This window comes from Amblyomma americanum, chromosome 4, assembly GCF_052857255.1.
Source record: "Amblyomma americanum isolate KBUSLIRL-KWMA chromosome 4, ASM5285725v1, whole genome shotgun sequence".
NCBI lineage: Eukaryota > Metazoa > Arthropoda > Arachnida > Ixodida > Ixodidae > Amblyomma > Amblyomma americanum.
The window spans coordinates 140,940,354-141,084,532 of record NC_135500.1 but is presented as its reverse complement, the minus strand read 5'-3'; the positions used below and the strand labels follow the sequence as shown (position 1 = coordinate 141,084,532).

Below are 144,179 nucleotides of genomic sequence, written 5' to 3'. Positions count from 1 at the left end.
TTCTTCCCGTTTCACTGCCATGACCCTCATTTTGACAACGTCACTATAAGGTTCTGCGCTAAAAAAAATCGTTTTCCGGATATGAAAGGACGCACTTATTGCTGGGCACCTCAACCGCGCAGTGAAGGGAGAGATGAAGGTGGGAGTGAAAGAAGAAAGAGAGAACGAGGTGCCGTTGTGGAGGGCTGCGGTATAATTTCGACCACCTGGGGATGTTTAACGGGCATTGACATCGCAAAACACCCCGGCGCCTTTTGCGTTTCGCTTTCATCCAAACGCGGCCGCCAAGGCTGGGTTCAAACCTTGGTACTCCGTCTCAGTAGGCGAGCTACTTAACCACAGTGCCATCGCGGCGGGTTCTGCACTGGAGGTTCTGTGGTGGGACGCTAGAATGGAAAAGGGGAAAATGTTCAATAGCCTGCCAGTTATATCTGAAACCTTTTGACCTAACGTGTAGCAACACGGGTAATTTCCTTCAATAAATGGTGCACAACAATTAACTAATGAACGTATGAATATATTGACATGTCGGCGTGTATTTCTAACATTTGGGAAGCAGCCATGTGAAGCTACATTAAAATATTGCATACAGCAGTGTGGGACGAAGCGAAACGCATTTTGGGACAGATTCAGCAGCATTAGTTGAACGTGCATGGCTCGCACGAATGCCTTGAGTGTATCCTTGACTGCAGAATAATTTATCGCAGGCGCACAGATGCTGACTTTGAAGCTTTGTTGAATGTATTCGCATCGAAACTATGGCGCCTGCATACGGTCCTTTTATTTGCAAAATGCGAATTGCGTAATTTTGCGGCTGCGTATCCTCATCTGATGACGGATTTATTCGCTGTAGTAGGTAGGGTAGGGGGCGCGAAACGACTGTTAGAATGGAGCCATAGTCACACACCTATTTATTTACTGCTAAATGCTTGCACTCTGATAAAACTACTGATTGAGCGCTCACTTTTATAAAACTACGTCACTTGAAGTATCCTTATCTTGGTGCGCAAACTTGTGCGTTCCGATCCGTGAGAACCAGTTTTTGAGTTGAGTAAACGTCTGCTCTTGTCATGCCCAGGAGATGAATGTTGCGCAAAGCTACAGATCGCAATCGCTTAAAGTACAATTTTGGAAACGCTGACTCATAACAGAGTATTTGAAAACATTTGCAACTGCAAAGGCGCGCGAATACAAGAAGCTGTTTGGCTGTTTGACTTCCTCTGAACGAAAAACCCCAAGATGTTGAACAGGACACGATTGCAAGAGCAACACCCTTCACTAGTTTACCAACCTAACTCTTCATACGGAACCTCATTCAACAAAGTGACTCTCAGTGGCCCTTTAAGTAGATCAAGCGTTTGGTTTTAGACATGGCTGCGATGCCAGAGTAGAATAAGAAGGACGAGGGGAAGATTCAAAGTTCGCGACTGTTCACAGCGCCCTTCACTCCCGATAAACGCTGGAAGCGTAGACGGCACAAGCTGATGACTCACGGTTCATTGAAAAACAGAACATAAAAGAAGAACAAAATGCGGCACGTAAAGTTATCGGCGCAGTTGCTTCGAGATTTCATTGAAGAGTGGAAACATAAACTCAAGTCGGAGTTCAAAAGGCTGCGACAAGCCCTCTCCTTTGCGAACAAACGAACGAGCGGCAGAGTCGGCGACGCTGGTGATGCTGCTGGCCACCGACGTCTGCGGCAATTATGTCTGCGAAGTCTAAACCAGATCAGTGGCGGCGCGGGCTCGCGAAGGGGGCGTTCCGTTGCCTACACCAGAGGAGCAAAGTAGACGCAAAAGATGGCGCTAAAGTCTGGGAACTGCGAGGGAGAAAGAGAGAGAGAGAAGCAGGAAAGGGAGAGAGAGCCAGCAGTTTGCGACTCGGGGCTTGTGTGGTGTGTGTGTGTGTATGTGCGTGTTTGAAGAGCATCTGGATCTCGTCACTAGCAGCGCGGCGAGGCCAACACCAGAGAAGTGAGCCTCAGCGCCTGGACCCCGTCTGCCCTCGAGTCGGCCAGAGCAAATCGCGAATGCTGCGGCGGCGTGGATGAATTTTCTATAATTGGAGAGATGGCGAGGAAGCACTGCAGCGTTCCATTTCTCAAAGGCAGCGATAAGGAGGATGAGGAAGGATTAACACAAACGCGTGCACCATTGTGCATCGCCATTGCGCAGTATTTAAACTACACAGATGACGAGAATTTCATGCGGTCATGCCCGTCAGTAAATGCTTAGTGAAAACGAATACATTAACGGGAAAATGCTTCAGCACTGGCAGGGCATTATCGGCCATCCAGGATAGGTGAGTGCTACTCGGCGCTCGAGCGGCTGCGTGTAGTGTGGACATTATAGAGTTTTGCAGCACTAGATTCAAATCGTAAAAAATGGCGTGAAATGAAGACAAGTTTTTTCGGAAGGTGCACTTTTTTGTTCCTTTTGACACTTTACAACCTTTTAAGCATTTTTTTGTTCCTCCAACGATTGAAAACTTAATAATCCTTTACAGAACAATTATTCAGGTGACTGCAAAGAAAATCAACATAGGGACATCCCTGCTAAAAGACTCAGCGCAATTTAAAATATAGTGTACATTGTGATCGAGCACATTGTACAACAAATGCACATTCCAGAAATACTATTTTGCCTACGATGCGTTTCTGATTAGCATTCGTAGTAAGATCGCGAGGCATAAAGGGGCGCTCCATTCATACAACAGGAAACACTTCCTTTAAGGGAAGGGAAAAGGAGTTCGCAATTTCAAGACGAAAGCGTTAAGAAGCTCGTGTCGTCGAAGATCCGGAGTCACCGTCGGCGTCATCGTTGACCGTGAGTGAAAAATTCACGAAATATCCCCAGAAAAGCAACTCAAGTGGGTCACTTGGGTCGCGTGACCTTGTGGCGTCATCACACCCTGCCCACCGGACTGTGAGCAAACTGCCCGCCATGGCAGGTGGCAGTTAAATTAATCATTCGACTCGAGAGTTTGCTCTGGAAGAGCAACCTGGGTGCAAAAGCCCTACCGGTGGCAGCACCTGCCATCGCAGTGCAGTGGTGCATCGCTTAACTGCAGCACCACTGCGCCACGAGTGGTATGAGGACCCCCAGGAATCTTTGAAGGTAGAGAATGACCAATTCCGTATATGTGGGCATTAATAATAATAATAATAAATAATTGTTTTTTTGGGGAAAAGGAAATGGCGCAGTATCTGTCTCATATATATCGTTGGACACCTGAACCGCGCCGTAAGGGAAGGGATAAAAGAGGGACTAAGAGAAGAAAGGAAGAGATAGGTGCCATAGTGGAGGGCTCCGGAATAATTTCGACCACCTGGGGATCTTTAACGTGCACTGACATCGCACAGCACACGGGCGCCTTAGCGTTTTTCCTCCATAAAAACGCAGCCGCCGCGGTCGGGTTCGAACCCGGGAACTCCGGATCAGTAGTCGAGCGCCCTAACCACTGAGCCACCGCGGCGCGTGTGGGCATTAACCCAATAACGCTATCACGTCATACCCTTAAAGCGGAGATTAAGTGTCTCCATCAATTTTTATCGCACTGCTGAGCTCGAAACCAACTTTGGTTTCATGTTTTTGCTACTCTACCATGGTCTTACGGGTCGACAACGGATGCTGTCTAGACTTTACCTGGACGTGCATCCGCAACGTATCTGGCATATACCTGAAGAGACCGCTACAAAAATTGCGAGGCGCTTAATTACCGTTATGCGATGGCAATAGATTTGCATTCGGTATCTATGATATTAATTTTTTTCTTTTCTACTTCTTATCTTCTCTTCATATTTTCTTATTTGTCATTACAATTTTACAACGTCACTTTTTGGGGTGGTTCTTCTCGTGGAAGCCACTTTCGGCCTCTCATTCCTCTCCCCTACAAGTCGAGAGGAGGTTTCCCTCTCTTCACTTTGCCATCTGCCAACCGTGGAAGGTGACAGGTGGCAGGTGACAAGTGTGCAAAACTGCACGTCGTACAACACCGAACTCTTATTCTTAACGGTGGGGCTTGTTCTGCTAACACATTAATAATCAATTGCTTAGACTATGAGGACCCGGCAACCCACCGACACCCCTTTGATATGCAGCTTTTCCATTTGTCACAGCTTCCATACTAGAGCCACGCGCTTTTCCACTCCTCTCCGCAGTTCTTAGGGACGAGCGTAACCGTTGTGGCCTTGGCCTATGTAACCACGGGAGCTCCTCTGCGCACGCGCTCCTGACTCGTCTTCAAGTCCTAAATTCACAGCTGCCCAAGCCACGGTCGCTCTTCACGATTCTTCGACTAGCGATGCCTCAGCAGCCAGGCGGCAGACCTGTGATGTCTGCGTCATATGATAATTAAAATCATACTGCTGATGGGGAAATACCGCATCCCATTGTGTGGTCACCTCTAAGTTTTCTTTCCCTCTTCTTTTTCTTCCTACCTTTTTTTCTTTTCATTTTCTTTTATTCTCTTCGTTCCTTTTCTCAGGCGGTGAGGATGTTTTTTTTTTAACTTTTAAAGAGATTTGTATTTGTGCGTTAATTACGTGTGCTGACTGTGTGTGGTTTTTCCATATAATTATTTGCGCATATCAACCATCACGTAATAGAAATGGAAGCCACGACAACCAAGCGTCCTCTCTTTTTGTGTCATACCAGGACGAGGCAACGTTTATTGATATACGACAACACTACATCTATAAACATTGGGATGGAGGGCGTGACGTTAAGAAATAAATGCAAAATAGCCTAATAATCAGCTAAATACAGCTGTCATGGTTTCCCATGGTTAAGTACCCGAATCGGTCGAATAATGCAAAAAGCCTTCGGCGCATTTTAGGGGTGGGCATCAGTATCATAATCGAAAGGCTGTATCCCGGGTACAAATATGGGTGTGGCCTCTGTTGCTCTCTCGAGCGTCCCGATTTCCGCTTACAGGCACACCGAAATTACATTTTTAACGTCTTAAATGGCTTTTCGTAATGGAAATAGGGCGAAACAATTTCAACATTTCAGATATGAATGATTCCCCTTCATGCAGGCGTTTCAGTATCGCTGAATACTGTTCACTGCTATTTGCATTTCATCAAATCTGCGCTGATCATTTTGCACGTCTCTGTCTTTCAACACTGAGTGACCGGTCGATAGTGTTTGGATAAAACTGACTACCGTATTGCGTGACAGAAAATAAATGACTTGTTTTTTTGTGTGTCTGTTTCTTTTTCAATGTTGTTGTTGTTGTTGTTCCCCTCAATGTTATTTGGCCTCAATGTTTTTCTTTTTTTTTAAAGATATCTAAGCCGCTTCACGCGCAGTCGTTTACACGTGCTTCGCTTCTTGGAAATCAAAAAAAAAGGAAACAGCAAGAAAGCGTTAATTCTCAACTTCGCGTGACATCTTCGAGCGAAATCGCCACCTCGAACGCTGCCTAAGGCACTTTGGTTGCAAACTCACTTGAATGCGAGCACTGCTGTTGTGGAGAGGAAGAAGTGCGTTGTGATTGTCGTGGCGGGTGGAGCGCAGCACTGGGCTACTTACGACTGATCGGCAGTGTCCCAGGCAACCGGTTCTTCCCCACGTTTTTACCTTTGCGTGTAATCTTAATTAATTCGAGAAAGAAGGACACTTAGTTGATCAGGTGCTTGCAGTGTGGGTTTTTTTTACGTTTTTTTTTTTCACAGCACAAAATCTCACCATGAAAATCATCAAAAACAAACAATGTCTTCCTGTTCGCAAGATTCAACTGATTTTCATTCGCGAACGATGAGGACTTAATAACAGCGAGAAAAGTTATAACAGGACTACCTCATTCGTTTGACCATGTCTGTGCCCCTCGGCGGAGCCAGTTAAATAATATTATTGCAGTTAGTTTCATGGTAAAAGCCGACCATGATAGTCTATCTTTTCATCACATTTAATTATTAAAAATAAATCAAATTTTACAAAAACAGCGACGTCGTCAGCTCCTATCCACGTAAAGATATATGTATGGCAGTGTCACGATGCGGTGTTTCTTGGCAACTGAAAGAGGAGAAAGAGCTCGAGTAAGAACACATCTTTGTGGATCTGCACCAAACCCTGGTCAATCCCCCACCGTGGGTATGTGTCATGGTATTTGAGGCAACAACAACAACACGTCTTGAAAAAGACTTCCCGTTTGAGAATGGTGGTTCCGCGCCTTTCGGCTGCCGCTTCCCACTTGAGCTGGCGCTTCTCCACGTCTGCACCAGCGCTGGAAGCAGTGGTACAGGCCTGCATGGCGCGAACTATTTCCAGCAATATCTGTAGAAGCCGAGTAAACGTTGTGTTTCTCCAAACGTCGCTGTTCCATCGGGGCGTGGGCACAGTGATTAGTGCGCATGCGCAGGCACGGCACTACATGGACGCACATGCCACCGTGCAACCGATTGGAACGACGGTCATAAATTCACGAAGCAATAGACGTCTTTCAAATGAAGGACCGCATTCATAACCGCGTTGTTACGGTCCCACGTTTGTATGATAGGAGGCGGCCTGTCTTGGCCGACGTTTCTTGTAATGAATGGCCAGTTAGTGGGCCGGTCTCTATATTACATAAGTCTCTAACCTCTGTATATTCTTTGGATCATGTGAAGAAGAAGTGCACTGGCCTCGGCCAGTGCGGAAACGGCCTCACGTGCGAACAACAATGAACAAACTTGTGAATCCGAGAAAGCGTTAGGGTGACGCTGTCATGAAAGTGAAGCTCCTCGTTAAGGGTACTGCGCGATATCGTTAATGGGTCCATTCAGCGGCATGGGGTACTCTTTGCTTATCACTTCGCCGACACGGGTACTGTTCTGTCTTTCACCATCACATAGCGCTTAACATACCCATAGGAGCACAATGCGACAGCATTGGAGATCCGTCCCGGGCTAACACTCCTTCTCTTTCGCTTAGGTTTTGCTTGCATGCCCACATATGCGGAATGGATCGTTCTCTACATTCATAGATCCTGGGAAGTCGTCATACCATTACTGGCGCAGTGGTGCAGGGGTTAAGCGATGCGCACGCTGTCCTGGCACGTGGAAACACAGCCACCTGTGCAGCTTGTGAGACCCACGCTGCTGTTTCCGAGCAACCTCTCGCGACGAATCATTAATTTAAGTGCCACCTGTCACGGTGGGCGGTCTGCTCACAATCCGGCAGGCTGTGATGAGGTCACAGAGTCACATGACCTAGCTGGCAGGTGGACCACCCGCTTTTCTCGATACGCCAACGCCACCAACGCCGGGGTTGCCGCTATCAGTATCGCGTTAAAAGACCAGATAACACCCTGAAGAAACGGGCACAACTTGGCCATCAACGTGGGCTTGAAAGCCTATAGTTGAAGCATTAGCAGACAATGTAATAGAATTAGCATTAAGGAGTTCAAAGGCGCAAGTGACTGCAGTGATTGTCCCAAGAACACGCTCAATTAAACGTTCGTAACAAGAACAAGCTTCTAAATATCATGTTAAATGAGGGGGAGGGAGGAATGAGGGTCCGATCGTGCTTTACACATCTATGACAAGACTCGGCATATGAAGCAATCCCTTGAAATGACAAGAATGTGGATTGCTCAAACCCATTACAGCTATTTTCTCACCACAAAAACGAGTTAAATGACAAACAGCTAAAAAAAACTCGGCCACTCGATACAGGTTACATCTGCACCGCCGTGGCGGGATACAACAACACGGTCCTCTGTACACATACCCGGTCCAGCGCGTGCGGATGACCACGTCCCTTTCGAGCGATGCGCTGTCCGATGCATATCAACGTTTCAAACAACACGAAAGCAAAGGAAATCGAAAATGGACCTTCTGACCGGCCGAATAATGCGGTGGCCCCGGTCCGAACTCAGGCGCATCCCATAACAAAAGTTGGGAATGTTTGGTCCTAAGGGGGAACACAGAGAAGGGGGCGAGCAGGAGGAGTTGGAGGGTGGAGAGAGAAAGGGGAACAGAGGCGGCGATATTCGGTTCAAAAACAGCTGGAAAGCGTCAAAAGACGCGGCGAGAGTCGTTTCGATGCTAACTGTCCTGCATAATACATCAAAAGCCTGTGACGGGGGCCGCTGGGATGGTGGGGAAAGCTGGGGACGGAAGAGTAAGTGAGGGGTGTCCTCTTCTTCCCTAGGGAAGAGGAGAATGTTAGGAATTGGGGAGGGAAGAAAGAAACAGTTAGGAAGAGAGGGAAAAAGCAAACGGGCTCCCTGTAACTCTCTTGTTCAACTCATGTCGAGAAGCGTCGACGGTGCATGCCGTGCGGACTCCCCTCGCCCGCGCTTGAACAAGACGGGTTGCTGCAAACGCGAGTCGCACACCACTTGCTGTTGAACGCTGCGCGGGCATGCGCGTGGGCGTTTCGCAAGGAAAACAATAAGTGCCGAAAAAAAGAGATATGGGGTGTAAATAAAAAACGACACCGGCGAGACGGAGGGAAATGGGTGACCCTCCTCGTTAATGGCGCTAATTAAATGCCAGGTCTATTGGGCCGCTGTCTCGTGGGGAATGCCGGCAATGCGCACAGTGCACTTGCTGCGCGGCGGCGCTGTATGATGCTGCCAAAAAAGAAAAAGAAAAGGAAGTGCGCACGGGCGGCCCCTGGCGTTGCGGGTGTACTGCGCCGCGTTGGCGGTGCGACCAAACCGTTCCTGACGGCTAGACACCGCACGCTTCATTCGAGACCCTTGCGAGTTGCTCGCTCGCTGGGGCCGCCCCCACGTATACTGCCTCCGCAGTGCGCTTGGCAGCGAGGCTCGTCGCTGCTATTTTCATTTCGCTGTTGGTTTATTTGCTTAAATTGGATTGTTTGGTGGGACACAACATCGTTTACCGGGGACGTCGAAAGGGCCAGCTCTCATTAAGTCATTTTGTTCTCTTCGTTTGTTTCGCCTGCTACTCCGCCGGGATCACTCACAAGCGACGAATTGGGTCGTTATCCTTTTTATTTTTCTTCTCGCGCATGCTTTTTTTTTTTTACTGCGCCTGAGGCGTTTTAAGTAAGTTTATTTAAATAGTGGTAGCTCTCATTCGTTTCCATTGGTTCTTGTCTTCGTGATAACTTTTGGCTTGTTGACGTACACCGTTGACGTACACCGCGTCACACGCGTTCAAAATACGGCGTGACCGTTGGGGATAGATTAGCAAAATGGGCACCTTCACTCTCGGCTTTTGGTGCCCTTCAAAATTTAGCGAATCGTTTCACTGTGCTTTGTCACCGTAAACTAACGACATCACGCAGCTGTGTTCTATAGCATGACGCGCGAGGCAGGTTTATCATTTACGATTTTGCAGTAACCTATAAGCAAACGCACACAAAGATGCTGTCATGGTGCGGCGCGATATCTGGACGTGCCCACTGATTGCGCGCGGTTTCAGCCAAATCTTTTTGACTAAACCATTCGCGAAGCGACCCACAGAGCCGACACTATGCGGCCCAGGCCACAGAGCCCGATATCGAAATCCAGCGCTCCCATTGGCTCAGAACTCCGATGTTAGCTTAATTTACTGCTATATGCGGCGTTAAAATCAACTGTTCACGACTGATCGAAACGTGCCACGGAAAATTAACTACATAGCTCACTGGAGACGGCACGGTCTGGTAAGTTCCAGAAATTGGACCAGTTTTCGGTTCGGAACTTCGTATAACTAGCACCCATAAATAGCTCTGGTTTCGACCTCGTCATTTCGGCGGCTCTGCCCTATATTACTATTGCCCCATGACGCGATTATTTGCCCTCGCTTCGATGGTAGCGCACGATCAACTTGTGGCCACGACACCGAGGTCGTAATGTGGTTCCTTTCCGTGTCGGTTTGTTTCGCTTTCTGCAAAGTAGCAGACGCGCGCTGGCAACTGCGATGCACATGCTTCCGTGCTAACGGGTCCAGCATTTTGTTGTGAAGCGGTGTTTTGTGCAAATCATCTCTAATGCTCTGGTTGCCCCATGGCCTCCTTGTGCGTGCCTACTGCTCTTCTCGGGTTATTCTTGCATCACAATGGTCAGTTTTTTGTTTGTATTTTTTTACCATTTATCTTTTTCGTTTTCCCCCTTCAGATAATCTTATTCACAGTACGAAATCAGATGCGCTATAGCCATAACCTACACCACATAATCAAGCGGTCGAAATTAGTAGTAGTAGTAGTAGTAGTAGTAGTAGTAGTAGAAATAATAGTAGTAGTAGTAGAGGTAGTAGAGGTAGTAGCAGTAGTAGTAGTAGTAGTAGTAGCAGTAGCAGTAGCAGCAGCAGCAGTAGTAGAAGTAGTGGTAGTAGAAGTAATAGTAGTAGTAGTAGAGGTAGTAGTAGTAGTAGTAGTAGTAGTAGTAGTAGAGGTAGTAGTAGTATAGTAGAGGTAGTAGAGCTATAGTAGTAGACGTAGTAGAGGTAGAAGTAGTAGTAGTAAAGGTAGTAGTAGTATAGTAGTAGTAGTAGTAGTATTAGTAGTAGTGCTAGAAGTAATAGTAGTAGTAGTAGAGGTAGTAGTATAGTAGTAGTAGTAGTACTAGTAGTAATAGTATAGTAGTAGTAGTAATAGTATAGTAGTAGTAGTAATAGTATAGTAGTATAGTAGCAGTAGTAGTAGAGGTAGTAGTAGTATAGTAGTAGTAATAGTATAGTAGTAGTAGTAATAGTATAGTAGTAGTAGTATAGTAGTAGTAGTAGAGGTAGTAGTAGTGTAGTAGTAGTAGTAGAGGTAGTAGCAGTAGAGGTAGTAGTAGTATAGTAGTAGTATTAGTATTAGTAGTAGTAGTAGTAGTAGTGCTAGAAGTAATAGTAGTAGTAGTAGAAGGTAGTAGTAGTATAGTAGTAGTAGTAGAGGTAGTAGTAGTATAGTAGTAGTAGTAGTAGTAGATGTAGTAGTAGTATAGTAGTAGTATAGTAGTAGTAGTATAGTAGGAGTATAGTACGGTGGCCGCAGCTGGCAAGGACAGGGGTAATTGGATAGACATGAGAGAGTGGAAGAGTGCGCGAGTGTCCAGGCGCTGTCCGTATTATAACTGCGCGAAAGCGACCAATGAACATATTTACCCCAACACATATAAACACCGAAATCTTCACCAGAAGCGAAATTTTACGAAATGTATACTGCTGCAAACGATATAGAAGAAACCACTGAGTTTTCATTCGAGGGCCAAAGTCATTTTTTATTTTTATTTACACGATCTGTAGGCTGTTCTTAGACCTAAAGAACAAAGGTTGCAATAATTATCAAACAAAAAAAATCGCTAAGAGTCACATGAAAAAAAGTAGCGCAAAATATACATAAATGTGTAGAAAAATGCCATCGAACAACCACAACTCCGAATAGTTTAGTCACTAAATCATGGCGAGAGACGGCGTCAAGCTCTTAGGAGAACCCTAGAAAGATCGCTTCTATTTTGGCTTTCGTGTTAAATGCGCTACCTGAATCTCGAGTTGTCTCTGCTTGTTGTGTAATTGTAGATAGTTTTGAGCGAAATCCATGCTGATTACAGAAGAGCAGGTGATTACTTTTCAAATGTGTAATTATGGCTTTGAAAATAAGGAGCTCTAATATCTTGCAGCACGTACTTGTTACTGTTACGGGCCTATAGTTATTCACTTGATGTTTTAGAGCCGTATTTATGAAGTCGGACAGCTTTTGCACATTTACTATAGCCTGCTCATACGCAATAATCCTGAAAAAAAACATTTTTGAACGGGAAATGGTTCTTGAACGCAATTTAATAGTATATTCTAAAGTTTCACTACAACAACCGATATAGTCGCAGATCTGCCGTCAACAGCTTGCATTTTTTTTGTCTATTAAGGCTTTTGCGATCCTCGAAAGCGTTCCCCCACTGTTTTGTAATGGCAGTCTTGACTGCACCATGCGAGCGAAGGAAAAATTTTAAAAGAAATATTTGCTACACATTACCTTCAATATTTACATAACAGTACCTTACAGTTTTCCAATTTTCAAAATCTCTGCTTAAGTATGTTGGACATGACCTCATCAGACTATAAGGATATGTGATGAACTTTGCTCGAGTATTTTGCTACCTAAATACTACTGCCTGCTCAAGAAACTAACAGAAATCATGTCAGAGCCAGTGCAAGTTTTTAAATCAAGTTATTTAAGGAGGCCAAGAACGCCATTTTCACTAACAGATAACTATGGCATGGGTTATCTAGATGATGAGGTTGCAGTGATACGTATGGAGCTGCTGTTGTAAAACCTGACGAGGCAAAATAATAATTATCTGATTATCATATTAGGGTTGACAACATTTGTCTCGCCACATTGATCTGCGACACAGTGGGTCGTTTTCTGGCTAAGTGCCGCTCAAGGATTGCCATAAATTCGGGACAGCGCTCAGTCGGTGCCGCTATGCCTAAGCGTCCTATAGCGCTCTATTGCGCAGCCACTCTGTCGTTCTCTTTCATCCTTACGTCACAGATGATGTCATCGCACTATTTTGGGATGTTCAATGCTATGCGTCACGTGGTGGCAGGTAAGCAAACTAGAAGCGCGTTGTTGGGAGAGTTGATCTTTCATTATCGCATAGGTAACTGCACAAACACAAACAAGGCCGTGGAAGGGTACCGCTTTTGCGTCGTCATTCAGTTTGCCTTTTCAGTTCAATGATATCGCGTGTCACCCATGGGTACTCCCTACTGTTAGTGTTTTTGAAGCGAAAGCTTCACTACGATAGGTAAAACTGATTTCGCCGCGCGTTGCCGGTTGACCTTCAAGTGAGCCAGAGGTCAAGTGTGGCTACAGGCCTTACCATAAGTGGCCCACCATGGTGTCGCACCACTTGACCTTTGACCTGATTTTTAACCTTTGGATTCGGCGATAGAGGGTGGCAGAATAGGCCGCAGCGTTCACTGGGTGACCAACCTCTCGCAATCAACCACTAAGTTAACTTCCACCTGCCAGGGTGGCAGGGTGGGCGCGCTGCCAATCCAGTGTGCGGAACGCAGTCAACGTTACAGACGCCAAGCCGCGTCTACTTTCCCGATATACCATAGCTTTCACTCTCTAACCAGGCTCCACAGTAGTTAAACCGCAGCTAATTTTTTTAGGCTGTAGATGCAATGTAATTGTTTAGCCTCGTACCAGCTGGAAGATCATGCAGCTGGCTTTGGTGACTGAGGAGCAGTGCATCGTCAATCCCCTTTTCCCTATCTCTCATGCAATGTAATGAGCGTTTAATGTACAATGTACGTGTAATAAGTATAATTTACAAAGAAAACCCGTGTACCGATTCAGGCGCGTAATCTGAAAGACTGCTCTGGCGTATCCTTTTCTCTTCTTCCACCCATTATTTCTCCTTTTCATTTGGTCTTCTTTTTAACTCCTTTCCTGTGCTTTTTCGTTTCGGTAATAATCCGTCTGCGATCAGGCCCACGCAAAACTTCCGGAAGGCTGACTCGGCCAACGGAGAAAAAGGTGGTTCGCTGCAGACGGTTCCGCCAGACACAAAAGGCAGCCTCCAACCATTTGGGGGCGAAAAAAAAAGAAGAAAAGATTTCTGCTTTAGAATACGGAAATTCAAATTGGGTGGCCCCACCTTTTAGCAGCACGAGCTCTCGGCTCTGAAACGAAAAACGAACCTTGCCCCGGGGATTAACGTGAGCGGGCACCTCAAGAGCTGGAATCTGTTATCTCACGACATAATAAAATAAAATCCGTTACGCGACCGCACGTTGATTCTGTCACCCCCGCCAACTTCTGAACCGCCGAGAAATCTAACTTTGAAACCACATAGCTGACTTAGTATAAACTTTGCAGCTTTTTAAATGATATTATTACTGTTCAAAACTAAAAAAAAAACACAAGTATGTTGCTTCGTATTTTCGGAGACCTGAATCTTATTCCTATTCTTCTTTTCTGTTATCACCGCTTCATTCTCTCAGCAGCATCCTGTAAAGTATTTTTGAGCTAAAGACCTATTATTTCTAGTAATTAAGAAGACACGTTCATAATTGCCGGCTTAGCGACGTAGCGTGGAAGTCGAACCTAGTGCGCTGACCTGCCAGCGTGAGGTTGTCTCGGTAATTTTGTTATCGCTGGTTTAGACCCTCTGTCGGGATACGTCAGTAATTTTTTTATTAACTGGGCCAGTATAAAACTGAAGATTCAGTTTCGAAAATAAAGTGCAATCAAGACTGAATGACGCCGAGTTGTTATGAACGCCTAGTTTGGTATTCGCGAATGCGCTATAGATAAAGCTGTCACTGGCAGACGATGGTTACTGTCCATATTTTAGAACCCTTTAACACATCTTGGCGAAGACAGCTTTGTGCTTAGCAAATCTTGGAAGGCGCCGCTACTTTGTAGAAATTTCTTTTTACAATCCAGTTAGCATTTTTTCTGTCGAGCTTCGTAAGTTTTAAGAGCAAAATCCTTCGAGATGCCGCGTAAGAGGAAGTGCCACAGCTATACACGGGTATCGAAATACTACATGAATCACTAGCTCACACTTGCGAGGTCAGGACTCGGGAAAGTGGTTAATTTATGGAGTGTGTGTGCTGTACAGAGGAGTGTCCTCGTTTGATAACCCCACGAAGGTTTACTCCCTCAAAGCTGAACATTCACACGAGGTCATTGCTCGTCGCTAACATTATATCTAACATTTGACAGAAAAAACGAGTTACATGCCCGTGTTTTAATAAAACTAATTTCAAACGTAGAGCTAATAGCTGTCTTTCCCTTGACCTTCCGCCACCATTTCCTCTCCGCTTCTCCACATAAAACCTTGCACGGGGGCTTTTTAGTGCATTGCGAACTACGCACATCTTATTTTTTTTTTTCATGTCAGTATTCAAATCTGAGTACTTAATGCTACCGCCTCCGACCTCTGATCACTGATAAACTGAACAAGAGTTACTGATCGAGAAAGAATGCGAAGAGGGTACTCAGAACTGTTACTCTGGATAGTAATAAGAAATTGCTGTAGCGCTCACCGCTGCCACAAAGGTAAATAAATTTTTGTAACTCCTAAACAACACACTCTAATAATTCCCAATTTATTTCCCATTGTCTCAAAATTGATAGTCCTCTTACTACCTTGCGGTAACCATCCGACGTCGTCAGCGTTACTGCGACCGACAAACGTACTCCACTCACGACGCAAACTAATTCTTCGATGCTTTTCTGCTACACGTAATCGAGGGAAGGCATCGTGTCAGGTGAGCAACCTCGGCTTCTTTTTTTTTAGTGCCTTCTCAGCCAGTGAGCTTCTTCTACAAATAAAGCAATCGCAGATACATATACGTCAAATGCTCGCCGCAACAGGCGCCGAAATACATTCCTCAAAATCCGCTTTCTTCTCAAGACGTTGCGTCCTCTGGTGGAGTGCGCGAAAATTCCTTTGCTGCCCGGAAAACTGGCTGAAAACAAACGCACGCGGACGGCGCCGGCGCGATCCGGTTCCATGGGGCGCCAACTGCACCTGCGAAGTGGCAGGTCTGTGCTTGACAGCTGCCGCCGCCTGTCGGTTACACCTGCCGCTAACATGAACCGCGCATGCGCTGTAGAAGCTAGTGGTTTGTTTTCAACCAGTGCAACTCGAGGAGGAGAGCCGGTCATGCACAGGACAACCGTATGAAAAAATTGGCAGCGGTTTAGCTCGGCTATGCCAGGATATACGTAGTGAAAGCTAAGGAGGTGGTGCCGTGGCTGGTCACGTGGTTGGCCACGTGGTGCGGTGCGACCACGGTGGGACTGCGTGCACGGCGAAACTGCGAGTTCGTGGCCAATGTAGCTTTCGCTACCAAAGGCGGGTTGCCCATGGAAGTCGACGCATTTTATCGGGACTGTCTCCTCCTCATTCATGTGGTGCGTCTTTCTTCTTCTTCTTCTTAGTAAGCATGGCACATACCCACGCAGGGGGATTGGCCAAGGTTCAGTGGATAATCCCAATGAGGTATTTGCGCGGCGAAAAATAGGCGTGAGAAGACTAAATCAATATAAAAATTGGAACAGCCCAATGAATTAAAGAAATATGAATTACCAGGAATAGAATCGAGTATTTTTGCACATGCGACAAAATTTTGTATACAGCTAACAAGGTAATCGATCAGTTGCACTTATGTAATCATGAAGGTAGCCGCAGACACTGCTTAACGGGAGCCCCTTTGCGCTCGCACCGAACGAGAGAAGAACTGGGAGAGACAGAGGGAGTCCTAACCTCGAAAGAGGGACCTCCAAATACTGTTTTCTGTCTTCCCCTTAGCCTTTTTCCTCTTCTTGCAAACTCCACATGGATAACATGTATGACCTATCTTCCTGCCTACGCGTCCATTTACCCATCTTTAAAGGTAAATGGCCACGTGCTTACATGAGTGAGTCTTGGCTCGGATTTCACTCAGGGGAGCTCCGGCATGCGGGGCAAAATTGTTGCCCCGATGAGAGGACCAAGAACTGGTTGATAACCTGGCCTGCAATGCTTAGAATGCTTATCTACACTAAAATACCAATTTACGCATTCAACTTTTCGTCGTATGTTGAGCTGCCTAAGTTTTTACGTGCATCAAAAGGCATTGAATATAATGTGCTTGTGTTTTACTTACTATACTTATATATTCTACACTCCACACTTCCTTCCAAAAGTGGCTCAACACTTGCAATTATACCGCATTTCTCTGTGGAACAATACTTGAGCCACGAGCGGATATCAGGCTGGTTTATCGTTTTTCTGATGAAAATTGGTCCATGGTACGCGCGAAAGCGTAAGAAGTGGTGTTCCGGACCGCGAACCTTTAGCCTACATCGCTATCGCTCCTTAAAGGCAAGCCAACTGTAAACAATCGATTTCCTTCGTCAGAAGATGCCAAAATTCTAAACCAGTGGCTGAAAGATTCATGCCCAGTGCCTGCGTGACTTAGGTGCAGTAAATGCCAGCAGTTGGCTCGAGCTTATCGATAAATAACACGACCATCGCCATCTCCAAAGACCGCAAACATCAATACACCCTGCAAGTTACGCGTATGCTTACGCACGCATAATATCCGTTTCCAAGGCAGCTTGTGCGACTCCCGGCGACCTTCAGTCCAGTGCTCTTCAAGCAAAGGAGGCGAGCCTTTCAAAACAAGTCACTCGAATCCATTTCACAGTAAGGTCGAGCATGGCGTCTGACTCGTTTAAACGTCCGGCCGATCGGGAAGCCCTGACATCCATCGAACGCATTTTACAGTCTGCTTACATGGACCGCCATCTAGCTGGCGGTCGCTGAGAGGTCGCTGCAGGTGGTGAAGACAGGGAATGGCGGTCAGGACACGAATTTCCCATTAATCCGCTGACCGTGTACAGCGAGCCGGGTGTCACTGGAGCGCTGTCGAAAACACTGGTATGGACGACGCGCCGACGTTTCTGGAACGTGCTTCATGACGCGTTTGCCAAACCTAGTTATTACAGGTATCTGGAATCGCAGGTCTTAGATCTTTATTTATGTTACCCCCAGAGCGGCCGCACTGCACAAGGCAGAGCCACAAAAGATTACAAGAAACAAAGCAAACATAAACGATAAGATGCAAAAGTAGACCGACAAATACCGTGGTAAGGTTACCGAAAGGAATTAAAAATAAAAGCCTCCGGAAGAAGCACCAAGTAGTAGGTTGAGGCATCCCTAAAAATAACGGAAAATAAAATGCCGCAGCCCGTGCCGCTATATAAAGTAGAATAACGGTCGTTGTTTTGAGGCTCACAAGAGGTTTGAAAAATAACATTCGTTAGTTTGGGGCTGCCCTAAAGTTATAAAATAACGGTCCCAGTGAAAATAACATAAGTTCGTGTGGGCAGTTAAAAATTAAATAAAAATAATATTGTCCAGCTTGCACTGCCTAAAAATGAAAACTGTTAGAATATGGAGTAAAACGCATCCCGGCCTTCGTACCTGCGTGCTTGGCTCTATCCACAACTACAGTACACCTGACCTTGGCCGAGCGCAGAAAGCCAGCAACAAAACTCCAGCAACCCTAGCTTCTTTGCGAAAGAGGCCCTGGACTTAAAACCTCTCACCGTGTACACGTTGCTGTACATTGTTTAGAGGTAGAGGTCTCCACATATCGAAGAACGAGTGTGAATTTAGTGATAAATTTTGCGGTAAATCAGAAAAAACACACAAAAAATCTACATGTACGCTGGTGGAAAAATATTTGCAACGCCCAAGCTACTGCTTAAGAGGATCAATTCACAGTCATGCTGCTGTTAAATTCAATTTGGAGCAATTCTGAGAGCACAAAATTTTGAAACTTGGAGCTCTTTAGAGAAAAGGAATGTCAATTTAGGACACATTTCTTACTGTGTGGACACCGTGGACCATGTAAATTTAGGACACATTTTTATTGCGTGTCAATTTAGGACACATTTAGGACACAATGTCTATTTAGGACACATTTCTTAATGTGTGGACACAGTGGACACATTTCTTATTGGATACGTTGAGGACACAATGTCAATTTAAGACACATTTCTTATTGTGTGGACATAGTGTGCACATTTCTTATTGTGTAAATAATTTTTGTGTACATTACCTCTCCCCCTATCCTCTCTTCCTGTCCCCTCACCTCTTTCATTTCATTTCTCCATTCTGCCTGCTATCCTTTATTTCCGCTGCCCCAGCTCAGGTGCTTCAGTATCGATGGCAGATGCCGGGGCTAGCAGAAATCTTTTCCTTCCTTTTAATTATTATTTTGATAAAAAACCACTTACTACAATTTAGGAGCATTCTGGAACACTAAAATATTAAATTTGGCGCACTTTGGAGCAATCAAACATATATATATATATATATATATATATATATATATATATATATATATATATATATATATATATATATATATATATATATATATATATATATATATATATATATATATATATATATATATATATATATATATATATATATATATATATATATATATATACCTCACTTCATTTGCCTTCTCTGCTCTATATATATATATATATATATATATATATATATATATATATATATATATATATATATATATATATATATATATATATATATATATATATATATATATATATATGTATATAGAAGCATGGAGCATGTACCTTTTTTTTTCCAAATCTCCTTGCTTCGGAATCAATGGTTAAACACTTCGAATCTTTTTATTGTTAACAGCACACAGATGCACGTGACAGGCCTTTACTTCTGTTTTATGCTGTAAAAATATAGGGGAGACACCCTCGCGATAGATGTCACACAATGTTCACTTGAAGAGCACGAATTTTGCACATATTCTCAACAGCCCAGTAGCGCAAACATGCTGACGTGTGGCTCTCCACCTTTCTTTACAAAACTCTAAAGTCTTTATTAGATCTCCTCCACACTAAAACGTTCCCGGTTTTTCATTTTTATCGGCAAATTCTGTTGCGTTGCCTTGAACATTAGTGCTTACCTTACACAGAAGCAATTAATCGGATTCTGCCACTTCCATATATTTGTGAGCCAGGCCAGTCGTAATTAGCTCCTGTGCTGGCTGAAGCAGCCTTTGACAGTTCTTCCTGAAGAGCGCGCAATGCCTGCACTAACCCTAAACGATGTATAGCGCTTAAAAACACTTTCAGTATTAAAAATAAATGGCGGAGCGCCGGGGTCACGATCTTATCAACCATGTCCAACATGCTGGGGACAAAAATTTTGACATTTGAAAAATTGTAAGATAGCGCTATGGAAAGAGTGAGGCAATGGTTCATTCTTCTGATACGTAGTAAAATCTTTCTTGTGAAATATTTCCATCAATCGCATCGAACAGTTAAGTCTGCCATAGAAAACCATTGGAGAACACTTCTGATGATAGCGCAAACGTTAATAGAAAAAAATTAAGAATGCCGTCGAGTGATCTGAAGACATATTGATATTTACAGTGAAACCTTGCATTACATGAAAAAATTGCGTTCATAAACGGTTTCTCGCTCAAAAATACTTTTGTCCAGAATTGTTGGGAATGTGAAACAATGGCGAAGTGCAAACGCAGGAACTCCAGTTGTGCCTATTTATAACGAACACTGGCCTATTACGAATGAGGTGGGCGCGGCAGTTTAAGGCTACGACAATAGGTCACGGGCAGAACGAACTTCCCTGGATGCCGTGCTCGGTGACAGCGAAGACACAGTCGCCAGAAGCTCGCATGCGGGAGTGAACCGCGCGGCAGCGGTCTTGAGTGCGAACGTACAGCACACGAATGTCAAAATTTTTTCAAGCACAACGTAAAAAGAAGGGGCATGCCACGTATACTTCAGAAGGCAGGAAAATATCCTGCTGGCATTTCGAACTCACTGCGGGGCTATACTCGAGTTAGGTGTGCACCTCGCGGGAAGGATGCGGAGTGCACCGAGATACTAATTAGTTGTCAACACTTCTTGTCTTTAATTACGCTCACCCCCCCCCCCCCCCCTCCCCGACCTTAAAACAGAAAAATATGGGCTCTATTTTAGAGCGAGTAATCAGGAAAAAGAATCGTTTCTCATCATACAGATGTAATTTACAATAACCGGCCTATTCAGTATGCTACCAGGACAAAATTTTTGGGTATTTCATAGATAATCATCCCAAGCTTTATTTACATGTCCGCTCAGTGTTTAAAAAGTCTCAAAGTCATACTCATCGAAAAGAAAGAATCTCATCGTGCCTCGGCGGAACATTGAGAAGCGCATAAACGCAGATATAGCCATATTTGCATATTTGAATTATAGGACCAAACGTAACCTTCCGTCACTTGACTCAGACTAAGCCTAATCTGCCGGTCAGTCGGAATCATGCCGATGAAAGATAGTTTCTAAAGACACGCAAGCCTTAGGACATCTATCGGCCTCTATCTCGATGAGTACGCTGCTCGTATTGTTATAACTAGCATGGAGGAAATAAATAATTTAGGGGAGGCCGTTACGTCACATTTTTTTAAAAGCCGGACGTGAGGGCTCCCCATCGCTAGTCGGCTACCGTCTAAGTGTGCTTGAGCATGCGCAGCAGCCTTTGAAGCAGACGACGCCGCTGAGCCGAACGTTACTATTGGCTGCGCCATCGGCCAAAGGCTCCCAGTAGTCCTCGCGAAAACAGGTGACTTCCGGCACACTGTCTGGCATGCAGCTCGGATAGCGAGGGCCACTCCTGAGCATTCCTTCTTCCATGAAACTTAGCCGAGCCACTCGCGGCATCCGCCCTGAGCCGCAAAGAAGACGAACGTACCAAGGGTGCGTGAGGTGCAGCTAGGCCTAGTCAGGCCTGGTCAGGCAGCTTGGCCTAGTCAGCTTGGCCTGGTCAAGACGATACATACAGATACACAGACGCAGGAGGAAGAGATACACACACTTCAAGGTTCTTAGTCCTTCGTCTTGGTTTGCGCTCATGCCATGGATCACCGCGATACCGACTGCCGCAAGTTTTCATCCTTGTCAGGTGGTCTTGATTCCGCACCACCGCCGGCACCGACGCTCAGCCGGCAAAGGAACCCCCCACGCGACATCCGCCCCGAGCCGCTAAGATGAAAAGGCAAGGGCCCGTCAAGAGCACTATTGCTCTGCGTTGCAGGTGGGTCCGCGGGCTAGCGGAGCCCATCGCGGGTGAGCTCCCTGTAACAACTTTTCGCTTTAAAACACGCTCAGAAGCAACGTACAACGTCCTAAGACTCATGTGTCATAAACAGAATATTTACTCACTCCGTCAAATATACGACTTCGACCTCCAAAGTGACTAAAGGCAGGTTTGAAATGAACAATCACATAGGATCCCCACTTTGGTCTGACGGCACAGCGCTCGGCTGTTGTGTTAGCTAGTTAGAAAAACCTCTAACCAGATTCAGCCGGCGACCACCCTTCGGGACAACTGCTTTCCCTAAGCCCTACGCGAAAAATCTTCCATGGCGACTAATTAGGCTGTTTACTGCGCACTTCTAAACTGGCTTCGAAGTAACCGCTCACAAATCTGATATGGCATTGCCACAGCCACAAATAAGACCGTTTACGCCTAGCACTTAGGTTACGGCCCTTGAAGTATAGGCTATAAAGCAATTGGCGAATGACGCCCGTCTAATAACTTTATTTCTTTTTGCTTCTGTCTTGGATGCGCCCCACATTTGCTCTATCTTCCGTTCGACCCGTTTATATTGCTCCTCGAGCCCGCGAATTAAACGCACGTGTGAATGATCGAGAGTGCATTCATCCTTATTTAAGATCGATGACCGCTTTTATAACCGTTATCGCCTTTAATACATCCCGCTCGGGGTGCATATAAGCTAATATAGTCGTCGTAAACGCTGTGTCAACTTTTTTCTTTTTTAAGTGGATCGATTCTTCCGAATGAGGGAGAGTTTTACGAGACACTTTTTTGCAGACTTTGGGATTCCTTAAAAAAAGCTAAATAAAGGTCGGACTCTAAACCAGGTGAAAATACCACGCGGTTCGCTACCAAGGCCATCTTGTAGCTGTGATCTCGAGTGAGAACAGTGTACACCCGTTAATGGAGAACAGCTCAGCAAGTTTCGATTAGTAGACGATATTATTATCCTATACTCCAAGGTGTGAAAGGCAGCTGAGGATTGGACCTAAACATGCAAACTACAACGCTGAATTCAAAACCTAAAAGAAGAAAACTAAAGTAACATTCAACTGCATGGCTATGAAAAAACTCACTATGGAAAAAATGAGTAAGGAGACAGAGAGCACCGTTTAATAGAGAACAGAAAATCATCGGCTAGTTTGGGCAAACGAGTAGGTATTACGCGAAAAGTATAATAAAGTCGAGAGGGGGGTGGAGCGGCCGGGAGTTTGGCAGGAAGATGAAATTAGGAGATGTGATGGGATATGAGGGCTGGCGGAGGACACGGTTATTAAACGATCTCTAGGAGAGGCCGTTGACCTGCAAAGCATGAGTCGACTTACCCTGGACGATTGCAGTGGTGACCGCAAGCATTTACGTCAGTTTTACTAAAATTCACAACGTTCTTAACATTCGGACCAGGGCCTTGTGCAAAGCGCTCATATATCTCCCAAAGATGAATTTTTTGACTGCACGCAAGCGTGCCACAACTATGTTGTTTTCAATGCGCAAAATTCACGTGTGTTACTTGTGGCTATTTCTGTAGCTTTTCGTCTCTGCGATAGTTGCATTTATCTTACGTAGCCAGGGTCAATTTAAGGCGTTATCATGTCCGTGCATTACTGCCGTTAAAGCAAGTTACTACAAGGCATAGCCGTCCGACGCGATGAAGATAGGCGCCTTATATGCATTACTATATAGTCGTAAGGCAAGACAACCGCTAGTCCTTAAGGGTAACGGAGTGGATTCCAAGAGAAGGCAAGTGTAGCAGAGGGTGGCAAAAAGTTAGGTGGGCGGATGAGATTAAGACGTTTGCAGGCATACGGTGGGCGCAGCTGGCAAAGGACAGGGTTAATTGGAGTGACATGGGAGAGGCCTTTGCCCTGCAGTGGGCGTAGTAAGGCTGAAGATGATCATGATAATCATGATAGAGTCGTTCAAAATGAAATGCCGCCAATAGCCGCTACCTTATTCGTGCTGTACCGGACTTGTTCATAGGCCTCCCAAAACGACAGTAGTAGTATCGCACCATAGACTCAATGTGTCGCAGATGTTCCTTTGCGTGCATGGTCGCAGGGAGGGTTACAACGGTTTGAAGCTAAAGTGCTCAGCACGCCTTCTGTTCCCCGAGGGTTATATTAACGATAACCCCCTGGACGCGGAAATCAGTTTCTGAAAGAGCACTTTAAGGCACATGTTTGTTCATATGCCTTACGGAGTTTTACTTTCAAGGCTAGTCATCTCAAGCGACCACTTTTCGGGGTAGAAATAGCAGGTTTACTCTCAAACTATGAGTGAAAGGTACTCACCATGTGGAAGTTTAGCGTAACGTTTTAAAATGTTTGCTGGTTCATTCATGCATTGCCTTGCGGCGAGACCTTGTTTAAACTTTTAAACTTTGTGTCCCATAGTGCGGCAGTTTTTAACGCACATAACCAGTCGGCAGTTCGGCAAGTGCTTCGAATCTCTTACGTTCCATTGCACCGCTACAATTTCGCTTTGTGTTTTCAGAACACTGGGTGTTTTTTTTTTTGTTGAGCAGATGTACACATCCCAACGTGTGAATGTGGTATAGATGTGCTTCCTGCACCGTACCTTGGACGTAACTCGCTTATGATTGGCAGTGCTTATTTCTTAACGCAGATTACGGAGTATCCTGCTCTTCTTCAAGCAAAACAATTCACCCCATTTGTTTAATGAATAAACAACAAATCAAACAGGATTTCTGGAAGTGTCACCTCAAATCACAACTACTCGAAGAGGAAGTATCGAAGTAAAGAGAGGAGCAGCAGACAGTGAGCTTCGTACAAACTTTAATGCCGACCATGACAAACTCGAAAACAGTCCAGCACAAAAGTGAACACTGTGATAATCACAGTAACAGGCACAACACTGCGGAGTTAGGTATCTGCGCACACCTGCTCAATACACAACCAAGACGCGTGACTTTCAGCTGCATACGCTTGCACAAGTCAGCATGAATGACATGGCTCCGCTAACAATCTCTTCGGGATGTATAGCGTAATAGGCAGCAGCCAAATAGACAGCCTGAAGCTGCACGTAGGATTAATCGTGCACAGACAAAGGAGAGAATAAATTGCAATGTTTGGCGTAAACAGGCAGCACAACACATCTCCTAATCAACAGCTAAAGTCCCGCTCAACACAACAGAGGCGATTAAGGCGCGAAAAACACCACTAGAAACCACTCATGTCCTTTCACGTTACACGAGAGAGTACAAGCGGCACACAAAGAATAAATTAGCACTGTAGACTTTGAAGGTAAAACAGTGTTCCTAGGAAGCTTGTTTGCATAAGGAACAAGTATCACAACGCGGAATGCTGCAACCGCACATGAGGCATCATAAGGAAATCTGGTAAGGCATGACTTAAAAACGTCTATGCTGGCCTTTATCAAAAGTTCGAGCCAAAAATGAATGCTCCAGTCCAGCTATTTCGCCTACTAAGTATATGTTCTTGTTTTTTTTTTTCAGCGCATAAATTTCAAAAATGACTAGCTTAATTGAGTAGTGACTTAGGCGGAATCTCGCAAGTAATCATAATAGCCTCGATTTCACTTATCACACCACAGTACAATGCAAGTTCTTGCTTCATGCGCGCAAAGATAACGGCCCACTTGGTGTCATGCAGCATTTTCCAGTCATAAAACAACTGCTTTGTAAAGCGAGAACAATTACGTTATCTCACCTCTTTCGTCACTCTTTAACAAGCCTAGTTCCTGTTCGTACTTTTTTTTTACAACCAGCCTTTCGGCGCATATTAAAAAACAACGCGATAAAAATTGTGAAACACTCCTTGTCATCTTGCAAGTTACTCTGAAGGACTAGTGTAATGAATGAATGAAATAAATAAGTGAATGAGTGAGTGAGTGGAGCAAAATTTGCTTTCTTCTCACGAACTATACACGCAGTTTTCATTATAAGATAATTGAGAAATAGAGTATTTGATATTTCCAACTTCATACCGCTGTGCTTAACTTGACGCAGCCACCCCAGAAAAATGAGAGTTAGTTCCCAAGCTTCTCTTTCAGAAGCGCGCACCCAACTCGTAATCTTGCTGCCCTGTCTCGCTCATTTTTGACCTTCTTACACGCAGCGCGAAGCTCATCTGTTAAAAGTCATACATCAACACGTTAGTCAAACTTGCTGCTAACAATGAAGCAATACCCACAAGCACAACAGAGTGGTCCTTTCGCTCTCAGGCACTATCTTCTCACAAAAGCAAAAAGAAAAGCTCATTTTTGCGTTTGCCCTCACTACTTGGGTGTGCTACTCTAAAGGCGCCAACGAACCATAACAGTGTTAAAGGCTGACTGAACATTCAACACTGTTTCGGATACAGAGATCAAAAACTAGTCCAGCCTATATAACGTATACATACGCAACGATTGGCTGGAATTCTCTAAAGGCAGTGAAGTTAGGTGAGACCGAGTCCGATAAACCGGAACCGCAGCGCTGTCGCCTCCTGACACGACACAGTACCGGTCTGCTCGCGATAAATGCAAGAGGCTTGAAGAGCGCGGGACAAAAAGAATACAGATACGTATACTTTCACAACGAGAGAAAGTTTACCTCTGGTGGTGAAGTGGAAGCTCTCGGAGGGGTATGTACACATATATACACAGCACTTAACGAAAGAGCCAGTCCGAAGAACAAAAACGTTAAACCGTGAGAAATATCACGCCTCCCCCCCCCCCCCCCCCCCCCATTTTTTCTCTATCTCGGTTTGTGTGCCATGATACGTACATGAGCGTAAAAGGTGACAATGGGAGGCCTTTTTTGTTTACAGCAGTTAAGCTGTAAAGCACATAAACCTTTCCAGGTCGCGACAGTCTAACGCTAGAATGCCGCTGTGTTCCAATAGATGATCGCTGCCCCTTTTGCCCTTGGTGGAATACGAATGGTTAAAAAATGTGACCACCCAACTTACTGTCGTCCCCTATGACGTAAAAGTCACAACAGACATTCATCAAAAACACTGAGGTGTGCAACCAAGTTCACTCAATGTGTGTTATTTAATGCTCGTTGTAAAAGCACCCCACAAGAAGAGCATTAACAGTAACACTGCTGACAAATCGTGACCGCGTACAATCACGTCACAAGAAGAGCATTAACAGTAACACTGCTGACAAATTGTGACCGCGCACCGCAGTGGCTACGCTGCTTCAATGATGAAGACAAAGTCGCGGATCGGCCAATCAGCCATGACGGGCTCGTTTAAACAAAGGCAAAATGAAAAATGGCCTGCGTAGTGGGATTTCAATGCACACCAATGACTTCCGCGCGATCGAAATCAATCTTACCACGAAAGAGTGTGAAATGGTGCCTAAGCAGCTGACTGTAGCGCTCGCTTAGGTCATCTCAGTTGCTGAGTGGACAAGCACCGACCTGCAACGTAAATAGTAGACGATACTAAGATGACCCTTTTGAGGTTTTGTATTTTTTTTTTGAGACTGCATTCATGACCGTCACTGGGCACGCATCCATTTTATTGGTGAAAGAATAAATGGTCTGAGCCTGCGGCTGAACCGTGCATGAGCGCATACACACATGTAGAAAAAAAAGTAAGCTACTGACAATTAATATATGCAGCCCCTGGTTGCCGTTTTCAAACTAAGCCTGCCCTCTTTACTCTTTGTACTTTATCGCAATAATTGGTCGCTGAAATTTTAAAAGAAGGCATTGAAGCACTTGCAGTAGCTGCAGAAAAAATACTCTACTGCGGGGAAGGTAGCCAGGTAAGCGAGGAAAATGAGGACGAAGAATACTTCCAGGGCAAATATTATTGTACAAAAGCATCCATAAGTAAGGAAGCGCCGCAGCGTCCTATCCCTGTCTCCTGTCTTCCTCTCCAACAAAAAGAAAAACACTTCTTTGAAACCGGAATAAACTGCAAACTTTGAATGCGCTGAATTGTTGAAGGGCAGCATGCATTTCTTAACAACGCTCTCACAAACCGTAAAAACGCTGACAGTTTACATGTAAAGTATTTGAACGTGCATATTCGTTCCAATTTTTTTTTCCTGTATAACGGACAGTGCCACATTTTGTGCACCTGAAGTTAACTAAATGTTCGGACCTCTGAGAGCTGAAGCGAAGAAGGCCTTAATGAAAACTTTCAACGCCAACGTCAGTCTCTAGAACCTTGCTCCAAACAGCGCATTTCTTGCGAAATTGGCGGAGCGAACGGCGAAACAGGACACCTTTGCACTACACATATCAATACAGCAGAACCAAGCCTGCACATTTTCGGCACCGCGTCACAGCACGGCAAGTATAATCGCTTTGGTAAGCACGACACTCACACAGCGACCACCGCGGATTTTTTTGCTGGCGCCATAAAAAACGCTAAAACGCGGGTGGCCTGCAGATATGTCGTCGACGTAGGTTAGATTGCCACGGCGTCGCATCTGTTCTGATCTATCTGAAAGACTCGAGGAAAGCAATTGCATTAGTTATGTTTCTTAATCGATCCGTACTGAACGCGCGACGTCACGTATGGAAAATACGACTTCTAAAGCTCAGAACTGGAAGTCCACAGTCGAAGCTTTGGAATCACCTCGTGCAAATTATATCTGCGAAACCTGCCGTCGTTTACGCGCTCTTAATGTTGTGCGAAACCGGAAGTCGACTACAGCACGAGTTAGAAGCGACGCAAGGCGCGCAGCATGCTGGGCCACCGCTATAACTACATAACAAATTAAACTATTTTGTCAGAGCGCGCGCTCTGACAAAATAGTTTAATTCGTTATGTGTACAGGTTTGAGTGTGTACAAGTTTGAATAGGTCGACAAATAGGATTATGGCACATTTCGTTCAACATTATATGACGAAGCTTCCAAAGCTATTCAGCCTTTGAGAGACTCCTTAGTGGAGGGCTCCGTATAACTACCATTACCCGTGGTTAATTACCGTGCACTTAAATCACACAGTGCATGCAGGTCGTGGGTTCGAAACCGCCCACTACGGTAGCACTGCGATGGAGGAAAAATGTGAAAGGTCCGTGTACTGTTCGTTGTTAGTGCTCGTTAAGAATCCCAGGTGGTCGAAATTATCCGGAGCCCTTCACTACGACGTCCCTCATAGACTGAGCCGCTTTGGGACGTCCATCCTAGAAAGCCAAACCAAATGTGCCATAATCCTATTTGCTGACCCATTCAAACCTATATACATTTTTCAGTAGGGGCTGCATAGCAAGTACTACAGCGGCGTGAGATCATTTACGCACTGTGAGAGTAATGGCTGTTGCGTGCATACACCCGTTCGTGTTCAGGCTCACCAAGCGCGTAGATTTTCTCACATGAAAGACTATCGCACAGTCTTCCGTTTTCCGCAGTACTTTTACGATACTTCTTGCAATACATCGCGTCGGCGCGAGTACAAGGACGTATTGTTAGTTGAATTGCTTAAGGACATCTCCGATAATAAAACATGCCGTAGTGTAGAGATGACGCACAAGTCATTTTCCTGAGAACCTTGAAACGAAGCCACGCTAGCGAACGTGTGAAGTACGCTCCACTGAACAAGTCTTTTCTTCGTGCGCGCTTCGCCGAACAGAAGCGAGAAAAGAGCTTTCTGGACACCGACGGTGCAAAAGTGAACGTGGTGCTAGCTCTAAGCTAAATGTGTCAAATAAAGAAGCCTGTGTAAATTACAAGACGTAACGTGCTCATGCGAAAATAGAGGCGCGGCGCATATAGAGCAGGCCTCAATAAGCGTCGGCGCCCTATATGCTTTCGTTGATTCTACTTTATAGGCTGACAACAGTTGGAACATCGCGCAACTGCCGGAAACGACAAAAGTGTTTCGTCTTGCAGTACATTCGCTTCGATCCGCAGAATATTTCAACAGATGCGTCATTCGCTTCTAAGTGGAAAACCAGTATTCGCTCCTGCCTGCAATACATTAAAGTTCGTGAGGAATTTCGCTGTCCACAACAACGGCAAGTGTGCCACGGTCCGTCTCTGGCGTGGCTGATTGGCTGATCGGTGCTTAGTTTCAATTGCATAAAAACATTCATCTCTTTATCTCCGTTGTGTACATTCTGAACATACGAATTTATCAAGCGTGTTTATCAGTTTCAAATCAAACGCGCGCATGGGAACCGCCGCGCTCTCGTATTAACATTTTTTATAGTTGGCACGAATGCGCACAGGCTGAGAAATTTCAAAACCTGCGTTCAGACTTCAGCGCACATTAAAGAACTTCAGGTGGTTGAATAGAATCTAGAGCTCTCCACAAAGGCGTTCCTGACAGCTCACAATGTTGCTTCGTCAAGTAAAAAAATTAACTAAATAATTAATCTTTCACTGGCTGTACTTTCATGCTTGTTCACATGGACGTACAGTTAATTGTAAGCGCTTTTGCGGTTTGTTTCTTTTGCTTTTACAAGTGAATTTGCGCTCTTTTTTGCTTATTCAGCTGCATAAACTCTTCCACATGACAGTGCTCTTGCTGTCCAAGCAATGCCCCACGCCAGTAGGGTGCTTGATGGGGAAATGGGTTCCGAGAGGCGAAAGCATCGCACACCATTTGCGCGTATGCAACTTGATCCTGCAGTCGTGGCGAATAGGGGTTCGCGATTTCATGCAACAAAAATATTCACTTCCCGTTCACATAACACCTTAACGCTGCGGCACTGTAGCGGCACAAGCCCAACAAGCCAAATGTAGGAGGCACGCTGTCATGCCCGCCACCCCAGAAAAGGCCCTTTATGGAAAACATTAGCCACACTAGCCAAACCGCAGTGTTCGCTAAAGGCCGATTACTCCGTCATCGAGATATGTAGGAGGAAAAGCACCAATAAATGTGACTAACTTAGATACCATGTTGGGATCTTGAGCCACTACGGCTCCCAGCTCCAGGTTGTAACCACGCAAGCCACCGCATAGGAAGGACACTGCACACGTTGATAACCTACAGAAAACGCCCATTATCTGAGCCGCCAACTTATGAGCATCACGCATATTTCGGAATACGAGCAGTTCCCAAAGTGTAAGTATGAATAAGGAGAAATATGAACATAACTGTGAATGTGCGACCGTCGGACACTTTAATCGCTGCTCCACGGCTAGTTGGCACATTGTTTGCTCATATAACGTTAGTTATCCCTCATAGAGGATGCGATTGCATACATCACGACTGCGCTGTGTCTTGATAACCCAAATGCACATATAAAGATACGAGCAATGTGATAGGAGAACACCTAGCTCCAACTCAAGAACGAAATTCATGTTTGCTCATGCACTGAGCCTGAAAAGACATTCAGGGGATCATGCATCCCGGTGGCGATTATTTTAGAACGAAAAGCAAGAAACCATGCTTCTCACTCCTACTTGAGGAAGCTCCGTGTGAATAAAGTGTTTCCTTTCATATTGCTCCTACCTGTACCTAACGGAAAGCTTGTGATATCCTTCATTACCGAAAATTCGGGACAATGCCCAAGCAGTGTCGCTAAGTGTAGCAGCCTATTATAGCGCTTCAATGGCAGGCCGCTCGGCCATTCTCCTTCACCCTTACGTCACCCTTACGAATCCCTGGTAATGATCGTAACATTGCTGTGTATCCTTCCACTCAGCCCTTGTCAAAAGCAAACGGAACGTAGTTCCATCATGTAAATGCGCTGCTGGTGCATTAGAAATTCAAGAGCGAAGTTTTTCGGCTCACAAATGTATCACTGACATGTTCACACGCCGGCACAGCTTGCCTGTTAAATGCCACAAATTGGAGTGGCGCTACCCACTCTAAGTGAGAACTGTGGCTCATTTCCTTATTGAGTGACTCACGCCATGAACAATGTCATGAACTTCATTCCGTGACGACACTGCAGGAGGCAGGACTGATTGTGAGAAGGGCCCAGTAATTTCTATCCCACCTATTCACAGCCTTATTTTTCGCGCCTTGGTGCAGCCGCTACAGTGTAAGAGTGATGTAACCAGCAGCATTTCTCGATAATTTGCTCATGCAATGTGAGGAAGGAATTGGGCAGTTCACATTTCGTAGCCGGAGATCCAGCATCATCATCTCATAGATGTCCTTGCGCCCAAAAAAAAAAACCTGGCATCATCATAATCAGTCATCTACACTTTAAACAGAAATGGAGTTCATCCCTTTTATCATCAGGAAAGCGCTAGAGGACAGCTTACTCCCTTTTTGACTCCCGTATAGTGTACTAACCATTCTCTCTGGCAGTATGCAAACGATCTCTGGGAGCGACATGACACACGCCGCACTTGCTCCACCAGACAGTGCACCCTCCTCCTGTGCCCTCAAGAACAATTAAGGTGAAGCTAGTAACGGCGAGAAGAAATTTCCGGTAAACAACACGAATTTTCTTCCCATATGTACACGGCGTCGTCACCTGAGAAATAACCAGCCTTTGCGCAAGGCAGGATGAACACAAAGGTGTTGGGATGATGGACATGTGGCGAGGCTTGCGGTTCCTCATGTGAGGTAGTTCTCTCTCTGCTGGTAGAGCGGCAGAGGCTGCTCAGGACTGGAGTCCTGCTCTTCCCTCTCCCTCTGGAGCGCTTCTTGCCTGAGCACCTCGGGGTCCAGCCGCTCCAGGGTGGCCATCACTGCACCCGAGGAAAAGGGATAGAGAGATGGGGAGGGGACAAAGAAAGAAGGAGTAGCAAGAACCACGCATGTATTATGCACTCCTGCAGGCATCTCACCCTGCCCATAGCATTGCCTCCATGACAGTAAACAACGGCCAATGTTGATAGACGCTCTCTCGAACGCTGGGTGGCACACGCCGTTTTAGATAGGAAGCAATGAAATTCGCTATTCAGTGTTTACTGACAAGAACAAGAGAACTACCTTGAAGCGCCTTCCGAGAAAGCAGTGCTCGAGAGCAGGCTACCTGCTGAAAGACACCGCGCTGAATCTTGCCTTTTTAATTTGATAGCCGCGTTACTTAGACACACGTGCACTATAGATTATATATAGGTCGAGAAAAAAATGACACAGTTCCTTTTTTTCCCTTCTAGTGGCTTTTAAATACAAGAGCAAACCTATATATATTACGAACACTAACTTGAAACATTTCTCAAAAGTATCACTGACGACACAAGAAGCCATATGCATGCGTAGACCACGTGTTCCCATAGTCAGTGCGAACGGGCGCACCCTTGTAACCAGTGAGATCGAGCAATATGCCAGCGTTACGTATGCTAACCCTGTAAATATAGACCTGCACCAACACTTTTTGCGTTTCCAACTCAAACTGCCAAATGTAGCAATTACTGCAGCCAATCAAATTGTACAATGCGGACGGGCATATCAGCTGCATTCGCACGGGACTTGCTATCCGTCGCAAGCAAGCATGAATTGACTGGAGAACACAGTACGGGTGGGAGCTGCACATCTCTTCACTCTGCGGGTAACCGTACGACAAGTAAGACCTTCCAAAGGGAGAAAGGCAGAACTGCCACGAACTCTTCGCACTTTGCCGCAGCCAACTTTAATTTACATTCAAACCTTTAGGTCACAGTCAAGCATACGCATGAACGACACACATTGGCCACACCATAGAGCCGCAAGCAACGGTGAGCCTGCAAACAACTTGTCTGCAGGCTCCAATAAGAAAAAAGATTGAAAAAACAACAACCTAATGACAAGCAAAATAATCTCCCACGCTAATGTGAGGGGTTGTCACTTATTTGGCTCCCAGCCAGCAACTTCATTATTAAGTGAGAGAAAGGCTGCTGCATTTAAATGAAAGTTTAGAATGCCCTCGTTGCTGGAAGCATGTCATGTCCTATATAATCACCGCCAGCGCCGGCGCACTTCTGCCGCCGGTGCGCTGTACATAGTCGCAGCATGTCACAGAAGAATGAGGGTGGCTTCTGACACGGCGCAGTCATGCGTCCAGGCACTCGCGTGGCTTCGACGCTCTGTGACGAACAGTCGGTTTCAACCCCGTTTCACCCTGTCGGGAGCAATATACAAGCTGAAGACCACGCTTCGAACTCTGCACAGCTCATTAAAGCAAGCTGAGAATCCGTGCATATTTACTCAAAGAACTGCCTCGCGGTTACTTGTTTGAAAATGTATTCTTGTGCTACAAAGACCGTGGGTGGCCAGGCACGCCGTGAGTGAAGGCCCGAAGTAAGCCACTTGGACCCGCCGCGGTGGCTCAGTGGTTAGGGCGCTCGACTACTGATCCGGAGTTCCCGGGTTCGAACCCGACCGCGGCGGCTGCGTTTTTATGGAGGAAAAACGCTAAGGAGCCCGTGTGCTGTGCGATGTCAGTGCACGTTAAAGATCCCCAGGTGGTCGAAATTATTCCGGAGCCCTCCACTACGGCACCTCCTTCTTCCTTTCTTCTTTCACTCCCTCCCTTATCCCTTACCTTACGGCGCGGTTCAGGTGTCCAACGATATATGAGACAGATACTGCGCCATTTCCTTTCCCCCAAAAACCAATTATTATTATTAAGTAAGCCACTTTTGGTTAAATTGCACCGAAATCTCAGTAAAATCGAGCTTATGCGATAAGAGACAAGGAGCGCAGTGTAATTAGCAATGCAGATAAGATAGTTAAAGTAGCCGAAGAGGTCTATACAAATATATACAGAGCCAATGTAATCAGGACGTTAACGAGAGATACAGTACAATCTCAATTTGCGTCTCTCTTCTGCGGTTGTTCTGTCCCTTGGCGCTTCTATGCTTGGCCATACCAATGGGAATGTTTGCTCTGCCGTTCAAAATTATCTCCTAGAATCAAAACGTCTACCAACATAAGCTTTCGTACTGCCCATACCATCATAAGCTTTAGTATTTGGGTAACTACTTTTTTCAATTCCTACTCTCTCTCTCTCTCAATCTCTTAATTTTTTTACTGAATCCCTTACCTAATTTTCAGTTTGTTAGGTCGCCCTAACCTCCTGTAACCTCCTCTGCTACGGAAACAGAGTTATAAAATTTTTGTTAGGTCATCCCACGCTTGCCATATGCAATCTTCAATTTAAATAGTCACCGCCTGGTTATGGCCAATCCCCCTTGTGGGTATGTGTCATTTTGTGAGGGGAACAACAACAACAACAGTAGCGCACAGCAATAGACGATATACGAAATGCGCTACGCCACCGCTTGGCGCTCCGAGAACTAGGCCCGCCATGTTTGTACGGTCGAGTAAATGAATCCGCTGCCTAGCGATGAACTAAAGCAGCTGCACTTCGTTTGATACATGAAATGCCGACGCACTATTGCGTTAAGCTGTGCACTCTGCGAGGATACTACGATGCGTGAGGGAACCAGGTATGTTTCAGCTTTTCGTTTTTTTTTTACGCTGTGCCAACATTTTAGAAACACCAAATGCCACACGAGGTATCGTGTCAGCACGCCGACCAGTGCACAACTTTAGCTTTCTGTGCTGATTTTTCACAAAGCATTATGGGTGATTTGCGTCTAAATTGAGATACGGACGCAGTCTGCTGTCTGTGATAAAAATAAGGAGCCGATTTCATGTCTTTATTAATAAAATCTCCGTCAGCGCATAGCCGGTCGGACGTCAACATATCGACGCGTACTTGAACTACGAAATAGAATTTTTTTCAGCCGCCCTCCGCCTGTGTAGTACAGTCGCGAAGAAGCGCTTTCATTAATTTGCTGCCAAATCGTGGCCATGGGCACTCAGTGCGCTCCATCTACAAAACGTTGATCGCTCGCGCCGTGGCGAACTAAGTGCACTCAAAGAACCATACGTCGATGACTGCTTAGTTTTCTACGTGTTTATCCAGTGTTCAGTTATATTTAGAAGGGCTCGGAAGCTGTCTCGACCAGGGTGTTGTTGCAAGATGCCACGCACTGTTTTTGTAGTGCGATCGCGCCCGCATGTCATGCGTGTTCATGCATCTTTGCGATGTAATACACACTATGTAGAAAAGCTGAGGTGAGACCGCGGCGACGAAAGTTTGTAAGTGGATAATGTAGCTATTTCATCGTGTAAAAGGAATGCATTTCAATGTTCCAAAGTAAGAAAGTGCTGAAAACGTTTCAGGCCGTCTGATTTTAATATCGCTGTAGCAAGCTGTAGCACCTTGCTGCAAGAAGATAAGGACCACTCAGCGTGCTGCCTCTGGCTGGCTGTTCTGTCTTGCTGAGCCCTGACTGCTGCCCGTGTTGGCTGCCGTGATGGATCTATAAATCTCCTCTTCACTTGGTGGAGGTGCCACGATCATCACCTCCGACGTCGCCCTGAAACTCAGCAGTCGCTTCCATGGCGGAGACGAGCCAGCAGCCCCCGGCCCCACTTCCGTCTGTCACTTGCCCTGGCGCCTTGCGTCAACGAGACCCCAATATATATTCAGCGGCAGCAGCGACCAAGATGTTGAGGACTGGTTTTTGGCCTACGAGCGGGCGAGCCGGTACAAGTGGGATGACGCTCTCAAGCTGAGCAACGTCATGTTCTTCTTAAAAAGACGTCTCCAATCTGTGGTATTGGAACGAGTCGGACATAACCAGGTGGCACGCATTCGAGACCACCTTTGCTGGAGAATTGCTGCCCTGCCGCTTGCAAACTCCGTGGTAAGCAGCGTCTGCACTCGCGAGCTAAGCAGGATGGAGAAAGCTTCACGAGTTACATCGAGGACGACGTGGACTTACGCAAACGCATCCACCCGACAATGGCGGAGGAAGATAAGATTTGTCACGTCTTGAAGGGCATCGATGATGGCGCCTTCGACATGCTCATCGCTAAGAGTCCGACTACGATCGCGTCGGTCTACAAACTATGCCAGAGCTTTGACGAGCTGCGCAAGCAGCGTGTTTTGGTTCACCACTCAGCTGACGCGTCGCTCGCAGCACTGACATCGAGTACTCTAGCAACTCGGCCGAAATCAAGAAATTTGTGCGTGTGGAGGTCACCTGTCAGCTGTCTCCGCTGCCTTGTGCACCGGAACAAACATAATTACTTGCGCCGCATCTCAAGCACTAAATACAGCGACATGTCTCGGAAGCTCCCCCTTCCGGCCACCCTCCAGCTCCTGTCGCTGTCCCGCCGCTGCGTCGGACGCCGCCTTCGCACAGCATCTCGTTGTGGAGGCGCCTCGCAGCTATGCCGAAGTCTTGGCTCGCCCAGCTCCCTGCCCGGCACAATTTTGCTCGACCTGCAGCTCCATGGCGCACATCGGACGACCGCCCAATTTGGTTTGCTTGCGGCACCCCCGGTCACGTCTGACGCCGTTGCTCACGCCGCATGCCGCTGTCTGTCCCTGCACCACCTGCGACGTCTTGATTGGCACTTCAGTTCCGAGTTGGGGCCGCCGGCAGGGCCTTAATTCTGGTCATCACGGCTTCCCGTTCCGTCGCTCACATTCACCTCGTCGCCGCTCCATTTCACCTATGCGCCGACGACCTCCCTCTGCTTTGGGAGCAAGGCAGTTCAGTGTCTGAAGCGACCAAAGCATGCGATTTTCACACCTGCACACACAGCTTTAGCAGCGTATCGAGTCCATGCACTCACCGATGTATATAGGGTCTTTTTCTAATATGGCGCGCTCTTGATGGCAGCAAGGAAGGGCGTGCTATCGTCAATGCTATTCTGTAAAAAAAGGAATTCATAGATCTCTCAAGCTGTTTATATAACTTTTTTCCTGGCTTTCCTCGCTACACCTTGTTGCATGATAAAAATGCAATTCAATTTAATATCGCAAGTAGGAGATTGAAAAAAAAAAGCTGCGTCATTGCTTACAATATTTTCAATTATATATACTTACTTTCCTCTTGTTATTATCGACTGCTAACAGCGCAATAGTCGCCCCAACAGCGTCTTCAGTAAGAGGTGGTATCAACAAGGTCGCGCTAGAAGGTAGGTCAGCAAAAAAGCAACACCGGCTTTGTACCGCGGTTACGTCAGTTACGTTGAAAACCACGGATGTGCATCGCACTTTACAATTAAACAGTACATTTACGGATGGCAGTTACAGTTAAACTTTACAATTACGGATGGCATTGCGCAGTTGGCCGGAGGTCTTGTGTGATGATACTGCTAAGCACGCAGCTGCTAACGTCGGCGCGCACGATAGTTTGCACTGCCACCGAAGTTGGTCCAAGCCAACACATCTGTGCACCGAAAGCAAAATAATCGCCCGCTACAATACCAGACAAATTCTTGTCCATTTGAAAACAAAATAGCAATGATTATGTGCGACGCTTTAACCGATGCTTCAGTGCGCGCACTAAAACGACAGCGGCCTAGAGTTCGACTTTCCAACGCACTTCCAGCGCCTATTCTTGTCATCATCAACGCCAAATTTCAAGCGAAGCTAAGGACTCGGTAGGAGCATTCCGGTGTTGATTAAAACTGTTTAGCTTATTGACCCTTCAAACTAGCTACAAGGCAAAATGCCCGTTTATCTTTCATCTATAAACTAACATGTCATCGTTCATCACACTTAATTGCGAGAACCACTATTGCGTCCTGCTCCCCACACTCGATTAGACCGCCCATTTAAAATCAGCTCAATATTTGCGCGCACAAATTTGTTTAAATTTTCGCCTCTTGTCATCTCCGAATGGAACAGTTTGCCTACACATGTTGCCTCAATACTGGATCACGCAGCATTCCCAAAGGCATTGGACATATTAGAATGTTAAGCTGACTTAGTTGCTTTTTTTTTGCTTGTTGTCTTTTCAGTGTTTGACTGTTAAACCTTTTTTCTTTCTTTGTCTTTATTTTCCGTTTGATGTATTAGGCTTTATTCTCTACTGCATTGCATCCCGTGCTTGGTGTTCAGTGCAGATTTATTTATTTATTTATTCATTTATTTATTTATTTATTTATTTATTTATTTATTTATTTATTTATCAATACTTCCAATTCCTGTTTGATCGATTTTTACAGGAATTGGTTCTGGCCGCAAGCAAACAGTCGGCCAGGCATAAACACTATTTCAGTATGCAAAAAGTGCAGTGAAGATTATGGGGACAATAAGAATAGGCATTGGAAAAGGCAACACAAAGATAACCCATAAGTAATCGTCACCCTTTTCCCTTCATAAATGATCGCGAAAAATACAATATAAATACAAGGAAATACAAATACATGAAAAACCCCCCAAAATGTTACAAAAAGTAAATAAAGATCGCAGTTTCTTTCCTGACAACACACTTTTTCCAGCTAGCGCCAAAAATTTCTCTGTAGTTGGCTGTACAATCACTGAGTCATCAAGAGAGTTCCACTCGTGCACAGCTCGCGGAAAAAAGGAGAACATAAAGGTATTATTTGCGCAGAAATATTCTTGTAGGTGGTGGTGATAGTGGTTTTATTAAAAATAATAGTAAAAAGGAAGGAAAAGGTTTCTGCTAGCCCCGGCATCTGCCATCGATACTGAAGCACCTGAGCTGGGGCAGCGGAAATAAAGGACAGCAGGCAGAATGGAGAAATGAAATGAAAGAGGTGAGGGGACAGGAAGAGAGGGCAGGGGGAGAAGTAATATGTACAAACTATTTACACAATAAGAAATGTGTCCAGGTTGTGCGCGTGATTAGTTCATTTTAGAGGAAATTAAATCACACACGCGCACAGCACTGTGTTGGTTACAACTGGAGTGGGGCGTCCAGTTATTAATCGTTCAAGGTAGAACTCGCGGAGCGTTCGGTCACTGCGTGTAACTACCTGACGGAGAACAGACGGGACGTCAAGCCCGTGTGTTCGAGGAATGCACAGAGGCTCACCAAAGTGCGCTCACGAGTGCGCGCACTGCCCTGCGGCCACAATAGCGTCTTGATGGAGTCTGGTTGTATGCCCTGCGCCCTATAGGCCGCGAGCATATCGCGACGAGCATCGGCGAACGCGGAACAGCGAAGGAGCAGGTGTTCTAGTGTTTCCACTGCACCGCATCCGTCACACACATCACTCGTCGCTATTCCGTGACGCACCCGTCGTTCCCCGGGCGACACGCCGCCAATGCGCGCGCGGAGGATCATAAACACTATTTCAGTATGCAAAACGTGAACTGAAGATTATGGGCACAATAAGAATAGGCATTGGAAAAGGCAACACAAAGATAACCCATAAGTAATCGTCACCTTTTCCCTTCATAAATGATCGCGAGAAATACAATATAAATACATGGAAATACAAATACATGGAAAACCCCCCAAAATGTTACAAAAAGTAAATAAAGATCGCAGTTTCTTTCCTTGTATGGTGAGTTCATTTTTGTGACGCGTTTCCCTCGAAGTGTTCAAAGAAATATATATAGCAGAATCAACTTTAAATTTATGTAAAATCATGTACAGAAACTTCAGATGGTAAAGCCCAGTCTCAGATAGCATCAGCGTCGGAGAATCGGTGCGCCTATATCTGTTGCAGATAAAGCGCACACATTTTCGCTGGACAGCCTCAATCGTAGCTATGTTATCTTCCGTGTACGGGAACGTATTCTAGTATTGGGCGAATGATAGTAGTATACGCCAGAAGCTTGACTTCTTTCGTAGAATACCGCAGGGCTCGTTTCAGAAACATGAGCTTACGCATCGCTTTGTTCGTTACGTGATCTACGTGAACTGTCCACCCCAGATTGGCTGATATAATGATGCCTAAACATTTATGATCGGTGACTTGTCTTAGCTCATTGTCATAGCTCATTGTTTAATACAGGGTATAATTGTTTATGACCTTCTTAACAACTTTGTATCAAATTACATAGATTTCTGGAGCTTCGTTTACTCTGTTTGAAGTGCAGTTGTTATTTATGTGTTTCTTATAATCATATTAGTTTTACTGACTCTTCCCTTAAGTAGTGCCTGAAGAGCCCCTAGAGTATATCATAAGAAATGGCTGAAGCTTGGCTTGCGAAATTCCACTCGCCAGATCCGTACCGCTTCACCAGTATCAAGAACGCACGCATAGCAAACGACTCGCCAGCTTGGGGAGCTCGACCGAACCATTATAATGCAGAAAATTAAAAGTAATGTTAAACAGTCTCGGAAGGGAACAGCACTTTACGACTGGTAGCGAGGCACTGGAAGTGGTAAAGGAATTATGTCTACTAAGTGCAGGTAGTGACCGTATATCCGGACCACGTTAGTGAAATAAGAACAAAAATGAGGTGGAGCGCAAGAAGAAATGGGCTTTGGCAGGGCATCTAATTCGAAGGCAAGATAACCGAATGGCTGTTCAGGGTAACGGACTGGATTCTGTGAGAAGGCAAGCGTAGCAGGGGGCGGCAGAAAGTTAGGTGTGCGGATGATATTAATAAGTTTGAGAAGATACGGTGGCCGCAGCTGGCACAGGACAGCCTTAATTGAAGAGCTATGGAACATGCCTTCGTCCTGCAGTGGGATATAGTCAGGCTGATGATGACGGTGTGATGTAAATGTGACAGCCACAGCTGTATAGCAAAATATAATAGGATCTTATACTGTATGTAACATGACCTCAATTTTTCAAGAATATTGCTTCATTTTTCGAGAATGAAACAGGTGGTGCTCTTGAGGGTTATTTAATGCACGCAGTAGTACTGCTCAGCATTTGACAGCCTGTATAACGGCACCGTGGGGCAGCGCATCATGTGCCGATGTAAAGACACAGTCACAGCAATATGATGTCACACACGACATCAGCAAGGGAATAATGAATTCACGGATAAAGCCTTTATTGCAAGGGAAGCGTAGCTCTCGGCCGCTGTTGAGGAATTAGGAGGGGTGGGGGCGTCGGTGCAGAGGCAACTTCTAGTAGGTCATTATCATTGCCTTCAGAGCTTCACGCCATATGTCAGTCGACCTCTCTTACACTACTCAATGCAGCGTGCCGCGATGATACGTTGTGCTGCCGAGCTTGATCTTATCTGGTCTGCTAGGGTGGCCATGTCGTCTTGTGGTATATATGTGCTGAAATTTGTGTCTCCCTCGCGAAAAAGAAGGGCAAGCCCATATAATTATGATGATTTAGACCTGCTCAACAGTCTTCTTGGAAGTTGGTGTGTCTGTTAGATGTTTTGTGTTTGGCAAGGGACCATTTGTGAATTATGTGTACAGGGTACACGCCGCGTTTGTAATAACTTTAAAGCCACAGTGAGGAGAACTCTATAAATTTTTTTTTAGCAAAATCTGATAGCTCGGCATTTCATGGCTTTGTCACCGCTTGTCCGGGAGCGAAAGATGCATTTATTTCAAAGAAATTGGGATTCGAAGTTGAAAAAGTTCCCCGTCGCTCCGATTCAAACCCGGCGCCTTCTTATGAAGTCACGGGGTCCTCTTATGACGTAATAGGACGGAGTGACGTAAACGTGACGTAAACGCAGACTCCGTGATTTCTGATGCCTAGCGGTGCGGTCTAGCAGCAGACAAAATGAAAACTACCGCCGCCGCACGTTGAAGGCATCTATCATGGGTCGCTACCGTCGCTTCGTTTACGTTTGCACCGGCGTTTACCGGCGTCCTGCCAGCGTTCCCGTTCCCGAACCCGACAACGAAGTTCTCGCAAAAACTCTGGCCTGCATTTCAGCGACCTAAGCCCCACAGAGCATGCTATGCTTTTGAGGGAGCACGGTTAAGTTAGCCGCCGGCCGGTCGTTTCCCCCTTCCGCCGTGTGCAGCCGTTGCTAATTTAACGTAACCCCAGTGCGGGAAGTCGCGAGGGCCGAGGACAAAGTCGGTGCGTCGCGCGCATCGGAAGCTGTCCGAGGCTTTGGGGTCACTGGATTGCGATTCCTTGAACGGCGCCATTGCACGGTGCGGCAGGCGGCGTCGAGGAGGTTCCCACGGTTGCAAGGGCCAGTTTTTTTTGTAGCGTGAGCTACACTAGGCTACCAGTCGAGCATTTCGCAGTACACGCGAGAGGATAGTTGTGCGCATGCGTCGTTACCATGGTACATAGGAGAGGAAAGTTGTGCGCATGCGCAGTTACCATGGCAACCGGGGAGGAGGAGTGGATGCGCCGAGCGCTTCGTCGCCGCTCTTCCGGAGTCCCTCCTTTATCCCTTCCCTTATGGCGCGGTTCAGGTGTCCGTCGATATATGAGACGGATACTGCGCCATTTCTTTTCCCTCAAAACGAATTTAACCTTACGGCCGCGTTCCGCGGTGTCGGTCTCCACGGCAGGCGTCGCATGGATCACACCTACCGTTCCGCTGAACGCATCAAAGTACACCAGCGATTCATGAATTTTTTTTATGGGAAAGGAGATGGCGCAGTATTTGTCTCACTGTATCGGCGGACACCTGAACCACGCCGTAAGGAAAGGGATAAAGGAGGGACTGAGAGAAGGAAGAAAGAGGTGCCGTAGTGGAGGGCTCCGGAATATTTCGATCACCTGGGGATCTTTAACGTGCACTGACATGGCACAGCACCCGGGCGCCTTAGCGTTTTTCAGCCGCCGCAGTCGGGTTCGAACCCGACAACTCAGGATCAGTAGTCCAGCGTCCTAACCACTGAGCCACCGCGGCGGGACAGATCCACAGGTGGCCGAAATTATTGCCGAGCCCTCCACTACAGCCTCTCTCTTCTTTCACTCCCACCTTCCTCTCATCCTTTACAGCGCTGGTTCGGGTGTCCACCGAGACCCGTGAGACAATTACTGCGCCATTTCCTTTCCTCAAAAACCAATTTTTCAGTTTTCCGTGATGAACAGTTTTTTTTTTCAACATAGTGCATAAGTGCTCCGTCATGAACTGTTTTCGGTAGTTTTGATCTATCGGGTTCGGCATGAAGTTGAGGTGTGGAGCATTGTACGTTTGATCAAGCCCACCCGCTTGCAAGCAGCGTTTCCCCCGTCCATGCCAGTGTGACCCTGTGTCCAAATAACTTGAATGTTTGTTCCCACGTCTCTTCTCGCACCCGTTTCAAACTCTTCCTTTATGTGTGGTTGGCCACCGCGTCCGCTATCATTTGTGCGTCTGCTATCGCTGTGTATGAGTCTGCTAGGATTTGATATATAGTTATTTGCAGTTCTCGATGCTGAGGCGCCCCCGGAAGGACGAATCCGACCGCGGCGGCTGCGTTTTTATGGAGGAAAAACGCTAAGGAGCCCGTGTGCTGTGCGATGCCAGTGCACGTTAAAGATCCCCAGGTGGTCGAAATTATTCCGGAGCCCTCCACTACGGCACCTCCTCCTTCCTTTCTTCTTTCACTCCCTCTATCCCTTCCCTTACGGCGCGGTTCAGGTGTCCAACGATATATGAGACAGATACTGCGACATTTCCTTTCCACGAAAAACCAATTATTATTATTATTATTATTCTCCATTTAACAGCAACAATAAAAATAATTGGCCATCAGGAAAGAAAAGCGCAGTGACTGTCTCAGGGGTGCACCTTAACCATGCCATGAAGGAAAGGATGAAGGAGGGGATGAAAGAATTTAGAGGACTCGTAGTGGAGGGCTTTGGAATAAATTCAAACCAACTAGCTATAGGGCAGCGCCTATTACACTGCACACGGGCGTATTTTTTATTATATTCTAAAAAATAGTGGTTTTTGAGGAATGGAAATGGCCCAGTAACTGTCTCACTTTTCAGTGGACATCCCAGCCTGCACCGTGAGGAAGGGTAGGAAGGAGGCAGTGAAAAAAAAGTGGTACACGAAGTCGAGAGTTCGACGAAAACTCGTCTGGTCGGGGACAAACATGTTGACGAAGAAGGAGCGCCGACCAAAGAAAACAAAAAACAAAAACAGACGTTTCGGCTCCCGTACGGGAGCCTTGTTCACCACGTTATAAAGCAGGGGTCATTTAAAATTTATAATCCAATTTCTTTCGCGTGCTGTTTCGTTTTCAACAGCCGAATAGGTACTGTGACGTCAGAGAGGTCATAGGTCACACGAGGCATGAAAAACTACAATCGGTGTTTCTACATTCGTTGTGATTCCGACAGTTGAGGAAGGCTGGCTTCAGCACTGTAGTGAATTAAAACTATCAAGCAGTGATCATATCGCAGTTTTTCTATGCCTCACCAGACAATATATAACCTCTCTTTGACATCACAGTCCTCGTTTGGCTGTTGAAACCGAAACAGCATGACTAGTAAAATTGAATTATAAATTATTTAGCGGTCGTCACGAATATCACATGGTGATTGATGCATAGTGGTGTCTTCCGCATCATTGTGGAAACAAGAACAGGCCACCAAAATTAGGTACCTACACTCCTTTAGCATTCATAGATCGCGGCTCTCCATACCACTACCAGCGCAGCGGTTAATCGATGCGCCACTGCATTGGCAGGTGGTGTTTCTATCACAGCCACTGGTAGGGATATCGATTGTGCGACCCATGTTGCTCTTCCCGAGCAACCTTTCGCGACCAGTCATTAACTTCCACCTGCTTTCCATTGGCTACAGCTGGCGTGACGCTCCTCCGAACTTACCCGAGCCTACCCAAGTAACTGCTTAAGATATATAGGGTTAGTTCGGAGCAAAAGATTCTTGCTCAGGGTTGGCACGTCTGAAATGGTGCCACCGCACTAAAACCTGCGTTTCCATGGAGGAGAAATGCCAAAAAAAAAAAACGCCCGTCCGATGTCGGTGCACATTAAGAACCACAGGTGGTCTAAATACTGAGACATACATGAGGAAGAAACTGATTTTGAGGAAAGCAAAGATGCACTAACTGCTTCGGTGATCAGCTCAACCATGTCTCGAAGGGATGAAGGAGGGAGTGAAAGAAGAGGGACAGAGGCGCTGTAGTGAAGAGCCCTTGATAAGTCTAAAATAAGGTTGTTTTTTTCAAACTTTATTTGACATCACACAGTACACGGGCGTCACGCATTTCGCCTCCGTCTGTATAAGGAACAGGGCAATATGAGCCAGGGAAACAAAAATGAAAAAAATTTGGAGGACGCTTAAGCTTCGCTTTTAAGAGCAGGACGCGACAGCGTGTTGCAGCATTGCCAAGGAATCCATGGAACGCCATCGTCCTTCGGTGCGACGCCTTGCCCGGACAATTTAAGGAAAGGAAACATATCTTGGTGGACACCCGAACCGCGCCGTAAGGCACGGAAACTGAATAAAATTTTTGAAGCGAAAAGCTTCACTACGCTAGTCAACACCGCGCTTCACGCGAGCCGGTGTATGTCGGAGCACAAGTGACGTCATACACGGCGCAGTTTCTCTCGCTCCCTAGTCACTAGTGTGCATGCGCCACTAGTAGCACCGAGCCGCAGGTGTTCCGCCGCTGCGCAGCGGCTTTCCTCAAAATCCAACTTTAATAATAATAATTGGTTTTTGGGGAAAGGAAATGGCGCAGTATCTGTCTCATATATCGTTGGACACCTGAACCGCGCCGTAAGGGAAGGGATAAAGGAGGGAGTGAAAGAAGAAAGGAAGAATAGGTACCGTAGTGGAGGGCTCCGGAATAATTTCGACCACCTGGGGATCTTTAACGTGCACTGACATCGCACAGCACACGGGCGCCTTAACGTTTTTCCTCCATAAAAACGCAGCCGCCGCGGTCGGGTTCGAACCCGGAAACTCCGGATCAGTAGTCGAGCGCCCTAACCACTGAGCCACCGCGGCGGGGCAAATCCAACTTTCGATTTTCAGTTTTCTCTTTCCTCTTTCTCTCCCTCCTTTATCCCTTCCTTTACGGCGCGGTTCGGGTGTCCAACGAGATATGTGAGACGGTTATTGTGCCACTTCCTTTCCTCAAAAGCCAAACAAAACAAGTGAGCCAACGACGATCATAGAGTTCATTGGCGTTGACAACTTTGCAAAGACCGTTCATTTTCAGGTAAGGAAAGGCGCACAACTGGCTCCGTGGGACACTGGAGACCTCAATCTCTTTCGCTTGGTATATCCTAGATTAACACCCTGCAGCGATGGCGTAGAGGTAGAACATCCGCCTCGCGTGCAAGAGGACCGGGGCTCAAATCCTGTGCCGCGCAATTCTCCACCGGGTTTAAAAAAAAAAATCCGCGTGTCGATGGAATTGCATAACCAAGGCCTGGAGTGCGGCCTGATCTCGGTGACCAGAACCGATAACGCACTCTCTCACCAGAGCAGGATTTGGCCACCCTGGTGTAGTACTTGGCCACAACCTTCTATGATCAAACCAATTAACCCTCGGCCCTCATTCCCCAGCGGCTGCAGAGCAACTGACCACGGCGGCGGTCAGACCTGTGACGCAGCGGAGGGTGCCAAGAATCTCTGGCTCCGGACAGGCCACCATTGGAATCTGAACCTGGCAACGTTTAACGCTAGAACTTTAGCTAGTGAAGCTAGCCTAGCAGTGCTGTTTGAGGAACTAGCGGGAATTAAATGGGATGTGATAGGGCTTAGCGAAGTTAGGACAGGTGAGGCGTATACAGCACTAAAGGACGGACACATACTGTGCTATCGCGGGTTAGAGGATAGACGAGAACTTGGTGTGGGATTCCTCATTAATAAGGATGTAGCTGGCAACGTAGAGGAGCTCTACAGTATTACCGAGAGGGTAGCAGCTATAGTAATTAGGCTGAATAGGAGGTACAAGCTGAAAGTGGTGCAGGCCTACGCACCCACATCCAGCCATGATGACCAGACCGTTGAAAGTTTCTATGAGGACGTAGAATCGGCAATGAATAAAGTAAAATCGCAGTACACTGTACTGATGGGCGACTTCAATGCGAAGGTGGGCAAGAAGCAGGCTGACGACCACACGGTAGGTGACTATGGGATAGGCTCTAGAAATAGCAGGGGAGAGTTATTAGTCGAATTCGCGGATAGAAATAATTTACGGATCATGAATACCTTCTTCCGCAAACGAGAAAACAGGAAGTGGACCTGGAAGAGCCCCAATGGTGAGATTAAAAATGAAATCGACTTCATACTATGCGCTAAACCTGGCATCATTCAGCATGTGGCCGTCCTCGGAAAGGTGCGTTGTAGCGACCACAGAATGGTAAGGTCTAGAATTAGCTTAGACTTGAAGAGGGATCGGAAGAAGCTAGTGAAGAAGAAGACCATTAACGAGTTAGCCGTAAGAGGGAAAGCACAGGAGTTTAGGATAGCGCTGCAAAACAGATATTCGGCTTTAACTGAGGAAGATGATCTTGATGTTCATTCAATGCACGATAATCTGACATCAATAATTACGGAGTCCGCAGTAGAAGTAGGCGGTAGGACAGTTCGAAAGGATACCGGGAAGCTATCTCAGGTGACGAAAGATCTGATTAAGAAGCGCCAAAACATGACGGCATCTAACCCTACCGATAGAATAGAACTAACGAAGCTATTAAAGTTAATAAATAAGTGCAAGGTAGCCGACATAAGGAAGTTTAATATAGAGAAAATAGAGCATGCTATAAAGAGCGGAGGTAGCCTAAAAACAGTGCAGAGGAAACTAGGCATAGGTAAAAACCAGATGTATGCATTAAGAGACAAGCAGGGCAATGTCATTAGCAATATGAATAAGATAGTTAACGTAGCCGAAGAGTTCTACACAGACCTGTACAGTAGCCAATGTTATCAGAGCGTTAATGAGGAAGACAGCAGTGCACAGCAATGCGTCATCCCGCCAGTAACGAAAGATGAAGTAAAGAAAGCCTTAGAAGCAATGAAAAGGGGAAAAGCAGCTGGCGAGGATCAGGTAACAGCAGATCTGTTGAAGGATGGAGGGGACATCGTGCTAGAAAAACTAGCCACCCTGTATACGCAATGCCTTATGACCTCGACTGTACCAGAAGCTTGGAAGAATGCAAACATTATCTTAATTCATAAGAAGGGAGACGCCAAGGACTTGAAAAATTACAGGCCGATCAGCTTACTATCCGTTGCCTACAAAGTATTTACTAAGGTAATCGCTAATAGAGTGAGGGCCACGTTAGACTTTAATCAACCAAATGATCAGGCAGGCTTTCGTAAAGGATATTCCACAATAGATCATATTCACACTATCAATCAGGTGATAGAGAAATGCGCAGAATATAATCAACCTCTATATATAGCTTTCATTGATTACGAGAAAGCATTCGACTCAGTGGAAACCTCAGCAGTCATACAGGCATTGCGTAATCAGGGGGTAGAAGAGCCTTATGTCAAAATACTGGAAGATATGTACAGCAACTGCACAGCTACTATAGTCCTCCATAAAGTCAGCAATAAAATTCCAATAAGGAAGGGCGTCAGGCAAGGAGACACGATCTCGCCAATGCTGTTCACCGCATGTTTACAGGAGGTATTTCGAGGCCTGAATTGGGTTGGGAATAAGAATAAATGGAGAATACCTAAATAATCTGCGATTTGCTGATGACATTGCCTTGCTGAGTCACTCAGGAGGTGAACTGCAAATCATGATCAATGAGTTAGACAGGCAGAGCAGATTGATGGGTCTAAAAATAAACATGCAGAAAACCAAGGTAATGTTCAACAGCCTAGCAAGGGAACAACAGTTCACAATCGGCAGCGAGAGCCCAGAAATTGTGACGGAATACGTCTACTTAGGGCAGGTAGTGACAGCTGATCCGGATCATGAGAGGGAGATAACTAGAAGGATAAGAATGGGGTGGAGCGCATATGGCAAATTCTCGCAGATCATGAGTGGCAGTTTGCCAATTTCCCTCAAGAGGAAAGTGTACAACAGCATAATCTTACCGGTACTCACCTACGGGGCAGAAACGTGGAGGCTAACGAAAAGAGTTCAGCTTAAGTTAAGGACAACGCAGCGAGCCATGGAAAGAAAAATGATAGGTGTAACGTTAAGAGATCGGAAGCGGGCAGAGTGGGTGAGGGAACAAACACGGGTTAATGACATCCTAGTCGAAATCAAGAGAAAGAAATGGGCTTGGGCAGGGCATGTAATGCGAAGGCAAGATAACCGCTGGTCCTTAAGGGTAACGGAGTGGATTCCAAGAGAAAGTAAGCGGAGCAGGGGGCGGCAGAAGGTTAGGTGGGCGGATGAGATTAAGAAGTTTGCAGGCAAAGGGTGGATGCAGCTGGCAAAGGACAGGGTTAATTGGCGAGACATGGGAGAGGCCTTTGCCCTGCAGTGGGTGTAGTAAGGCTGATGATGATGATCCTAGATTACCTGGGCTAATCCACATTATTTTTTTAAGGAAAAGAAAGGACACCTGTCTCACATATCTGGGTGGACACCGGAACCGGGCCCTAAGGGAAGGAAATGGAATGAAAATTGGTTTTAAGGAAAGGAAATGAAGCCTGTCTCACAATTCTCCCTGAACACCAGTACTGCACTGTAAGGGAAGGAAAATGCCTTCCCTTACCGCGTGGTTCAGGTGTCCTCCTTGATGCCCCATTTTTCGCTCACGGCCAAAGACGCCGACGACACCAGCTTTTCTGGCGACACGAGCTCCTTAACGCTGTCGCGTTAAAATCGGTATTGAGGTAAGACCGGGTAACATGCAGTAACTGTCTCACTCAAACACGAGTTATATATCCTAGGTGGAATCAAGAAGTGCATGCGCGTGACATGTAACTCGAAGGCAGTACAACCGATGGTCCCGTAGCATAAAGGAGAACGCAAGCATAGCGACGAGTAGCAGAAAGGTTTGGTTTAGGTTTATGGGTGTTTAACGTCCCAAAGCAACTCAGGCTATGAGGGACGCCGTAGTGAAGGGCTCCGGTAATTTAGACCACCTGGGGTTCTTTTACGTGCACTAACATCGCACAGTACACGGGCCTCTAGCAATTAGCCTCCATCGAAATTCGACCACCGCGGCCGGGATCGAACCGCCTTTCGGGTCAGGAGCCGAGCGCCATAACCACTGAGCCACTGCGGCGGCTATAGCAGGAAGTCAGGTAGGCTGACTTGATTTAGGTTTGCGGGTATAAGCTAATAATTGTCACTTTGGGGCCAAGAAAATGGCGCAGTAACTGTCTCACTTCTCGATGGACACAGCAATGTGCTGTGAGGAAAGGAAGGCAGGAAATAAAGAAGAAAGTGAAGGGCTCCGGAATAATTTCGACCACCTGGGGATCTTTAACATGCACCGATACCGCACAGCACACGGGAGCCTTTGAGTTTTGCCTCCAGGCGTTTATTGTTTCTGCAGCAATAAATGCCGCTTGTGTCAGCACACACTTCGTGCCTTGCGCTAACTTTCGCAAAACAAACAGAGCGAACATTCCCAGGAAAGGTGTTTGCGTTCGTAGTCATTCGCGCCTGTGGAGGGAGCATGACCGAGTGGGCTGCATCTTTCTGCATGTAATCACTTTCGTACAGCAGCTAGCGTCGATTTGCCATATTAGCAGTTGTGTACTCGCCCTTATTTATTTTTCTCTGTATTAATTTCACATGTTCTCGCCATATAATGTACCAATGTTTTTTGAGCTTGAGTGTAATACCATCCTTCTATTTATCTATTTATGCGTGCATTTAATAGAACAACTTATCTATACTGTCAAAAGCCACTAAATACGGGGGCAGCCACCTCGTCACACTGCTTATTGAAGCAACTTTTTTGCAACTGTTCCTTTCTTTTGCAGTTAAGAATAAATAAGTAATTATTATAATGAATTCCCAGAGAGAAGAACACTAAACTATCAGAGCAGTTCCAGGAGTGCCAAAAATTGGTCAATGCTTTTAGCCCTGGACCCGCCCCATTGGCGTATACTTCCCAACACAGAGGGGTGTACAGTTGGATACAACTCAAGAAGCAGCAAATGCCTCTTAGTGCACGTCCTCCAGCCAATGGCGTCGACCGATTGTCATGACATCACGGTTAATCCCCATTGTGAGTGCTAGCGTGGCATCCCAAAAGGCTCTGGTGTGCAAGGTTTAAGCAGATTAATCCCGATCGCACAACATTTAGTCAATGCCATTGGCTAGAGCACAGAGTTCCACAATTTTACCTAGATGGAAGGCTGGCGGCACTGTACTTCATCCACCATGTACAGGCGCAGGAATGCCGGAAAGATGACGTTTTGCATTTGGCTTGGCTACAGTTGGGCACAAAACCTCGATTCAGCCCTAGCAATATGACTCTTCTCAAGGCAAACCTCGAAGAAATGCTGAGAAAATTTTCATACAGGCCTAACACTGAACTTTTACTTGCGTTAAAGTTACTGAAGTGAAAAACACACAACTGAAATAGTTTAATCTGCAAACAGAGGACAGCATCGCAATAGCCGAGGTTTTCCTTGTTTGCCTTCTTTTATTTTTCGGCGCACTGCTCGAGCTCTATTTTAGTTTTCGCCAATTCTGTCGGTACATCTCTCCAATCGATGGGACGTTCCGGAATCTGTAGGAGATGGCACTGAACAGCTCTTGATCGAGTACCTCAGTGAGCAAGAAAAAGAAGTTTGATTTGCAGCTGCGTAGCACATGATAGTATTCCAGCAACTAGATATGGCACTGCATTTCCAAGGGGTACTGATAAACTCTTAGTGCAGCCATACAGTACATTGCACGATACCATGCTTAGTTTTTTTTAAGAGATTTCTAAAATCCTTAGTCTTTACACAAAACAACATCATGCAACATGATCAAAAATGTTTACATGCTGTTCAGTACTTCTGTTCAGCATTTTCATCACAATTTCTTCAAGTTGCCACAATGTAATTATCCCTATCGTCACACAAGAAGCATATCGCTGCAGAGCAGTAATGTATAAAAAAAAGGCTTTTGCATGATTCTCACTTGCAGTGCAGTTGACCGACACATACACATTTTTTTAAGGGTGCACCAGATGTTATCTGTTAAACATATTATTGATTACAAATGATTCTGCACAAAAGACATAAAAATGGATGGGTTTTTATTAATCACATTAGTCTCTCACACAGTCACAGCCTTCGCAAAACTCATTCGGGCTACAAGCACTGCACTTTGTTTCCCTTTAGTTCTGGCTCACGCACTTGAGAGCACAAATTACGGCTAGTGCACTTGCCGACAAGCAGAGGCATGTAGACCAGCCCATCTAATTATTTTTGCCTCACTGCTTGGCAGACGCGGGCACGGAGTGTAGCCAGAAGCAGGTGTTAAATTTAGGGCAAGGAGTAAAGGGTCAATGCAACCGGAGTGGGCAATGTAAGAACATGAAAAATTAAAATAAGAAAAAAACATAAGCTCCTTCATAGGAGGGGGGGGGGGGGGGGGGGGTGCATGAGATATACCGAGGTTTTAAAGGGGCTCTGAAATACCTTCCCACCTTCCGAGGAGAGCACATCACTCAATCACTGCATTGTGTTGGGATGAACACCTGAGCCAAATAACTTCCACATGCGGCGGGTCAGCCCCCGACGGTGGGGCCAGCAGTGAAGTGCCGACCTTTCGGAGCACAAAAAGTGACGAGAGGAGAGAGAAAGGCACGGAGGCACTGAAATTCAAATTTTTGACTGCAGACAACTTGGCTTCTACAAAGCACATAAAAAAAAATACTTGCTGGAGGATATTTGCAAAGCAGCATCCTTGAACATCACAGGCATACCGCAACTTTATTGGACCCTCTTTCAGAGCCCCTTTAAAGAAAAAGGGTTGGGTGAGGAAACACATCATGCTTCGAAAATGAAATAAACCATACTGAAGCAGAGAACTGAGGCCAGTTAGCCTACCCTCCCTCTGCCCCTAGCATCAGTCTGGAAATGACTGAGCAATGGGGAAGGGGGGATGCATATGTACCAGGCAACACAGAGCCCTGCAAACAGCCATGCTGTAAGGTTTAAAAGATTTTGTTCTATGAGTGCACCTCAAACACTGGTATATTACAATAACGATGGTACAAGGCTGCACAATTATGCCCAACATAGTATCACAGCTGTTAGCCTGCACATGAATGATACCCCGATGGGATGCACTGCATTGTACTGATAAAACGCTTAGTTGTGCGCACATTATGTAGAAAAAGGCCATGCATCAAAAGTGTAAGGTAGGGGGAACTTTCCTCTGGTGAAAGAGTGAGCAGATGGCAAAATGACAGGACATGTCTTTCCAGCAAAAACATATCACCTACATGCACGTGGCTTTGGGCCAACAAAGATTCTACCATACCATGATTATGGGCAAAGCCTCCACCCCTTTATATTCTTGCTGCTTGTGCTTGTTGCAGCATATACTGCACCACTCAGTGCAGGCAGGATGCAGTTAAAAACCTCTAAAACCATTAGGTTCATTAACAGGTACAATGCTCAGTTCAATACATACTGTATCCTGTATCATGATTCTACACACGGCACTGTGCAGGGTCTCTTGTAGCGTACAGTGTCCAACAGGGCTCAAAAGTAGCTGTGAGCATGTGCAGTGATGGCATCTGATAAAAACTAAAACAAAACAAAGTGCAAGACCACAATTGTAACCTCCTTGTTAGTAGCCACACGTACACACAGTTGTGACCGCGTCATTGGTGCTTAGAGATACAGAAGCTGCAGTGGCGTGCAGGCTTAGGGCAGAGGTGGATAAGCAGGCTGAGACCTTACAATACTATACTGATTTTCATAAAACGACCGACTAAAGCAGTGAGTGGTAAAAGTCCAATGTAATCTGTAAAGAAAGCACTTCTTGATAACTTTTTTTTTTTCATTTTGAAGAGACTGCACAGTCATTACTGCCGATAATGGCAGGTTTGAACATTGCTGTTTGACTGCCATATATTGCTCCAATGCTGCTGTAAAAACTTTCTTTCATGCAGAAGCAAGCTAGGCAAGCCAGAAGAAATAAATTGGTAAATAGCCTTTTTATAGAAAATCACCATTTTCAAGGTGCATTTTAACTACAAATATCCCTCGTTTAAATCCACATAGTAGGAGAGCATAGTAGCAAGAAGCACATAGCAGGAGTGAAGCACTATGTATGTTTGGGACAGCATGAAACAAATACATGCTCCTGCAAGCGCTTTGTCATGCAATGCATGTGATACTGACCTATTTATTTCATTACTTTCAATGCTGAGCCCTTGCAGTGTTCAGTTATGGTTGGCTTTGAACAACAGCACATATGTGTACTTTATTCTGCTTAATGTACTGTCATGTAGTTGCCGCAGGCAGAACCCTCAAGTTGTGCTCTGTGGCTTTTTGTATCTACCTATTCAATTTTTTTTTATTTTAAATAAATAAAGAAATAAATAAATGAGATCACTGTCATATATAGTATATAAAAAGTCTGGCATAATTCAAGTCGTTCAAGCATGGTGAGCAATAACTGCACACAGAAAAATGTTTTCTGAAAAGAACTACACTAGAACTCATCTGCAACACTCAGGCTTAAAATAGCCAAGGAATGTTATTTTAAATTCAAAATTAAGTAGTAGACATCACAGATCTGGTTGGTCATTTGAATCTGAACAGAACGCAGCATAAGATTCAAGGGTTATACAGTACCAGCTCACAACTTTAACTACAAAGGACCTCTACTGACCTACATCATCGGCACACGTGCAACCAGTGTGGCGGGCAAAACACTGCCACACCACAACACAGTACCGTAGGTGTGAAGGGATGCTCAAATTGTGCACGAAAAGGTGGCAATTACCTGATCAGCGGGTGCAAGCAAGATGAAGAGATAAGATTAGAGGCTTGTATGACCATTGCTATCTTGAGGTTCACTGTTTTGCAAACAGAGAAGTGTAAAAAGCCTACAGGCCCCATTTCTGAAGAAGGAGATCTAATGGCACAAACCGACCCCCCCCTCCGAGGAGGAAGAGCTGTGGGCACCTATCACGAAACAAGTTACGCGCAGTGATCACATTTTCCAATACATTGTGAAATGACCCACTTCTGCTCAACATTTTAGAAAAACTTAAGAAGTGTGCCTGCTACCACCTCTGCCTCATAGCTTCTGCACGCCACAGTAAACCAGCACAACCAAGCCTGAGCAAAAATAAAAGCAGCTTTCAAACAAGCAACACAACATATGCAAACACAAGACCAATGAGCAAATTGACACGCCGAAAATTGGTTGGGCACAGAGAAAGATTTAGGAAGTGTTAACAAGGCGACAATAGCTGCAGCACAAGTAATAGCTTGCGCAGACTGAAAGGCAAATTTTGCTGCTAATGCGGGAAAGCCATCTTTTGGCAACTATGCTTTAATGGTAAGTGCCAGCAGTTTGTTTCTCATCGAATTAGCAAGTTTACTGCGGAACGCAGTTTTGTGACAAGTACACACAAACACAAAGAAAACAGGGAGTTAGCTGCTTTTGTTGTAAAAAAAAAAATGAAGGAAAGATAGCGCAGAGGACACGAAAAAGTGCATATACATGATAATCATAACGAAAAAAATACTAAGTAGTAGCAAGCTTTAATCTGCACCCGTTATCGCTGGTAAAAGGTTCGCATGGAATATAAGAATGTATACTATTTGTATATCTATATATATATAAAAAAAGCCATGCATTTGTCTGAGCAACAGCAATTTGGCAATACATAGAAAAAAATGTTGCACAGGCCCTACACATAGAACGCTAGGGAACAGAATGATAATAATAATAATAATAAAAAAGTGGTAATGACCCTCTTTTTCGCCATTGCACATACGACAGCGAAAGGCCACTCAATAGTTAACACAACACGAATACTACCACACAGTGGCCTGGCTTTCAGGCAGAGCACTGCACTCAGGATGTCGCAATATGCTTACATTGGAGGCTTAGAGGAATGAACAAAGAAAAGCTAAAAAGAGGACGGCAGTTTAAGTACTAGACGCAGCTGCAGCCTGCTGTAAAGATGCAGTATGCTATACGAAACGCACAGCCGCGTGTGATTTCACACAAAAACGGCACAAACAAAAATGAAGATTTGTCATTATATTATGACACAGACAGACAAAATGTCTGAGAAAAAAAAAGCTATAAATCACAACGCTGAAGTGAAATCCATCCTGTCATGTTTAAAATACGCTTGGCGCAATGTACCAGGGCAGCTAAGGTAAGTGCTAAGGCAAGTAACAAGACAAGCACCAAGACAAGTACCAAAACAAGTACCAAGACTGCACTAATAAGCTGGCCAGATGTCACCTCTTTTTTCACCCTTAAAATTCTTGAGCAATAAAAGAATGTAGGTAAGTGTAAGGTACCTTGAAACTTGTATGGATTGTGATTGCGTACAAGAATGCCACTAGCAGTACTAGCTAATAAAGAAAAAAAACTGAAAAGTCAGTCTGACCTTACCTCAGGCCCTGTGACATTTAGGCGAGCAAAAAGTATAAAAACAACTTGGACTCAGCTTAAAATGCTGTAAAAATAATACATTCACCATGCGTAGGCAGATCTTAAGGGAGGCCAGAGACAGTTCCAGCAAACATTGCAACGGAGTGCAGTGACAACCAATAGAAACATAATATGAGAAGGGAGGCAGCAAGCAATGCATTAAGAACTGCCAAAAACTTGGGTACTGCACAAAGATCAATGCAAAAACAAGGCAGCTGCAAGTGCAACTTATTAAGGTGGGACGATTTCATCATTTGCAAGATGCAATACCAAGTAAGGACACCAACAAGCAATAACAGCATGTAAAAAAAACGAAAAAACAAAACATGGAAATGAACATGAAAGGATGTGGGAGGCCTGAAAATACTGACAGCAATACCCTGCCCGTGTGTGTGTGTGTTTTGTGCGGATGCAACACAGATGCAGTGAGAGATGAACGCAGAGCTCCGGTGTGGACGGCAACCCACACTGCGAGAAGTGCAGGAATCGGGTGCAACTCCAGGATTGCGTATGCATGTGTGTATGTTTGTGCGTAGGCAGGAGGGAAGGGAAAGGGCAAAACAGGGAGACACCACTACGTGTTTTCCTGGTAGGTCACGTGCGCTGAAAAGTAAAAGAAAATAAAGCAGAGCATGTCATGCAAGGGCCTGGAAACGATACAAAAGTGAGGAAAAAATTAAGGAACAAAATCTGGCTATGACAAAACTTGAAAACAGAATGACGGGCAATGCTTTCATGCACTGGTGAAGTGTTTTCGGTCATAATTAACGACAGTTTTTATAATTTTTCATGTGTATTGCAATAACCTATTACAGTCCAACCCCTACAAATTTTTGCCACAACAAAGAATTTTTGATTCCCCATCAGCAAACCATATACAGGGTTATATTGAATAGTTAATTTTTTAACTATTACTTCTAGGATCCCTAATGAGAGGCATGTAGGCCACTGTGCGTGATATCCATATCAGTGTTTAGAATTTCGAAAACGGCGCTGTCGCCTAACAAATTTTGGGTGCTTCAACAAGTTACGTGCAGTGGAGAGGTTGCTTTGCCTGAAGTTTCCCCAAAGTGCATGTATTTTAGCGTGATGTAGCCAAAACTTGTTGGGCCACAGCGCTGAGGGTAACTGCGTTTTCAAAATTCTAAAAACTGACATGAATATTACTTACGGCGGCCTACGCGGCTCTAAAATAGTTAAGGAGCCTAACAGAAATATTTGCTAACCAGCCTGCTAGTTAGCATGTCTTAGCTGTATTCTGATGTACTACACCAAAAGAAGTGCTCTTCTAATTCAAAACGCCTACGTTAAAAAATTGTGTAAAGTCTCAGGTGAAACAACCTGTATATTGCAGTGCAATTCCTTCCCCCCACGACAGTTTTTTGGAGTGAGGTTACACTTCTAAGAAGTTTTTGCAAATAAGCTGCCGATTTTTTTTTGCGCATTCATTTATGTTTATCTTGTTTGATTTCACCAAAAGTGGCTGCCAAAGTCAATTTGCTTCTAGAATGGCACCGCTGACATTCCCTGCAGAAGCAGAATTAATGTGCATGCATGTGCACATAACGATGCGATCCAGCGCATGGCCTGCAATGGTTTTGCCGACTGCTCAGATTTAGCGCATGTTACCTGCGGCCGTTGCTGCGAGAGCGCTTTCGAATGGTCTACTTTCTCACTCGTTTTGATCAAGAAGGTATGGGGGAAATCAATTGTACTTTCATTTCAATATGAAGTTACTGTGTCGGCAGTAGCAGGCAAAAATCTTAAGGCCTTTTATGGCAAGTGGTGGCTAGTTCCAAAGCACTTTTGCTAAGGATTTAGTGCAAAACACGTTAGGCCTAGCGATGCCGAAACAGGAGCACATTTATACTCCATGCGACAATGAAAAAAATATAAATTTTGATAGCCAATGCAGCGGGTGTGTTTATTACATGAATATGCTGTGTAAGATTCCTGAATACAACGAAAATGGTGCCATGACGCTGGTTTCGAAATAGCGAAAAACCAAAGCCAACAAATTTTTGTAAATAAGCGCTGTTTGCGAGATGTGCAGTACCTGTCAATATTCTGGCCTAAGCTCACGACAACGAAGTTTCAGCTTCACAGAAATTTTTCGCAGGTCCCGTGAATTTCGTTGCAGCGGGGTTTGACTGTATACACGTTGGCCCAGGTTTCGAAGTGATGGATGCACGAGAAATGAGTGCGCTCCATGCGAACTGGTGCAACTAGTAAAAACAGTGCAGTGATTGGAACACTGTTCTCACGCATGACCACACACCGTACAATGCAGCAATGTCTTTTATAATGGGGCGGAAACAACCTGCCAGATCTCATCGCAAAAACATGCAAGAACCATGTCTATGCCATGCAATGGTTCTGCAGTCTATTATATTTAGAGATATTTTCCAATGGAATGCCACAAAAATAACTGGCAATTATTAAGAAAAAAAAACCACATGCTTCATTAACTATACCATTAAATTCTTTTGCCCTTAAATCGACAGATGACAAACATGCAAGTGTGCACAGGCATTTCAAGGGAGCTTCCAACAGTAAGGCATATTTTTTGAAGCTTACAGCCCCAATGTTGATGAACCATTCATTCTTCAACACTTACATGATAAAGCTGCGCAGCGATAAATTTTTTCAGCAGCAGAATAACACAGCTGTGCTTCCAAAGGAGAATTTTCTACTTCCCCATTGCTATCGAGCTGTCCTGTATAACAGACCAACCATCTTTTTCACCACTTATCAATTTTATAAAAGCCCATACAGCTGCACATACCAAATGACTCCCGCTATTGCACTTTACACAAACAATTTTAGGAGTAATGGCTGCAACTTTTGCTGAATTTTTGCCAGCAAGGAAACAAATGGAAATAAAAAATTGGGAACGAGGGAAAGATGTGAACAACCTTACTTTGCAGCAACCAAAACCACAGAACCATTGAGAGCATAAGTGTGCACATGGGGATAATATATTTAACAGTCAAGGTCCTTATCAGTCCATACAATGCACTTCACCTAAACATCTGAATGGCAAAACTGAATTTGCTTCCAAGGTGCAAAGGCTGCTCATAAATCAACAATAATTGTCAGCATCAAAACGATCCTGGCTGGACTGCGAACCTCTCAAATTTTAGTCATGTGCAAGGCTCACCTCCTTAGAAACAGGAAGACAGAAACTGTAAGCCTATATCATCCCTGAAAGAGGGCTTCAAGCTTTCTGTGACATCTATTCTTCTCTCTACAGGTTAAAGTGTTAGAGGCCATGATAAGTGTCAGGCCACAGAATAACTGCCGGAAGGCCACCGTGGTGAGAACCCACAGGAAGATGGCCGGGAATTGATAGAAACACAGAAAAACACCACGGGAAGAGTTCTCTTTCAGAACATATGCATCTCATTATATCAGCTAGAATGCCCACACAAGATCCTTAAGTGAATTGCTCTGCCCTCCTTCCCCTCAAACACTGAGACTCACCTGCGACCATCTTGCTTCGCTCCATGACCTCCTTGGCAATGGTGTGGCTGAGGGCGAGGAGGTGTGCTCGACGCCGCTTCTCCTCGCCCACTTTGGAGCGCAGGGCCTCCACTGATCCCCGAGGGGCACCCAGGTCTTCGTACCTGCCCAAACAGCAACAGCCTTGCACCCTAGATTCATATTTTGCGACCTCTACCAGAGCCTCTGGTTGAGTTCGACATTGTCCTGCACTTTCTGTGGAGCATTGCAAGAGAAACAGCAGTTGAACTCTCACCGCCGCATGCAAGTGGAAGCAAAAAAAAAAAAAAAATCCTACAGCGGTAGATTAATGCAGTCTAGCATTACGCACAGAAACTTGGCTGCATTGCGTGTGACATCATTGCTATGCTGCTGTCAGACCTTTAGCATTTATGCACCTCAATGGCTCAACCATCCAACACATTTAGAGCCCCTGCACCAAAAGGCACTAATAATTACCATCACTCTGAACTTTTAAGCGACTCTTAGCAAGACTGAATACATTGGGTGCAGCCATATTTCAAGCCAGAGCAAGTGAATACATTTGAAATTCTGAAAAGTTCGTGAATAGTACAGCTGAACCTTGTTTAAATGAAGTCAGAGACCCCTGCGATAGCTTTGTTATTGCCATTACTTTGTTACAATGGTAAGTGGTCTTAGCTGCAACTGTCACATGCTAACGCGCCACTTTGCATGATGAGGAAAACGAAGCCTGCATTTATTATGGCACCGTTTTGTGCTGCAGAAGCCTTCAACAAGTGTACCGAGTGCCCACCATGCGGTTGAATTTATGTGCACCAACCAAACATGTCAATGTGCGCCCATGTCTACGGCTGCCGCATGGGTTTTACTGCTAGACAATGGGTCTTGCAGGAATAATGTCGAACAGGACAGAGAGAGCTATTCAGAATATTTAGCTCCATTTTCTTGGTGCTGAAGCTGATAGAGGCCCCTGTAAAAGAAGGCGTAGAGTGCCGATTTTGACGTGTCTGTTTTGGATAGCTTCGTCAAACAGCTCACGAGCACGGTGGGCCATAACACTTCACCGCATGCCAGAAATGTTTTGCCAGGAATGCATACGCCAGGCCAAAGGCTTTGGTGGCTGTCTCCTTGTCAATATACAGTAGAATCTCGGTGATACGAGTCTCACGGCGTCGGAAAAAAATTCGTATCATCCGAAATTTTGCATCATCCAAACGAAGAAAATTCGTATGCAGAAGCATGAAAAATTCATTCACACAGATCTGTTTATGGCTGACGGGATTTGTTCGTTGCTGTGCGGCCACAGCTCGCTACTTGCGGTGCGCACCGTGCGATTAGCGATCACGACTTTGGTGATGTGTGCGGGCCGCGCACCGCCACTCACAGCACACGTTGCGTACCGCGTGATTAGCGATCGCGACTTTGGCGATGTGTGCGGCCGTACACCGCCACTCACAGAGCGCATTGCGTTCCGCACGATTAGCGATCGCGACTTTGGTGATGTGTGTGACCGCGCACCGCCGTTCACTGCATGCGCGTGGTGTGTACTGTGCGATTAGCGACCGCGACGTCGGTGATGTGTGCGGACCGCACACCGCCGCTAAGTCCGCTTCGCGCATCGCGCGATTAGCGATCGCGACTTTGGCGATGCGTGCAGGCCGCGCACCAGCGCTCACTGCACGCAGTGCGTACCGCGCGATTAGTGATTGCGACTTTGGTGATGTGTGCGAGCTGCGCATCGCCACTCGCAGCGCGCGTTGCGTACCGTGCGATTAGCGATCGCGACTTTGGTGATGTGCGCAACCGCGGACAGCCGTTCACTGCATGCGCGTGGTGCATACCGCGTGATTAGCGACCGCGACGTCGGCGATGTGTGCGGACCGCTGCTCACTGCACGCTTTGCGTACCGCGCGATTAGCGATTGCAACTTTGCTGATGTGTGCGGGCCGTGCACCACCACTCACTGTGCGTGGTGCGTGCCGTGCGATTAGCGATCGTGATGTCGGCGATGTGTGCAGACCGCACACTGCCGCTCACTGCGCGCGGTGGGTACCGCGCGATTAGCGATCGCGACGTCGGCGATGTGCAGGCAGCGCTTAGTGCTCGAGGGTGTGGTCGTGGCTCGCGCGTTCGTATCATCCGTAGAGGCGAGAGTTCAGAACATCCGAAATTCCGCACATCCTATACAATGCACTCTGGCCGGGGAATTTCGCGAATTCGTACCATCGTGAAATTGTATCAACCGGGTTCGTATCACCGAGACTCTACTGTAAATTTTTCACACTCTTGTTTTCCACCGCTTCACTCTGTGAAACCAGCAGGACCTCAATACAGTCAAGCACATTGCCATATGATTTTAGCTATACAACTATGCAGCGAACATGGAGACAAAACTTTACATGAAACCACGGAAGCAGAGTGCGCTCGCAGTGGGTCCTGTGCAGTGAGCATGTTGGATAACGGGAGAACTGCAGTTTATCACAGTGAATCGGTACTGAAGTGTTGGGCCCCATTAAGAACTGACATGCGCAAAAGGCCAGTGGGGTTCACTGGCGGTTTGTTATACTGTAAGAAAATTTCAATTTGTAAGAACGAGATATCAAATACAGTAGAACTGCGCTGATACAAATCTCATGGAGTCGCAAAAAATATTCGTACAGTAAAAGCTCGTTAATTCTAACTCGATGGGGACTGGAAATTTGTTCGAATTAAGCAAAGTCCGAATTATCGGAAGGCGCTAGGATGAGCGGTCACAGCGCCCCGCCGCGTGGGCAGAACCCGAAGCAGTCACATCTAGACTTGTTATCGCGAGCTAGATGCAACTACACGTTTGTGGTGGGCAAACTCTGAGAATTTAATTCATCCAGTCCTAATGGCAAATGGAATAAATTGATCGGCCAGTCATGCGTCAGAAACAAATACTGGAATGCATTCGTATGAGCAGCGAGCTTTAGTGCTGGGAATATATGACGCTATTTATGCACTAAAACATGTTTATTTATGGGCAAGGGTTGTCAAAATTAAAAGTAATCATTTCTTTTCTTTTGCCGAGACTCCATCAGCATGATCTGCAGCTTGCCCAAAACTCGTGCGCAACGCCAGAGTTCTCACTGACAGAGAAATGGCGTGCTGCAACATCGAGCGCCGATGCTACTTCATGTGCACTTGGCAGTGGTATAGTCTCGTCGCCTCCATCGGACTCATCACTGTCGGCTGCGTCCACCGCACATGAGCGCTGTGACGTCTGCTGGAAGCATGCAGGCTCAATTATATCGGCGTCACTCAAGGACTCCAACGTCTCCATGCTGCTGTCCACGTAGCTCGCGCTCACGGCACCAACAAAAGCCGTCATCGCCCAAACCACCATACTACGTTGTTTACACCACGTGATCGTGACCCAGCGACCGCTGCGGCACAATGAAAACCTGGAACGGCTCCCGCCCTAGCATCAGCAGTGCAGGCGAGTGCTCCGGCAGTGAAAACCTGCTAGAGCATGCACCGGAACGCGGGCTCCGTGATTCTCGTGCACTCGGCTTTCTTTTCTTTTCGATTGTTTTACATCTCTAGTAAATTTGGAGCGTGTTTTACGCACTATGGGTCTACTTCTATCTATGAAGACCGGTGCCAGCCAGTTGCTCCTAGCTCAAATTAACTGCAACGGATGCCGACTTGTTCGAATTATCGAGAGTTTTCCCCTATCGAGTGAAATAGCCAGGGCTGTGCAGGGACCCGGGGATCACTTTGAATTAACTGTAAGTTCGAATTAACGAGCTTCTATTGTACCACCAAAAAACAACCAAAATCTGCATGCTGAAGCATGAGAGAAACCTACACAAAAATTGTTTACTAACAGCATTAATTTACAGCTGTGTGCCATCACTCAATACTCGCCAGTGTGAACTGTGTGACTGGCGATCGCGGTGTTCACGATGTGTGGTCTGTGTGCCATTGGTTGCGATTGTGACGTTGGCAATGTGCGAGCTGCGTGTGGCTGCCTAATGCTCACAGTGAGCGATACATGCCTGACAATCGTGGCATTGGCGATGTGTGGGCTGCGTGTGGCTGCCTAATGCTCACAGTGAGCAATACACACCTGACGATCGTGGCATTAGCGATATGCAAGCTGCGTGTGGCTGCCTAATGCTCACAGTGAGCGATACATGCCTGACAATCGTGGCATTGGCGATGTGTGGGCTGCGTGTCGCTGCCCAATGCTCACAGCGAGCAATACACACCTGACGATCGTGGCATTAGCGATATGCAAGCTGCATGTTGCTGCCTAATGCTTACAATGAGCGATACATGCCTGGCAATCGTGGCATTGGCGATGTGTGGGCTGCGTGTCGCTGCCTAATGCTCACAGTGAGCGATACATGCCTGACAATCGTGGCATTGGCGATGTGTGGGCTGCGTGTCGCTGCCTAATACTCACAGTGAGCAATACACACCTGACGATCGTGGCATTAGCGATATGCAAGCTGCATGTTGCTGCCTAATGCTCACAGTGAGCAATACGCGACTGGCGATCGTGACGTTGCTCATGTGCGGGCTGCGTGTTGCTGCCTAATGCTCACAGTGAGCAATACACGCCTGATCATCTTGGCGTTAAAGTCATGCGAGCTGCGCGTTACTTCCTAATGCTCACAGTGAGCAATACAAGCCTGACGATCATGGCATTGGCGATGTGCGAGCCGTCCACCCCCGTTCATTGTTCGTGGCGAGTACAGCATGACTGGTGATTGTGATGTTGGCGTTGGGGTGCTAGCACACCTTGAGTGTGTGTGGCTCCTGCGTTTGTATCATTCATAACGATGCAGGAGTGTGTCTGGAACACCTGAAATTTTGTACATAATAATGAATGCACTTCAGCCACGGAATTTTTCTAATTTGCACCATCCTGAAATTCGTATCAGCAGGGTTTATATCGCTTAGATCTACCGTACATGGACTTCTACGGGAGCTTCCAAGGGCAGTGCCGGCTCCAAGGGGAGGCGAAGGGTGGCGGGCGCCATCTAAAAACTCTGCCAGGAGCTTCCATCAGTCCCAGATGATGTGATTTTATTAGCCAACAAGTGCCTTAAACTTCCTAGCTCGTGCATTCAGTTGTGGCTCTCGTAGATCTGTATGAGGATGAATCCCACGAAGCCATCATGACAGCTAGATTTTACTCGATGCCACAGCTTCATCCCTCCCCGTTTTTGTGCCACCACACTATGAATATCCCAGCACTGTTCCTGTTCAAAGGGAATTGCTATTCCTTTGTTATATCCATTACTTCGTTATAAACTATTTTGTTATAGCGAGGTTCGATTGTATTCGCTATACTATTCAATTCGCACCACACTTTTACTGTTTGAACTATTTGAGCCTTACAAACATTCCGTTGGATTGGCCGCTGGAATGAGTCAATTTAAATCCAAGATGGAACTTTTCACAGTGGTGGAGAACTGGTTGGTTACGACAGCAATTCTCGCTCATGTCTATATTAAGCCAAAAAAGTTACCTTTCGGTTGGAAAACAATCTCCACAGTACTGCTGGCATCTATTTTAGTCCGAAAAATCTAACTTTTGAATTGCACAGAGTCCGAACCATCGGTCATAAAATGTACACGTTCCTATGAGGTGCATGACAGTTCCTCAGCAAGGTCCGAAATATCGCGCAGCTCCGAATTATTGGAGTACGAAAAATCGGTTGGCTACTGTACATGATTTCTCTTCTCAATGCCTAGTAAGCCCTACAGGTATTCTAAATTATGGTGATGATTGGTGAAAGCAAAATTTGTTTTCAGTACGTTTGCTTCTTTCCAAAGCTGTAATTTGTGGAAAAGCATTTGTACTGACATTTGAAACTCATATTTTAAAATATTTTACCCAATTTGCAACCAATTTTTACTATTTGTACTCGCTCCAAAACCAAAAATTTTGTATTCGCATGCCTATACTTTCAAGTTTTGTTGAAGTCTGTTTGGTTTCATCCAATCTTAGCTCATGAGCCCACAGAACACTGCAATTGGGCCTTGTACACTCAAAATTCGTTTCTTAATGATTGCCTACTGCTTTGCGAGGGCAACCACGCAGTGCGCATTTGTAGTTTAGAGATGGCTACGACAAGTGGGCTTAACAGTAACAAAAAGTGCATCGCTTTGAGAGTGATGATGAGTGGGTGCAGTAAAAATGTGGGTCTGCAAATGTTGGACAGACTATGAACGCTGCCACTGTAGCCTCCATATCAGCCCTATTTGTGATGAAACACACGAGCAAAAGACACACACACACACACACAAAAAAACAATTTGCTGGCTTCTGGACTACACTCCTATTGGCTATGGCTTCTTTGTGCAAACACATCAGCATTATGGCTTTTGCTGTCTTCTACGTTCACATCCTTACTCTCATTACAACTTCTGTCTTCATGTACACTCATGCAAGACAGGGCTAGCCTTGAACAAAACTAAGTATGTACATCAGGAAGCAAGACCATTCACCTGGTCACTGTATTACACTGAAAGCTCGTTAATTCGAACCTGGATAATTCGAATTTTCGGATAGTTCGAACTATACTACTTGGTCCGGCCAAGCTCCATAGAGATCTGTGTTTAAAAAAGCCCGTCAATTCGAAAGCGAGTCGGTTCCGCTAAGGATAATTCGAACTACGTGCCGCTGTGTCTGGGCAGCTTGGCACACAGCACGTGGCCAAAAAAAAAAAAAAGCACCTCGCATAGTTAGAGGCTGTGCACATCCTAAACAGGGAACAGAAGACGGAACCAGACAAAACTGTGGAAGAGTGGGTAAAGCCTAAATGGCGCCATTACCGGCGCGGCGGCGCCGGAGGGTAGGGGCTGGCGGCTGCCTACCCTATTTCCGTGCAACCTCCGAAACTCGCAGCTAAGTACTCGTTAATTCGATCCCTGTTAATATGGAAATACGGATAAATACTGTCAGCGCGGTCCCAGCCAATGCCCAGGAAAGGCTGGCTTCGGACGGGCGCTACAAATTACGTGCAAGAAACTTCTTTTTTTTTTTTGCGAGCGCCGTCCATCTTTCCACCCATCAGTCGCCAACGTAAGCACGCGGACAGCCGCGATCATGACGCCAGCTTTTAGCATCGCCCGGCGGTCAGCCTCTGGCCCATGGGCTATCAGCGCAGACCAATCAGGGCGTGACCGCATCTGACTTCTGCCCACTTCTACAACATTGCCACGCCTGCCGAAGCAGCCTCTCGCTTCACCACGAACTCGTCGTTGCCGCTACACTGTGCCTCATGTTCACGGCAAACAAGTCACACGAAGCTTTCGCTTTGTCTGAAGATGCCCGCAGCACAAAATTTTAGCGATGAAACGCGCCAAATTTTCAGAATGCTTCTGGATTTTCAAACCTGCTAGGCTTAGCCACTACGCGACGGTTGACATCAGGAAGCGTGGGAGGTTCAAACAGGTTAACTATTTTGGTTCAGAAAGGGGTCACAAAGAATAATTCGTCCTCTTTGTCGTCACTGAATAAATAATAGCTTAATTGCAAATGCACAGCTGTTCTTTTCAGCACTTTACTAAGCATATGGAATCACGCCGTTTCTAAATCCTGGCGGGAGCCACCTGTTTTCCGCCATTTGTGGTGCTGAACGGCGGAGGTGCAGCGGCGTTCCGCCGCGCCACTCAAAATCCGCAGCGCTAGTTCGCTCTATGTGGGTCGCCCTTAAGGCGAACGTACTGAAAACGAGGTTTGCACAACCGGACAAGCGCTGGCACTCTGCAAAGTTCGCTTCTCCCCCTTGCTAGAGCTAACATCAAAAGGTAAACACACCGTGATGATATCGCTGCGCAGCATCTTGGCGCACTGCCAAGAAATGCGTTGTGGACCGTGACGGTGCGAAACGAAGGGAAGCGTTAACGACTGGCGCTTTTTTTCTTTCAAATTCTTAAGCAAAAATTGGGGCTAGGTGGGTTCATTATGCGAGCGGGTTTGTTATGCGAGTAAATACGGTACATATACCGTAATACAAATGGCTCTTGTCAGTTTTTTCGAGGCTATTCGATAATTCGAACATCGGATAATTCAATCTTATTTCCCGGTCCCGTGAAGTCTGAATTAACGAGCTTTTACTGTACAGTCATTAGAGCTGGCTTTGTATGGAAGCTACATTTACTGCATGCAAGCACCCCCCATACCAATCCTTCCCCACCATTCTTAGCTTCGATTCTTTTCAGGTCTGCGAATACATAGACATTTTGCAGTGATGGTAAATACCCAACAGTCTCCGTGAGCATCTTGCGAATGTTGGCTGCCTTGAGACTTCTTCGAAGCTGCTCCACAGCAGACACATTCTCGGACTCAACCTCGATGTACCGCTCGGGAATGAGGATTTTCTGTGGTAAGCCAATCTGGAAACACAGCAAAAAGAGGTCTGTTTAGAACTGCAACTGCAAACTAGGAACAACGCTGTCACTGGGTGCCAGTTACTTCCAACGGACATGAAGGTGGGGAATACAGGCAGACAAACTTGCAGAACGTGGACGTTCCAAAAAATATTTCACAGTAGTGAGTAATACCAGGCGATGGGGAAGGGGCCCAGCTTTCAAACGAAACCAAGATGGCGGCGACCCAAGACGCGATCGTGGGAAGCGACGGGTGAGAGCTCCTGCTGCATTTCGCTCCAAAATTACCATTTCCGGGCTTCACAGGCGTGAAATATATAGATATTTTACTAGTTGGAGGTCGAATTTAGACCTTGAAACTTTTTAGGCAGGAACTTGAGAGTGTATTGATCCCAAAATGCCATTTTTGCAAAATCGAAATTTTTGCATTTTTTGATCATTTCAAGACCCACGTCCACCCTTAATCAGTAATTGTAAATGCAAGAGCCAAAAACTTGGCATGCTTTACCTACAGGCATCATGCATACATTCAAATCCTTGAATTTTGCCGAATTCCCAGACAACGAGTTTAAATTTATGCTGACTACACAGCAAAAAGTCTGCAGTCTTCACTGATTTGAATGTGATAAGTACTAAACCTGAGTATTTTACAACGTTCTACTGCTGCTTACGCTTGCCAGAAGGTAGCAAAAATAAATCACTACAGTTTTCCTTTACTAGTTCCTCCAGTCTGCACGTAAGGCATTACACTCTTTCCCCAGCATAAACACAGGCAGAGCCTTTGCCAATCTTATAGTGTATCTTGTTTCACTATCTTTCTCTCCGCCTTTATCATGCCTTCCGGGACCAGAAACTCAGCCTCTGTTCCACATTAAAGTGGACAAACATCTGTCTTTTAAATCCCCTGACATGTCATTCTGTAAGGCAACAGCATGCTTGCAAGCAAAGACGACAATGATAAATAAAGCAAGGCTTTGTCCATGCAGCAAGCTCAAGCGAGAAGCTCACCTGCATGTCGATGGTCTGCTCGTCGTAAACATCAGACTTCTTGATGGTGGAGCGCACTATGTCAGGCGTGTTGACTGTCCTTAGGCACCGCTCCATGTCCATGTCATCACGAGACCGCAGACAGGCAGCCTGCACCAGTGAAAATTCATGCTATATCACTTGAAGCCAAAAACAAGCAGATGCCACGGTGCTGCAGTGGTTATGATGCTTGGCTGCTGACCAAAGGATGCGGGTTCAATCCTGGCCAGAGCAGTGTCGCTATTCGCTATACCTTCAAGTGTCGCTATTCAATTCTCCCAAATACAGTTTTCCTGGAGGCCTACCATGCTCTCCAGTCCACTGACTATGTGTGAGAAAAAGTATTTGACCTGTGTGTGACATGTGCTCTTCAGATCACAATGGTCAGCAGCTCAAGTAAGCTGCCTGCAGTTCTGGCTTCCACGGCATTAAGACAATCTTGGTACAAACAGCTGGCCGTCAAGCAATCAAGTTAGGTCCCTCCTCCAAAGGTTTCTGTGAGGCATCAAATGTCTAGTTGCATGCTGTAACTCAAGCCCGAACAGGTGCGTCTTGAAAAGATTACCTTAAAAAGCTGCATCTGTCGTCCAGGGAAAGCAAAAGATTATTTTGCTGTGGCGCTTTAAATTACCCCTGCTGCGTTTAACATAGCACCACACATCTGTAGCCCACTACCTCTCTTGTGCTATGAATGCAAAAGCATATGCAACAGATGCCGGATCCATTGCCATCTGTAAATGCAGGCACCGAATGTCTCAGTTTAGCATTTCATCAATGTATCGTATTTGTTCGAATCTAGGCTGATATTTTAGGTACGAGAATTATGTCATTGTATTCCAGTCAGGAAGTTGGCATGGGCGAAAAAAATGTTCGCCATTGGAGGGGCAGCATGATGAAATTTTTGCTTGCGTTTCAACGAGGAGGGACTTCACAGGTCCAAAGAGAGGCCGCCATCCCGATGTGAAATCAAGACTGGCGGAGTTCGTGAAATCGCGGAGGTCAGCGGCACTTCCAGTGACCACAGAAGTGCTACAGGCCAAAGTGAGAGAGCTGGCAAAAGAGTGAGACATTCCACAGGACCAGCGAGATGCATGAGCTAACTCCAACATGCCACATCAAGCTAGTGTCGCTAGGAGTCGTAGCTAGCTGGATCACTGCAGCCTTGGTTGTGCTTGTTCTGCAAGTGCAGTATTTCCAATGCACTCGATGGCAGAGAAGATTGTGCACTGTATGAAGAGGACAGTGATGATAAGGACGAGTGAGTGGAAGCAGGTTCGTGGAAATACTAAATGCCGTTTGTATGCTGCCCCTGCTGTAGTTCTGAATTCTTTTTTCGGCCGGCTTACATTCGATGAATTTTCTTTATTTGTCCTTTAAATTTTTGGGTGTCGGCTTGGAATCGTGGATGGCCTAGATTCGAGAAAATACAGTATGGCAGAACATGCACGCCTGGCGCTTTGAGAGCTCAAGTCAAAGTAATCAAGTGCCTACATATAATTTTTAAATGGCACGATTTTTCTTCTGCAGTTTTATTGTGCACTTCACGTATGTGACGCCAGAAGCATTTTCATTGCGTGCACCATCAGACATGTGTAAAAGTTCGAGCAGACAATGTGGCTGAGTTTACCCTGCTGCTGCTATGACAACACAAATATGCACCTCAGTAAGCTAATGAATGGCTGGATCGCTAAACGATCTCAAAAATGGTGACTACTTATCCGTCGTTCTTGGCACTCTCAGCGAGACAAGATAGAATTGAAGGCCCAAAACTCCATAAACTGCAAATGAATGCGCTAGACAACACAGAAATTATGATGAATTTGCCCAAAAGAGACCAACTACACTTGAAAGGTCAACACCATGTTGCGGAACAAGAGGCACCTTAATGATCCCTAGGGTTTCCCCTGGTACATGCGAAATAGCAGCAGGCCAGGGAGCAAGTTGCATATAAGTTCAAGATATAAGTTATATGCCAGCTAAAATGTACCAGCAACCTTGTCCAGGATTTGTCAAACGAGTATCTACTTGAGGTCATGGAAGATCACATTTTCTTTTGAAGATGCACATCATGCTAACAACACATAAAAAATGATATTACTAATAGTGGAAAAAACTGTGCATGAAAATGGCAGTGAATGTGCTACTAACGTGACTGTTCTTGAAAACATTATTCACTGCGTTCACTAGCAAACATGAAAGAGCATCCCAGTTGCAATACCAACAGTGCTAAATCTGAAGCAGAAAAATCACCACTAGCTGAAGCACATTTACAAAAAAAGCTGGTCATTTGCAATGTACACAGTAGTGTACAGACAGCCTGAAAGGGCTAAGGAAAGAGTGATGTCAAGGCAACATCAAAGTCAGTTCACCACCAAGGCACCAAAAGACCAGCCAAATCGCTTGGCTTGCTTGAAATGAAAAACGGAAAGAGCTTGTGTTCTGGCAGCCTTAAAAATAATGAAATTCCTGGGTAGCGACGACAGCAGCGGAAGCAGCAGGCAGTAGTGAGAGGCTACCAAGCTCACCATTTTGGGAGGTGAATGCTGCTCCAGAAAAGGATGGCTTCCAGAGATGGTGTAGTGCCGGCGCTTGTTGCGGCGAGACTCGTTTTTGACCGGTGTGCGCTGCCCACATGACGTGCTGTCTGACGACGATGAACTGGTGCTCCGGTCTTCTGAGCTTGAGGTGCTGTCCTGAGGTGGCTTCTGCATATACAGTTCCTTGGCTCTCAAGGTTACAAGACCAAAAGAGGAGCACAACAGATCAAAGCTCATTTTTAAACATCAAGAAGAGAAGGCAAGCATACAAGGCAAGACACAGACAGCCCCCACAGGAGCATACACGAACCACATGGAGTTTCAATAGTCTTATCAGCCGATAGTTACCTAATAATTTTAACTAAAAAGAGACCGAAAATGTGTCCCAATTACATTGCGCTCGAATTAAGAAGAGCCTTTTTAGTAAGCTTGATATAGACAGGACCAAAGCTAGCTTCAGTACGAAGAAACCAGGAGTCTGAACTAAGCAAGTTTTAATTTACGAGAATTCACAGTGCTGAATTATTCACAGGTTGTCATTACCAAATTAAGTTAGCACCACAAACCATCCTTCCAAGGCTGCTTGCATTTGCAAAGGCATTCTGACAAAAAGATATTACAAAATATCATTTACTAACCTTTGTGTTGAAAGTGTTAGGACAACAATTATTACATTACATTTAAACTGCAGTATGTATAAAAGCCAGAAATGTCCAGCATGCTGCTGCTGGGGAAAACAAAGTCATGAAAAGCCCATATGAAGAACATATGTATCTCCCTTTTACAAGCACAAGTAGCCAACGAATACAAAAGAGGACCAGAAATAAAAAACACAAGTTTGGTTTGTGCAAAACTTTCTGGAGCTAACTACATGTAGCACAGGCAGTCATATGCCATAAAAATGAAAAAAAGAAAAGCAGCAAGGAAGAGTTTATTCAGTGCTATGAAAACACTTCAGATGGATTTCATTGCAAAGTGAACCATTGAGCACATATAGCTTTGAGACGAAGAAGAATTCGAGAGGTCACCTTTGTTTCGAATGGAGACTCGTATGTTGATCCAGCAGTGTCTGCAGGAGCTGTTCTAGATTCTGGGAAAATACAAGAACAAAAGTAAAAAGATGAACACAGCACCTACCACAAACACCTGCTTCCAAAGCATTTATAGGCATCATGAAGCAATACCCATGCCGTAGGCATGCATTTGGCATGACAGACTGGCCGTTAAACACATGGCAGGTTCGGCTGCGGCGATGACAAAGTCGTCTAATACAGTGGCAGGAAAAACTGATCTGTTCGCAGTGCTACGGGTTTGAAATCCACTCACAGCCACTGAGTATTTTGCCATAAAGTGTTCTGCATACAGTAGAATGCCGATGATATGAATCGCATGAGGTCGCGAAAAATTTGTATCATCCGAAATTTCCTAACAAACAAAATTCGTATGCAGAAGCATATGATGTCATTGCCCTCTCGACCAATCATCAACTTCTGTGACTACCGTAGGATGCAAAATCACACCATGTGAAGTCTAATACTGTCGCATTAATAAAAACAGAATGCAGTTACGCTCATCCTGTGTCTTTAAAGGTACTATATGGCAGTTCTCCTTGTACGGATCTATCCTCACAAAGCGAGAACAAATTACATACCGTTCTCCTCCTCTTCCTCGTTGCAGAAGACTGCGTCACCTTCCTCCACCACCCAGGGGAACACGGAGTCGTCGAGACCGCCCTTACGACGGTCCTTGCCTTTGTTCCGGCGCTCAGACTCGCGCTTCACGATGCGCACGGTCTTGATCTCTTGTGCACGGTCGCGAGGCAGCAACCCGTAGAACTTCTTTGTCCGGTCGTCTGCTTTGCTGATGTCTTGTGTCAGGTAGGAGGACCTGTCATCAGCCATCTCATTTGGCTCTGGGGAGAAGCTCGGAGACTCCAGATCAGCAATCTGAGAGGCCTGCGCATGGTGTAACCGGGCAAAGCAAGCAGAAAAAGCCAAGCACATATTACAATGCATTGTACCTTGGGAGTCCCAACAGTAACAAAACCATGTATGCAACCTCTGGTTGATATTTCCATCATTCTCAACCTTTCCTTTGTTCTGAAGTCATCAGAACAGCCCAGTTTTCCAGCCTTATGTTCAGATGGTACATTTGCCTGGTTTTCTAGACATCGCCTAGAAAATGGGGCTAAATATTCCCTATAAGCTTCTCCCTATAATCTACAACGTTATTCGTCCAAAACCCAGGTTCTATGTACTGGAGCCGTGTGGGCCACAGAAAGAACGGATACGCATTGGCAAAGATGATAGCTGATATTCACACATTCTGCTCGCTCAACACATATTGGTGGCAGACTAAACGCCAGCTGTGTTGTTCTTGGTCTACACGGTGACAGGCAAGCTCATTGGCATGTGACAGTTAAGGCCAAGGTCACATACAACTGTAACAAAGCTGGCTGGTAAAACTGCAAAAGGTTGAAAATACCAAATAGTTTTTTTTTTCCTTCCGTGCAAAACCAGACAGCAGGGCAGGGAACGACGAAACACTGTTCATGCCAAGGTGTTATAGTAAAGTCAGTCAACTCACACTGACCACATCGCATAACGATACTGGTCGGCTGTCTAATGCAAGGTTGCTCGTCACCGAAGAGTCCAGGTCTGTCTCGTAGTAAGTCTTTTGGTGCCGCTTGCGCTCCGGAACACTCGCTGAAAACAGAAACATGATGTGCTAGCACTGAGAACATACGAGCTTTTTGTTCACTTATATTGATTTATGTGATATATGTGTATAAGATGGACAGATCGCCTCATAAACACACTTTTGAGCCCATGAAAAAAAGCAACAGACACCCTGCCTAGATTACTAATGACTAGGGACGTTAACACATTATAGACTGATCTTGACGCTATTCTTGATTGGTGCAACCACTGTTTTGACACTTAACAGCAATAAATTCAAAGCTTTGCATGTATTCTGTACTGAGTCACGTCCAGCAGTCTACCAATTTAATAACACTAGCCTCGAGTCAGTAACGCCTTATTACTACCTTGCAGTACTACATATCACGTCGGCCCTAACACGGTCCTTCATATTATCCACCTAATAAACAATGCTAATTGACTGCTCAGATACCTCGTAACTTTTCTTCTGCTCTCATATCACTAAAATTGCTTGTTTATAAATCATTAGTCCGCATTAAACTTGAGTACACCTCCTCTGTATGAAACACGGGCTGTGAAAAGCTAGCCAACTTACTTGAATTTGCTCAGGATAATTCCAATCGATTCAATCTTTACAATTACAATCAGACTGCCAGCCCCCTACCATGAAATAAACCCAAGTCCACTGTCACATGCTTCTCGCCCTTATTTTTCTCGCCTCTGCCTATTTCACAAAATGCAGTTCCTAACACACACCTGCGCAATGAACTTGGCAATATCTAATCCTATATATAATATCTATCATTCTGCCTGCATTGACTACCACTCCCACAAAGTCAGAATTATTGCTGTACTGACCACTGTTCCCAAAGTTTTATTCGATGCATATCACAGGACTTGAGCCGCCTTCCTTGACTGAGAGCCACCACTGAAGACCGTTAATTTTTTAAAAATGCCCTGGCTAACATTGTATAATTAGGAGACTAACAACTTGTATTTTGTTTTCCTGCAGAGTTTCTTGTTTTAGCTTAATGTGTTGTATATTTGTCACTAACCTCTGTAATGCCAATTGGCCTCGCTTGTTTACCGTAAAAACCTGCGTATAATACGAGGTTTTTTTTCTATTATTAGCGTCCTAAATTTAAGCCTCGTACTATTTGCAGATCCAAGCAAAAATTTTCAAAGTTCTGCTTGAAGTTTTCGTTTAGTTATTGCTGCATGGCTACGGCTTAGCTTTGTTATTATGCTGGCTACGGTTTGGCTTCGTTACCCTAGCGCTATGGTCCGACAGTGGCCACGACCACCACGGTGTCGTTTCTTTGTTGTTGAGTTGTTGAGTGCACAGCTTGACAGCGAACGTGCTCACGTGTAAACCACGCTTTGCGAAGTGCACACTCTTAATTTTTCTGTAGTGAAGGAGCAAGATGTCTGGGCCACGAAAACAGTACTAGGTTGTTTTCAAGCAAAAAGGTGATTTTAGCTGCTGAGAACATCAGCAACAGTGCGGCCTGGAGGCAGTTTGGTGTCACCGAGGGAAGCATTCGCGGATGGCGATGACAGAAGGAAGCCCTTTTTATGAGCAGCAAGATGCGATGAAGCTTTCGCGGCCCGAAGAATGGCCCACTAGGCCATGAGAAAGACTGGATGAACGAGAGTCTTGTCCTCGACTGGGTAAAGTCCATGTGGTGTAGGCGGCCAGGTACACAGTTGTCTCTCCCGTCCATCCTCGTGCTGGATGCGTTTAGTTGCCATTTGGCCGACGCTGTGAAGAGGCTGCTACACGACTGCGGCAGTGAACTCGTCATGATCCCGGGTGGGATGACCTGACAACTGCGGCCTCTTGATGTTTGTGTTAACAAACTCTTCAAGGAAGCAATCAAGCGGTGCTACGCAGAGTGGATGCGCACAGGTGAGCCTGCAGTGATGCCGACCGGGCGGCTGAATCAGGCATCGCCAGCCACGCTGTACAAAGGGATTGTGGACGTGTGGGCGACCATCCCAGAGGACCTTGTGCGCCGTCCTTTTAAGAAGTGCGGCATATCGAACGCCCTCGATGGCACAGAAGGTGAGTACCTCTACGGTGATTTGGCGGATAAAGAAATGTCCGAAGAAAGCACTGCTGAAGATGAAAGTGATTGAAGTGCTGGGCCTGATTTCAATAAATGTCTTCTCCGTGCTTTTGTCACTCGTATTATATGTGGGTTAATCTTTTCTTTTCCCATTTCACGTCTCTAAAATTTCACCTCATATTATATTCGGATTCGTATTGTACGTGGGTTTTTACAGTAATAAATGAAGTGATAATAAAAGGGAAAAGAAGTAATACGACAGTAAATGACAGACTCAAAGCACACAAAGCTCAATCAAAACCGTGGGTATGCTCTGTAGTAAAAACAACATCATAATGCCAATGCAATTAATCCATACAACGCAGGCGTCCGGCATGATGAGAGCACCGAGAGAAATGAGCAAGGGGGTGAGCATCAGAAGGAGTAAGCGGACCACGGCAGAGACGACGTAATTTCACCGAACAAGACACACCCAGCTGCTGCTGCTGCACAATGTTTTATGGGTCTGCATTCAGTAGTGCTTACTTGTATTTACTGAGGCTTCTGAGATGAACAGTACTGAAGAAAAGCTGCAGTTTCATTAACACTAATTACGTAGTGAAAACTGAGAGGAACTTTTTTTTCTTTTAACAGGTGCATGTGCCCTGGACAGATGTTACTGAAAACAGTACAGCCATAGCCATTATGCATGATGCTCAAACATTACTGTACTTTCTCAGCTTCAGACATCTCGCCTTAATTTTCCCCCACTAATGGTGACCAAAGTTGGAGGGAAGGCAGGCTGCTGACATTTAGACCTACAATTCATGTACAACAAATACTGTTTTAATTTAAGAGAATGCCATAACAAATAGCGTAAATGAATTCAAATGTCGGGGATAAGTCTTAACTGCCCAGTCTCAATACCAGTGACTGCTGCGCTAACACTGCACCTTGAGCTTTTATGCAGAATTTCTTGCATATTGTATGTTCTCTACATTCAGAGACTAATAAGATAAGTGACTAAATAGACAAACCAAAAGTCCTTTTTTCTAGCATGAACCATATGGATGCAGTTCCTAACAAGCCGATGTCAGAAAATTATGCAGCAGTGCTAGACACCTCATCAGAAGGGACACGTGTGGTCGTACCGAGTGTTGGAGGCAGCTATCGTCTATCGAGTCCTAGCATAATGTACTGCATGGGCAAAATTATCCAGACATGACGTGGTTCTTTTGGCTGACCTTCTTATTTTTTAATTACTGGCTGCCAAGTTAAAGGTGCAGCTCTTATATGAGTTATATATGGTATATGTTATCCCAAACAGCAACGGCATCTATCTCCAAACTAATCTTAAAACTGTTATAAGTGCTCAGGCCTCAACTTAGTAGCAAAGTGCCCTGCTATCCTGCTGCTGGCGTAATGGTTGCCGGGTGCCGGAAAGATAAAAAGCTAGAAAGGAAAGGGGGAATGGGTCTTTAAATCAGGACCATCCCTCAAAAAAAAAAAAAAAATGATATGTTGACTATGGCACCAGACTCCATGAGAGCTTTTGCAAACACAGCCAGTCACTAGACATTGGGCAATAGAACAAAAAAAATGTAGCGACTCCATGAGAGCTTTTGCAAACACAGCCAGTCACTGGTCATTGGGCAATAGAACAAAAAAAATGTAGCATATCTCGTTGCGGAAAGTAGTAGGTATAAGCATCAAATGCATCACAGGAAAGGCGTAGTGCATCTAGGATGGCTTATAGACAGCGGTAGCCACACAACGGTAGGGCAGAGCCTTTGGCTGCTGAACCTACTATACACTGTGTTCGCCCAGTTCCGTTATTCAAATCAGGCAGCATGCGTGGTCTCCTTGGCTGTTTCGCAGCTTGAAGAGCCTGTACCATCAGTCACGGTTCAGTGGTTTCGCTTTTCATGGTAGGCAAAGTGCTGAGCGTCCCTCAATGCTTTCGATGTTTTGTTGTGCCCTAGCACTCTCATGTGCAGCTACATAAAGCTACCATTGTCAACACAGTCGAGCTTTTCTGGCTGACTCAGTCAGCTCAAATACATGGCCACGGTGGTAGCGCTACTGACCCCGAGCATTAGCAAGGGTGAAACGAGTAGATGAAAGACGAGGAAGACGACATGAGAACACATGACACGAAAGGCTGCCAGTTAAAACATTCACTGTGCCAGCCTGTGGCAGGTCTAACGTGTCAGAACACGGAGCTTCGCTGTTTGTGGCAGTGCTGTTCTGCATCCTGCCCAGGGCAGTATCGTGTTTTTTTTTTTTGGCTCGCCACCATTCGAACGGATAAGTTGGGAAGTCTTCTGATAAGTTCTTCCTCAGGTTCGCTGTGATTTCATGTGAATTAGCCAAGAGCGGAAACCAAAAACATCTGATGCTCAAAAAAAAAAAAAAAACTAAAACACGTCCTGCAACTGCTGATCAAGCCAGGGATCAAGGAACTGAAACTCTGACACCTTGATTCCAAGAGTGGAGGTTGAGCTGAATGAGCCATAGGCCCAGCATATACTCAGCACGCACTCCTGGCAACAAGATAGGTGTCATTTTTAGAGAAATGCTCTATTTGCTATGCTTACCAGGAGGGCTCAACTTTGGCTCGGATGGCTTGGCCTTCATTTCAGGCTCTTTATCCAGGTAGATGTTTGGGGAAGTGGACATCTTGCTCTTCCTCTGGAGCATGTCGTTCACTATTTTCTGAAGCCTCTTCAATTCCACCTCCAGGTCATCCTTGAGTGGGCTGCCACACTTCAAAAACAAAAACAAAAACATTTAATGGCTGCATTGAGTTCACGCACTGAGGGTCAACATGGGTGAAATGAATTAAAGCTCCCTTCCTTGGCTGACTTTTCCTGTTCTACCTATTCTGGGCACATGACAGCTGTCATGACAGAACAATATGCCCGGTGTTTCACCTAAGATGCTCTGCAACTTTTAAAGATAGGCTTTCTGAGTTAGAATGGTGGTTTTTTCCGCATAGCATTATCAACAATGCAGCACATCACTATACAGAAAAGACATGCCAATTAGTAGGCTAGTTAACTGATATTGAAAAGTTAACTTTTTAATATTACATGCGCTTTTGAGAACCTTGCAGGCAAAGCAACCCCTCCAGTGCATGTAACTTGTTGAAATAGCCAAAATTTGTTGGGCCACACCGCTGAGGGTAACTGCATTTAAAAAATTCTAAAAACTGATATGAATATTACTTTCAGTGGCTACACACCTCTAAAATGATAAGAAGACTAACAGTAATAGTTAAAAAGCTAACTATTCAATATTAGTTAACCAGCCTGTTACTTTGCACTCCTAAGTTTAACTCTGATGCGTTAAAGCATTGACAATGCTAGGCTTTTGAAAAAAGCCCTCTTTTAACTCAAGAAGCCTATTTTTAAAAACTGCAGAACAGCTTAGGTGAAACACCCAGTATGTGTATGTAGTATGTGCATGGTTTAATCTCCTGAAGCTACACAAGGACCATGACAAACACCATTGCGGAAAGCTAAGAATTAATACAGTAAAAGCTCGTTAATTCGAACTGACACCCGGGTCCCGACACAGCCCTGTGTATTTCAATGGGGGAAAACTCCCGATAATTCGAACAAATTGGCATCCACTACGGTTAATTCGAACTAGGAGCCACTAGTTGACACCGCTCCTTGTAGATAGAGGTGACCCATAGCAAGTAGAACACGCTCCAAATTTACCAGAGATGTAAAACAATGGAAAAGAAAAAAAAAGCCTAGTGCACGAGGCTCACGGAGCCCGTGTTCCGGTGCATGCCGTAGCAGGTTTTTGCTGCCGGAGCACTTGCCCGTGCCGCTGATGCTTCGGCGCGAGCCGTTCCAGGCTTTCGTTGTGCCGCAGTCGCTGGGTCACGATCACGTAGTGTAAACAGTGTAGTATGGTGGTTCGGGCGATGACGGCTTTCGTTGGTGCCGCGAGCACGAGCTACATGGTCAGCAGCATGGAGAGGTTGGAGCCCTTGAGTGACCCCGATATAATTGAGGCTGCATGCTCCCAGCAGACCTCCCAGGGCTCACGTGCGGTGAGAAGAGCCCACAGTGACGAGTCCGACGGCGGCAACGAGACTATGCCACCGCTAAGTGCACGTGAAGTAGCACCGGCACTCGATGTTGCAGCACGCCACTTCTCTGTCAGTGAGAACTCTGACGCTTTGGGCAAGCTGCAGATGATGCTGATGGAGTCTCGGCAGAAGAAACGCAAGCAAATGCACTTCACCGATTACTTTTAATTTTGACAACCCTACCCCATAAATAAACATGTTTTGGAGCATAAATAGTGTCATATATTCCTGCACTAAAGCTCAATGCTCACGCGAATGCATTCCAGTACTTGTTTCTGGCGCATAACTGGCCAATCAATTAATTTCATTTACCACTAGGACCAGATGCATTTAATTCTCAGAATATGCCCGCCACAAGCGTGTAGTAGCACCTAGCTCGTGATAACGAGTCTAGATGTGAGTGCTCCGGGTTCTGCCTGCGCAACGGGGCGCTGTAACCACTCAGTCTAGCGCCCATTCGATAATACAAACTTCGCTTAATTCGAACAATGTTCCGGTCCCCTTTGAGTTCGAATTAACGAGCTTCTACTGTATTTACTATCTAGGGCTCCTTAACATGCACTGACCAAAATAATTGTAGCTATTGTCATCAGGAAGTTGGACAACTATCTGACAAATTTTGGGCAAATTTAGGATGCATACCAGTCCCAGCATTGACGATAAAGTAATGCACACAGTCTGAAAATATCCTGGTGAGCACAAATTTTTGAAGCCATAGATAAGCCTATTCTCAAAGAAATTTAAGAAAATGAAATAATAATAATAACCTGAGACATTTTGCTGAACCCACCATCAAAAGTGCATTGATGCCTAGGCAACCCAGACTGCATCACAGCAAACTGCACATTCCACAAGAGCCTCCATATGGGCAGGGCTGCTCTGGATAACACTGCCATTGGTCAGTGAGTGACCACAAGAATTTTCTGAGAAAACATAGTGTAAATGGCCAATGGTGATGCCTTTTACCCCAGAGCACCTTCCTGTTACGTCCAGGGATACTCTTAGCACATCTTGAAGCTAAACTCACTTCTGCAGTGACATCATCAGCACTTCTGCAGTGGCAATACAGTCGACAACAGATTTTTCAGACTCTCTAGGGGCTGCGGAAACGTCCAAAAAATAAAATTTCACTTGAAAAAATCACTTTAACTTATCGCTAATTTGCCTGAGGAAGGCGTTAGTAGTTAGTATGTGCATTCTGAAGCTCCTCATGACTAAATCTCACCGCACATCGTGTACACTGACAACGGGCAGCGACCACTTTCACAAGCTCGGTGTAGGATGGGTGCACTGCCTTCTTCATATCGCCAACGGACGTGAGACAAAGTCTGGACGCAAAGCGAACCCGCTGCTTCAGGAGCTGCATTGCACCCACAGTATGAACGGCCCAGAGTGAGAAGGTGAAGATGGTGAAGCTATAAGAACCAACAAATGGCCTAAGCAAGCGCTCCGCTGGTGTTGGCCTATATATTTAGGCCTAGTGGCTAGTCTGAATAATCCGAACAAAAATGTCTGAAAAATCAGGGGTCCAAATTTTCAATCTTCAACTTAATGCACACAATGTATTTTATACAGTAACAAAAAGACAAATTTTATTCGATGGACTATTTGTCCTCCCTGATTCTGACTGGACGAAAGAGCTCTACCTTCCACAGTACTGCAAACAACTTGTGAGATGAAGCATAAAATCTGATTATTTTTTTTTTTAGATTTCTGCGACCTGATCCACGAGTCCTCTCTTATTATGACCGCTGGCAGCACAGCTACGGCCACTTACCGAAGTGCTTTCAGCGAGCATCTTCTGGATGTGCAGTATTTCCTTCTCGACCAACTGTTGCTGTTTCTCCAGTGTCTCTGCCTCTAGGGTGTCTGCGTAAGTGTCCTCGTAGCGGTAATCCTCACCTTCGTCTGTCTTTTTGGTCTGAGGAAAGAGAAAAAAAGCAAATCAAAAGTGAAAAAACACTTCAGCAATTCACAGCAAGTTAGATTTGCTTGAATTCACTTGCACGTTTACGCGTAAAGATTAATCCCCCAACACATCCCTTGGTGGCACATAAGCACATCAAGAATAGTAGTACCAGCGCAAAACAATCGTCCAATACAAGAGAAGACTTTCAGTCATTCCCAAACCTGTTTGCTCATGCCGGCAACGTTGTATAGGCTGCCAAGCTTGACCATGTTCTCAACTAGGCTGATGAGAGGTTGCGTCAGGTCGAGGTTTCTCGTCAACTCATTCAGGCTCCGCTGAAGACCAACCAGCCGCTGAACGTCTGCAGCGCTGCTCTGAGTACCACTGCGAAAGTTGAAGGGGTGAGAATGGAAGCAGTTGCACATTTTCAAGCAACATATCACTACAGTGCAAGTACTTTAACAAGGTAAGGACAATTGGGAAGGAATGGTGTCCTATGTGGATAACAGTACAGCCAAAGTCGCAGCATGGTAAACTTAAAGCCATAAGAAACTGGTTTTTGAGGAAAGGAAATGAGGTAGCATCTGTCTCACATCTTGGTGGACACCCGAACTGCACAGTAAAGGAAGGGAGGAAAGTGGGAGTGAAAAAAAGAAAGGAAAAAAAAAAGGTGCCATAGGGGGGCGCCACTGACATCTCGCAGCAGACGGGCGCCTTTGCATTCATTGAAACGCGGCCACCGCAGCCTGGTTCAAACCTGGGAACTCCGGCTCAGTACAAAAGCATGCCTGTGTCGATTGCAAACATGGCAGCAGTAGACAGAGAACTCTCATGGAATTTCTTCAATAACGCACCTAACCATGAGTACAAGATGTGTGACCAATTATCGTTCAAGACGGACATCAGTTAACAACCACCACAGTGGTTCTGCCTATGATACGTCTGAGCATGCCTTGCAGAAAATGCATACCTGCTCTATCTGCTTGAAAATAGATCAGCCATGAATGTAGGTAGACCCTTTAACTTGGCAACCCCATGATAGTAAGAAGCGTTATTTGAATATACATCAACCCATTATTTCATGAGGACGGAATAAATTCTGAAGCACAGGCACTTTTCAGCAACAGCCAACATGCCCATGACAAGAAAGAGCCAAGCAAAAGGCATGACAACTGCAGTAATAGAGACAGCATGGTTTTTAATGGATGGTGAGCATGGTGGAAATGTCCCATTGTGTGCCACTGGCCAGGTAACCATCTTCTGATTTAAATAATGTGTGTTCAGGCTTGCCAGGTGCACCACAACACAGAATTCAGATTTTCTTGTAAGTTTCCATCAATTATGTCCTCCTGCACTAAAAGCATGTGATCCAAAACACAGCTGCAAAATGGTTCTCATGGCACTTAGCTTTCTAATGGACAAAAGAGCACTCAGGGCTGCTTAAAAAGTAGCTTCATCAGCAGCAATAAGAAAAATATCAGTAGCTAGTATAGATAATTTCCAACAACATAAAGTTAATTTATTTCTTTGGAACAGTTTACCTTTATTTTAAATTCTGGTGCATATCATGAGACTACCTCTACAGCAGCAGCAGCATAAACTATTGCTCCAGTACTAATGACAATGTGCCTTTGAATGTGCCTTTGAAGCTTTCATATAAAAGAAAATAGCTCCTAAATAACGAATTCAAAACTTCTCCTATCTTAAGTGAACAGAAAACAAACTGGAAAACATATCTTTTTTTCATCAATCCAGCTTTTAGAATAAAAAAAAAAAAACAGGATTCTGAACCGCCAGGACACAAACCTCTGGACAAGGCTCTGCTTCAGTTCATGCATCTCTTCCTTGCACTGAAGTTGGCATGACAGTAAATTGCTCTGACTTCTTCTCAACTGAATCAGTAACAGGACCAGCTCTTCATGCTGTAAATAAAAAAAAACGAAAACATTAGAAAAAGAGCAAGAAAAGATGCAGCCAGAAACTGACACTGTGAGCACAACACATGATGCAAGAAGGTAGTAGGGGAGTCAAAGCCACACCCTCTGGCAACCTGTAAAAACCTACTAGAATCACAATTCTTCCTAGAACCACATTGCACAGTGTATTGCTGGCTTCCAGCACCAGACACAAGCACGAAAGTGCTCAAGAGGGCCCTGAAGAGAAATTTAAGTTGGCCCCTATCAACGGATTACCGACTTCAAGTAACAAGGAGGAGGCTACTTTCACTAAAAGTAGAGCCAAGCTTGACAAGACCAAGACAGGAAATGCAGACATCTCCACCACTGGCTGCTTTCACAAGCAAACTGCAAATACATGAGGGCTAATCTTGTAAACGGTTCCCCCGAGGCTAGGCAACAACGCCATTCATTTCCCAATGGTGGGAACTTGACACCACAAGTTTGACTTGAGTGGCCAGCAAAACAAAGCGTTTCACTTTCAAGTCCCACTCTCTCAGCAATAATTACGTCTTTTCATGCACAACAAAAAGCAACAGAGCTGGAAAAAGCCACAGAATTGATTTTACTAACAACAAAAGTTGTATGGAGTTGTTCTCAGTGTCCCTTTAAATGGCAAATGATCACCAAAATTTAAAGGAGTGGCAATAAACAAATAAAAAACACAAAATGATCTCAACAAGGGTCCCAGAAATGGCACCCTAAAACTTACACTCTTTCCAAGTAGATCTCCCGCTGAAATGCTATGGCTGAGGCTGACCACACTGGATGGATGCGCGGGCTCAGTGGTGCCTCTCGCAGGCGACTGCGGGAAGCGAAAAAAAAAAAAAAAGCGCTTGGGGTCACAGCACTAAGAGCAGGAGGCAAACCTCTAGAGAAAGACACTTTCATTATTTACTTGTTAGAAATACTGCAGGCAGCAGTGCTGCTGAAGCAGGAGAGGGTTACATCAAGTGCTGTAACAGTAAATTCTCATCGGAATTTACATTGGTGCATTAAGCATTATGTACACTCACGTTTTTTGGCTGAATCTCAGTTCCACGGGCATACAAATTGTCGACACTGTGCCTGTACAGATCACCTTGAGCGCTTGACTTTTGGAAGTCGTTTGACCAGCAGCGTTTACCTGTGGTAAAAAAACAAACAAAATAGCATAAATAAGACACGAGAGCAAAGGCTGTCATTTGCTCACAGCTGGAGCAAGCAATAATGAAAACTGCATGCGACATGCACACCAAAAAACAAATGAGGTCATGCAGGTGAGTATTTGCAGAGCAAAGTTGTAATGAAAACTGCTGGGTAAGCATGTTCACAAACTGAGGAAGCAGTGAACTTGGCATGACGAGAAAATGCAGTTACCTGGATCAACTCGGGTGCTGCTACGATTGGGACAGGAGGAGGCATCCTCTTGGCGCTCGGGTGAGGACAGCTTGAGTGACGACAGGCTGGCGCTCAGTGAACCCGCCTGCTGTGCAAAGTCACCAACGCAACCCGCCGTCTTGATTTGCCTCTCAGGTGAAAGCTGCTGTCCCGGTGTAGGCTTCCCTAGGAGCCTCAGCGGATCATTCAACATACCGGCAGCCACGAACTCCCGGCACAGGTCTTCACCATCGTAAATACTGTGTTTCGCTGGTGACACCTGAGGGCTGGCTCCACTGAGAGGCTTTGGAGGCGATGCCTGCGTACGGGCACTCCCAAACCCAACATTCTCATAGTAAGGTTCATCCTGACAGTCCATCGTTATCACGGGCGTCTTGCTGCGGCTTGCATGATGTTCTGCTACTGCCGGTGAACTGTCAATAATGTCTTCCAGTGAGCGGGATAAACGCCTTGGCAGCATTCTCCCAGGGCTGCGAGATCGGCTGCCACTTTCTTCAAAGTCATGTCTGTCGGGGAGACCCCCGTGTTCCTCGGACATGGCATGGCTCTTCTCCGATGACTGCTGTTTGCTGCGCATGTGACTGAGCACCGAGCGTGACATGTGCGACGTCTTCTCAAGTGTGTGGCCGGCGACATACTTGTTGCGCTCTGCGTCAGAGAACTTGCGGGTGTTGGCCGGGTGGAGCAGTCCTCGCAGTGTGTTCTCCAGATCAGCTGTCGACTGTGGTTCACTAAGCGTGCGAGTGTGACTTACGCTGCCCAGCGCCGCAGGAGTGGAGATCTTGTTGACCTTTCGACCGACATGGTCCTTGGAATGAGATGATAAAGGCATCACATCCCGAGTGTTGTTGAGCATGTTGGGTGTCGTGCGCGACTGTTGACTAGCTGGCCGCACTGGCGGACTCCCAATAGCCCCAAGTTTGTCGCCAAAGATGTCAGAGTAGTAGTACGGTGCACTGTTGTTACTGCTGTTCAGTGCCTTATTGGAGTTTGATTCTGAGACCACACTTCGAACTTCTGATGGCAGCACATCGGGGGCGGTAGATAGGAGAGGTGACGAAACCTGGCTGAAGTTTCCCTGTGTCGACATACCACGAAGTGGGGTGTCTGTACTGTTCGTTTTCAGCACAGTGCTTGTCAAGCTTGAGCCAGCCTCACTTGAGCTAGTCTCCCCATCGAGGCTCTTCAACAAGCCAATACTGGTGGGCCTGCTCTCAGTCTGGTAAGAAGGAACTTTGGCAAATGCGTCAGAGCTTACCTTGGAGGTTGACAATGTGGTCGTTGTTGCAAATGAGACAAATTTCGAAGACTGGCTGGTAACACGCTTCTCAGACTCTTTCGAAGTGTCTGCACTTTGCATTGATAATGCTCCATCCTCTGACTTTCTGAATGAGTATTTTGTGGAATGTGACGCATAAACGGGCAAGTAAGGTTGTGCTGGTGACCGAAGAGGCAGAGCAGACATGTGGTCATTCAGAATTTCCTTCTGATAGCTAGGCAGAGACGACGTCGCAGTGTCAAAGTCAGCCCGACTGGCCTCATCATCTGCATCTGAAGCTCCTGAGTCCTTGACTTCTTCGTGGTGCAACAAGTCAGGGATGGCTTTCTTCACCAACTGCTTGCTTCCATCTTTCAGATACAGTTCGTGGCTTTTCACTTTATCAGGTGGCTTGCTTTCGGGCTGCGAAGGCATCAGGCGATATGGTTCTTCGTAAACCGGTGGGCTTTCCCCTTTAGGTTGGGCAGTGTTCCCAGAACTGGTGTATGGCAGTGTGTGTGAATCTTCCACGGTCTGCTGAACTTGCTCGTAAATGTTTTCTGTAGAACCGTCACTGCTTGAGCCCGAACTCTCAGCTTTCAAAATCTGGCAAGCCAGCGATGACTTTCCATACGACTCGTGCGCGTAGCTAGTGACTGGCAGCATGGGCTCATTGTAGACGGGCTCTTCGAGTGAACAACCGGGACTGAGATCAACATTCATAGAAACGTAATCTGCCTCATTTGTCAGCCAGCCCATTGGAAGATAGTGAGCTTCGGTGGGCTTCGTTTGCAATGTGCTGGTGGGAGGGGACTGCTGCGGGCAGTGCCTAAGCACAGGCATGGTGTCAGACTTCAACACTGCCTCTTGGCGAATCTGCTCAGAGTACACCGACTGGGAGCTTTCTTTGCTCAACTCAGCGCTTCTGTGAAGGCTTGCCAAAATTGATGTGCTGCCATACTTTGCGAGTGAATCGATCTTAGCTGCGTCAGCTGCACTGGTCCTGAACTCAATATCCCGCTGACTTTCAATATTACAAGCCGCTGGCGTGTTTTTCTCACCAAGGCGCCTCTTGTCCTCAGCCTCCCAGTCCTCTTGGCCACTTTCGACAAGCTTGGGACTCTTCTCGAGATCTTTAGGCTCAAAGCACTTTATTCTGTCCTGCACTATGTTTGTGGGCGGAGCTTCTTTTTTTTTTTGGTATGCAGCACGCATTTCTTCAAAGCTGGAGCTCCCGACGGGCGTCTTCACTTCGGTAGCTTCAGAAAACTTGTCGGTGTCAGTGCCAAGGTCTTTCAAAGTTGGCTGTGCAGGGTTCTTAGAGGGGGGCTGACGATCCCTCACATAAGTTCGATTTGGCCGCAGCGTGCCTTGGAAAAGCTCGGGGCTCTGGTCCCCAGGCGTCTGGCATTCACAGGATGCTTCAAACACAGAGTTGTTGCTTGTTGACTGAAAAGAGAGATCAAGGTTATCTGGAAGAGGCAAGCCAACATCCTTGTCAAGTTGCCACTGTGGACTTTTCGGCGTGGCCGAGCTTCTGCGGTAGCGACTGTCAAATGTCTCCGTTTCGACTGCACCACTGCCACTACTACTCTCTAAGTCAGAAACAGCACCCAGAAGTGTCTTTGAAGCAGGCTGCTTTGGATAGAACATCTGCGAAGCTTTGTAGTAGTCTTCCTTTTTGATGTAAAATGTTTCCTCTTCGTCAGGGCCTTTTGTAGCAGGCTGCTGCGGTGGCCGGAGAGAAGAGCTGGGGCTGTCTTTGCGACGCCACATATCAGCATTGCCGTAGAGCTTTTCCTGAGGCATGTTGGGTCGTGTACTAGTGAGGCCCCGGTCAGATCTTGAAAGACTGCCCTCGTGATCCGTGGCACTGCGCTCATCAGAAGACAAGCGTGCACTGTGACGTCCAAGGGTACCTCTCAAGTCCTGGGCGCTGCCATCGTGGGAGGCTATGAATGGTTTACTGCGTGCCACAATCTTTTCCTCAAGAAACAGCGAGTCGTCATTTTGCTGCCTTAACTGTGAGGAAGGATTTGGCGAAGAATAATTCCTCTGCCTGGCTTCCTCGTGCTCGTTCACCTCCGGGATCCTTTCCCTGCTGACATGGCTGTTTGAAGCTGCGCTCTGGTTGCCTCGCTGCACGAGAATGTTAGTTGGGCTCAGCTGCCTGTCAGAATGGGTGTATGTGGTGGTGGTGGTGGTGTCATAGAAAACAGGGCGGCTGTTTTCAGCGTAACACTTGTTCTGGTCTTCGCTGGAATAAAGCTTCTCAAATGGACTGAAGGCACGTGGGTGACTTGTGTTGTGAGGGTCGCGATGTTGACTGTATGACGGCGGGGTTTCGCTGTGAATATCTGCTACTGGGCTCTGCTCCATTCTTGTCGACGGCTGGTTCCAGTTAGTGCCCGCTCGCTCACGCAGTGAAGGTGGCTGCCTTTTGTCATTGTTTGGTTGGCTCAGACAAGAGCGCAAAGGTCTCTGGCCTCGTCCGCTTGGAGGCGCATAAGTATTTTGCTGGTTTTCATGAAAAAACTCGGGATCACAACGAAGGTTTCGCAAGTTCACGTAGTCTGGACTGTCGCTGTACCTCACTGGTGATGCCTTTGTGTGCTCTTCTCATTTCCGAATGGTATTAAAGAACCAGGATGGAGGAAGTAGGAACAAACGAAAACAAAACACAAAACGGGTTCAGCAGAAGAAAACTAAACCATGCAGCATGACCAACAACAACAACAAAACCGATGAATACCCTAGCACAAAAATTTATCAACAACATAGTGGTCAACAGGCCATGCCAAAACTGCAGGATTTCACAAAACAAACAAGACCCGGTCATTCTTGTGATTTGAATGGATGGGAATACTATGGGCGTGCTGATAGCTACACATGTGGCCAGCAACATGCATTTTTTTTCAATGCAGTCAACAAACCAAAACAGCTTAAAAACTGATTTTCCTTTCATTAGAGCAAAAGTGCGAAAGATCTAGGCGAGAGCATATAAATATTTGGGAGTGTATTATTCTAAATAAAGCCTTGCCTATGGTTTAATCAATTCTCCTTTTATCTTTCTAAACTCCTAAAATGACAACTTCCTCACATAAAATTCATGTCATCAAGAAAATTAGTAAAAAACAAAGGAAATACATATATAAGTAAAACTGTCATACACCTGTCATGTAAATGACAAACACCTGCCCCACTCAGTTCATGCCATTCATTTGCTACATTGTTTGAGAACCAGAATGTCATTTGAATGAATGATCCCAATAGTGAAATTTTTTAACTCAGCTTACATGTATCTTGTTACGAGCTGGAAATTTTTCACAATCATCTTTGCTTTTACTATCGCCATGTGCTGGCACTAAATTTTTGTTGCAAGATAGCTTCACTAAACATTCATTCACAGACTTCAATGCAGCACAATCCAGATCAAAGCAGCACTGCTAGCTGCAATCAAGAGGAGCCACAAGGAAGACAATTCAGCGAACTTGAGTAACTACTTATCAAGCAGGCATGGTTGCTGGCTGTGAAACCAAATGCTGCTGCTTACAGCTGGCCACTATTCAATACACCAACACGTATTTCACATCGCTCTTCAGTCAATAGTGTCACTCTAAGAAAAAATAAAATTCTACAGGCAGTACACTGGACTGCATCTCACACACCTGCCTCATGTCTGAACAGAAATTTACTAATGTATGTCGTATTAAGCAAAATAAAATAAACATAACCTGTGTGGCAGTACCATATACAGTCTCATGACAAAAAGTCTATCTGCTCCACCACCTGATGAGAGACTTTCAGCAGGTCTAGACTACCTAAACAGACAGATTAACAGGGAGGTGTACTAAAAACAAGGAAACAGTACAAGGCTATTCTGAGTTCTAACCTTAAAGGAGAAAATACACCAAATAGTGGTTGCATGCTTTCTTTGTTAAGATGCGTAAGACGTCACTGTACATGGATCATCATGTGCTACTTCCCTACGGCAGCTAAATATAATTTATAACTGAATTTCTTCTCCCGTCTGTTTCAGCTTCAACACTCCAACGAAGGCTATGACATCAAAAGGTTAGTATAGGTCCCGTGAGGCATGAAGGAAACTGCAATATAATCGCTGCTTCTTCACTCATGACTCTGGTTCGAGGCAGGCTGGCTTTATAGTGAAACAAAACGATGAAGCACCGATTATATAGCAGTTTTTTTCATGCCTCATATGACCTATACTGACCTTTGATGTCATAGCCACCGCTCGGCTGTTGAAACTGAGAGGTGAGAGAAAAAAATTTGATTATAACTTATTTAGAGGTTTTAGGTGAACACCCCATAGTGATTCATGTATACAAATGTCTATGTATACAAAGAAGAAAGCATGCAACAAAAATTTGGTGTCTGTACATACTCCTTAAACCAAATAACTGCACCACACCACAACAATATGCACCTACTAGACATCACCAATTCATCAGTCACAAATGAGTCAATGCAATGCAACCCACAATATCAAGCAATGTGCATAAATCTGGAAGCTAAATGATGCACTCTCTCTCTGTATTCAGGGCCGCCTACACAAGAGATAAGGAATGTAATTTTTATTCTGCTGTTGAGTCAGCCATGCACAATGGCCGATCACAACACTGTCACATATTATACAGTAAATTCCCATCAAGATGAACTCAGTTAAGATATATTCTCGGATAAGATGAATAATGTGAGGGTACGGATAAGATGAATAATGTGAGGGTATCCGGTTGATTTCTGACAGGATTCAACGTAAAAAAAAATTTGCTTAAGACATTATTTTTGGTGTCCTTCCGTGAAGACGAACTTTTTCAGCGACCATGATACAAGGTGACCCCATGAAACAAGACCGTTTTCAAGCATACAACACAAGGTTGTTTCATGACCTCACTTTTCAGTTCACTTCATGCACAGCAGTGCAATAAATGCTCTATTTGCAATTATCCTCTAAATGCAAGAGCATTTAATTTATTGTTTGAATGTAAAATATATTTATACACGCCCAGCATGCACACCTAGCATGCTCACATATCTAATTTTGGGGGCACTTCTGTTAAGGTGAACTTCCGATATGAAAAACAAATTTTCATGGTTCCTTCAAGTTCGTCCTAAAGAGAGACAACTGTATGAAGTTTCAAACAGAGCATCTAACAATGCCAAAGCTAGGTTCCCCCTTTGTGCTGGCTAAGCCCACACCCAAAAAGTAGTCTGTCATACAAAGTACAGTGACAGAGCTCAAGTGCCATGGCTGGCAATGTCCTACACTTCATTTTACCTCCACCCCTCACTGTGACCTCAAGAAATAAGAGTGACATGCAATGGAGTGATATATGGCTAGCACACCTATTCATTCCGATTCCACCTGCATCCAAAAAGTAGTTCACCATCAGTGGAAATAACAATCAGAGGGTTCAGTATTAAGCACCTGACTGCATTGACCATGATTTTCAATGCCAGAAATGTCATTTTATACTACTCCATGGTTTCGTCAAAACCCTCACCGAGACTTCAAGAAGTATGAATGATATGCCATGGAGTGATATGCTACTGTGGGCGCACTACTTGCGTACCTTCCACAACATTGCACACTAAGCGTGAAATGGAACCTGGGTTTCAGCAACTCAAACAGTTCTGTCCCTCGCCACCAAAGTCTGTTAGAAGAGCAAATGCCGTCATACGACATAAACGAATTTGCTCTATTTGTACGGTAGACAGGGCACACTGAAGTACACACACCTAGCTTATGGAGGCAGCTCTTCTACATTAGCTTTCATTACACAACACTCTAAGTCAGCCTAAGCTCCTGTGCAAAGAAACAATGTTATCCACTAAGCTAAATGATAGGATTAGAGAATATAGTAACACAATGCTGCAACACAACTCCTACCCAGTGGCAAACATAGCGCACCTTTTACAGTGGCTGCAAGTATGATGCATATAAGAAAAGGTGTAGCTCAACAAGCTCTTGGCAGATCAAAGCTCCGCTTTGCAGAGCAAAAGATTTAAGCTAGTGTAGTCCCAAAAGTAAGCAAAGTGCTCTAAACAAATCAGTAAGCCAGACATGATTTCTGGGTGGAGTCAGAGTACCTAACCAAAGCCTCTTCCTGACTGCATTAAAAGGAACGAGAGTGATGGCAAATGGCTGCATGAGAGGCTAAACGATTTTACTTCAGGGTAAGCGTACTACAACGTAGCAGAAGGATGAACTGCCAAGTTTCTCCCAGCCTTCTCGAGGCTGCTGTAAGTGCATCGTGAAGAGCACTACGTATTGTGCAAAGGTTACACCAGTGCTCAGCCCCTTCTGGCATTCAAGAGCACTATTAGAGAATTCGACATTATAATTAACAGTTTGGCTCACTGAAGCCACTGCTATCAATTGTCATGAAGCACACTCAAATTTCAAACATGAAATCTTTCATTAAAAAGCTCAAAGGACAGTTATGAGTCTGTAATTTGAATGTTCAGTGCTAGCGGGCACAGGGGATGGGAGGAATTTTAGAAAATTGGGCTTAGTTTGGGGGCGAGGAGTGGAAAGTGCTTATGTGTTTGGTGTACTTATCTAATCCGCTCAATATCGAGGTATGAGAGTGGGGAATCTTATGTGTGGATGACCTACACCACAAAACTGGGGCAAGATTTACCAACAGCTATTGCAGTAAAAGTTTCCAAGAACAAGCAAAGGGAAGCAAACTTACGGATCAGGTCCGGTCCGGGTGGCGCAAACGTCTCCTGTGCCCGGCCCACAGGTGTGCCACGCAATGCTTCTGTGGCAAAGAACTGGCCTCCTGGTGAGCTGTCAGTAGGCCGGGAGCCCTCAGAAGCCCGCCTTCGATACTCCTCGGGCAGTGGGGGGCGCTCAGGGGGCAGTGAGGAGGACGAGTTGGAAGGGACGGGCGTCTTGCGAAGCACGGCCGACTGCAGCTCATGAGGAGAAGGCACCGTGTGACGATGCTGCTGCTGCTGTTGCTGCTGCTGGCCGGGTTTCTTGCACAGGGGAGACTGGAGCATGCGCTGCTTCCACTCCAAAAGCCTCTTCATAGACTGTTCCTTCTGTGCCAGTGAGGGAAGCACAAAAAAGGTTTTCCACCATCATCAGCAGCAGCATTGGCCAAGCAATGTACACCGTGTAATGGAGACCTCTCCCACTGATCTCCAATTAACACTGCCCTCCACACTATTCGCACAATCTTCCTAATCGCAACCATCCACCTGACTGTCTTCCGCCCCCTGATAAAACAAGGAACCATTAGTTATCAGCTTTCCACATTACATGCACTGGCTATGCCCATATCCTCTTGACCTAACAAGGAAATCATACACTCGCGTTAGTTCCCAAACCCACTCTGCTCTCTTCCTGTCTCCTAGTGTTACCCCTGTCATGGTCGTTTCCATAGCTTGCCACACTGTCCAACCTAGGAACTTTTTTATGCATTGCTTGAAATGTCAAAGTGTGTTCCAATCAACTTATGAAGGTGAGAGCAAAAGAGAAAGCAAACTGTTTGCTAGCAAAAGTCAAAAGTCACAGAAATTTGAAGCACGAAGAGCTTGAAATCAACTATTCAATCATAAACACCTGCGCTTGCAAAACGGAAAAAGAGCTCAAAAACAGTGCAAGCAACAAGCAAAGCCAGTGGTCACGCAATCTAGTCCCACAGTTTACGTGTTTACGTGCTCCCCATATTCATGCCTATCACCATACATTCCAGCTTGTTGGGTGTTTAATGCAGTGAAAACACTGAGCCCAGCAGTGGATGAGCTATCTGACATTGTTTTGTCTTCCAGCAGAACCCCGAACCAACAACCCAGTACAAGTACAGTAAACTGAAATGAAAATGAACTTGATGTACTGTCTTTGCCAAAGGGAACCAGGCAATGAAATCTGTTCATCATGCGTACGGTTGAGCCCTTAGACGACCGTATAGACCAGGAGGTCTGAAAATGTGAGAACAAGGATTCTCCTTGTATTACACAGAATTCGAGCTTAAGAGGTGCAATAAGTACTCTACAACACGGCTAAGAAATAAACCCCATTGCCTGGTTACTTTTGACAATGAGAGCACATGTTTGTGTTCTATGGAACCAGTGAATGTCGGTTCACACAGAGAAAGGACCAGTACTGAGTAAGAAAGGATGGAGGAAATGATAAATAAAAGGTAGAGGTTAATGATTGCACTGAGCATAGGTACACGTGATGAGGAAATGGAACAGTAAGTACAGAGGGTGACGGTGATGATAAATATTTATGGTGCAAGGACAGCTTTTGCTAAAGAGCGTCATGGCACAAGGTAGTTTTCATTACATAAAGTGGGCTCAAAAACCCATTTCCCAAGCATTTCACTCAAGATAAGCCCGGCAGCAGGCCAGGGGAAAGCTTGTACCCACTGTATCACCGGTGGGTACCCAGCGGCACTAGGGATCAAACCCCACACCCCCCACATGCGAGACGGGCGCTCAGACCACTTGGCAACCGCTATGCTGGCAAGTATGGAAGGAACACATGACTTACTGACTGTGGTGGGAAAGAACCCACGTGATGGATGACTGGCAGTGACCATTATATGATGTCTTTAAACATCAGCCGACATTATTTCAGATTATCACGATGATGAATGCAATGAACTGTTTCAACAAAGTTTGATTGACAGCAGTAAACATGTCAAAGCAATTGTTGCATCTCGATCCTCTCACCAAGAAGCGTGTTGAAAATCTCTTTTATTTTACTTCAGGTCAGCGTAGCAGTTTGCAGGCCTGTATGAAACTAGTTACCATGCGGTTAGCCCCCTAATAAACTGAACTGAATATAAATAGTGCAGCTTTGCTAGCAAGTCAAATATGAATAGTGTAGCTCTGCTTGCAATCGGATATAAATCAAATAGTGATAGAACTGAACTGAATACAATTTGAATATCTTTATGAGTATTCGCACAAGTAGCAAGCATTCACGTAAAATGATAAATCATGCGAAACAGCGAAGTGCCTGCGGTGGCGTTGCGGTACATGGCGTTGCGGCGGCGTTGCGGTGGCGTTGCGGCACGAAGTTATAGCTACGTCAGTCAAAAGACTCAAGAATGGCCCCTAATAAGGAATGTACAACAAGATGTTGATATTAACGCCCAAGGAAAATTACACTGTTACTGATGATGACAGTAAATAAGCTAGTGCCACATGCCACATCTCAGTATATGAGACGGGGCTATAGCTACATATGAGCCATGGCCTACGAGTTCGGGCATCAAGACAGGGTTTACTTAAACCTGCCTGAGCCCTGACATGCTGCCCAATAACAGAGGCCATGAATGAGCATTATGAATGCCGCCACATGAATGGACTGCATCAGGAAGCTGAACCCTCCATCTCACGTGGATCGATCACAATAGCAAGCGCATGTGGTGTTGGATTGGGACATTGGCTGATCTAATGCAGCACACCAAGTAAGGTGAAATAGTGTATAACGCAACAAATGTAAGAGTGTTAATGCCAGCCAAAGTAAAGCAAAGTGTAAATGCAGCAAATGTAAAAGCATAAAAAATCATTAGCGAGCCATAAAAGCCAGCCAAAATAAAGCGAAATTAATTGGTGTAACTTTGAGGCAATGGGATGCGCACCAAGCCATGAAATGGAACGGCAAACTCGGTGACAACTAACCAGCTGATGAGACCATTCAAGCATCTGCCTGCATTTTTTTTTTCTAAGGCAACATGCATATATACGCAAATATTTGTCGTGCCGTCTAGGGGCTTTGCAAGGCTGATGTATGCAAAAAAGCAGATACAAACACATTTATGCACAGATTGGAATCAAAAGTACTGCGTGGCTCAACGATACGGGCACTACTATTGAATGCACTTTTTGGCACATGTTGGCACCTGTCAAGTTTTCAGAGCACAGCCCATGGCTTGGACATAGCTGGATGCAGCACATAGATGATCCTTCCACTCATCAGAGAAGAGTAGATGCTGCTGCTTACCTTTGTTTGTGAAACAAATGCGACAGAAATCTACTATACTTTTTTGTTTAGTGGAAGCAGCAGAACAGGTAGGTCGAAAAAGAACCAATGGGAACGGTCATTCTGCTTGACATAGATGATGTCACTTCACAGCAAAAGTCACTGACTAGCTGCAAAAAGGAACTCACGTGAGCTGCCTTCTTGCTCTGCACTGCACTCCCAGGGCTTCCACCTGCACCTGCTATCTTGGCTGGTGATGTTGCTGCACCGAACTGTGGTTGGTCATGAAATGCATTCGACTGTGGCACAGTCTCCATAGTGCGAGACCTCCACTGTTGCTGCTGTTGCTGCTGATGTCCTCGCCATTCCCGTGCCTCCTCTTCATCTTCCCAATCGTAGTGAGCCATGCTCGACTTGGGGCGAGGTTTTGTAGCAATGGCAGGAGCGCTCCTCTTTCGAAAATATAGCTCCCCGTCGTCGTCTGCACCGCAGTCGTCGTCCCGTTCCAAGAAGTCGGCCGAGCGTGGTCTCATCAGCTGGTGAGTTGTCACTGAGTTTGCCAGATTGTCCCCGTAGTGGGCCGAAACGGGCCGTCCCGCGTAGGCTGGCAAAGGTTCCTGGGCCCCGTAGAAGTCGTAGCCCTCGTAGCTGTTGTAACCATCATAGGCACCGCCGCCACCGCTGCAACTGTCACCAGCATTTGGCGATGTTGCACCGTGTCGCAGAGGCTTCGGGGGCGCGTTGGCATACACGGGGTGGCAGGGCCGTTGTCGTGGAGCGGCAGGTGGGGCAGGGCGTTGGTCGTAGATGGGGCTACGGGTGTAGGAGCACGGATACTGATCTCCACTGCCCAAGTAATGGCCGTCGGCAACTGCACCAGCAGAGTATGCCTCAACTTCGAAGGACTCATCGGAGGGTCGTTGAGCGTGATGCTGAAGGCCGTGTCTCTGCGGCCCTACATGTTGTGGGAACTGGTAGTCGGGAGGTAGAAAACCCTGGGCACCACCGGCTGCAGCTTGTGGTCCGTGTGGTGGTGGCAGCGCTTGGCGGCTGCGAGAAGAAAAATGACATACACCTTCAACTCCTACACTACAACACTCTCGTTTCCTTATTGACTCCTTGTAGATGGAAATCACAGGCAGGCAAGCTGAAAATGGCATGGTAAGTTGGATTTAACAATACAAAGCAACTCGGGCTATAAGGGATGCTGTAATGTAGGGCTCCTGATTAATTTAGTCCACCTGAGGGTCTTTAATGTGCAATGACACCACACAGCACATGGGTGCCATGTTCAGCATTGAACCTCGGTACTCCGACTCAGTAGTCGAGCATCCTAACCACTGAACCACCACCTACCACAGTGGTATACATTTTTTGCCTATTTTCAACCACGTGACTATTTCAAGTAGGTGCTGTGAAGGATGATGCCCTTCATGATCCATAGTGCGAGAAAGTGCATGGATCATCGTCATCTTGATCAGCCAGGTTAAGTCCACTGGGAGGCAAAGACATCTGCAACTGACGTCCAGTTACTCCTAATCTATGCTCACCCTATTCCCAAAAATTTCTACCACCTTACCACTCCAACGACCTTTAAATGACGCTGAGGACCTCCACATGCCTTGGCTTCCATCTCTTCCTGCCTAACATGCATGCAAAAATCAGCATGAAGACACATGGTCCCTCAGAAATGCTTATATTCAAGTAATAATGGCAGCCTACAGAGTAAAACAGTCAGCTATACACAGGTAAAAGTCTCAAAATAAAGTGGGTAAAAGGAAAAAGGAAGGAAGAAAGGGGTGGGTTTTAGGCATGCATGAATTCAGGTGCTTGGGGAACTAAAAAAGCACTCCAAGGAACCCAAGGGTTCCATGAAACACAGTTTAGGAACCTCAGCTCTAATAAACCATCAGTGGTTGACTGTTCTGTGCATTACATACAGTGCCCAACTCCATTTTATTTTCCCAATGTCAGCTGAAGTATCATGAGCTTGCACTTGATCTTAAATCCCAACTGCTCTTTTTTTATCCCTTGATGTTACATCTGCACTTTCCCACTGCTTACTGTGCCATTAATGGCATCATTTTCCCCATTTTCTTCATAAGCTTCCAAGCTGCAACCCCACATACAAGTACTAATCAGAGATGTCAGTTACATGTTTCCATTTCGAAGGACGTCACTGAGCTGCTGCTCATAATTTGGTAACTCACCGCAAATTTCTTTCTTGTAGGCCTACAGAGATGTACTCCCTATTTGTAGCACCTCATTAGCAATGGTGCTTGCTCTTTAGCCAAGCCACCCTTGTACCATTGAAATCAAATCATCATAACTTCCAGTACATTACTCCTAACAGCAAAATATTGCCCATTTGCCTTATTACTGACAAACAAATTAAGAAAATTCCACCATTTTGTACTCCAAAGATCTCACAAATGACACTTGTAAAGTGCATAACATACCCTTTACTTGTAGCTAAATACTTTCTACAAACGAATTTGCCTCACCTTCGTTCAGTGTCCTTTTGCATGAGAGCCGCAAGGGACATGGCATTCATCCACTGGCACATACTGGTATTGTTATCAGCAGCGAAATAGTACGTTTTGGTGTTCTGATGCTCAGCCTGCAAAATAAAATGGCTGCATGAAGATATATGCTGAAACCGAAAAAGCGTGCCATGCAACTGCCAAAACGTGCCATGCAACTGCCACTTTCTGTGACTTCTTGCTCTCACATGCCACAGCGTTTATTTAGAACAGTGACTCACTGCAGGAAAATGTAAAGGCTGAAGCGGCGTCATTTTGGCTGACATGTCTGACTAAACACAATATGCCCAAGAAATAGACTGAATGGGCATAGTTCCATTTTGACACCAAAAGCACAGCCAAAATGCTTCTCTCGGTATGCCAAATTATTTGTGGCAATAATGACTACAATGATGATGATGATTATTACGATAACTAGTATCAGAAAAGTGATCACTTAGTCATTCTGTGAGAGTGTTCACAGAACTGCTCTCTTCGGCAATTCTTATACAAGCATTAATAGAATGAGCTTACACAAAAAAAAAGCAGGAGGAAAAGAGACGTAACGGTAAGACAGTGCACAAGAAGTTCATTCCTTTAATGAAAACTGAACCAACTCGCCCAAACAAAAGTACCCATACAAGCACTCAACACAATACACAATGCCGCTCTTTGAAGGACTAAAGAAACCAAATTTTTGCTTGCGTGTTTTCTTCTTTTTAATGATGTTAAACATTTGTATACATGGATCCCCTGGTGGTATTCTTCAAAGAATGACAGAAAATTTATAATTCAGTTTCTTCTTAATGTTGTTTCGGCTTTGGTTTCAACAACCAGATGATGGTTGTGACGTCAAAGGTGGGTTTGGGCCATCTGAGGCATGCAAAAAGTGCAATATAAGTACTGATACGTCATTCTATTCACTACAACACTTAGGATGGCCACCTTCAAGAGCCATAACGACAACAAATGATGTATCAGAAATTATAATGAAGTTTTCTTTTATTCCTCACATCACCTAAATCCATCTTTGACGTCAAAGCCATCATTCAAGTGTTGAATCAAAACACCAAAAGAGAAGGAATTAAATTATAAGCTAACTAGCAGTTGCAGAGAAATATCTCATACTGAGACATGTATACAAATGTTATGCCTCAATATGGAGAAGAAAACCTGCCACACTGTCCTGCAAACCTGTGCTGCTGCTTGTTGCTTATGCCCCTTCCTTTCTTCTGCCATACGGCTCAGCCAGCCACACTACAAATTGTTGGTATGTTGCGAATTATGTTAAAAAAACAAGTAAATGTGGCATGCGGAATGCGGACGGTTCCTCCTTTTGCCTACATGGTGAAAGTCACTGCCAACGTCATCACACCTCCGCGAAATCATGGACTGACGCTTGTCTATACACCTTTAATGACAAGCTGTGTGCCTACCAAAAATTTTTTCTACCCAATCGAGTACTAGTGCTCAGGCAAATAGGCCTATACAGATAGACAATTTCAGACAACCCTCAAGAATTCATCTGCCAATGGCAGTAAGGAAATAAGACACACAGTTTGTATTCTGAAAGCTGTGTCACAAGAAAACAGACAGAGATAAATTCATGGCAACAGTTCACAACCGATTCACAAGTTCGAGCTTCTTAAGGTTGGCGGCCACTCCTATTAGAAAAAGCAGCTGAGATATTAAATGGGGTCAATTAAAAATGCATCAAACCGAATCAGCCAACGGCCCAAACTCGAAGCAACATCACAAAAATGACTGCTCCAGGGTAAAATAAAAATTCAAAGCACATGTTCAAAACACAAGAAGAATAAAGGAAACAAGCTTCTCATCAAACATACCACAAATGAATGCTTCAGTGAAACCTTGTCATCAGCTGTGCATGGTCTGATTTTGTAGCTTGGCAGCAGAATGGATCCCAAGCACTTTTCTTCTTCAGAACCTAAAAGAGACACCATTTGTACATTGCTTAATAGTCAGCAATGTTTCCCTGCCCCCTCCCCGACAAGGATGCAAGCAAAACAAAATGCCCTGAAAGAGAGCGAGGTCTCAGGAAAAAGAAAGTGATATAAGCTAAACCTTAGTTCATTAAGAATGTTGCATGGCGTGAAATACTATCATAAGTTGTAATGTCAGCAAGTACGTTACTACTAACATAACAAAACCCGACACTGGCAAAGTGGTGTCTGACAGCACAGAACGATTATGTTATGCAGTAATGCAGCACATGGCTCACAACTAGCATTTAAATGCGATTAGAGTGAGCACGAGCTAAAACCAGTCACTCTGTCAAAAGCTCCTTTCAAGCACTGTGGGACACTGGGGTAAACTCTATCCAATTTTTCTTCTTATTAAAAGTCAATTCAAGGCTCTTTCTGGGTGTGCAGATGTTTGCCCGGATAAAAAAATTGCATTTAAAAATTTTCTTGCTACTCAATTCAAACTTGTGGCATTTTCACCAGCCACACACAAAAAACTCTGTAGATGCATGCAGCTCACTTGCAAAATCGGCCGGTGATGGAAACACCTGTATTTAATTTTTTGACCTTTCTGAAAGCTCTGTTTTTAGTGAAAGTAGTGCCTTTGTCGTTAGAATGTGGTAATCTATCGATATGGGCCAGTCTTAATTAGTTCTCCGTGTTCTAACACTCCAAGTCTATGCAACGAAAACAGAATAAAGAGGTACCGAGAAAAACAGAGTGACTTTATGGTTAAAAACCAGCTGGCTAATTTCTGAACACCTCATAACAATAAACCAGTGTGCACATCCACAACTATATAAATTTAAATCAATATCAAAATTCAATATCATTCCATCGCCTGCTGATGTAGAAGAATTTTTGGTTGTTTCACAGGAATGGTAACCATTTGAAGAGAGTGAGTGACCTTACAGTATGTTTTCTACACCACTGGCAGGCCACAGTTTGCTTCTGATTTGAGAAAGGTTTTCAGAAATGCAGTTTCCATAATACTGCCAGGATTTTATATTACTTTCCTCACAAAAGTAAATATTACCAATATTGGTACACACAGCGTTGCCCTTGTGATGTGCGATGCTAATGTCAGTACAGAGTTACAGGGTTAAAGAGCAAGAAAGCTCGTTCACAAACCTTTGTAATAGAAGAGGCAGTAGTCTGAAAGAATGCACCAGCGCTTTTTCCACTGCTTTATTGTTGCTCCTTCAAGCTTGTAGAGCCAGCCCTTGATTACGACTTCCGCCTGGTTGTCTCTTCTGACAACAGGAGACCTGTAAAAATTAAAAATATGTTGTGCTCCATCTTAAGAGCTCAGAATTCGGATCACTCATTTCTGACCCAACCTACACAGTTTTGCACAAGCACTAGTTGTTATTCCATAAAACATCCACAGTTTGACGGCCTAGAAAGCACTCAGCACTTTGCTTGAAAATTCTCAGTAACATGAAAACTACTGAATTGTGACAAAAGAAAAATTATGTCTGGACTTTGTTCTTTAAAAATAGTGTCATGTTGGCAGTCTCACTGGTCACTGAAGGCACGAGTTTGCCCCACTGTAGCTTATATGCAAATAACTTGTGCCATGCAATGGTGACCGTTATTTTGATCACAGGTGTAGTAGATGATAAGATGAATAACAATACAGAGAGATAGGCACTGCAACTGCCTATGAAACACTTGTGCACAGGGTCTGACACGTGACCTTTGAAGCATAATGAGGCAGATGAATGAACATATCTGAAACACTTTTTATTTTCACAGCTAGAAAGTGACATGTTATTGAGATGAGAGATGGAGAAATGTGTCATCAGTGTAAGAGTTTCTAGTATGTGCACAAAAGTTGTCATAGATTAGGGGATTTGCTCAAGCACTGGGGCACACAATTAGGAACTGATAATCATGAAACACTTATCTGGCAAATGCTTAACTATGACTTTGCTTTGCTGAAGGAATCAACTACTTTATGTACCTACAAAAACTAAATGTTAATTAAAACATAACACATTTTTGACGACAGACGGTGAAGGATGTAATACACCAACCGTATGTTTCCAGAGAACTTTCTTCTTAGGCTCTGAAAACAGCAAAAGACGGAACTGTGTCAAAAAAAAGAAAAGCAGGCTTCAAAAGATCGTCATTCAAGAGAAAAGTCAACGCTTACCTTCCTAAGCTCCATGTTTAAGAGTTCACAAGGCGCGCACACACAAGTCCCTGAAAAAGCGACATGGGATAATGACCACATGTGCTGCGATCAATGTGTATAAGCTCGATGCTTCAGAAGACACGGCACTTATCGAGCGTAAACAAACAGTGCTATTAGGTTCCGGATCAATACGAGACGGAACAGCGCCACAGATATACTGCTCCGCGATTTCAACGCCGACAAAAATGCAGCTCGATGGCTCTAAATTTGAAAATGAAAAATCAATAAGGTCTCGCGAAAGTGCGGAAGCCATGATATTATTCCAATTTTGAAGATACCTCTGGAGGAAAAACACGTTTTGAAATGCCCGCCATACGGACTATCGAGCTGTCAAACAGCGCCCGGCAGTGTCATACTCAAACCTCTCGGTAACGGTTATTGAAAAATTCGTGTTGTCTGCAACAAATTCACTGGCTTCAGCTGGGCAGGCAAATAACAGCAGTCGATACGTTTGCATATCGAATGCCGAACAACTCGCAACCGCTGTCAGTGGTCCACAAAGAAGAGCATTTACTCAGGGAATGTTTTGAAGGGAAGCCAAAGCAGCGAAGAGCTTTCGCTTCAGGAACAAGCTATGCTCCCATCTTCTCCTACAACGCACCACATTGTACAACTGCGTTGACCGCCTAATGATCACAGGCGCTCGGGAGCATCTCCCAGCGCTGCCCTACTTCAGCCGAGCAAAAGAAGGCAGCGCGTAATATTCGCTCTTGAGCGCACCAAACCGTGAAGACGATTGCTTTAAACTTTCGCTAGCGTGAGATTTTCTTGCGAGGAAAACTAAGAACGCCCTGTCACTTTATTAGAAATAGAAACCGTTCCGGACCGGCTCCGGGAAGAAAGAAAGAAACCGCAAGCGAAAGGGCGAATTGGCCCCGAAGCGGTTCCTCACCTTGGAAAAAATCTTGCCGCCGCGGCGGAGGCCGCTGTAATCACGGCACGGACGGAAGCTCACCGGTGTTATTGAACCCGCGCTGCCACGCTACGTTGACTCTGAACTCCGCGTGGCTCGATGCCGGCAGTTGCCGGGTTCGTCACGAACAAGCATCACGGCGACGGTCGAGCGCAACCGTAACGACATAAAGCAAGACCGCAAACCTCACCAAGAATTCAGTAGTACTGTGCACCAGTCCGACGACTCGGGACATGCCATGTCGAGTACGTAAGATCCGCATAAGGTTCAGCCGGAGGACTAGGACGCCAGCTTGCTACGCTTGGGGTTGTTGACACATGTGGACAAAAAAGCCTATTTCACATTCACTGGTTATGACAAGCTGCTACTGCCAGCCATTATGAAATTCCTGGGGGCCCCTCTTCACTCCCTGCCTCCGCCTTTCGCTCTCTCTTGTTCCAGCATTTTTGTATTTACGTACGTCACCAAACTGGTCGCGACACCTTGCGGTGGCTCTATTGACGATGCCAAACTTTCTCGTTCCAGCAGCGCACCACAGAGGGGGCGACACGAGCAAATCACAGGCACGGATGTCAAGCGGAGATTGGCGGATAGTTCGTGCTTATCATTGATCTAGGAGTAAAGCGCAGCTCGGAAAGCGGATGAAGGAGCACTTATAATCTACGCAACTCCTATGCGTACTCCTCTCAATTATTTTTGTACGCATTCCGCACTGCATTTCGTGCTGCGCTTGAAAGTACCGGCAGGGACGGCACCAGGAAATTAGTGGGTAGGCTAGAAGGGGGCGGGGGTTAAATGGGTATATGATGATTCATTGAGATTGCACTTATAATTATAAAATAAACAAAACGCTGTGGCAAGAAAGAGCACCATGCACTTGCTCTCCAGCCAAGGGGCCTAATACGGTCTCTATTACGTCTTCGTTGTCCACATCTAAACGCAGCACTCGGCAGTGGACCAGCACCCCTCACCGCTGTCACTGAGTATGCAGGTTTCTTAGAAGAAATTCCAGGGGAATTAACACTGTCAGGGAATGTGTAATCAAGGGCGGAGCAGTGATTGTACACGGTGGCGCCGTCATTCCGCCTCGAAGTCACTGCTACATTTTGCACTGCTGCTCATAAATAATAAATTGGTTGGGGGAAGGAAGACGCAGTAAACTGTCTCATTTCGGTGGAAACCTCAACCACGGCTATACAGTTGAAAAGAGGTCCCGCGACATCATCGTTATATGTCTGTTGTAACAGCCATATGTATATGTAACCTTGGCCGAAACTGTTTCTTTTTTTATCGTTTTTCTTACGCCTTCGGTGTGAGTTGAAAGAGAGAGAAATACTTTATAACTGCAACTCATGTCCAAGCCAAGTGAGATGTGCGTTGGGCGCCTACAACACTTGCTCCGAGCGCCTCCGACGCAGCCGAATATACAGGTACACGAACCGAGTACGTCAGGTTCGCTACGCGCAGCGTTTTTCCTTAGCTGGCCTGAATGCAGCGCTTAGAAAACGGGTCTTGGAGGAATAATGTCGTAAAGGTCAGGGAAAGACCTATCCACAATATTTAGCACCGTTTTCTATGTGCTCAAGACGATACAGGCTGCTTTGAAAGAGTGCACGCGGGGGTGATTATAATGCGAGTATCCGTTTTCGTTGGCTTTCCCCCATTTCGCACGCGTGACTAGCCAGAACACTTCACTGCATGACGTTAAATGCCTTATGGAGAATGGGTACGCCATACCGAAGGCTAACGAAAAAGAATAAAGGGCGGTCGCGTTTCGATGGAGGCGAAACGCTAAAGGCGCCCGTGTGCTGTGCGATGTCATTGCACGTTAAAGATCCCCAGGTGGTCGAAATTTTTCCGGAGACTTCCACTACGGCACCTCTTTCTTCCTTCCTTCTTTAGCTCTCTCATTTATCCCTTCCCTTACGGCGCGGTTCGGGTGTTCACCGAAATGGTTGAGACAGTTACTGCGTCATTTCCTTTCCTAACAAAAAAAAACTAATTCCAATTCCAATTGCTTTCAATTGCGTTGAGATGAAATGCTCCATTCTTGTATCTTGTTCCTTGTCCTTTTCACTCCGCGGATGACTTGTCCTCCTTTGGCAATGTCAAGACAACATATGTACAAAAAAATTGCTGCAATATTCTCAGCAAGGTGATGTTCAGATTTGATATATGTACAGTCAGGGACAAAAGTCTATGGACCACGTGATCCGCAAACGAAGTCAATAGTTCCGTTACTAGACGCCGGACGGAGACCAGACTTGTGGAGGTGAAAGTCAAAATCCACTTCTTTCACCTCCGCAAATACGCACTTCAGCCGGCGGCTAATAATATAGCTATCGGCTTCGTTTGTGGATCACGTGGTCCACAGACTTTTGTCGAAGACTGTACAACATTGCTGCAATAATTGCCACAATTTTCCTTAACATGAATTTAACAGTATTGTAACATTCTTGAAGAGTTCAGCACGAGCATCTGCCCTTCAGAGGTTAGAGCGCGGATTCCCTAATGACGCCTTGTCTATAAGTTCTCTGCGCTTGGTGCAGAATCTGCACAGCAGAGGCTTTACTCTACATTTCCAATGGGTGCTCTCTCACATAGGAGTCAACGGTAATGAGGTGGCAGACAGTCTCGCCCATAAAGCTCTCTCAAGGATTTCATCAAAAAAAGTACCTCAAGATGGAAAAAGTCTCTGCAGGAAAACGGTGCTCGATCACTTCAGTACCCTGTCGAGTGCGTTCCACAAGCCATGTGTGACCAAGGGACTGAGAAGATCTCAGGCGACCCTTCTACATCGAATTCGCACGGCCTCTGCTCGCACTCCTGCATGGATGCATAAGACCGGCATAGCATCGTCTCCGCTCTGCTCTTTATGTGGTGTGTGCGGGGATATCGAACATTATATTATGTACTGTCCAGAGTACAACGCGGAAAGGCATGTTATGTTCGTTTCGTTCAAGAAGACAGGAACCCGTCACAGCACAGTTCAAGACATTTTCTACCCCAATGGAAACCAGACATGCAGAAGGGAGGCTGCACGCCTTCTTTTAACATTTCTGCAAGACACGGATCTTGTTTCTAAATGGTGACAGCAGGAACGGACTATGGCCTAGAGTGATTGAATGTGTGCGTAGATGGTGTCTTCCGGAGTGGACTACGTTATACTGTGAGTGAATGTGTGTATGTATTGTGGCAATACAATGGCTTATGTTCTACTGTGACTGAATATGTGCATAGATGGTGACTCCTGGAGTGGACTGTGATGTGGACTGTGTGGATTGATTGTGTGCATGCATAGATGGTGACTGCGGGAGAGAATGTGTGCTATTATAAGAGACTGTGCGCATAGCGGGGTAGATGCGACATTGTTAATATCGAAGGGACGCTGCAGTGGAGCAATTGCCGGCAGATAAACCAAGGCTAACCCCACCTGTAGCATTCAACACCTCAACTCAACTCTCAACTCATGCAGGCCTGTCGGTTGGTAAGCTTCACACTAGCTTGCCTGGCTTTACACTAGCTTACTAGAGAATAAGGGTGTAGAAGAGTCTTGTGTGAAAATACTGGAAGATATCTATAGTGGGTGCGAATGTACCATAGTCCTCCATAAAATCATAAATAAAATTCCATTAAGGAAGTGTGTCAGCAGGGAAACAGGATTTTGCCAATGCTATTCACCCCCTGTTTACAGCAGGTATTCAGAGGCCTGGGTTGTGAACAGTGGGGGATAAGAATTAATAGAGAATACCTAAATAATCTGCGATTCGCTGATGACATTGCCTCGCTAAGTCACTCAGGAGATGAGCTGCAAAAAAAACTCAATCAGTTAAACAGGCAAAGCAGTACTGTGGGTCTAAAAATTAATATGCGGAAAACCAAGCAATGGTCAGCAGTATCTGAAGGGAACAGCTGTTTACAATTCGTAGCGAGGTTCCGGAAGTGGTAAGAGAATACGCGTCTACATAGGGCAGGTAGACATCGCTGATCCAGATCACTAGAGAGAAATAACCAGAAGAATAAGATTGGGGCGGAGCGCATATCTCTCTGATCATGAATGGCAGTTTACCAATATCCCTCCCGAGAAAAGTATACAACAGCTGCAAAATCTTACCGGTACTCACCTATGGGGCAGAAACGTGGAGGCTAACGAGAATTAAAATTCTTCTAATTTCCTTGCTAATTAATACTCAAAATTCCTCGGGAACTCATTTAGATTCCGTTAGCCTTTGCCCGAATAGAACATGGCTCTCGTCAAGTGCTCCCCTCCCCCCCCCCCGCCCCCTCCTCTCCTTAAGTCCTGCACGGTGCTCCTACTCTTTATGCGCTACGAATGTTTGGTCGGAAGGCGCTCTCTTCGCATGGCATGGTGAAGCAATCGACACCATGCCTAGGAGATGGCGCAACCACGGGAGTGTTCAACATGCACGGCGCACGTATAAGGAATAGGGGTTGAGTAAAACAAAGAAAAATGTAGGTGAAGTTAGTAAAAGAAATTTCAACTTTAAATGGACGTAATACATTATATTTTCGAGCAGCAGCCAAAGAGAGAAGCAAGAAAAACAGCGATTGGGAATCGTTATGCTACCGATCAAGTAACGTAAAAAAATCCTATAGTAGCGAAACCGAACTTCAGTAATCCGAAATTCGAACTCGAACAAGGAACTTGTTTGAGTTATGTGGAGAAGCTCGATCGGGAGGTGATGCACTGCGTTGCATGAACGGATAACCGCACTGGAAACGTGCCACACGTTTTCTTGCATATTGGGCCGCTCAGGGCTGAGGACGACTAAATGGATCAGCAGTGGCTTCCGACAAGCGCCGTCCCCAGGTCGATGCCCCTCGTGGTCAATTTTTCCATGGCTGGCAGAACCAGCAGCAGTGAAAAAAAAACCGACTTTCGAAGAAAGAAACGAATAACAAAACGCCAAAGTCTCTTTTTATCACGCTCTTTCACGACACAGAGAACTAAGTCCAGCGGACAGCCCTGTAAACCACGCTCCATGGTAATTGCGTTTCCACTGAATCAAAGAGCCGGAAGTGCGGCGGTCTGGGGCTGCCTGCTCCTGTGGCAACTTCTGCCGCCTACAGGGTCGCGGCGCTTTAGCGCCGACACTTGCAAGCTAATTAATCCTACCCATGGGCTCTTTTTTGTTCCCCTCCCGCCTTATTCAGGTTTGATCACTGGTACCGAACCTCATCTCTAGTATCGCGTCTTCGTCCGCACGGTGTATCGCCTCACTGTTCGTCGAAGAGCGCCACGGCAAGACGCCGGCGGCAGTTCCAGCCCCTTGTTGTGACCCCATGAATGGGCAACCTGTCCCTCTGGCTATAGCTGACGCAGCCTGCACGTTGGGCGGTTCCGTCATGTGCGTGTGCTTTTCGGTACGTATGTCCGCAAGCCTCCCGCCACTGCGGAGCTCGTCGCCCCAGTATAGAGCCACCATAGCTGTGGCCCAAGCATGTAACGTTTCACAACTTGCAACCCGTGAAAGCTGGCACCCCGCGCGCCTCCCCCGTCTCTCCGTTTACCAAGAAAACGCAGACGGCGGGATGTTCTGACTTTCGCGCGTATCCATTAATCCCTCACACCACAGCTGAACCTCGTTATAGTGAAGTAGAAGGAGCGATCACTTCGTTATATACGCAGTTTCGTTATATCACGTGTTGACCGAGCTTCCAAGGGGAATAGTCATTCCTTCATTATATCCATTATTTGTTTATAAACAGTTTCGTTACAACGAGGTTAGACTGTATACTATTTATGCACTATCGGGGACAAAAGTGGTACACTCCACGCAGCGGGAGTCGAAACAACGCAAAACCGTTCGTTAACGCCATCTACAGGCGGCATCTGGGATCGAGACAGCCAATGGGAGCCCGTTATTATCTGCAGGCATGTCGCTTGCACCGGTACTCCTTCCGCACAGACGTAACCGACAGCCCTGCTTGTGACACATGCAGCTTTGATGTGGCAATAGAACATCTCTTTTGTGAATGCTCTATGTTTAACATGAAAGACAAGCGCTGTGCAATGCTATATATCTGGGTACAACTCAAGAACGCAGCAGCAAATACCCCTCAAAGGAGGCCCTACAGCCAATGGCGTCGACCGATTTTCGCGACGTCGTGCCTTATCAGATTAATCCGTAGTTAATCCTCTTGCATTCGCCAGCCCCTGCGATGACAATCATGACAATCGTTTGACGCTATTGCCTAGAGGCCTCCTCTGACGGACATTCGATGCTATGTTATTGAGTTGTATTTGACTCTAGCTGTTCTCTAGATCGTCTCGATTCCCTCCCTTTGACAGTGACTAAAATCCTGGGTCTAAGGCCACAGCGAATGGCAAAGCGCTGTTTCGATTCCTTTTTCGCGGCAGTTGCAGCCAATCGGTAAGGCTGCAGATACCGCGTCGCGCCACCTGCCGCTTAGACAGTATAAAAACAACATAAGCAGCCTATGTGAGGGCCCCTTCATAATGGTGTTGGAGCACCTACGTCGCATTTAGTTTAACGAAGTGAACAGAAAGCGGGGGGGGGGGGGGGGGGTAATTTTTCTTTTCTTTTTCTTCAGGAGGCGACGTGGATCAGATCATCAGAGAACCGCATTCCTCCTCTCTACATCACCATACTCGGAAGGTATGTGGCTGCTGCTACTTGACGTTCTAAGCACAGCAAGCACAGTATAGGCGGTGTCCTGTTTGACTTTTATTATCAGTGATAACTGAAAGTCCTGCAACTTCCATGATGTCGTGAACAAACACTTGGAAAAAACGGGAAAGGTTTTTTAAACCCTATCTGAGCAGCACCATACGCGCTTATGCCGGTTCAAGGGGAAAGCCCGGAGACATTGGAAGGGTGCTGCTGTGAGCAGATTACACGCAGGAGTTGGTGCCCTCTGTCTTGGCAACATTAGACAGTGGTGGCCGTATAATTGACACTATGAACACTGTACTGATACTACCTGATTCGGAACATTCCATTGATCGCCCGATACAAAGGGCTGGCCAATAACACCGTCATCAGCATCATAGATAGATAGATAGATAGATAGATAGATAGATAGATAGATAGATAGATAGATAGATAGATAGATAGATAGATAGATAGATAGATAGATAGATAGATAGATAGATAGATAGATAGATAGATAGATAGATAGATAGATAGATAGATAGATAGATAGATAGATAGATAGATAGATAGATAGATAGATAGATAGATAGATAGATAGATAGATAGATAGATAGATAGATAGATAGATAGATAGATAGATAGATAGATAGATAGATAGATAGATAGATAGATAGATAGATAGATAGATAGATAGATAGATAGATAGATAGATAGATAAAGAGGAGGAGGGAAAGGCAGGGAATCAGCATAATACTTTCCATGAGAGGATATATGGTGACTAGCGACGCAGCGCGAGGAAAACGAATGCGTTACACCAAGTACTCGGTGAACGAAGCGCCTCCCTGGCGCGTCCAGATTTCTCGTAGGAAGTTCGTCTTCCGCGGTGCGATGTAAGAAGACAGCGCGAAGAGGTGAGCCAATGCGGTTGACACTGAGGTGCGCCTACAGTAGCGACAGAGTCGTGAAGAGCTGCCATATGGAGGCGAAACCGATGCTGACATTGCACCGGAGCAACTAAACGGACGTCCGCGTCGAGCGGTAGCCGCTTGCCGTTCGAGGCGCAAACGCTTTCCTACATCCCCAAGTGCACCATTTGTAGGGCGGCCGGCCAAGAGGACGAAACGCGCGCCCAGCGCTGCACGAACCTACCGAAACCGCCACAGTAGGGCGCCACGTTCCCGCAAGCACTAGGGAGCCCACATGTTGCGCCGCCGCCAACTTAGCGGCACAACATGTAGGCACTGTCAACGTTACTAGAACGTTGGACTCCGTTACGGCCACTGTGTTTCTCCCCGTACGACGGGATCGGCACAGCGAGCGAAACCGGAGCGAAACAATGGCCCCTAGTAGCAAAACATAGGGTGCCTCAATGAAGCTTCCTTTCGGAACGCAGTATCGAGGCGTCCCAGCAAAACGTAGGGTGCCTCAATGAGGGCGCGCGCATCGAAGCAACCTAGCAAAATGGAGCTCACAGCGACGAAGATTTCGGCTGGTGATTCCTTAAGTTCTCAAACATTTAGTCTTTTTTCTTGCTTTTTTGCGTTTTTTTTTTAAATCTCAGACCAGGGCACCTGGTTAGGTGCTCGCCCGTTCCAAAGCGACGATGATTTCACATAGTCATCACCATCACGATCATCACATCATCCCCACCATCATCGTCAGCGGCAGCAGCAACATAGGAAGATATACGACGTAAACCACTGCTCCAGTCATCATCATCATCATCACTGCTCCAAGTGCGCGGCCGGCCACTGCAGTATGCGCATGCGTTCGAATTAATGGATATGTTCCCTCAATTCATCAAAATGCATGTGATACTGATGGAATCAAAGCATTTGAATTAGCCGAAGTTGGAATTAAGCGAGTTTGAATTAACGAGCGTCCAACCCATACAGCTCAGTTTGCGAGTTCTCTGCAACCGCTGTCTTGCCCGTCCCCCACCATGCCTGAAGAAGCTATCTACAGCGGCGTCCACTGCCGAATAACGAAAAAAATAATTGAATAGCAAGAGCCCGTGTGAGCGTTTGTAACTGGATCCGATAAAAAAGCAGCAGCCACGTTACCGCTGGGATCCCTGTCAGGTATTTACAAAACGTGAATGCTACAGCATTTGGCCTTACATCGTCCAGATATCAAATACCCGTTGTGACCGATCACCATGCCCTTTGTTGGGTTTCTTCACCGAAGGACGCCGCGGCCGTTGGACGTCGCGCCTCTAAGAGTATTCTTAAGTTCATTACAAGTCGGGGCGTCTCCATCAAGACGTCGACTGCCCGCCTCGGCACCCTGTGGAGCCGCCTGGTCATGGAGACACCGACGTCGGCCGGTGCCTCTTCGCTATCTCCAATCTACTTACCATCGCAGACGAGCAACGGCAAGACTCTCCCTTGTGTTCCATCACTGATCGCCTCAACTGTGCCAGCCCAGATCCTTCACTGCAACTCTTCGTCCTTCAGGATGGCATCCTATACCGCCGCAGCCTTCGTCCTGACGGACCTCCGCTCCTGCTAGTCGCTCCCCAGCACCTCCGTTCATCTGTCCTGTAGTGGAACTACACGACATACCGACCGCGTGCCACCTCGGCGCCTTCCGCACGTATGATCCATGGTGTCCGACGTCGCTTCTTTTGGCCTTGTATGTACCGCTGTGTTCGGCGTTACGTTGCTTCTTGTGACCTCTGTCAACGCAGGATGAGACCATCCACGTTTCCTGCTGGCCTTCTACAGCCTATCGATGTACCTCTAGGACCATCCTATCGCGTTGGACGGTAGACCTTCTTGTACCTTTCCCGACGTCCCACACCGGCAACCGTTGGACAGCTTTCTCGACAGACTATGTATGCGACCCGATACGCTATCACGCGTGCGTTACCATCAAGCTGCGCAAGCGATCGCGCAGATATCCCTTTGAAGAATGCAATCCTTCACCACGGCGCTCCACAGGAACTTCTGACGGGCCACGGCCGCTACTTTTTTTTTTTTGTCCCGAGTAGTTAACGACATCCTTCGGTCTTGTGCCACGCGGCATGAACTCACTACAGCCTACCATTCACAGACGAACGGGCTTACCGAGCGGCTCAATTAACAGGACCCTGGCTGACATGCTATCCATGTATGGCTCACCCGACCACCGCGATTGGGACGATGCATGGGCCTAACCGTCGCTTATGAATAATTCATCGCGGCATGACACCACCGGCTATTCGCCTTTATTCCTTATGTGTGGTCGGCATCTTGCACTTCCTTTGAATACATTGCCACCGACTTCTACTCACTCGACCACGGTGTATACACGTGACGTCATCTCCGAAGCAACTATGGCCCGCCATATCGCTCGCGCCAGGCCCGCCGTCATTAAAAATCATGCTGTCGCCATCTGTCATCCTGTTTTCATCGGCTTGCCTTCACATAAACATTATGAGCTAACTTGCGCGGTAATAAGCCCATAAAAATTCCCCACAATTAAGTTTAGGCTGAAAAAGTCACTAGAAAGTTTGCGATAGCTGGAAGAACCACACTTCACAGCTGTGTGATCGAACTACCGCACTAGAGGGCCTTAGGCGCATGCTATTTCTCTACGTCATGAGACGCTTACGCGCAGTGGTGAGTTAAAAATGCGGGGTCACGAATGCTTGCACAGCAGCGGTGGCCGATTGATTGAGCATCCGCCTCGCATGCGGGGAGGTGCGGGGTTCGATCTCCGGTGCCACCGGATACTCGCCGGTGATACAATTGGCACAAGCTTTCCCCTGGCCTGGTGCTCGGCTTATCAGGGGCGAAATGCTTGAAAAATGGGTCTTTGAAACCATCGTGAGTAGTCGAAAATACCTTATGCCATGCCGCTCTTCGGCCATAGATACCCTTGCGCCATAAAAATACATCATCAGCTCGACAGCCGGCGGCCGGAGAGCTCAGCCAGTGTTTCTGCGTTTACGATTGCTTATTCATAAAAACGCGTATCAAAGACTTCGACTAGTTGTGGAGTTACCTTACTTTAACCTATTGCCGCTGTTCTCATTCGAAATTGGCTCAGTATTTAAACGCAAGTTACACGCAGGACTTGTGAATCTTTTCGCGTTCTTTTGGATGAAAAGGTGGTAAAGGCGCGCCTCTGCTGTTGTGCCGAGCGCATCGCGGGTTGGTTGGCAGTGCCGTCTCTCAGATCCATATGGGCGTCTCACGGGCGGCTGGCCGGTTGGACGTTTGCTCTCGGTAAATTTAAGCCAAGCTAAGCTATATGCTAAGCTATATGCTATAAGCTATAAGCTAAGCTGTATGCTTATCTTAGCCAGTATTTTTTTTCTTTTAAAGCTCCCTAGTCGAAATCAAGAGGAAGAAATGGGCTTGGGCAGGGCATGTTATGTGAAGGCAATACAACGGCTGGTCTTTAAGGGGAACGAAGTGGACGGATTCCAAGAGAAGGCAAGCGTAGCAGGGTGCGGCACAATGTTAGGTGGGCGGATGAGATTAAGAAGTTTGCAGGCATAGGGAGCCCGCAGCTGGCAAAGGACAGAGTTAATTGGAGAGACATGGGAGAGGCCTTTAACCTGCAGTGGGCGTAGTCAGGCTGATGATGATGCTGATGATGAGATTCTAATTTAAAATTATTGAAACATTCGCCGGTGTGATTCGTGCATGTGGACTGTACAGCAACGTCATACACCTGATAGATTTTAACTAAAAGACGAATAATTCACTAAAATTCACTAATCAACTTTCTAATTCTTGCTTTTAGGGCTCACTTATATTGAGAAGTTGAAGGCTGTCATCATAGAAGGTAAAGCCAGTTTGAGTTGGCTTTCCCGCGCCGCTCATATATGACATGGCGTCGCTCACATTTTTAATGCAGCAAGTGCACATGAAGCTTGAATTTTTCTGACGTAGAAGAAACCAACGCCATTTCGGCGGCGATACCCCGCGCAGCGACGCCATTTTACAAATATGTGCAATACGGCAGAGCCAACTCAATGAGCTTCAAAACCGCATTTTTCACGGTCAACATCTTAAACCAATATCATGAAGTTTTAAAAACAGGGCTCGCATTCGATGTTGACAGCCTTTAGTTTCGCAATATATTCGTGAGCCCTAAAATATAAAAAATTAGAAAACTGATTTAGGTATTGGAGTTAATTAGTCACCTTTTTCCTAGGCCCTGTCACGTACATAATGTTCGCCTTGCTGTACAATCCACTCGCACAGACCCCACTGAAGTATATCTCGCTGTTTTTAAAAATTAAAAAAAAAACCTGTAAAATTTAAAAAATTCTCACCGCATACTTCCCCTTTGGGCATCGGTAAGCTGTTATTCGTGATTGAAGGGTATCTGCCGAGCTAAGTCCAGCGAATTCTTCCTTGTTATCTTAGTTATTTCTCCCCTATGCCTCCCTTCCTTCAGGCACATAGCCATAACTTTTTTTTGGTGAGGGGTCCAAGTAATTTCTTGCATAAAAAGCGAAAGGGGTGGGGGTGGGGTTAGAGCTTGATATCGGAGGATATGTGACTGACTCCCTTCGTCAAAAATTACTTTTAAAAGGACAGTTCGATCTGTCACCACCTCCGTCGACAGGAAGCAGGAGCGCACTAGGGTCATCGAACTGCGACCTCGCAATTATTGTTATAGCACGGCACACCAGCCCCAATTTCTCTTTCATCTTTCTCCTTCTAGTCCAGCCGGGTTGCCAGAAAAATTTGTACGGCGGACACGTCGTCGGAGGTCTGCAGCGTCTACAAATATTAGTGCGGCACAGGCATAATATTCGGCGGGGGCAGCGCAGTGCCCGTCAGCCGACGACGTGCCTTGAGTACGCAGAGGGCGGGTTCTTTGGAAAGTAAAAGCAGAGTACTGTTTGCCGAGCTCGGGACGCGGTCTCCAATGCTGTGTCTGGGCGATGAAGGAAGAGTTACGAAGGGAGAGCCAGTGCTGAAGGTATGCACTTATTCATACGCTGTCTCTCGCGTGCATAGTTACTGTGTATTGTAACAAGCTTGCTGGAAGATAGTTTTAGCATAGATGAAACACACTAGCGTGGAAGCATAGCGGGCTATCCGGCTGCTTAGTGCGCATGCGCATAGGTAGGTACGCATGCGCAGCTATAGGCGCTATGCTAAAACTATCTGTTTCGACCTCATTTTCCTCTCCCGCGGTATGTCTTGGTCTCTTGCTCTCGAAAGCGGTTTTCCAGACCCTCTATAGCATTTGACAAGCGATAAAGGTAAGGGCCCGCCACATATCCCACTTATTTCCACTGTAGCGACTACAGAATGCAAGCTATTTAATAAAGACTTTCTCCTTTTCGACATTATTGCGATTCTGTCCCTCCTACATACCTGGAAGCGAAATAACGCAAACTTTCCCCTCGTGCACGTCCACGGTAGTTGCAGACAGCTCCGCTGGATCATGTTTTTTTTTTATTGGGACAGTGTGACTGCTGGCATGAACCGCTGCTTACACATTGCGCAATTATAAGCTGACCTTTACTACGAAGCCCGGTGTGCGCATCATCAACATCATCACCATCGCCATCACCAACAGCAATAACAACGAACCAATTCCTTTCATTCATTTCTAAGTAGGAATGTAGTAATGTTCGAAATTTCTGGATGACAATTTGAATGTTCTCCAATTAAATTCTGCGAACGAACCGAATAGCACAGGTTCAGAATTATTGGAAACGAATCGAATAGGCTCTCAAGTTGTTGAATTGCTTTCCAATAATTGGCACGAAGTTCGAACAGGGCGCAGTTTCCTTCGCCGACAGTTTCAACAACATTTCACTCCCTGGCATCGCACTGCACGGCGCCGCGATCGGTCTGCGCAAGAAGGAGGGTTCAGCGCCACGACGTGGTCCATTCATGCGAGGGTTCATAATGCTCATGCATGAATATGGCCTCCGAGACCGTGCGACGCGACTTGGTTCAGCAAGGTTCAACAAACCCTGTCTTCACGCCCGCTATCGGTTGCCATGCCAAATAACTCTCGTCCCTCTCATCAACTGAGGTGTGGCGCTAGTTTTCTCGCCGTCGTCATCACTTGTAACAGGTGGTTCTCTCGTACCAACGACATGACTGTCACTGTGTCAATGTTCGTGCGCCCTTGTGGAGAACAGTGTTGCGTGTTCCGACGGCTACAGCTTTTACTGGATGTGTTATAGCGCCGTTTCACATTGTTGTATTCGAATATTCGCACAAGAAACCACTATCCTGCGAAATATTCGATTCGGTAGCAAAGTTAGACTATTAGCAGTCGATTCGGTTTCGAAAAAGTCAGGGGAATTCCGTAAGTAATGGAACACATTTCTTTTCTCGCAAATTTTTCTTCAAACTTTTGAAGTCTGGCGTGCAAAGGCCTTAAATATTCTTGCGTCATTTAATAAATTTTCAATAATTTCCACTCGAGGGCAGCGCTGTGACAAGCTTTGAAAATGGCGTCTATAAGTGAAGCATGTTCGAAAGAGAGCGCTGTGATTAGCGGTCTAGTTTTCCGCCAAAAGGCAGACAACTATGGCGGTAAACTATTTGTGATAGTCTAGTTTTCTGCCAAATGGCGGAAAGCTAGACCATACAGGAACTTACAGAATGTTAATAGAGGCCTGGCAGTGGATAAACACGCAGGTAGCAGTTGGGTGTCTGTCATCACAAGAGCAAGGACAACGAAATCTGTTCTCCCTTGCGCCGGTCGGTCGCACACAGCAGACGGACGTCTGTAACTTTGAAACTTGTGGTGGACACAATTATTCGAAGTGATTAACGATTCATGGCCGAACAGCTCTCTGGACAAGTTCACAATTCCGCTGGCAGTGCCAAAAACTTGTTCATCAGTTATAGTATTCAAGGGTTAATTTCACACATATCAAAACTGGCAGGAGACGCAGTGTAAGAACCGACTATACACCGACAAAAAAAAAAAAAGGAAAGAGACTTAAGCTTTATCGCACAGATGCCGTTACAACATTTTTTTTTTTCGAGAACACGAAACACGTTCATTCTGCCTGCTCATAGTACGTGTCCATGTGGCTATATGAAAAAAAAAGAAAAGTAATTCGTTCGCACACGGCAATTTATCCACATCAAATGGACCTGAAAATATCCTTGCATCAAAATGATTTTCACGCATATCAAATTTGGCAGATGTTGCGTGAGAACATACCGTGCGCAAACAACAAAAAAAAAGTAAGGAAGTTAAGCTTCATGCACAGATGCCCTGACCTCGTTTTATTTTTCGCACGTGAAAGCTTCGTGTTGTTCACGAAGTTTTGCATTCGAGGGTCTTGATACAGTCTCCTGATTATGGGACTCTCCTCTGTATACTTCTGACTTCTGCATAATGTTGGAACTAATAAATCTTTGTTTCACAAAAGAATAAAAAATTTGGTGCGATTTTTCATGTTTAAAATAGTTCTACAGTATTCAGTTCACAAAAGAGCTCACTGCGCAGCATTGTCTGTAGCTGGTATACATTTGGACGAACACAGTTTTATCCCCTGCTTGTAGCCTAAACCTATATTATATGTATCTATAAATCTATAAACAAATCTATAAGTCTATATAGAGTGATGGTAAGGACGAAAAGTCTCTTGTCACATATCCTAGTCTCAATTTATGAAGCCGTATCTGTTCGAACCAGCAATGTACATCTATAAACTTTCATTCGAACAGTAAACTGAGTGTATGCGCACTGGATCTACTCGAGAAATAAATTGCGACTGATGTCGCTTCTAAAACAATCAAGAAATGACTGACTTCACTAGCTTCAAGCAGTATTCCTGACTAGTTACCCTAGTTTATCTCTCGAACTAAGTCAAATATCATGGAGAGTTGCATGACAGTTGACCTGCATCAACCCCTCGAACACCGTCGCAACCAACGCTACGCCTACCCTATATTGCACAATGTAGGTCAAACGAAACACGTAATATATCCTTGACCTAGGTCAGTCGTCAGCACGATGGTGGAGCACCTTTGGTGCCATAATCTGGCGATGTTCAGGCCATTTCTTGACCGAACGGCCTCACTGCTGCTTGGAAAGCTTTTTCTAAAAGTGGCCGGCTTTGGAACGAAAAAAAAATGAATGCGGAAGCTTTAAAATGCCGATTTGTACCACCTGCTTTCTCTGCGGTGTGTGCACCGCGAGTGCCTTATATCGCATACCAGCATGGCGGTCATTTCCAGCCTAGACACTAGATGGCGCTTATCTTCGCGTCTCTGATCACTAGCAAACTATCTTTCACAAGCAGCTTTTCCTTGTGTTCTGTAGTCATATTCTAGGTAATGTTCCTAGCAGGGCCGGTGTCACTACAAGTTGAAAATAGAGAGCGCTTCGCTTGGTGACACTTTAAACAGTTTAAGAGAGGGAACAAGATCTCCGTTGGAGCAACTCATTGTCCGCACTAATGTCTAATACACTCGACATGCATGCACTGAGCGCTTAGACCGGACTGTGGCGATCGCTTTCCGGTGTACGTCTCTCAAATGGAAAAAAACAAATAACCGCAGCGTCAAGATGAGGCTATGCAGATCTTAAAAATATTAATGTTTGTGGAGTTCAGCATTATAGAAGACGGCCTCTTTATCGCTGCGTTATACCTTTGAAAACATTTATACAAACACTGTACAGATTGTCTATAGACTGTTTACGGAAAGCCTACAGAAATTTTTGTAACAGTTGAACAGGCTCGAATTATCTACTGTATCTGTGGGCCGTGAAAACTGTGGCTTTTCCGCAGTTTAACTGCTGTCACTTGATGGTTTGGTTTATAGGGTTTAACGTCCTAAAGGAACTCAGGCTATGAGAGACGCCGTAGTGAAGGGCTCCAGAAATTTCGACCACCTGGGGTTCCTTATCGTGCACTGACATCGCACAGTAAACGGGCCTCTAGAATTTCGCCTCCATCGAAATTCGACCGCCGCGGCCGGGATCGAATCCGCGTCTTTCGGCCTAGCAGCCGAGCGCCATAACCACTCAGCCACCGCGGCGGCTGCTGTCACATGAGGGGGTTTTACTACAACCTCGTCCGAATCCGATCGCTGAGTACAGGAACGCTGCGCTAGCGCGCTGAGGAGCCAAGCTTTTGCGATGTCTCTCTTCATGATGCGTCTTTCGTTAACGTTGTGGTGTTGATCTGAACGAGAAAAATCTTGCACTTTTAAGGAGTTATGCAGTTGTTGTCGTATTAATCTTCGCTGAACCGATTTGTCACTGCCGTGAGAGCACACGATTTCTGGCCAATCAATACGTAGTGGCGCCGTGCGCATCGCTTTCGGGAAAGGAACTGAAATTAAAAAAAAAAAGACTGACGTAAATCGTAGTGAGTCCGTGTGGCGAGCGTCACCCCTCCCGCGGGGGCGTAAAGTCAATCAAATAGAGACTGGAGAGACACTTAGGCTCCGCCTTAAGGGTGTGACGTGATAGCTTAAAGGGTTAATGCCCACACATGCAGAGTTGATAATTATGTACTTAACATTCACCGCCGCGGTGACTCAGTGGTTATGGTGCTCGGCTACTGACCCGGATGACGTGGGTTCGATCCCGGCCGCGGCGGTCGAATTTCGATGGAGGCGAAATGCTAGAGGCCCGTGAACTGGGCGATCTCAGTGCATGTTAAAGAACCCCAGGCGGTCGAAATTTCCGAAGAGCCCCAGTACGGGGTGCCTCACAGCCTGAGTCGCTTTGGTACGTTAAACCTTAATAACCTAGACCTCTACATAGCATTCATTTATCCCTGAGAGTCCTCGTACCAGGCTTGGCGCAGTGGTGCATCGGTTAAAGGGGCTCTGAAATGCCTTCCGAGGAGAGAACATTAACTCACTTAATCACTGCACTGTGTTGCCATGAAAACCGGAGCCAAATAATACTCTTCTACGCGCAGCAGACGACCCACAATAGCGCGTCAAAGTTGGCGCGCCCTTCCCGGCGACTTTTTCATGCTCGCACCCTCCTCCGTCCCCCGCGTCTGCGCAGACGAGGTGAGAGGTGGCCATTGGTTAGATTCTTTCAGACGTCAGGCAGCTACCGTGGCCGCGGCCAATAAGCCGCTTAGCTCCGGCGGGCCGGGAAGCTCCGCTCCCAGAGAGGGGTCGGCGAAGGAGCGCCTACCTTCTAGCGTGCAAAAAGTGACGAGAGGAGAGGGAAGGCGGGAAGACACTGAAATTCAAATTTTAACTACAGATAACTGAGCTTCTACAAAGCGCATTTAAAAAATTCTTGCTGGACACTATTCGTGAAGCGGCGTGCTTCAATATCCCAAGCATGCCGCAACTTTATTAGAGCCCCCTTCACAGCCCCTTTAAGAGATGAGCCACTCCCACCGATGCATGGGGTTAGTGCTACCCAGGTTGCTCTTGCAGAGCAACCTTTCGGGCTAGTCATTAGCTTAACAGCCACCTGCAACAGTGGGCAGTTTGCTCACAATCCGGTGTGACAGGTTGTAATGACGCCACAAGGTTAGGTGACCTGGGTGGCCCACCTGCCTCCAGTGTTGCTGCTCTGGGGATTTTTCGGGGACATTTCGCTCACGGTAAACGATGACGCCGATGCCGGTTTTTCTGCGACACGGGCTCCTTAACGTTATCGCGTTAAAAGCGACAAGTTCTAGAACGAAACATAGCACAAAATTTGCTGAGTGTGTCGAAAGCGCGGTGCATCAGATACCTATTTCATGTGGAAGGCAATATGTAAGACAAACAGGCAGATGTCTGAATGATAGACTTCGAGAACGTGGTCTTGGCGTGCAAAATATGCGCGGCAAAGGTTTTACAGCTCACTTCCGAGATTGTCTATGTATGCCGCTGTTAAAAAAAAGACATCTCTTTTAAAAATTAAAAAAAAACCCGGTTGATCCGTGAAATCAATGAAGCTGAATGAAACACACTTTTGGGGAAAATATTGAGTGAGTAACGCTTCTGTGGCATTCATAATTATTAATGGATCTCGCTGTATCTGGGTAATAATTGTTGCTGGCTCATCTCGTTTCTGCACTCCCCACTGTCAAATTGTGATACTCTGACATAAAAAACCCTCTTTTTTCCTAAGCGAAATTTCTCGAAATTAGCGCTGTGTGTGTGTGTGTGTCCTTTCTGCTCCAATCTTGGTCGCGCTACGCATTCGCATCAAGCACTAACAATCCCAAGTGTCTATTCTTTACTGCCTTCATTATTTTCTATTACGACTGTTTTTTTTCCTAACCCAGATCACTGCGTCTAGAGGGAGGCCAGAAGAATGTTCCTCTGGCCAAAGCTGTCCCTTTCCTCTCATAATTTCTTCGCTTCCTTTCAGGCACGGGTGGAGGAGAATGGAGTCTTTACCATGGATATATACTACCTCACCACCTACTACCTCACTAATCTACCATCTACAGTGATTAACTTAGAAACAGAAAGCGTCCATTAAAAAAAGTATGGAATATTTTGCCACTGCTTGACAGGTGAAGCTCAATATCCTGAAGAAGCACATGGACTATGAGAGACGATGCATTGCATTGCTCCGGATTACTCCCGGTGTTCTTTACCATCCCCATTGAAAAAAAAAATGTTTTTAGGGTTTAATGGGTTAGCATGTACAGGAAAGTAGCACATTTGGTATAGTTTTACATGACTGAACGTCGCAAAGGCACTCAGGTTACGAGGGATGCCGTAGTGGAGGGCCCCGGGTAATTTCGACCTCCTGGGGTTCCTAACGTGCACTGACATCTCACAGTACCCGGGGCTCTCGCATTTCGCCTCCATCGAAGTGCGACCGCCGCGGGTGGGATCGAACCCGCGTCTTTCGTGTACCGTGCGATGTCAGTCTACGTTAAAAAACCCTAGGAGGTCGAGATTACCCAGGGCCCTCCACTACAGCGGCCCTAAGGTCGTGAGACGCTTTGGGACGTTAATCCTATAAGACCGAGCAAAATGTGTCATAATCCTATTTGTTAACACACTCAAACCTACATAAAATTTTCAACAAAGATGCCCTGACATTGCACAGCGCACGGGTGTATTTACATTCCGTCTCCATCGAAATGCGGCTGCCTTGACTGCGATTCGATTGATTTATTAAACAAATTTCACTTGCATCAGAAAATTCGTTTCTTCCCGCCCCCGACACGCAGGCCTGGGAGACCGGGAATTGTGCGTCCGTGGTTAGAGGCTGGCTGGCAGTCCTTGGAGCTCAGTGCCCGGGCTTCTTAGCAGGGTCTCCCAGGCTTCTCTGCTATCAATATTTGTGGCCGCTCCGAGAGAACTTGGGCACTCGCAAATTATGTGGTCGAGGGTCCCTCTCGCCCCACTGTGTGCGCATCTTTCATGCGACCTCAGCTCTGGGTACAAGTGGTACGCCCATACCGGGTTCATAAATGTATTATTCTGTAGCCGCCTCCACGCGACAGCTTCTCTATTATTTAGTTTTGAGTCTGGTGGGGGGTACCAGACTATACGTCCTGATTTGTGACGGTAAATAATTTCCCCGTAATTTTGAAGACGCTCTGCTTTCCCCCAGTGCTCGGGGGCTCTACGGCTACCCGGAAGTGGCGAACTCGGGCCAGCTCGTGAGCCGCCTCGTCACCGAAGACGGCGGCGTGTGCGGGTGTCCAAATTAACTGAATTTTTCTATCCGGCGGTTGTTGGCTAAGGACCTTGGCCGCATCCGGCGACATCCTGCCTTTTCCAAAATTTTGAATGGCAGTCTTACTGTCGCTTACTACGAATTCTGCTCTTGTTCCTACGCAGGCGAGCTCTATCGCGACCTAAGTACCAGCAGCCGAACGCCAAACAACTGAGCCACTGCGATGGAAACAGGCGCTAGCGACACAACACATGCACGAGTCGAGAGCGGAACGCGCGTCTTCTCTTCTTTCGGGCCACCCGAAACAGCGGTAGCAGGTAATATAGTTTCCTAATCACCGACATCATTGCATCCGCCTTCAGGCCCAGAGCAGTGGCGGCGCACATTACTATGCGGCTGCGCACACGCCGCAGTTCAAGCGCGGAGGCATTACTCACCGGACAACGTGAGCGCCTTATGGTTCGGGCGTGCGAGTCTAACGGCACCCGGTGCACTGCGAGCGAGATTCGATGCACGTGCCGCACGTGCGCGCGCGGTGGCGAGGAGAGGAGAAAGCGGCGTTGCACATACATACGCACTTGCGGTCGTAAGGAGGGTGGTGTACGTGCGCCTGGCAGAGATCGATTGTCGCGGGCAACTTCCGCCACGCTCGGAGGCCTTCGCCGAATGGCTGTGACCGGCCTGTCGTCGTTCACGGGGCCCCTGCCGCCGCCACCGGCGCGAAACCTCTTTACCAAGACGGCAACCGAGTGCTCAGATGAAGCGCTGCTTTCTTTGTGCGTTTCACTCTGCGACAACTAAAGGCAGCGCCATATGAAGGCATCGTTAGCTAATGAACTCTTTAAATAGATCCCAGGTCGGGTTTGCTAGCGTGAGGTGCGTGTACTAAGCAACCAGTCGCTTAGTGTGTTTACAATGACTCCCGGCTTGACAATTAAGCCTGTATGGGCTCTGACTGCTGTTGTATAAGCTGCGTTCGCGGCCTGCCTTCGTGAAATAATACTCTTAGTGGAATTTAGTTGCCGGTAAAGTGGAAGTTTCCGCTGCCGCGAGCCAATCAGAAGCGAGATCATGACTGTGAATTGCATGCATACGGGACGTGCCCCTTTTCGCCATAGCGTCGGCCGCAGATAGAGTCAACCAACCTGGATAACGTGAGATGGTAAGGTTGTTGGTTCTGCGCAAATGGCAAAACGAAATATGACGGATCTCCTAATCGCAGCTGTTTTTCTTGCCCATGTTCTGAAACGCTTGAATGCGTCTCTTAATTTTCGCTCCATTGCGAACAATTCATGAGACAGGCGGTATGAAGTTCCAAGACCACGATGAACAAGCTATTTGCGTAGGGCTCTTGTACTCTATATATCATTTTTTGACTAGTCCTAAACCAGGCTTACTTTGCTTCAGGAGTTTCGAGCCTAGCTGTCACAGAGCTTATACCTACTGTGCTTAAAGCAAATATTTAGGAATAGACTCTGCGTGTCCACAGAAGCACAAGAGTCATTCGATGGCTTTTTGCCTTGGTTGCGCCGCCAAGTTCGTGCTGGACGCTGACCCGGGATCAGACTGCTGATCTAGCACATGTAATCATTCGGCATATAAATGCAGGTGTACGACAGTGGCGCATTGCTTTCCGAAAAACAAAGCGCTGTTCGTTACATTCGCTGATTGGTTACACGTAATTTGGTTATGCTTTATGCAAGGAACATGAACCAGCTATATCCATCTCATGCCTATGGTTGCGGTTAAGGGTGGTGTGAACTGTCTGCTCAGCGGCTCGCTTTCATGTCAGCGAGATCATAACAAACAGGCATAACTTACCTTTGAATCCACCGTGAACGAATTTTGCGTGTACAGGCAGGATTGCTTCCTGCCTTAACGGCGGCATGGCGTACTGCGATGGTGTATGCGATCGGCGATATTCATTACAATTTCGACGGAGGCTCGTAGTGAACAGCCCTATCTGTCTCCTTCAGCAGAGAAAAGGTTCGAGGTTTTTACTACCTGCATGTCAGGGAACATTCCTGAAGATTAATATGAAGGCGCCACAAGTATAACTGGACCCTATGCTTGGAACGAACGGCAGAAGGGATAAAATAATAATAATAATAATAATAATAATAATAATAATAATAATAATAATAATAATAATAATAATAATAATAATAATAATAATAATAATAATAATAATAATAATAATAATAATAATTGGTTTTGGGGGAAGGGAAATGACGCAGTATCTGTCTCATATATCGGCGGACACCTGAACAGCGCCGTAAGGAAAGGGGTAATGGAGGGAGAGAAAGAAGAAAGGAATAAAGAGGTCTCGTAGTGGAGGGCTCCGGAATAATTTCGACCACCTCACTTAATGTAAGGGTCAGGGAAGGGCAAAGTGAAAGTTACCTTCCTCCTCCTCCTCTTCATTTGATGCCTATGAGAAACAACAAGAGCGACTCTGTGCGTAGCTGCTACTGACTGCGAGCGTTAAGGCCAGGGGCTTCAGCGAACATTAATCTGCCCTGCCCCTACCCGATGCGCTGCGAAGCTGCTCGCATTTCCTCGAGACGCAAAAGCTGGGACCCTTGAGCACCGTACTCCTGCTGGTGCCAATGCAGCTCAGGAAGTATCCACCGAATCGCTTGAGTCAAAGAGAAGACGTGACGTTTACAGCTAGATTTGCACAGAGTCAGAGCTGTTATCGATATTTAAGACAACGCCCTTCTTTAAGTAAAAAGCGGTAGATAGCAGTTTCAGTTTGTTTGAGTAACACGTCGCTTCTTGTGAAGCTGTAGCTAAAGAATGCAGAGTACAACACCCGACTGAATTTTTAGGGAACGTAGCATTCAAGTATTCAGGTACAATTTGTCACAGGCTACTAGATATACCATAGACGAATATACCTTTTGCTATTGTTTATAACTCTTAGCACGATAGTTTATCACAAGCACCGATTGCAATGGAAATTTTCATGCTCTGAACCTGAAAGAGCTTGGTATAAGCTACTTAAAAGTATACCGGGGACATATGAAATGCAAACTGAAGAGCTCGAACGCAACTAGCAGAACTAAAATGTTTTAGCTCAGGGAGATTAATTATCACGTGAAAAGTGAGGGCGTTTAGAAAGTTATAATGAATCTCGTTTCAATTGATTCTCCATTGGTGATTATTTTTTGCGTTCATGCTTTAAATACATTCGTACCTGATAGCATGTCTCAGCTCCTTACGAATTTACACAAAGCTCGTTCGTATTCTACTGCAGCTATAGATGAGCACCATAAGGCGTCCACAGCGAAGTAGAGGATGTCTGTCAGTGAGAGCAGTGACCTCCGAGTGTACGTTCACGCTTCTTCGCTGGGAGTGAATGTGCTCTAAGATGAGATGTTTGTACCCAAGAGTATTCGAGCGAATGCGCATGCGACGAAGTATTTCCTCGTGCTCCGAGTGAGCGGTCACCTTGAACATAACAAGAGAAACCGAGAGAGCAAAAAAAAAAAAACACTCACTCACGTGCGACGTTAACAAAACAGGCAATCCGTTTATTAGGTCAAAGGACACGTCACTTGTCCAGTTGAGATTACGTTCTACGAGTTGTCACTCTGTAGTGGAAAGACAGTCGCTTCTCCGCAGTATCATCACGCGACGAGTGGATCGTCCACGAGACGGAGTGCGACACGCTGCCACATGCGCACACGGTTAGGTGTCTTTCTTCTTTCCTTTCTTTCTGACAAGAAACAATGACTACACAGGTTATTATTGTATACATATGTACATAGGACGGGCCTCACACGACCCCCGTACACACGCACACACCACAATGGCGCAAGCCAACCTTGCCCGGCCTCGCTTCTATGTAGAACAGAACCAGTGAGCACCGAGTACCGACATCCCGTCCGCGGGATTTATCTTGCCTTTGATGAACCAACTATCGGCGCCATCTTCGTAGCTTCAGTCACTGCTAATTCTGACTTGTAAAGAAGCCACTTCTCTTCGGAAGAACTATGAGGACGTGGAAGACCTTCTTATTTCAGTTCCACGTTGTCACACCAGATGTCACCGCATAGCTAGTTCTGTCTCTGTCAGGACGAAAACTGCGTCATCTGGCGACAAGTTATAGCTGCGAAGACTAGCATCCGCTAACTACTGGCCCTCAAACGTCAGTTGCAGATACCTCCCTTATTTCCTATTCGAGAAAACCGGCATAAACTCGCGTGCTTTGGTCATCGTGTGTCATCAGCTTATCGAAAGCGCGAACGGAATGCCGGTCTCTGGCAAGAGGTAATGTCTATTCAGTCGAGCTGCGGGCTAGGCGAGTAAACTCTGCGCCCAGTGTTGCGTACATGGAACACGTGAGCGGCACTTGGAGACGCTCTGTGTGGCGTACAAAAAGTGGCTCGTGTCGAAGAGGAATACAGAGGATCGTTGACGGGGAACAAGGCATTTGGCGGCTTGAAACTCGTCGTTGAGTAGGCACAACACTGCGAACGCTGCGGTGGCGTTCGCAGCTGTCCTGTGTATAGATTTGTGTGTCTCCGTTTCCGTGGGATGCCGTTACGTGATTCAGGCTTGTGTGACCGATTGTCGGAGGCTCGCAAGAGAAGTGGGCCACCTGTGACCGGGAGTAATATTAAGTGTGCGCGCGCCTGTGCGCTGTGAGCCGACTAGGACAGTACAGATTTTGCCGAAGGGCAATGTTTTTGACGAAAGGTAAATCCCCGATGGGCACATGGGTTCGCCGAGCGAAAGTTCGACCGAGCGGGATATTTTTTTTTCTTTTTTTACCGCACGGCACACTTGGTCGAAAGATGCGGCACTGCTGAGCAGCAGGTACACACAGACACACACTGCCGCATGGTCACTCGGGTCTTGCGCCGATCAAATCTCTCAGCCGGAGAGTACATGGTTGTTTGCTGAACGTCACTCTGTCAAAAAGTAAGTTCGTCAAAACCAGGAGCGGCACTCTACGGTCGGCCGGCCGAAAGTAGGCGCTGATCGTCGTGATGTCTGAAAGGACCATGTCCTCGGGTAGAGTTGGTGGCGCACAGGATGAGGTAGTATATGGCGGATGCGGGATTTCTCGGTCCCTGCGCGAGGCCCGCGAAATAAATTAAGGTGCAGAAGACTCTGCTCGGCTCTTAAGTAGCGGCCAGTGCCCGCTGTCCGGCACTGCCGTGGTGTGTGGCCTACAGTTCATCCGTAGGTTCAAGCATCGGCCAGACAGCGCCAACGCCCTCGTCGATTGGCGGCCAGTCGCACAAGGCGTCCTTCGGCAGGTCCGGCGCGTTCAGGGCGGGCGGCGATACACATTCGGCCGTCTCAGGTGCGGCACTGCTATATGTCCGAGATCTCGCCAATGCTCTTGACGCTGATCTCGACCCGGGTGTCGACCTCGGCACGGAGCGAGATGCGTTCGCTGGCAGCCACGTTGTTGTGTCGACACCCGCCCGCCGCGAGGCTGTTGGTCCTCGGTGTCTCGCAGATGGTGCTCCGCTTGGTGCGGTAGGAGAGGTCGCTGGGCGCTCGGGCCCGTTCGGCGAGCGCCTTGCAGCACGCGTGGGCCGTGATGACCCGCCGGAAGGCGTCGCGAAACTCGGTATTGAAGATGCTGTAGATGATGGGGTTCAGCGCCGAGTTGAGGTAGCCCAGCCAGGTGAGGAACTTGAAGCAGTCATCGGAGATGCACGTCTTGCAAAAGGCGGCCACGATGTTGGCGCAGAAGAAGGGCACCCAGCAGCACAGGAACACGCCCACGATGATGCCGAGCGTGATGGCTGCCTTGTGGTCCATGACGTGGAGGGAAGACTGACCTCCCATGGCGCGGAACTTTGTCGGGCTCGAGTCCTTGTTGTTCACCACGCACGGCTTGGTGACGGCGCGGATGTTTTGCACGTGCCGCCGCGCGTACAGGTAGAGTCGGGCGTAGAGCGCCACCATGACGACGCACGGCATGTAGAAGCTGATGAGCGACGAAGTGACTGCGTACTCGGGCGTCAGGTCCAACGCGCACATGGTGAGTCCGTTCACGACGAGCAGCGAGTCCGGGTAGGGCCGGTGCCAGCCCAGGGAGATGGGCAGGAACGACAGGAGCGCCGAGAGCATCCAGATGCCGCATATGGTCCCCAACACGGCGCGCTTGGTCATCCAGCGACCGTAGCCGAGTGGGTCCTTGATGTGCAGGAACCGGTCCATGCTGATGGCGCACAGGTTTAGGATCGAGGCTGTGCTGCACATGACGTCGAAGGCGATCCAGATGTCGCAGAACTGCGGCCCGAATGCCCAGTAGCCCATGAGGTCGTTGATGACGGCGAAGGTCATCACCAGTGACGAGACCAGAAGGTCCGCCACGGCAAGGGACACGAGAAACAGATTGCCGAGCTTCCGCAGCCGGCGGTCGGTGTAGATGGCAAGGCAGACGAGGATGTTGCCCGTGATGGCGGTCAGGATGATGAGAGACAGGAATGTGCCGATGATGTAGCGGCAGGACAGGTCCCAGCTGTCCAGATGGCGGCCAGCCGAAGGCACGGCGCCCTCCTGGAGCGCGACGGTCGTGTTGTTGGCCGCCGCCTCGAGCGTGGGCAGCACGCTCGCGATGGAGCCCAGGGTGCTTGCGGACGAAGGCTGCATGGCCGCGGAGGAGCTCGCATTGGGCAACCCGCTCGGAAACCGCTCTCCGGACACCTGCGCACACGGAAGGACGGAGGCGCTCAGCGGGACAGTTACCGATATGCGCGATAGTTACAATTGGTTTGACATCAGCTCGATACTGCATGCTGGTTGGTACAGCTGCAGTATCGCAGTAGAACACGTTCGGGGCAAGTTGGTGTATAGCTTGAACAGATGAAGTGCACAAAACCACAGCACACAGACAAAGAATAACACGACAGCGCCTGTATCGTGTTATTCTTTGTCTGTGTGCTATCTTCTGTACGCTTCAGCTGCTCAAGCTTGGTATAGCGGGTTTGCTCCTTTGCGCACTCAAGTCCAGCTTTCTGGGACATTACTTTTAATTGAGCGGCAGTAATTATAAGACAGCGTTGATTGTTGATTGCGAATATATTGATTGTTATGGTGCATTCTTACGACTTGATAAAAAACTGCGTTCATAAATAACTGAAAAAATTCGCTTGTGCAAAATTTCTCGGTAAGTAGTAAACAATCATGAAATCGATCTATGGTGCTGCATAGTATGGTCGCAGGCTGTTATATTAAAGTATAATTATAGTTCCATGGCGCCCGATGCGGACGCATGTGCGCGCTGCTCCCAGCCCATTCGTGGTAGGCAGCAGTTTTTGCCGTGCGCGTCTTGCAGTCAGCGTTTTCACTGCAAATGCATCAACATAAAGGCCGAGGAATACAACATCCTCATGGAATCCGGTGCCAGCAAGTACAAATGTGTTCATTGCGTGAAGCGGCGTGATCCTTCGGCGGCAGAGCTTATCGGCGGAGCCGGCGACACGGAAACGCCCCCCGAAGTGCAGCGCTCTTCCCTGGATTTTCAAGACTCAGATTCCATCAGTGCTTCCCCGAGTGTTGTTTTAATGCTACAAGAAATGGCTAGTCGAATGGATGCGTTAACTGATGAGGTGCGACAGCCTGAGTGCGTCTGTTCGTACCGTCAGCCAGAGTGAGTGCTCGCATTTTGACTGCTCGGAATCTCCCAGCTACGCTTCAGCCGTGGCGGGAAATCCGCCTGCTGGAATGTCGGCCCCTCCATCGAAGCCTCCTGCTCAGGACCAGAGTACTCATCTGCAACGCCCGTCGAAAGCGGTGAGCCAACCACCACGGCCTCGAGCAACGTTTGACACAGCTAAGTAGTCCATGCTTAAAGTAGCGCCCAGACTACCGGCGAAGAAAAGCTTATTTGTTTCTCGTCTGGACCCGACAACAACGGCGTCGGACATACAGGCACTTTTGGCGGACACAGTAGGTGACAAGGTTGTTACTTGCACAAAACTGAAAACTAAGTACGATACATATTGCTCCTTTCACGTTTCTATGGATGAGCATTTATTTGAACTTGTGAGCAAACCGGAAGTGTGGCCTGATGGTTGCGTATTTCGCCCTTTTTATGGAAAGCTGTGGTCTTCACGGCGCTTTGATGACCCTAATGGTGCTCTAACTACATCCGAAAATGGCTCAGGAAATTAAGCTGTATTATCAAAACACGAGAGGGCTGCGAACTAAAAGGGAAGCTCTCTTCGCGAATGCATACGAATGTGAGTATGACATTATGTGCCTGACGGAAACGTGGCTAAACTCATCATGTTCAAGTGCCTGTTATTTCTCAGATGAATACACTGTTTTCAGGGCCGATAGGGTGTACTCTGACAAGATTAAATACGGGGGCGGAGTTCTGATAGCCTGCCGTTCTGTGCTAAATGCTTTTAGGAGACCAGACCTAGAGACATACGAAGAATGTGTGTGGTTGGAAATTCCAACGTGTGACAAATCGCACTATCTAGTCGGCTGTTACTACTTTCCACCAAATTCTGCTCCTAACGTTTTTACCGATCATTTTTTGGATATTGGGGAAAAAATTGATTTTTTGAAGTACAAGGTTCACATCTACGGGGACTTTAATCTTCCTAAGGTCGATTGGTCCACTGGTTTGGTCACTAGTGACTGCACAGCAACTCGAGAAAAAGCCGAATGTTTAATTGATTTTAGTAATTTACATGGTTTATATCAATTTAATACAATGAAGAACTGTGCTGGAAACATTTTAGACCTAATTTTATCTAATGTGCCTCTTTTTGGCGTGCAAGCGGTGCGCGATCCTCTTGTTCTAGTAGACAAATATTGCCCGTTTACCTTGTCGTTCTTCTTGTCGTTTCGTGCAGTGCGTGAGATGGTGCCAGAAAAATTTAGATACGCGTATGGCAATTACCTTAGGCTGTACAATGATCTTATGCCCTACGACTGGTCAGAATTGCTTGAGACTGAGGATGTAAACACAGGCGTTGAGCTACTTACATCAACTGTACAAGGTATAATGAAAAAATGTATACCTCACCGTAAATCGAAGAAGTGTAGATTTCCATGCTGGTTTTCGCACGATTTGAGACATTACTTGAAGAAAAAACAGAAGTATCACAAACTCTACGTGAAATCAGAAAGTGAATATTGGTACCAAAGATATTCATTGTGCAGAAAAATTGTGAAAAAACTGATTGCACGTAATGAAGCCGACTACCACAGACTTCTCGAACAGAACTTTAAAAAGGAACCAAGCAGTTTTTGGGATTTTGTGCGCAAGCAAAGAAATGATAAGGTTAGTGCTGCTGTGATAAAGACGCGCGATGGCATCTGTTTTAAACATCAAGATGTGTGCCAAGCTTTTGCTGATCACTTCAGCTCTTGTTTTGTGCGCCATGATAACACAACTGCTGTTATCACTCTTGAAGACAGCGCTGACTGTTTAGCTTATGATATTGTCACCGAGCATGAGGTCCTTTCGGCGATTCAGAAACTTAAGCCAAAACTTTCAACAGGAATTGATGAAATTCCCAGCTTCATAATCAAAGGATGCGCTGACATTCTCGGCCCTGTTTTGGCGCATTTGTTCAACTTATCGTTGCGAACTGGTGTTTTCCCTCGTCATTGGAAGTTGTCAGTAGTTGTTCCTGTATTCAAGTCTGGCGATGCTTGTGATGTAAACAACTTTCGTCCTGTGTCACTAATTTGTTCTTTTGCGAAAGTTTTTGAAATGATTATGTGCGAACGCATGGGCTCATACTTCAAACAGAAGATCTCGATTCTGCAGCACGGTTTTTTGAAAGGTCGCTCTGTGGAAACGAATTTATGCAGCTTTCTTGATTATACTGGGCCACATGTATTTAATCGTGGTCAGGTAGATGCAGTCTACTTTGACATGACTAAAGCTTTCGATATGGTTTCCCATGAGGTACTTCTGATGAAGATGGAAAGATACGGACTTTGCCCCATATACTGCAGGTGGCTCAAAAGCTACCTTGGCAGCCGCCGTAACATGGTACGATTTTCCGGCTGTGTGTCCAACGAATTTCTGTCATCTTCGGGAGTGCCTCAGGGCTCCAACTTAGGACCGCTGTTGTTTTTAGTGTTTATTAATGATTTGCCGTTACATGTCAAGAACTCGAGAATTTTGCTCTTGGCAGATGATTTCAAATTATTCCGTGATATTGGAGATATTGAGGACTGCCGCCAATTGCAAGCTAACATTAACAACGTTGAGAATTGGTGTTTGATGAATCGCTTAAAACTGAATATTAAGAAGACTTCCGTCCTGTCTCTAACTAGGAAACGCGACACAGTTACGTTTGATTACACACTTTTGGCGGGTGAGATTTCTCGCTTGGCCCATGTACGAGACCTTGGTGTTGTTGTTGATTCAAAGCTTGATTTTAGACTGTATGTAAATTCAATTGTGTTACGCGCATTGAGGCATATTGGTCTTATCTCTAGATTAACAAAAAAATTTCGACGGCACGAATGTCTACGCACTCTATACTGTGCCCTTGTGAGACCGCGTCTTGAGTTCGCGTCAGTAGCCTGGAATAGCGTATCTGTCGCCTATTGCACGAAAATTGAAAATGTCCAGCGTAAGTTCATACGCATCTATTATGATAGATATATTGGTCGCCGTCGTTTCTACGACTATGATTCTCTCTTGGCAGACCTCAATATGTCTACCCTTGGCGACAGGCGACGCATACGTGACATGCAGTTTCTGCAAAACGTCGTGCGCGGTTACATTAACTGTGGTACCTTACTCATGTCGCTGAATTTTCGTGTGCCGCATGCAAAAGCTGCAAAATGTTTCGACACATTTTATCCCGATTTGCACGCCATCTGTCCAATGACTCGTTTACAAATCTTATATAACAAGACGTTTAATGACATGGACATATTTGCCTAATTGTTGTTTTCGTGCCTGCTTTTAAATCTTTTGAAGTGGTGTTTTTGATGTATCTGACCTAGTGTGCGCTCGTTTAGGCCACTTGGCTGTTGAGGCACACTCAAATAAACATATCTATCTATCTATCTATCTATATTCATTTTAGTATGTAAAGGCTACAATGCAGTGCACACATACTCAGAATCACCCAACAAACGAATAGTCATCCCAAAATCATTCCACTGCCCACTGACGTAGCCGTAAATTCGTTGCAATCTTAGCCTGTTTAATCGGGTGAGGTGGCTTATGCAGTGAGAGACCTTACATCATGCAAGTGGACCCAGTCCTTGCAAAGAGAAATATGTTGAGAAATGTGCCTTGTGTAATACTTAGAGGATTTGAGATTGCTGGCGGGAACGAAAACTGCCAGAAATTGTACTCTTTGTATTGTACGCTATACAAAAAGCATTACGGGACAAATGATCCTTTTCAATGCTTCAGCCAAACAGGCGGTGCAAAAAAAGTAGAAAAATGAACTAAAAAAAAAAACGGGCTTGATAAACATACTTTCTTCTTTCCGTCTAGCGGATGTTTATGGCATCCGTTATTGTTTATTCTGTCACTGTCATTATCTGAGGTGACGTCACAAAAATACACAGATTGAAGATTTAAAGATTACACTATTTAAAGATTTATCTTACGCCATGGCTCATTCTACGCTTCGACTCTTCAACTCGCAAAGAGTAAAGACCAAAAAAAAAATAAAAATAAAAAACAATTAAGGAAAGGAGAAGAGAAAACATCAGAAAAAGAAAGGTAAGACAAATGAGGGGCTTGGAGAAAAGAAGTCTCGTTGAAAAATGTGTTATAAGTACGGCGAACTGGCGCAAACCGCAAGGGAACAAACAAACGATCCCTTGCAACCTCCGCGGCCGGGGGGCAACGGACTGCCTGTCAAGTTCCATTATGGCCCCGAAAGACCGCAGATTTCCGCCTCATCCCGCGCATTTGTCACTCTCTCTCGAGAGAGAAGGAGCACTTGCCGCCTGCTCAGTGCTGCTCAGCGGTTACCCGGCGGTATACGGAGGATTTGGAGCATTACGCGAGCGCGGGAGTAAGTCCGGGCCGGTTCAGCGGCGGCCGGCAGCGCTGGCCGTCAAACTCTCGAAAACTGTGAGCTTCTTTTCGCTTCAGAATCATTTAATACTATATCAATCTTGCAAGAACGGTTGATAAGGCGCACTTTATGTCCATGCCCGCGGGTGCGCTCGCGGCCACGATGAGGGACCTTCCAACGCTCGCAACTTCTTCATGGTAACGACGACTAAGATTATAGATATATATATATAAATGTTAATCATGATATAGACATGTACACATGTTTTAAATATAGATATACACCATGTACGCAATTATATACGGGCACGACTGATCGCGATCCTCCGTGTGAACTGCAGCCGTTTCCTTCCTTTGTGCATGCCCTTCCGGCCTAACGGGAGAGTTCACTTTATTTTATTTTCTCTCCTCACAAACTGCCCGGGTAATCTTTCCACAGCAAGGGCGTCGTGCTGAAGTGCTGTGAGTGAGAGAATCAAAGGAAAGGAAAAGGGGTGGGAAATTATGAGACGGAGCAGCTTGCTTGCCGAGATGGCAGCATTTTCACGAAATGTGACGGCGGACGGCCCTCTAGCGGCGCTCTTGTTCATGATCGACGGGTTTTTAGAGAACACAATCACACATTTAGGGCAGAAAAAAATGTACACGATCACGAGTACTGTGCAAATACAAAAAAAAAAACGCCTACAAGCGCAGCTTAAAAGCACAAAGAAGCACTGTCAAGCTCTGCCGGTCACAATGTGAAGCGTTCGTTTTAATTTCTTTAAACTTCCTCTTTGATCCGGAGTATATAGGCGCCCTGGTTTTCAGGCCGCTTATAAAGTGGACCGCGAACGCTCGTTGAATAAAGGGGCCTGCCCCATGTGGGAGATATTGCGAGCCGCTTGAGGAGGAAATAACTTCTTTTTCAGAGGCAAACGTGACGAAAAAAGAAAAACGTTATAAATAGGCTCGCTTTTCAAGGACAAAAATGCGAAAACTGTTAACAGTGAGAGAGAAAAAAAGCACTCGCATAAATGAGGAAGGTGAAGCATCGTTTGACGTTGAAAGGAAGATTAGAATTAAAAGCAAGCAAAAGAAAGAAAGCGCTCTGGTCAGAAGGTTAGACTTTGAGGAGAAGATGCAGCGATGAGTTTCTGTTTGGCTTTGTTTCCTTCTAACCTCATTAAACTTCTTCCGGGTGTGACTCAGGAAGCAGTAAAACCACCCACCCACATACCCATGCTCGCCACCTGTGTTAAATTATGCATTGAATAATAATAATAATAATAATAATAATAATAATAATAATAATAATAATAATAATAATAATAATAATAATAATAATAATAATAATAATAATAATTGGTTCTGGGGGGAAAGGAAATGGCGCAGTATCTGTCTCATATATCGTTGGACACCTGAACCGCGCCGTGAGGAAAGGGTAAAGAAGGGAGTGAAAGAAGAGCCGTAGCCGTGTTTGGGCTTTCCTGAACCTAAATTGATCCCATTTTTTTTTGTTTTTCCCGCGCTAGATTGACGACTCGGGCATAATTCGACGAAGCACGAGTTTTCTATTTGATGTTAATTAAAGGCACAATAAAATACAACAAAATTAAATTCACCCCGGAAAGAACATCTACGGTTCGTTTTCTCTTTAATGGTGCCTTACCGGTGCTTCTAGCAGGATTGGTGACGGGTGTTTTAAGCACCGTGTAAGAGCTACCATGCTTTATACCGTCGATAGCCTCGTCTTGATGGTCTTATTCTCGCTACCAAATTATGAATGCATCACGCTGTATAAAAGTATTCCTTAACCACAAAAGCGACTAAGTTTGCAATAACCTTGGATACAACCAAGTGTTACCTCAGCGCGGGAATGGATGGTTTCAGCGGATGAATAGGCTATTTATACGGCTTTGTGGTCTTTACAAAGACGTTAACTGCATTAATCTAGAAGTGCACTTTTAGCTCACTCTAGCGCTAATACATGGAAGAAAGGTAAAGTTTCGTAATGGTGAGCTCTCTGTGCTAGAAGAGTTGTAGAGGCTTTCTTCAAGAGTGAAATTGTGTTTTATGGTGCGAGATGCGCTGCACAGCACCGGACTACACTCACTGCATTCCGCTCAGTGCTCTGCAATCAGTGTACCCGCCGCACTCAATGCACCAAACCAAGCAACAATCGCGGATAGGAGCGAACTGTGCCGGAAAGTGTGCGGGCGTTAACTTTCCGATACCATGCTGTTTAGAGAAGCGGCGGAAATTTAAATCTCGTCGCGTGGCCGCACACTTCTTTGTCGTTTTGCGTCAGGCGCCGAAAGTTTGCAGACTCGTTCCAAGCTTAATTAAAAACAGGGCGGCCAATTTAGGGTGTTTAAATGAGCGGGTCACAAACCTGGTGGTGCGACGCACCGACCTCGACTCCAAAAGCAACTATATTAGGTCACTGCTGCTGTGAGAGATTTGAATACGCAGAAGTGTTGCAATGTTCGTGTTCCCGAACGCCGGTGTGTTCCGAGCATGCTCTATACCGTCCCTCAAGATGATTCAGGCAAATATCAAGGGAAACAATGTGCACTTAGGAGTCAAAGCACAGGAAGGGCTCAGTACAGGAATTCTATCCTTTTTGATAAAAAGCCTGCAGTTCTTTCCTCCCCCCTCGCCCCACCTTCAGCTGAGATAATCGACAGTTATGCTAACGAGGACACTGCCGATGTATCTTGCTTAGATTGCAGCCTCATCTTATTCTACAGCACTGTACTAAGGCAACGCTACACTGATTAGCTTCAGGCTCAGCCAACCTCTCCGTGGACGCCGCATTAACGATTATATTTTAGCTCTTCTAAATGTTCAATCTGCCGAGTGTATTATATCACCCACTGACTTTCACGTTATGCACCTTCAAAACCATTTCACTATTTGAAGGTCCAAATATGTTATATTTCGTTGCTCACCTCACTACAATTTGAAGCTCCGGCTGGAACAATTCAGCTCTTAGCCCAAGATCTACGCAACATTTTTACGGCTGCTCCTTGTTTAGAAAATCCGAAAAGAGCTCGGCAAATACAAGATGGCCGCCTCATAGACGCCGTAATTGGTGCTGAACAGACGTTTATTTTTATTTCTCGAGCATCATTAGCCCGAAAAAGGAGTCTCTGTGTAACGATAGGTGCGTATGCCAGACAAGCTAACGACTTATACGTGAGGACCCTAGAGGAAGAAACTAGCTCTAATCGATCGTGGTAACCATGGAGATCATAAGACGACGGAGAACGGCTCACATGCTAAGGAGTGTGAAGAGCCCGGCTGTAAACGTCGATGTTAGAATATTTAATCTCGCGACTCCCCGTCTGCAGGATCGCAAGAAACTAACAGGTTACTCGCCGCAGCGGCGGCTGAGTGGTTATGGCGCTCGGCTGCTGGCCCGAAAGACGCGGGTTCGATCCCGGCCGCGGCGGTCGAATTTCGATGGAGGCGAAATTCTAGAGACCCGTGTACTGTGCGACGTCAGTGCACGTTAAAGAACCCCAGGTGGTCGAAATTTCCGGAGCCCTTCACTACGGCGTCCCTCATAGCCTGAGTCGCTTTGGGACGTTAAACACCCATAAACCAACCCCATAAAAGAAACGAAACAAGTTTCTCAGATTTCAGAAATTTTTTTTTCTCGCCACGGGAAAAATAAGCAAAAAATGACCAAAATGTTTCCTCTCATAAAAAAAAGGAAAAAAAAAGCGGGAGGCTAAGCCAGACGTTTTGAAGTGGCTCTTCTATTTAATAACACCGGTGGTTCGCAATTCCTCTCAGAAACAATTTCTCGCCGGTCCATCTATCGTTGCACCTCTTCGCTGCAAAGAAGAAAACACAGACAAAATATTCGAGTGGCGCCGCCATCATCGGATGCGAGACAACGTAATAAACTATGTTTGATACTTCGGTGTTTGCACGTAACGCGCTGGCAAGGGAAAGTCGCAGGGCTCCAGAAAATACAAAAAAGAAAAACAAAAACACAAAAGGTAAAAGATAGTACAGGTACACATACGGCCGTATAGCGTGAGTGAGAGATGATGAAAACTAGGCCTAGCGAGGCACCAATGAAGCCAGCCCCTCGCACGGCTTTGTTTTGTACTGACACGTGTATCACTGGTTGCTTTTGTTTTGTTTTTCTCTCGTTTTTTACTGCTTGCTGCCTTTTGCCGTTTTCACTCGCCGGCATTTCAGGAAGAAGCCGAATACGAAATGTGTCAGTGGGACGAACGTCAGAGTGGCACACCTTTGTGAAGAGAGAAAGATTGCCCTGCACATGAGTTTCCCCTACCTCTGCTCCGGGGGTTTGCACGCCGACTCAATATCGGAGAAGAACGCCCAGACAATAATTTCAGAGTGCCACCGCCCTAATGTTTTTTTTCCGGCTTCACTAGCGTGGGGAAGCTAAACGAACGATAGAGATGTAGAAGCTGCAGGGAGGCGATGAAGCTCTGTAGCAAAGCGCGGAGTGAACATATTTCGGCCGTTCCTGTTTTTCCGGCACACCCTTCCACCAATTTTTTTTTGTTTTCTCGCTAACGTGCAAGCTTTTTTCTCTTTTTTTTTGTTAGCACCGCCGTTGGAATTCTGCGCGGGCTGGCACTGAATTGCCATTTCAGGATTAGTTTCCATGAATTGGACGTTAGCTGGAGAGAGCAGACATTGCCTGAAACGCCGAGAAACGGGTACTAATAAAGTTATATAGCACTTTCTCTTGGCAAACAATTGTCGTTGGCGCCCGTTGCCAACAGTGCGCATGCTCCTGGCTGCAATGTTACAATGTGCGATACACAAGCCGGGCAATAAGGGAGTGAAGTTGCAACGACGGTAAATGGTTCTCTAAACCGATAAATCGTTTAGGCGTTGTTGCTTAATTGGAACGCCACGTGGAAACACTGCGAAGAACTTCTGCGCTGCGTTGCTTTTCTTTATTCTTTTCCCTCGTTTCAGCCTGTGTCGTGTACTTTCGGCAGAGCGTTGGAGGAGATTGCCGTAAGACAAATCGTCATGTTCACAAGCAGTGGCAGAAACGTTCGGTGTGTATCGTAAGTCTGCTACCTCGTAGCCATTTAGACTGTCACTCACTCACTCACTCACTCACTCACTCACTCACTCACTCACTCACTCACTCACTCACTCACTCACTCACTCACTCACTCACTCACTCACTCACTCACTCACTCACTCACTCACTCACTCACTCACTCACTCACTCACTCACTCACTCACTCACTCACTCACTCACTCACTCACTCACTCACTCACTCACTCACTCACTCACTCACTCACTCACTCACTCACTCACTCACTCTCACGTTAATAACTGCATTTCTATTCCATAATTAACCGATTCATTCGCAAGCACAAACAACACCAAAAATCGGGTGGGCCACAGCAGAGCACAATACATTCGCAAACGTCTGTGACATGATCGTGTTGGGTATATGAATCAAATCAAATCAAATCCTTTTATTCAGCATTTTTTCCATAATAAGCCAGGAAAAAACACTGGGACAGGAACAAAAAGCTACTATCCTAGTAGCTTGACGGGGTTCCTGCCCCTGTCTTGGCATGGGTAGCAGACAACAGGCACTTATGTACAAAACTTAAATAACGCCATAATCACACACGCGCTCAAACACAACATCGCATAAGTCATTTACAGGTCAGATTAACAACAACAATAAGACAGAAAACATAAAAAGGATAGAACATTCAAATGCACATTTGTGTCAAATACAGTCTTTGCCACTCCGGAATCATAAAAAAATAGCAGAGTTACATGCTTTGTGATATGAGGTATTCTTTCCATTTTTTCTTTGAGAGGTTTCATATGTCAATATTATTTGCATCCAATAGATTAAGGTACTTCGGTATGTGGTACTGTAGTCTGTGTAGGCCATAATTTGTGCGTGAAAAGGGAATTGATCAGAATTCTCTTTTTCTAATGGGATAGGGTGCTTCTGGATTTTTCCTGAGATTACAAAGCTATATAAAAGTGACGCTATACCAGCAAAGAGAATCAAACGTAAAAGCAGAACGCGTGAGAGCTGCACGCACTCACGCACGCCTGTTGTCCCACTCATACAGTGACCGGGAATCAAGTAAACGAGACATCATTGAGCCTGAGGTCCAGGAGGAGCAGAAAACGCGCCAATGAAGCCGAATTGTTCGAGAACACGCAGCGGGCTTCGCGCAGGGCTGCGGACTGCCGCTCACTGAGGGGAGTCGGCGGTTGTGAACACAGCTCTCCGGGGAGCGCGCGTGACCAGCGTGAAGTAGCGGCCTCCGGGGAAAATGAACGTATAGAAGCAAAGATATCTCCTAGAGGGCGACTTGGGTATTCCGGACACTGAGAAGGAGTCTTTGAGGGTCCCTTACCCTCTTGGCTGCTGGGAAGGGAGATACTGGCCGAGACAATACGGATCATATATATATATATATATATATATATATATATATATATATATATATATATATATATATATATATATATATATATATATATATATATATATATATATATATATATATATATATATATATATATATATATCGGTTATAAGCGAGTAATACGAGTCAAGGGAGGCTTCTGTTCTATTTCATACGGGTGCACTTTGAAGTTGTTTTTTTTTTCATTTTCTCCCGCATTCTGGCACCGCCGGAGTATGGCGCTAAAGCGTGCTGAGCGGAAGCCCGCAAAGTTGCGGCGCAACGATCTCTCACACATCGGACTCACAAATCTTTCTTAAATGGTACGCCATTGAAGGCAAACGGTAGCTCTCCGAAAGCCAGCGAAAGACGAAAAAAAAAAAGTCAGACCTTGGATCTGATCTAAATGAGGGCTCTTGGCACAAAAGTGGAAACGCTTCCTGCATTGATGTGTTGCGGAACCCTGCAACCTGATATTATTAGTGGAAGATTGTCGCCACCAGATGAGGTCGGTCATGCGATATCAGGCGTATGGGGGGGCGATGAAAACATCGCTGAAGAAACAAAAAAAAGCTGAGTGCGAAACTGGCTTTATGGTTCGATTCGCATCATGTTATCGCTTCTTTCTTGGCTTGTTGCCAACGTAAGAACACAATTATTAGAGATGATCGGCCACAAG

General features: G+C 46.0%; 2 protein-coding genes across 8 annotated transcripts in view; both read right to left on the bottom strand.

Moving 5' to 3' along the window:
* Positions 1-54,481: 54,481 nt before the first annotated feature.
* On the bottom strand, positions 54,482-105,314 carry LOC144128437 (uncharacterized). 3 transcript variants are annotated; one of them, XM_077661836.1, is made up of 23 exons: positions 105,090-105,314; positions 103,945-103,994; positions 103,826-103,857; positions 102,918-103,054; positions 101,649-101,749; positions 99,784-99,899; positions 97,468-98,329; positions 94,029-94,383; positions 86,031-89,924; positions 85,688-85,797; positions 85,384-85,476; positions 84,523-84,638; positions 82,938-83,100; positions 82,585-82,728; positions 79,300-79,468; positions 74,581-74,699; positions 73,646-73,949; positions 73,023-73,084; positions 71,983-72,162; positions 69,440-69,568; positions 68,304-68,437; positions 60,060-60,202; positions 54,482-57,179 (listed from the first exon to the last, which is right to left on the bottom strand). In XM_077661836.1, the coding sequence occupies exons 2-23, from the start codon at positions 103,957-103,959 to the stop codon at positions 57,151-57,153; spliced, it is 7,407 nt and encodes a 2,468-aa protein (XP_077517962.1). In that variant the 5' UTR covers positions 103,960-103,994; positions 105,090-105,314; the 3' UTR covers positions 54,482-57,150. The 3 variants fall into 3 exon arrangements, with proteins under 3 accessions (XP_077517962.1, XP_077517961.1, XP_077517963.1); XM_077661835.1 differs by having other exon boundaries at positions 104,879-105,300; XM_077661837.1 differs by having other exon boundaries at positions 74,587-74,699; positions 104,879-105,300.
* Positions 105,315-128,587: 23,273 nt separating this feature from the next.
* Positions 128,588-144,179, bottom strand: part of LOC144128435 (dopamine receptor 1-like) — a 385,821-nt gene continuing 370,229 nt past the window's right edge. For all 5 annotated transcript variants that reach the window (XM_077661831.1, XM_077661830.1, XM_077661832.1 and 2 more), the window contains one exon: positions 128,588-131,751. In XM_077661831.1, coding sequence (XP_077517957.1) covers positions 130,405-131,751 — 1,347 coding nt within the window. In that variant the 3' untranslated portion in view covers positions 128,588-130,404. The remainder of the gene's footprint in view (positions 131,752-144,179) is intronic.

Excerpts from the sequence above, each read along its gene's own strand:
- LOC144128437 (XM_077661836.1), bottom strand. Across the intron at positions 83,101-84,522 it reads AAGCAGAGCCTTGTCCAGAG|TGGTACTCAGAGCAGCGCTG; the intron begins GTTTGTGTCCTG and ends CAACTTTCGCAG. Across the intron at positions 68,438-69,439 it reads AGCAGACCATCGACATGCAG|ATTGGCTTACCACAGAAAAT; the intron begins GTGAGCTTCTCG and ends CTGTGTTTCCAG.